The sequence below is a fragment of the Molossus molossus genome, unplaced genomic scaffold (assembly GCF_014108415.1).
Source record: "Molossus molossus isolate mMolMol1 unplaced genomic scaffold, mMolMol1.p scaffold_m16_p_8, whole genome shotgun sequence".
NCBI lineage: Eukaryota > Metazoa > Chordata > Mammalia > Chiroptera > Molossidae > Molossus > Molossus molossus.
The window spans coordinates 68,676,201-68,784,443 of NW_023425402.1; the positions used below are offsets into that span (position 1 = coordinate 68,676,201).

Sequence of the window (108,243 nt, forward strand, 5' to 3'; positions counted from 1 at the left end):
TATAAAATAAAGAATACAAAGTATTTTTCTTCTAAATTTTCAAAAGCAAATAGTAGCCCCGGTGAAGTATGCATAGTTGGAGTTCTAGGACACACATGCCTGCCTTCTGGTTCTTCTCCTAAGTGGACGTCACTCCTGCTTCACCCCATTTTACTGAAGCAGAAAAAGAAGCTGAGTTCCATGTCTGGAGTCAGGCTCAGGGATAGCAATGCGTTCCTCCCATCCACTGAACTGGGTCTACAGAAGCAAGAACTTGGAGCCAGAGTTTACTAGGAAAAGAAATTGTAAACTACCCCACCCCCTTGCAGGATCCCCAAACAGTTAGGAAGGGTGTAGGGCTCCCAATGCACAAAGGAATCTGAGTGAAACTAATTTGGATGAGTCTTAAAGGACAATGTTCCTCTACTCATATTTGGTTTAAACTCCACCCCCACCCTCCCCAAATAGAATAGATTCAGGGTTAAGGAACACTGCTGTGGTGCTCTCTCTTTGCTGGTCACTTTAGTGTGTCAACAGAGCCTCTGCCTTCAAGATGCTTAGTTTAGTGATGGGGACATTCACAAAGATGAGCTCATGAGAGTTTACAGAGCACTCACAGTCAAGTTCCAAGTTGAACATAATCAAATATGAAAATGAAGCTGGAGACACTTTATGGCTGTTCAGGATTTTAGAGGCCACTGCTGACTGGAGTTATTAAGGCACACTCAGTGGACTGCATGTGGGTTTTGAGAAGGGCCCTGAAAGATGGGGTAGGGTTTGGTGGGTGGAGAGAAGTGAAGGCATTTTAGACTGAAGGTTCAATATCATCTGGGGCATGAAGAGAAGCATGTGGGAACAATAAAGAGACATTCTCTCTGGAACACACAGATTTGGGGAGTAATAGGGTATATTTTAGGATTAGGCAGAGTGGGATGAGATGATGAATATGACTTCATGCTAGAGGTCAGCATTATTCTGTCAGTTGAATTGCTCATTGAAATGACCTCAGTTCTCTAAATATGTTCGTAAGAACACATCTCAACTAAGCGCTTTGTATGTAATAGCATGTTTGTTATCATTAAAGCTGTTCAGATGACAACCACATACTCCATGGACTGCTATCCTTTCCAGAAGTGTGTCATGCCTAATTGAGCTGGGAGATCATACAGCTGTTAGCCCTAGGCCTCCATGGACTCAGGCCTGGCTGGAGGCCTCAGAGCAAGCTTAAGTGGTTGTTAAGTGGCTGACAGTCAGCAGAGAGAGCCCTGCAAAGGCACAGATAGCCTGGAAATAGCTTCAACTTTTTGAATCAATGGGATATGCATTCTTTGTCTGTATTTTATAAACCTTAAGAGGGAATTGTGAGACCTCCATGGTGTCTTGTAGTAGTAGAAAGAAGTTTTGGAATATCACAGACCTTTATTTGACTTCTGACTCTCCTGTGTGACTTTAGACAAATTACCTAATCTTTATGAGCCTATTTTATTTTTTAATCTGTAAAACAGCCCAGTTACTGTTAATTCTCTTCCTCCTCTTTTGTGACTTTTCTCAGTCCCTGACATTTTTAAAGAACACCTTTTTATGATCATAATGCTCCCTCTATCAGGAGGTCAAAACTGTCCTTCTTCGGATGTCTGTGGATCCTGAAGAAAACATGGAGGTGGATGGAGCTGGCGGGCCCCGTTCCCTCCCTTCCCAACCATGTATTGATTTTCTCAGGATAGGATTTCAAGTCAACCAGAGCCAATCCTTAGGATAGCACAGAATTCAGTAGGGTCCAGAGTTCTTGGAAATCATCTCAGAGAAGAGGAATAAACTACCCTTATTTATACTGAGTTTAAAACAAAAAATAATAACTTATAGCCATATGTGTCCTAAAGCATATATAAAAATTAAGGTTACATGTGACAAAGCATTTTATGAGTTCAGAAACAGGTGGACAAGGCCATAAACTATCATATTACTAAATTGCTACCATTTCTAAGGTTCAAAGCTCCAACTACAAGTTTGTCCATAGAAATTGCAATGTGCTCTCAGTAATGGAGTACCCATTGTGCTTGCAGCTAAGAAGCTGGGTAGTATTTTGCCTAAAAATAACCATTTCATGAAAACATGATGAGCTTTGTGAAGATTATATTCCAGTTGGTTTGAAATGGAAGGTACATTTTTTTTTCCTCTCTCCCCACCCTTGCCTTTCATTTCTAAACACATTTGCCTCTCCTCTGAAGCAGAGAAGACTGTTCCAGCAGCTGCGGTGGGTGGCTGTAGAATCTTCTGTCATCTACTCCTCTGCTTTGCAGACTTGGTCCCTTTCTCTGTTCCCAGTTGTCCTGTCTTCCTTACAGAATGGCCCGCTGCCCTCTTCTGCCAGTGCCCCACTGAGACTCCAGCTTTGTTTCTGCAGTGATTTTAGGGGATTTTGCCTGGTATCCCCTTGTTTTTGCCACTCTTTGTGGTAAAAAAGATCATTAGTGGAAACATTTTTTTCCTGTGAAAAACAACTGGAAGGAGAAAGAAAGTCAATCAGCCAATATACAGCTGCTTTCTGCTGGCCCTGCAAGTTCCGCTTGTCATTTTTCGTGGTGCCCCTTTCAATGTGCCACCATATCAGTACATTATAAAGCTCTACTGATAACATGTGCATAAGAGGCCTGATGACTGTGACTCTTTGAGGAGAAGCCCTGCACAGGATTACCTTGAAATGATATATTCATCCTATGCACAGTAAACAGCCATCCCAGAGCTGTTCCCAGTAACTTTGCACACAGTGCCAGGGACCAGCTGAGCCACACTTAGCATTCCTCTCTGTGCACAATGAACTGTTACAACCAGCTACTATGAACTCCCCTTCTCCTTCTCCTCCATCCCCTGCTCCATCCCAATCTCCTCCTCCTCCTCCTCCTCCTCTTCCTCCTCCTCCTCCTCCCTCTTCTTTTAATGTGCAGTTGAACCTAAGCTTCTCTCTCAGGTAGACTATGGGAGCTAGTACAGGACAAGTTCCTTTGCACAATATGTTAAAGAAATTTCTTTTACAATGTGTAAAAGAAATGGCTTTTAAAGGGGAAGCTCATTTGGACCGGTCCTTTAATGTTGTTTGGTTTTGAACACTTTGAAAATGGGCTTGCATTCTTTTTCTCTTTTTGAAAAAGCTATTATGTTGTTTTAAAAATACGTATTTTAGACCTCAGGTAATATATTATCCAAATACTTATTTAAAACAAAACATTATTAAATATATTTGATTTATAACACATTATATGCACCAAGCATAGAAAGTAGGTAAAAACACATTATATGTTTTATTTTACTATGTTGGCAACAGAGTAGTCTGCCTTAAAAACAATATAAATCATCTTTACCACTGTTCTCTGAAAATAATTTGGGGTTAACAAAACCTAAATTGTACCTGTCAAAACTGCCAGTGATAGCCTCAGTTTTCACGGACGCGACTCTCCCTTCTCTCGCTCCATGTTTAGAGCAATGCAACAGCAGCACAGTTTCCGCAATAAAATCAAAAGTCAAAGCACGGAAAGGAAGTTTATAAATTTCTTTTGGGTCCGTAAGGATGTGTCCTAGCAAACAGCATATGAGTATGCAGACAAAGTACACCTAAAATAAGGCAGTGCACACGCACCAGACTAGATATGTGGGTGTCAAGTGTGCATGTGCCAAACTGCCCATTTTATCACATATACATGGCAGTTTCAGTACTTAGTGGTAAATATATTGTTTAATGTGGAAAAAACCCTCACTAACTTGCCTTCTTAAATGATAATTGTGATAAACATACAATAAGTATATCTTTGCTTAGAAATGTAAAAACAGCCTGGCTGGTGTGGCTCAGTAGTTAGAGCGTTGGATTATGCACAAAAGGGTTGCGGGTTCGATTCCTGGTCAAAGGCAGGTACCTGGGTTGCAAGTTCAATCCCTGGCCCTGGTTGGGGCGTGTGTGGGAGGCAACCAATTAATATTTCTCTCTCTCTTTCTCTTTCCCTCCCTTCCCCTCTTCCACTATCTCTAAAAATAATAATAAATGGAAAACTACCCTCAGGTGAGGATTAAAAAAATAAAGAAAGAAATGTAAAAATAGTGTACTTGCAAATGCTAATTAACTAAAACTGAAAGTTAATATTTTGTGAAGAATAGATAAGAAACTAGAACAATTAGACCTCAGTTGGCCCAGGCCAACTGTGAAAATATAGAATCACAGATCTGAACTGGAAAGATTTGATTAGGCCTCTATCATCCAGATCATATTAGAGGCATGAATCGCCTTTGTAACATCCCAGTGAAGTGGTCATTTTGCCCTGGTTTTAAATACTTTTGGTGTAGTGATACTCACTACTTACAATGGAACTGCCCTCAAGTTCTTCTTAGTTAGGGAAGATATACTTATCTGTACCTATATATTCATTTGGTTCTTTTTCTTCTCCTTCAGCCCACACAGAATAAATCTAATCCTTCTTATAACCCTTCAAATATTTGAAGACAACCATCATGGCTAATAACAGTCCTATAACAGAGCCATCACTAACCAACATTTGTCTCCTAAACCAGTCAGAGCCAGGATCTTTATCCTTCCACATCACTCAGCAGCTGAAAGATCCTCATCCATAGGAGATTGGTGGTGGTTATTCTCAGATGATGGGCCTGTGATGTGTTTGTGCTGATGAGCTACTGCTAAAGACACTGGACCTTAGAGGGGAGAACCTAAGCCCAGAGAGCCCCAGGAAAGATCCTTGAGTTTTAAGTTGGTGGCAGCAAAGGCAGGAACAGTGATGCTTTTCCTATACCAAAAACCAAAACAAAACTATTAATTCATGTCATTGACATTCAACCAACCCTGCAATTCTGGAATTCCACTTCCACCACTCCTTCTGCCACTGGCCAGTTGCATGCCCTTGGGCAATCTTCCCCATCATTACAGAGTTCCCTCTGTGATATTCAAATACACATGCTGCTCTTCTGCCTAGAAAGGTAGCCTGGTCTCCTGGCCTCAGCTTAGATGTCATTTCTCCAGGAATGCTTCCCTGACTCCCACCCCCACCCACCCTGAGACTGGCCTGTCTTCCAATGCATTGTATGGTCACCTCTACTGTATCACTTACTTGATTGTGTTTTATTTCTTTTCCTTATTGATTTGAGTGAGAGGGGGAGAGAGAGAGAGAGAGATAGAAACATCAATGAGAGAGAACATTGGCCGCCTCCTGCATGCTCTGCAATGGGGATCAGGCCCACAACCTGGGGAATCGAACTGGTGACCTCATGGTACATGGGTCAACACTCAACCACTGAGCCACACCAGCCAGGCTCTTTACTGTGTTTTAATCACCTGTTCACTTTATTTCTACTGTACTCAAAGTTCTTTAAGGCTAGGACTCAGTCTTGGTCTCCAACACTTAGCTTAGTGCCTGGTTCATACCACAACTCAGAAAATATTTGTTGAAAAAAGGAAGAAAGGAAAGAAAAGACAAAAAGGAGAAGATAAAATGAGGAAGTTAGAGTACATTATCAAAATAGCCTGTACAGCTACAATTCCTTGTTCTTAAGTTCCATCTTTAATGTATGTCAACCTCAGACTTTCAGAAATTCAAATTTTATCTAGTAAGAGGATGTGTTTCAAGTGGTTATACCAAATTAGAAAAACTATAAATATGTATTCATACATATAATATAATTTTAGGACCAAGATTCAGATTTCATTTAGTAAACCCAAACTTTATTTTATATATGTGTAAATTGAATCACAATGAGATTAAGTTATATATCTAAACCTACCTGGTTAGTGGGAAGACCAGATTTTAAACTGTCATCTCTCTTGCCCCTAAATCAAGATAGCTAATCTCTAGTCTTCTCCCTTTTTGAAAGAGCTGTTACAAATTTGGCTACAAATGGAAGTGGCAGACGTTTTTCCCTTTTATGTGTTGGTTATATCAATCCACAACTTTTGGGCTGTAAATTAAACTTTGAGAAACACCCTTCTCTTTTCTCGCAGAAATGTCTACGTGTGCTACAATGCCACACGAGGTGACTCCTATAAGTTGTTTGCTTCTTGAGAGCTGCAGTCATGTGAATTGCTTTCAGCCAGGTTGGATATTCAGGCTCAGTGTTCTGATGTTAAGCCATAGGAGAGTGCTGCCATGAGACCAGCTTCTTGGCAAGCAGCCCTGAGGTGCAGCTGTAAGGTGACCCAATGCAGGCTTGAGGCCAGGGCCCAATGCTCAGTGCCAGAAACCTGAGCCAAACATTGGAACTGATTCCTAGGGCACTGAATTGGTCTCAATTAAAATTTTAGCTAAAATGATTTTCTGTTTGCCCCAAAGAACCACTTCAATTATAAGCTCATAGGAAAACTGAATGTTTTGCCATTATACTTGGAATACTTTTCAGAGGCTAAACCTAGGAAGAGAAGGAGGTGGAGGAGGAGGAGGAGAAGGAGGAGGAAGAAGAGGAGGAGAATGAGATTGTTTAAGAAGTCATAAAATATTTCTTGAAAGCAACAGTATTAATAAGATATGCTGACTGGAGAACCTTTCTTTTTCTAGTCTTTGAATATGCTGTGTAAGTTGTAAAACTACTTAAAATGTAAGGTGATATTGGAGTAGAAATGGTAGAGGTCATGGTCAAGGGGATGGTGTTGATTGAACCAAACTCTGGACCCACACAGATTTGAATTCAGAACCCAGCTCCATCACTTAGTAGCAGCTGACCTTGGGTAGTGTACTTAATCAGAGACTGTGTTATATACTGGAGTTTTCACCCACTATGGTAGAACCACCTGGATGATTTTAAATAGTACTCCTCCACCTGAAGAGACACTTCTCCAAACAGGACATACAAATGGCCAAGAGACATAAAAATGCTCAACATCACTAATCATCAGGGAGATGCAGATTAAAATGCCTATGAGGTATCACCTCACACCTGCCAGAATGGCAACCATCAATAAATCATCAAACAACAAGTGCTGTCTAGGATGTGGAGAAAAAGGTACTCTAGTACACTGCTGGTAGGAATGCAGACTGGTGCAGCCACTATGGAAAACAATATGGTATTTCCTCAAAAATTTAAAAATTGAGCTGCCATTTGACCTAGTGATTCCACTTCTAGGAATATATCCTAAGAAACCTGAAACATCAGTCAGAAAGAATATGTGTACCCCTATGTTTATAGAGCGCTATTTATAATAGCTAAGATCTGGGAACAGCCCAAGTGCCCATCAGTAGATGAGTGGATAAAAAAGCTGTGCTACATCTACACAGTGGAGTACTATGTAGCTATAAGGAAGAAAGATCTCTTACCCTTTGAAATGACATGGAGGGATCTGGAGAGTATTATGCTAAGCGAAATAAGCCAATTAGGGAAAGAAAAATATCACACGATTTCACGTATTTGTTGAATATAATGAACAAAATAAGCTGAAGAACAAAATAGATCCAGAGACATGGAAGTAGGGAACAGACTAACAAACCTCAGAGGGAAGGGGCTGGGAAGGCAGGAAGAGATAAACCAACGAGCTTATATGCGTATATGCATAACCAATACAAACAGTAATGTGAAGATGGGGGAAGGGGGAGGGAGGAGAAGAGTGGGGAGGAGGGTGTCAAGAGGGGAAAAAGGAGAGACATCTGTAATATAAAAATATTAATGAATTGAGTAATAAAAATAAAAAGTACCCCTGCCACCGTGGCTGGTTTGGCTCAGAGGTTAGAGCGTTGGCTCGAGGACCGAATGGTCTCGGGTGTGATTCCTGGTCAAGGGCATGTACCTGGGTTGCAGGTTTGAGTCCCATCCCTATGGGAGGCAACCAATTGATGTGTCTCTCTCATACTGATGTTTGTCCCTCTCTCTCTCTTTCCCTCCTTTCCACTCTATCTAAAAAATTAATGGAAAAATATCCTTGGGTGAAGATTAACCAAAAAATAAAAAGTACCCCTGCCTGTGCCCCAACCCAGACCAATTAAATCAGACTCTCCGGGGGTGGAACCCAGGCATGAATACTTTTGAATACTCCCTGAGGATTCTCACGTTAAGCACCAGTGGCATAGTGATTAAAACTTTGGATTTAGTCAAATTGAGTGGGCTCAATCTACAGAGGTGCCATTTTGTAGTATCTGACCTTGGACAATGCACTATCCGAGCCTCAAAGTTCTTATATGTGAAATGGGTTTATACGAGTTTAATGTAGGGTTGTCAGGGGATTAAATTAAGTAAATTGTATAAAATATAGTGCAGTGCCCATGACATAGTGAATATTCAATTATTGTCATTATTATTATTATCATCCATAATTTCTTTCATTCATATTGGGTTTACAGCCCAATTTGATTCTGTTCACAGTCCTGCAGAGAAGACGGATAAATCAGAAGCATCTTACTAATGAACATGAAAAAAAGTGGAAAATCCTATAAGGATAAATATTTGCATACAACCTTTTTGTCAGATTTTGAGTGAAAAGATAAAGTTCTGGGTCTTTACTGACTCAAGCTTCTACCAGACCTTAGTATTTATTATTTTTTTTTACCTACAGAGTCTTATTTTAAAAAGAACAAACAAAAACTGAAATACGGACTTCCGGTCAAGATGGCGGCGTAGGTAAACGCGGTATCGGGTCCTCTCACAACCACATCAAAGTTACAACTAAACTACAGAACAACCATCATTCAAAACCACCTGAAATCAAGCTGAATGGAAGTCCTACAACTACGGAATTAAAGAAGCAGCCACATCAAGACTGGTAGGAAGGATGGAGGTGGATGGGCTGGTCCCACACCTACATGTGGTGGATAAAAATCAGGAAGATACCTTGGCTAGGAAGGTCCTCCCTGAGGACTGAGGGGTCCCCGTCCCACACCAGGTGCCCCGCTCAGGGTTGCAGTGCCAGGAAGAAAAGTCTCCATAACTTCTGGCTGGAAAAACCAGTGGGAACTAAGGCTCAGGGAGGCTGAGGCAGCTGGAGCCCCAGACAGCTCCTCTTAAAGGGCCCATGCACCGACTTATCACACTCACTCCCTCTAAGCTTGGAGGGGAGGCAGCTGGAGGGGCACCAGAGACATACAGGGAAGAACTGAGCTGTTTGGCATTGGAGTGAGGGCTGGAAAGGGGGCTTTCTCCGGGACAGACATGCTGTCAGAGGCCTTTGTTCCTTTGGTGAGCCCTTCCTTGGGGTGGCAGACAGCTGCCATATCTGGGACTCCAGCAACCTGGCTCACACTGGTTGCCCCGCCCTTGTGATTCCCTGAGGCCCTGCCCCACCCAACTTTCAGGCCCACCCAAGCTGTTGCCACTTGCTTAACCATAGGATTGGCCTGTCTTGGATCCTGCTTCAGGTTTTCCTGAATTCTTTCAAACAAGCAGCATCTGGTCTCAGATAGCCCCATACTTCTTGTTAAGTAATAACACAGAAACAAACACAGGGAGGCAGCCAAATTGTGGAGCCAAAGAAACAGGTCCCAAATGAAAGAACAGAACAAAACCCCAGAAAAAGAACTAAGCGAAATGGAGATAAGCAACCTAACAGATGCTGAGTTCAAAATACTGCTTATAAGGATGCTCAGTGAACTTAGTGAGAACCTCAGTGAACTTAGTGAGGGCCTCAAGAGCATAAAAAAGGATCAGTCAGAAATGAATGCACAGTCAGAAATTAAGGAGGCACTAACTGAAATAAAGAATAATTTACACAGATTCAGTAGTAGAGTAGGTAAAGCCAAGAAGCAAACCATCGATTTGGAATATAAGGAAGCTAAAAGCACCCAATCAGAACATCAAAAAGAATCCAAAAAAATGAGGATAGTGTAAGGAGCCTCTGGGACAACTTCAAGTGTGCCAACATTCTCATCTTGGGGGTGCCAGAAGGAAAAGAGAGAGAATAAGAAATCGAAAACCTATTTGAAACGATAATGGCAGAAAACTTCCCTAACTTGGTGAAGGAAACAGACATACAAGTCCAGGAAGCAGAGAGAGTCCCAAACAAGATGAACCCCAAGAGGCCCACACCAAGACACATCATCAAAATGCAAAAGGTTCAAGACAAAGAGAGAATCTTAAAAGCAGCAAGAGAAAAGCAGTTAGTTACCTACAAGGGCGTTCCCATAAAACTGTCAGCTGATTTCTCAAAAGAAACTTTGCAGGCCAGAAGGGAGTGGCAAGAAATATTCAGAGTGATGAAAAGCAAGAACCTACAGCCAAGGTTACTCTATCCTGCAAAGCTGTCATTTCGAATCAATGGCCATATAGTTTCCCAGACAAGAAAAAGTTAAAGGAGTTCCTCACCACCAAACCGTTATTATATGAAATGATGAAGGGTCTTTTTGAAGAAAAAGATAAAATATATAAACAAACAAAATGGCAATGAATACATATCTATCAACAACTGAAACTACAAACAAAATGAACAGGCAGAACAGAAACATTCTCATAGATACAGAGAACATTTTGTTGGTTGCCAGATGGGAGGGGGGTTGGGGGAATGGGTGAAAAAGGTGAAGGGATTAAGAAGTACAAATTAGGGATTAGACTGACAAACCTCAAAGGGGAGGAGATTGGGGGGTGGGAAGAAATAAACCAAAGAACTTATATGCATAACCAATGGACACAGACAGCAGTGTGGGGAAAGGCAAGAGGGGGGCAGGAGTAGGGAGGAGGGGATCAATGGGGGAAAAATGAGGAACATCTGTAGTACATTCAATAATAAAGATTAAACAAACAAACAAACTGAAATATGTAAACACAGACAATCAAGGGAGATGTATATTGGAAGAAGGACAATGGAAGATGGAGGCCTCTAGCTAGAAAGATATTTCTTAGAAGACCATCTCAGTACTTTTTAAACTTTAGTATACATTAGAAAATCATCTGAGTGCTTGTGAAAATCCAAATTGCTAGGCCACACTCTTAAAGATTCTGGGAGCAGTTCTGGCATAGGGCGTAAGAATTTGCATTTCTAACAAGTTTCAAGATGATGCTGATTTTGCTGGTCCAGGGACCACACTTTGAGAATCACTGATGGCTAGACATGTAGCTCTTGATAATCTGGGTGTTCTTAGACCCTGTTGGTTATTCACCCATGCAGAGTTGGTGGCCACCCCAATAATCTCTTCTGATGACCAAGATACTGCCAGAGAACAGAGTGAAGGTTTTCTGTTCAGTAGTCTTCTTGGCCTTGAGTTGTTTTTTTGTGTTTTTTTTTTTTTATCCTCACCCAAGGACATTTTTCCATTTTTTTTTGTACAGATAGAGTGGGAGGGAGAGAGAGGAAGAGACAGAGAGAGAGAAACATCGATGTGAAAGGGACACATTGAGTGGCTGCCACCGCACGACCAACCAGGGCTGGGGACAAACTGCAACCGAAGTACGTGCCCTTAGCGGGAACCGAACCCCGGTCTCTCCGGACCGCAGGCCGATGCTCTAACCGCTGAGCCAAACTGGCCAGGGCGGCCTTGAGTTTTTTAATTGCACTTTCTTTTACCCCTTGAAGGTTGCTTGTTGTGCAGTCTTAAGGTCCAACAGTAGAGTGCCATAGTTCATTCTGGAAAATGTTTGGGAACACATCTTTGACCACTGACCAGCCATACACCACTTTATTTACAATTTCCCCAGGGCTCTTGCATATCAAGACAGACCCCATATCCAGCAGCACAGAATGAGCATCCTTCCACAGAAGCCTCTTACTCTTACCTAGCACAGAACAAATGGAAAAATCTGGGATTTTTGGTTACAGTCTCAACTTCTTTATTTCAAGAACACCAGGGCACATAGGCAAATCCAGTCCACCATTCCCCAAGTTAAACATACAGATCAAACTCTGTAACAATCCTGGATCACATATGTTTTTAGGAATTTGCATGATAAAGGGCTAATAACTCAATGTACCCACACTGCATCTTGCCTCAAGACCATCTTATTCTTACAACTTCACAATTTCTGTTAATGCTATTTTTTAATCCTCACCTGGTGATATTTTTCCATTTACCTTCAGACAGAGTGGGAGGGAGGGAGAGAGAAAGAGAAAACATTTATGTGAGAGACACATCAATTGGTTGCCACCCACACGACCCGACCAGGGCCGGGGACCAAACCGCAACTGAGGTACGTGCCCTTGGCCGGAATCGACTGGAGACTCTTTGGTCCCCAGGCTGCTGCTCTAACTGCTGAGCCAAAATATTTAATAATATTATAAAAAATAATATTATTTTTTAAATCATAGTTACCCAGACTCAAAACTTGCACATGACGACCCCTATTTGTTAAGAACTTAATTCTCACAACAACTTTATGAATGGATACTATTCTATCCATTTTATGTATGAGGATTTTGAGGCTTAGCAAGGTTAGGACATAACTAGAATATAAACTCCAGAATTTTTGTCAATTTTATTCTCTGATAGAGTTCAAGTGCCTAGAACAATGCCTGGCCCATACTGGTGTTCATTAAATATTTATTGAGTGAATGGAGGGTCATAGAACAAACACCTGGGATTTAGGATTTGAAACCAGATTTGATTTAACAACTATAACACATTTGCTCTTTCTTCAGCTTTGGCTTTCCTTTTGTCATCCCAAAAACTCATTCCCCCAAATCAGTTACGAGTCCTAGCAAGTCTGTTATTCTACTGTTTCTTGCATTTTGGCTGCTTTTTTTTTTTTTCCATTTCTGCTGCCACCAACTTAGTTAATGTGATTGCTGTTTATTTCCTCAACTATTGCTATCCTATCCCCTGTGTTGCCTATACAACTTTACTAGATGACTTTTTTCTTAAAACACATTCAATATATATCTTACCTCGGCTCAAAGACAAGGGAGGTTGTGTGGTATAATGAAAAACTAAGGAATTAAGAAAACCAGAGTTCTGGTCTCAATTCTGTGACTTTGGACAAGTCATGTACCCTCTTAGATGTCAGTCTCCCCATTGATAACATTAGGAAGTTGGACTGGACGATCTTCTCCCAGTCTAACATTGTCCGGTGGTTCGATGCAGGCCCCGTGAACCCTGTCACTGGACACCTACCAGGAATCAGGTAGAAAGGGCAGTTGTGCCTTCAAGGAGTTTAGAATAAGATTAATACATATATTTTTTATCAAACAAAGCAGAGCAGTAGAAGTGCTGTCGGAGAAGTAACATGAGGCTCTGTGGCTGTTAGGGGAGGGAGAGAGCACATCTGGTTACTGATGAGGGATTGTGGGCAGGGCACAGACAATGTTCTCTTCCTCTGATGGCAGCCCACCCCTAGTGTACATGTTCTCACCTCATGATGAGAGGAAGGGAAGCTGCTGAGATCTCAATAGCTTTAAGCTGTTGCAGAAATCCATGTTGAACACTGTCTAATTTGGAAGTTGTTGGCTCAAGATACCCAAATTGATCTAATACTTGGAAAGTGCTTATAGGGCCAAAGTAAAAAATAACAGTGGTTGTCAGGTTCTTGGTAAGTGCTCCATGGCTTGCTCTGCCAGTTATTAGTCAGGTGGCTTCGGGCAGGTCACTTCCCTGAACCTTGGTTTCACCTCAGTTCCTCATCTCGAGATTGCAATAATAATATAGAAAATGTAGAATCGTTGTGAGAAATGAATTGGATGGAGTATGTGAAGCCCCTAGCACATGCCTGGAGCACAGCAGTTTTTCAGGAAATTTAACTTCCATCTTGCCTCCTGCTCCTTTAAAGGTCCCTGGGTAGAAACACCCTTTTAAAATCCCTTTGGGTGGTGGTGGTGGTGGGGAATAAATTGTTCCACAGTAATTGCATATAGTATTCTATATACTCTGCCTTTGCATACATTCAAAATTTGGAGATTATGTGCCATGTTTACTTAAGAAGCTTTCCCATTCCTTTCTAGCTATTGAAAGGACAGGGTGGAAAGGGCAAATCGGAAGCTGCCCCTGGTTTATCCCTGGCTGAAGGAGGAAGCAGGGAGTTCCAGCACGTAGCATTATTTCTTCCTGCAGGTGAACTGATGACGACTTCGAAGAAGCAGCTGCATCATGGCCAGGGTGGCCTAACCTTGTCTTTTTACTTTCATTATAGGATTATCAGGCTTTTAAGGAGTGCTTGTTACTGTATCTATGGTTCACCCTCATCATGGCAACCAGGAAAATTTTATGTGGCAAAAAATTACATTTCATCAAATTTTGGGATGAGGAAATATATGTGTAGGATATCATTATTATTATTTTTTAATTAAGGAAAACCGTCCATTCATTCAGCCTTCAAATATTTATTGACAGCTGCTATTATGACAAACATCATTCTTGGCCCTAGGGATACAACAGTGACTGAAACAAAAATCCCTGCTTTATTGGCGTTTGTATTCTGGTGGTAGAGAGAAAATAAACAAGATAAATTAGTGAGATATGTGGTATGTTAGCAAGTGTTCATGCTGAGGAGGAAAACAAGGCAAGAAAGGGGACTATGAAATGTCAGTGGGATGAAATGTGGAAATGTTCGATAATAGTCCGGGAAAAGGCCCACTGACAAGGTGCTTTTGTGGTAAAGGCCTGAAGGCAATGAGGCCAGCCGTGATCATGTCTGAGGGATCAATTTCAGGGAGAACAGCAACTGTGAAGGTCCTGAGATGGGGAGGTGTCTGTGAGGAACAGCCAGGAGGCCACTGTGCCAGCTGGGGGAGGGAGAAGAAGGTCCGAGATATCAGGTCAGAGAGGAAACAGGTGGTTGTGTGGGGCCTTACAAGAAAGACATGATAAGGACTTTGGTTTTCACTCAGAGGAAGAAGAGACGCCACCAGGGAGCTGGGGCAGAGAAGTGACAAAATGTTATGTGACCCATTTTTATTGAGTGCTTACTCCATTAGATTCTATTTTAAATTCTTCACTTGTAATTCTCACAGAACCTTATGAGCTAGGACACACTGTCTTCCCCATTTTATAGCTGAGGAAACAGAGGCACCCAAAAGTTAAATAACTTGCCTGAGGTCACACCATTAGTAGGGACTTGGCCAAAATGTAGACCCAGTTGAACTCTTAACTACTTTGTTGTCCTGACTCCCCAGATGCTTAAGAGAGTGAGACCAAGTTCTTTTTTTTTTTTCTTGATGTCTATATTTCCAGAGTACACTTATAATAAATTTACTCCGTACCCATTCATGAATACAGAACTTTCCAATTAAACTGTTAAATATTCCCAGTATTTTTCTTTTTTTAGTTTATTTTGTTCATTAGATTCCACTTGTAAGTGAAATCATATGGTATTGATCTTTTCTCTGACTGACTTATTTCACTTAGCATAATACTCTCTACCTAGTATTTTACTTTGATTTTAAGTGTTCTTTTAAGGCTTAAAAGAGACACGTTGACATGTCTCTCTTTAATTATGCAGACAGCTTTTTTTTTTCAAATGTAGAAGTTGATTGGAAAAAATTTTATTTTATTACCTTAATGCTACCTAAATATCTATTATATGATTTGGCATCTATAATTTATCATTTTCCTCTGCTATTAGATGAAATGCCCTTTAAAGCATTCCACAGCAAGGTGAATACAAGTCAAGCTTGCAAAGTTCTAGAAAAAAGAATTGCAGAGTCATTAAAGAATAATGAAAGTTGATTTATGTAGCATACAACATAGGGGCTGCCCAGTTGAACAAATATGATTGTTCCAAGTCATTTTTAGACGTCATCTAAATTTCAGCACCTAAATTTCATCATCTTTTAAAGAATAACAGTAGTAATACCTTATTTATGTAAAGATTCTAAAAGCAACATTTTTTAATTCGTTTCTCTTGAATTCACAAAAGCAGAGGCTGAAACAACAGACATTTTAAAATGTAGGAAACCCAGATTCCTTTTACTGTGGTGCAGCTTTAACATTCTACTGCTGTAGCCAAGAGTCCTGGCTTCTGGGGCCCATCGCCTTGCGCATGCTGATTTTCCAGAGTCTCTCAGGAGTTAGTGCTTTTGAGCAGTATCTACCGTGACTTCAGTCCCTGCAGGAAGTGGGGGTAGCAGAGTTCGGGAATGAAAACATTGAGGGAAAACAAATCTCTCCCAGTAGAACCATTAACTCATTCTAATTTTAGATTTCAGGCAGACCACTTAACTATACCTTTAGCTACCTGCAAACATATACCTCTCAGGTGCTCATCGTTAAAGGGATACAACCAGGATATAATAAAGGTTTCTGTCCTAATATTTTTCAGTAAAATAGGTGATGTGTAAGAATGTGTGTGTGTGTGTGTGTGTGTGTGTGTGTGTACACATGTATGCAAACCATGTGCATGTATACAAGTATTCATGGCATTCGGAATAAGGGAGATGTTCCAAAAGCATTTCTTTCTATTTTTCATAAACTCTAATTTCCCTTCCAAGTCCTCATTACCAAAAGGATTAATAGTTCTGGGCTCAAGACCTCAGAAACCAAAGTACTGTGTTTTGTGAAACAGGAATGAGACATTTTTTGTAATAAATTTCATGTGGTAGTTATTTTGGTGAAAAAGGCTACAAGTCAATTCAATTCCCTTCTACCACGAGTGTCCAGGTGTGTTTAGCATTATGCTTGGCACTGTGCAGGGAGCTGAAAAGGCAGAGCACATGGCCCTTGACTCGAAACAACCAAATGAAATCTAACAAAGGTCTTTTGAGAGGAAATGGTTGAAAGGACATGTCTCATGGCCAGGAAAACCACAGCAAAGTATTCCAATTAGAAATAAATTTGAGAGTGCTACACTTTTCCGGAAGGGTCAGGGAGTCAGACTCTTGGCCTTAAGCTGCCTCTCACCTCTACCCTGCTGACACTGAGAACCAGTCACTCCCGGCTCTGTGTGAACTCAGCTGTTGCTGCCAAGTCTTGCCATTCCTCTGCAGAGAAGCGCCAGGGGTTTTCACCAGAGGCTGCCAGCCAGCTTCAGAGTGAGAAGGAGGTTGCCGAGGTGCCAGGGGGCTCTCTACACTGCCCCAGTGCCAGCTTTCTGTCTACAACGAAAAGTTCACTACATTCACTGAAGCCAAGTCTGACATATTTTAAAGTCTCCAAAAGAAGTTTCGTAAGCTGTTTTGCTACTAGAAGATAAGCTCTCATTTCCCAGGTTATATTTTCTATTTTCCTTAAGTTCAGCACCACTATTAATCCATGACACTCTTGGGTGTATAAGAAAAACAATTCTGCTGTCTTCATAATCAGTTTAAAGTTTATAACTGTGACGTCTTCGTACTTCACGTTGTGATTAATTGCCTTATACTAACATCTGATTAATTTTTTATATGTTCTTTAGATAACTTGTGTAGTTGACATGTGTGGTTATTTGGGAAACGGGCTATGAAGTCAATGCCCCAAACAGCTGAATTTGATGATGTCATGCACTGTTGGCCTCTTTAATAGAACTTGGCTCTTTCAATAGCATCTAAAACCTACCTGTCCTTCAAAGTTTAGCTCAGTTCTTGCTTCCTGCCCAAAGCGTTGCTTGACAATTTAAGTTCTCACTGAGATCTTTGCTCTGGGACCATCTAAACCCCGGTTTTCTGTGCAGCTGTTACGGTGTTTAGATATATCATCATATACCTTCATTTATTCACTGGCTGTTTTCAAGTGAAGGGCCACGTGCTCAGTCTGTTCAGCTCCCTGCACAGTGCCTACCATAGTGTTGAGCACGTTGGGACGCTCTACGGTAGAAGTGAATTGAATTGACTTGTAACCTTTTTCATCATTTCCCCTATTATCATATATTGAGCTAGAGTTTTCATTATTGCCTTTTATTTCTTGCTTCACTATCTGTTCTTTTTTTTTTTATCCTCACCCGAGGACATTTTTCCATCTTTTGTACAGATAGAGTGGGAGGGAGAGAGAGGAAGAGAGAGAGAGAGAAACATCGATGTGAAAGGGACACATCAAGTGGCTGCCACCCGCACGACCAACCAGGGCCGGGGACAAACTGCAACCGAAGTACGTGCCCTTAGCGGGAACCGAACCCGGGTCTCTCCGGACCGCAGGCCGATGCTCTAACCGCTAAGCCAAACCAGCCAGGACCACTATCTGTTCTTTAGTGACTCAGAAGTATCCAGAGTGAGCTGCAAGTTGGACTGCTCCTGGAATAGGTTTGTCACTTCTGTTTTTTGGCTTAGACATCACTATTCTGCAACTCCCAAAGAAAATGGGAGACTAATTATATTCCATATGATTGTAGTCATTGGGGAGTTACCAATGAGTATAAAGAGAAAAGATAAGTTAATGCAACAGAGGAAGAAGAAGTATAAGAAGGGGAGAAAGAAAAGAGATGGTGAAGAGGCAAAAACCAAAACCCACATCCAAACCCAAACCCCAGCAATCCAGCTGTCTGATGTCAATGTTTCCTTTTTAAACGACAAAACATAAAGACTCATTGCAAGTGCATTTCATGGACAATCCTTGCACATCTTAAGAATGCTTGCTCTTTTAGGAGTTGTATGCAGAAACAACCATCTTTCCAGTTTGAATTAGGAATACACGGGAAAGGCAGTTACTTTGGAGGAAAGTAAAAGCCTAGCAACACTGGCACATTGTATGGGGCAGTAAGAAATGACAACTCAGAATGAGGTAGACTCCTCTCTTCCGTGATCAGCTTGCTCTTCCCTCAATGAGTTTATGAGATTTTGCATTTTATGGGCTGAGCTTCCCACTGGCAGCAACTGAAGCCGTTCATTATGCACATCTGTCACATGACCCACTTCATCAACCAAATGGAACTGGGAGAATAAGCCACCCTAACAGGATCCTTCAGTACACTCTTAAAAACTACTTACAGATGTACTCTTCCTCTGAAGGGGTACAATGAGTTTCCTTGTACTGTGCCACATCATACAGGAAATGCATTATCCCCAGCCAAATTCAGGACTACCAGGAGGAAGCACATGAAAAGAAAGCAGCTCACAAAAGCACACACAGCTTTTGCAGAAATCCTGAGAGGGGCTCATCCACCAATGTATGATAAGGGCAGATAAAATCCCAGGCCTCTGAAGCTCAGTTCATTACAAATGCTAATGTCCACACAGGGAAAGGAAACCCATCAGCATTCAGCATCCACACAAACACCGCTCATGCTTTTTATTTACGGTTGTCACTAAATCCCCTCAGCGGTGTGCCAGCTCTGTTTGTGTTGTAACTTCAGCTACTTGATGTGCTTTCATGCCTAGCTCGGCTATGTACCCATAGGCGATTTGTGCTTTCACACTGTCTAGTGAGATAAGCAGCACACTTCTGATCTTGAATCAGGAATCATTTGGTTCACATTCAGATCAGGTAGAAGGAACGTAGGTGAGTCCAGGATTAGATTCACCTGCCATTGTCAAGGCTTTCTATTTCAGTTGGTGTGATCAACTTATTCAGTCAGCCAACAAATATTTCTTGAATACCTACCACATGCCAGGCATTGTTTTAGGCACTGGTGATTAACAGTGAATAGACAGAGTCTTACCTACTATCATAGAATTACATTCTAGATGGGAACAGAGACAGTAAACAAGTATATAATATGTCAGTCAGGGTAGGCTGGGTTATTTGTAGTGATAAACAACCCAATATCTCAATGGCTTAAGACAACAAAGTTTGTTTCTCATACTTCATGTTCATTGCAGGTCAGCTGGGGGTTGTGCTCTGTGCAGCTTTACCCTGGGACCCTGACCCTCTGGAGTATGGCTGATCTCCGTGGCAGAGGGAGAAGACAGAGCGGTGAATTGCACACTGGCTCTTAAAGCTTATGCCTGACAGTGACACAGCACAATGCAAGTCACGTGGCTGCACCCAGTGTCAGAAGGTGAGGACGTGCACTCATACCATGTGCTTGGGAAAGCTGGACACACTTGGTGGGCAGAACTGTCCCAGATGATGACAACTGCTATGAAGAAAGAAGCCAGGTAAAGGAGATGGTGTCTGAGTAGGCAGTTTCTACCTGACATTGATGGTCAGGTGTGGTCTCTCTGGTAAGGTGATATTTGAGAAGAGATTTCAGGGGTGAGAGAGAGGGCCTTTGGATGGGGCAGGGCAACTTTCTGCAGTGGATAGAGCAAGGGCGAAATGTGCCTGACATGCTTGAGGAACAACAAGGAAGTGGAGTGAGCAAGGGGAAAGCTGTAGAAGATGAGGTCAGAGAGATTACAGAGTTCTGGAACACAAGGTAGCTCCTTATATTAAGGGCTATGGCCATTGCAGGTTTTTGTGTAAAGACATTGTCTGAGTTAGATCTTCAAAGATCTCTGTGGGTGCTGTGTGGGAAATAAACTATGCAGCCAAGGGTTGAAGCAGGGAGTAGTTAGGAGGTTCTTTCAACAATTGAAGTGAGGTGAGAGAGGGGGCAGTGGTCAGATTCTGGATATAGTTTGAGGGTGGAACCAACAGTTTTCACCAGTGTATAGATATAAGAAAAAGAGGATTCAAGGATGACTTCTAAATGTATGTTTATTCTAGTAATCCCTGGCTATGTCTAAGGATTACATTGTGTGATGTTTGAGAATCTTCAAATCTGGCAATATCATAGCAATAACCTCCCCATAAATGAGTACAGAGTTGGTTAGCCAAGTGGAAATGTGGATGCTGGGCAGTCAGCTTGACTCATGCACCAGCTAAGGGACTTCTGTCCCCACATTGGCCTCGTGTCTGGTCTCTCTTAGGATTTATGATCCAAGTTAATTTATATCACCAGAGAAATGAGCTTCATAATTACAAGCAAAATAGGAGCTATGACTGAGTCATCCCAACCTCATCCCACCCCTCCATTCATTCGTGAACCTCAGATGTCACTCCCAGGAAACCCAGCAGTTACAGCATGAAGTCTGTCCTCAGTGGGTACAAGGATAGTGATGTCTCGCCTCCAATTCACCTGGAAATTGGTTGAATAGAAATCTTAATAAATACACTAAAACAACGTTGTGGTGTTCTTCTAAATAGTGTGTCCCCCTTCCTGCTTACCCTCCCTTTCTGTAACATTGTTCTCCCCATCACCACTACCTAGGACATGGCAACTAGAACCCCCCACTACACCTGGGCCTTCCCTTAAGTCCCCTCCATAGTAGAGCATAGGTTGAATGAAAATTTTGCCAACTACCATAAGGTAAGGAATAAATAAAGGTCAATGCTGCTGTTAAAAACTATATTTTGGGAGTATTTGTACTCAGAAGTGTTCCTTCGTTCAACAAATCTTTGTAAACCCCTAGCATGTGTCAGATACTCTTTAAGCACTGGAGACCCAGCCATGAAGAGAATATATAAGTAATTCATATTGTTGAAAACTGGGAAAGCACAGAAAAATATTAGGAGAAGATAAAATTTCCGCTAACTCACCACTGAAACATAACTGCTGGTAGCATTTTGTTACTCAGTCTTTTTCTAAGCATATATATTCTTCCTTCCTCATTTTTGAATATAATTTACACCTTTGGAGTTACGCTACGCATTTTTTTTTCTCTAAAATTTTTTTCTTATAAAAATAAATCACAGCAGGTGCTCAGTAATATTTGTTGAATGAATGAAAGAATTAATTATAGAAACTTAATAAATTATGGAGAAGCAAAAATTTTTAAATGAAAATCAGCAATAATATCACTCCTAAGAGATAACACCACTATTAATAGTTTGGATTGTTCAATGGGGTTTTGCATAATCAGAATATTTTTACAACATTGCTCTGCATCAAATGGTTTACTTTTTAAATGACAATGTTCTCTTTTCCCCCCTAATTTCAAAAGCAATGTGCCACGGTGGATATTTTGGAAAATACTGAAAACTGCAGAAGAGAAACTAAAAGTTATTTATAGTCCCACTGCCCAGAGACTACTGCTATTAACATTTTTTCCACTCCTTTCTCTGAGCAGTACAAGAAGTTAGTTAAGAACCTGGCAAGTTACTTAGGCTCTCTGAGCCTCAGGTTCCTCATCTGTATAATGAAACTACTAATACTTACTCTGTAAGCCTGGTGTGAGGTTTAAAGGAGATGAAGTGTACAAACTGTGTAGTCCAGATCTGACACATCGTAAGTGCTCAATATTTTTATGTAGCTGGTCATTCATACGTTATACATAAATTTTTATCTTTTTGAAAATGTAACATTATATCATAATATTTTAAATTACGAGACAGTCTCAAATTTTGAGAAAAGTTGTGAGTAAAGTACCAAGACCCTTTCTCCCCTAAACCATTGAAAGGAAGTTGCCAATCTCATTCCCCCAGTCACTCCTGAATATCTTAGCGAGCATTTCCTCAGAGATATTCTCCTACATAACTCCAGCCGGAACAGCAAAATTAGGACGTTAACATTGATACATTGGGATCTAACCCTCAGATTGCAGTCAAGTTTCTCCAGGGCCCAATAATCCACTTTGTAGCAAAATGATTCCAGTTGAAAGCCACACCCTGCAATTATTCCTCATGTCTCCTGAGTCTCCTTCATTCCGAGCAGTTCCTTTGTCTTTCCTTGACTTTCAGGGCAGTCATTATGTAGAATGCCCCTCAATTTGTGTTTGTTTTATGTTTTTGCATGATGGAGTTATATGCCTGTTAGATGCTCTGTTATTAGGTAGCACGCCTGCTTTGGCTATAGCAACTTGCGCTGGACCACGTTTTTACACAGACACTTCCCTCACCCCAGGTGGGGCTCTGAAACCCTTTGCCAGTTCACCTCTCTACCGGGGCACCCTCTTCAGCCTCCTGCATTCCAACACCTCACACTATGCTATTTTTTTTTTTTTTGCAAGAATACTCGCCTTACCCCATGTGGGCTCGGAAACCCCATGCTAGGCTGCCCCCATCCTCAGTCCACTTGGGATTCGACACTCTGCACGAAACCATCCTCTCAGCCCCCCTGTGGTTCTGACACTGAGCCAAGCGGATGCTCTGCAGGGATGTCCCTCCCATCCATCCTGCGTGGGTCTGACACCCCAACAGGCCTCCCTCACATGGATGCCCTTCTCATCCCGCTTTTCTGGTGTTCTAATTCTTTAAAGATTTGGGTATAATACAAACTAGAGAAGTCTGTGTATATATTATTGATAGTCTATTAGTTATAATGTGTTTCCATTTCAACAATGATCTAAAAAGAATCATAAAATGTAAGTTTATCTGACTTAGTAGAGTGTTCATAATATAACCACATACTCCTATCATCAGTGCCTGTGTTTAAAGTGGGGTTGGCGCCATGTGATGGCCAACATGGCCATGATTAACTTCTAGTGTGTTGCTAGTCTTTCTTTTTTTTAGATTTACTCTGTTAGCAACTTCCAAATATGTAATATAGTATTATTAACTATAGCCACCATTGGAGTAAAGACAGCCTCTTTAATAAATGGTGTTGGAAAAATTGGACAGCTACATGCAAAAAAATGAAACTAGACCATCAACTTGCACCATACACAAGAATAAACTCAAAATGGATAAAAGACTTAAATGCAATTTGTGAATCCATAAAAATCCTAGAAGAAAATGTAGGCAACAAAATTTCGGACATCATATGCAGCAGAATTCTCACTGATACATCACCTAAGGCAATAGAAACAAAGGGAAAAAATGAACACAAAATGAACACATGGGACTACATCAAACTCAAAAGCTCTGCACAGCAAAAGAAACAACCACCAAAATGGAAAGGCAACCCACTGTATGGGAGAACATAATTGCCACTGATATATCAGATAAGGAGTTAATTTCCAAAATATATAGAATACTCATACAACTCAACAAAAGGAAAACAAAGAACCCAATTAAAAAATGGGCAGAGGACCTAAATAGACACCTCTCCAAACAGGACATGCAAATGGCTAAGAGACATATGAAGAAATGCTCAATGTCACTAATCATCAGAGAGATGCAAATTAAAACAACAATGAGGTATCACCTCACACCTGTCAGAATGGCCGCCATCAACAAATCATCAAACAAGTGCTGGTGAGGATGTGGAGAAAAGGGGACTCTAGTACACTGCTGGTGGGAATGCAGACTGGTGCAGCCACTATGGAAAACACTATGGTGTTACCTCAAAAAATTAAAAATTGAACTTCCATTTGACCCAGTGATCCCACTTCTAGGAATATTCCCTAAGAAGCCTGAAACACCAATCAGAAAGAATATATGTACCCCCATGTTCATAGCAGCACTATTTACAATAGCTAAGATCTGGAAACAGCCCAAATGTACATCAGTAGATGAGTGGATAAAAAAGCAGTGGTACATATACACAATGGAGTACTATGCAGCTATAAGAAAGAAAGATCTCTTATCCTTTGAGACGACATGGAGGGACCTAGAGAATATTATCCTAAGCGAAACAAGCCAAGCAGAGAAAGATAAATAGCACATGATCTCACTCATTTGTGGAATATAATGAACAAAATAAGCTGATAAACAAAATAGACTCAGAGAAATGGAAGTAAGATACAGACTGACAACCCTCAGAAGAGGGGGAGGAAGGGAGGGAAAAGATAAACCACAGAACTTATATGCATGTATGCATATCCGAGGGACATGGACAACAAAGCTGGGGACGGGGTGCGGGGGATGGGGAGGAGGGTGTCAATGGGGTAAAAAGGAGAAACATCTGTAACAAAAATAAATTTAAAAAAAAAATACAAAATTATACCCACCGTGCTGTGCGGTACAGTGTTGGCAGTCTTTGGATTGGCATTCCTAGTATGAAAATAACAAAAACATCTTGCTTACTGTTCAATAAAGATCATGTTGAATTACCTTACAAGTTATAAAGCTAAAACTGCTCTTTGTCAGTGATGAGATGTGATTAAATTTAATCTCTTAATTTATTTAATAAATTAATTTAGATTTCCCAGCATAAAAGTAATCATGCTGCTTTAATTGCCACTGACTAATGAGAAAAGAACCAGACCAACCCAATACAGAAATGATGCATTCCTGGAAAGAGAAGGCCAGATGAATCATTGCACCAATTTAAATGAAGTTTTATACTTTACAGTAGTTTGTTTTGTTTTGTTAATCCTCACCTGAGGCTATTTTTCCATTGATTTTTTAGATAGAGTGGAAGGGAGGGAGAGAGAGAGAGAGAAACATCGATGTGAGAGAGACACATAGATTGATTGCCTCCCACATGACCCCAACCAGGGCCCGGGTGGGATTGAACCTGCAACCCAGGTACATGCCCTTGACCAGAATTGAACCCACGACTCTTCAGTGCACAGGCCAACACTCTAACTGCTGAGCCAAACTGGCCAGGGCTTCACAGTAGTTTAAATAGAGGAAAATGGTGAGGAAATCAAGTCATTACAGGTCTCATGGTAGCAAGGTTGAACTCAAAAGAAACTAGGCAAAGTAGTCACTTTATTCAGGTTGTAAGCTGAGGTACTGGATTGATTCTGTGTTTATATGACATATTACTTTGCAAATATACTCCATGAAGAACTTTTTGTTAGAAGCTTTTAATAAATTATTTATCAATATTATATTTTGGAGAGCACCATTTTAAGTCAGTTGGACCAATTAAAATAATCAAGTAATGGTTTCAAATGAGCAACCTGATAGGAGGAAAAATTATAATGATGAAAATAATTGTGATTCAAATGACTGTCTATCATGCCCGAAATCAAATATCTAAGCCAATAATTGAAACATAAAATGCATAAAAGCATCTTATTATGCTTTTCTAATTATGTGTATAAATTCTAATGAAACCCAACATTGGCTTTAGTTTCAGCTAATGTTACCACCTTTACACTAAATTAATGTTTTTTATTTGAATTTATCTGGTGATTTTGTTTTTATTTAATTTGTAAAATTCTATCTGCTCTTACAGTTTTTGTTTTTGTTTTTTTATCCTCACCAATGGACATTTTTGTATTTATCTTCAGATAGAGCGGGAAGGAGAGAAGGAGGAAGAGAGAGAGAGAAACATCAATGTGAGAGAGAGACATCGAGGGGCTGCCACCCACATGACCCCAACTGGGGCCGGGGACAAACTGCAACCAAGGTATGTGCCTTAGCAGGAACCGAACCCAGGACTCTCCTGTCCATGGGCCGAGGCTCCAACTGCTAAGCCAAACTGGCCAGGGTGGCAGTTTTTTTTTAATGGTGGTAAAAAGCCCATAAAATTTATCACTGTAACCGTTTTTAAGTGTGCAGTACATTCACGTTGTTGTGCAACAAATCTCTAGAACTTATTTTTATATTCTTGTAGTTTTTTGGTTTTTTTTAATCCTCACCCGAGGACATTTTTCCATTTTTTGTTCAGGTAGAGTGGGAGGGAGAGAGAGGAAGAGAGAGAGAGAAACATCGACGTGAAAGGGACACATCGAGTGGCTGCCACCCGCATGACCAACTAGGGCCGGGACAAACTGCAACCGAGGTACATGCCCTTAACAGGAACCGAACCCGGGTCTCTCTGGACCGCAGGCCGGCGCTCTAACTACTGAGCAAACCAGCCAGGGCTATTCTTGTAGTTTTTAATGAGCTACAAGCATAAAGCCCATATGCCTCATTATATAATTTTGTACATATTTAAGGAATAATAATGAAAATATTTTAAGTCAACATGGGAGAAATTTCAAGAAAACTTTTTTCCTTTGGAAAACAAAGAGGTTGAGAAACATTAACCCGGATGGTAACTTTCAATTTAAATGTTTGCTTAAGCAGCAGCCCCCTCCCCTTTTCCTCCAGGGCTGGATGGCTCAGAGTAGGCTGTGTCGGAGATGACAGTGATGCCTTTTTTGGAAAAGCAGAGCCACGGCAGAGAAGAGCAGATTTCCCAACATGAATTCAAAATTTCCTTATTTAATAACAGGTATAATATGAACACAATACTACTTTTCAAAATACTTTCAAATCCATTATCCTATTTTTGAGGCCCCATTATGAATCACAAAAGTTAGTTTCCTTTTAAGTCAAACATCATTGCCAAGTTTGATATGTTCTACCTTTAATCATTGCAGCCAGAGCTGCTGGGGGTCTCACTCTCTAGCAAGGTCTTAGAGGAAAGAACGTTGTCTCCAGATGCTGTGATTGTTCTGAGTCGGCTCTGGCCGCTGCCAGGTCAGCGCTTCTGAAAAACGAGATGGAAGTTTTAAGCTTAAAAGCTTATGTGTTGACTTCTCCTAAGGCTTCCTTTTGAAAGTGAAAGATTTTTTCTTGTTAGAATTTGCTATTTGCCTTTTTGGAAATAAGAAAATATTCAAAGTCCCCATAAATAAGAATTAATTATGAGGTAGAAGGCAAGAAAGGCAGGAATGTTTTTTGAGTATTTGCTGCAAGCCAGGCACCGCCCTGGCTTTCTCTCATACACTTGACCTTATCCTGACATCCTGACAACCTGCGTGGGAGACAGGTCTGGCCGCTGTTCACGGCTGAGACTCTGAGAGGTAAAACGATGTGCGTAAGGTCACACAGCTTGTAAGTAAGTGAACTGGGATTCAAACTGGTCTGTCTGATTACAAAGCTACACCAGATGTGTGGGGGAGAAACATGTTAAGATACCTCACAGACCCAGCTTGGTCAGTGTTTTCTGCCACTGCTTTTGTTTGGGGAACATGCTAATATTCATTCATGGACAGTGTTTCTTTGCTCATTCCAGCAAATTATCATTTTCTGCTTGCTCGCTCAGTTATTTGTATATTTAGCTGACAGGCTCATCTTCAAGCATTCTCCACACCCTATTTAGCAGCGTGCAGAAATCCATTCGCTCTCTCCCAGTGGATCCCAGCACCGGCCGGGGTCCTACTTCCCCAGATGTGGAGGTTGCAGTGTTACAAGCATGTCCTCTCCTTCCCACTTCCCGCAGTGTTGTCTGGCCCTTCTTGAGGCAGTGAGCTAGGCTGCTCTTTAGAGAGTGCTGATGTATGCCCTGGGGGCTGTGTCGTTATTTATTGGTTTAATATACATACTCTGCATGCTTTTTCATACTTTCCCATTTCTTACATTTTGTCTCCTTATCTCAGATCTCATTTACATGGTGATTTATAATCTAAAAGGTGTATGTGGAGAGGAGGAGTGAGCATGTCTTCTGTTCATTATGAAAAATCTTCAGTCATCTGCTTCTTTGAAGGTCTGACCTTGAAACTGCATAAATGTGCGCTCAGTCCAGAGTCACCGTGAGGGCCAGGGAAAGGGGGTCAGCTGGCCCACTTGCGTAGCATTGACTGTAAGCTGCTTGGGTTGGATCTTTTCAGATGTATGTCCTCTCTCCCCACCTAGAGTCGAAGTAATTGGAGGGTAACAGCATGTATCACTCCTCTTTGTGCCAAGCTTGGCACCTGGCACATTGTAGGCACTTAATAAATAAGTGGAGATTGGTTGCTGATCTGTAGGTGCTGCGTCCCTCTCGCTCTGTAACCTTTCTGAGAGTGCTTTTGAACAACGGCTTCATTAGGAGTGGTAGTCTGATGGGACCAGCACTTTCATGCTCACACTGGGGTGTAAGGGACCTCCATGTGTCTTATATCCAAAGACCTAATTTGAATCTTGGATTTCAAAATCCTGACTGTGGAAGGGCCTTGCTCACCCACCTTGGAATGCCCTCACTCTAAGGTGGTTTCCCACTTGAACTTTGTGACATTATTTTTCCTGGTTGGGTAAGTTCAGGGAACCTTCTCCACCACTGACACCAGAGCTCGAGCTGGTTTTTCAGACAGCCATGTTTTTCCTATCAGGATCGAGGTAAGGTGATGTGTGAGGGGCGTCCCGGGTGTCATCTGGGAGGCCAGGGCTCCATGATCAGGGCTGGAGGGTGGTGCTGGGCATCTTGTTGGAGGAAAGAAGAAGCACAGACAGGAGCAGGAGAGGGGTTAGCTGAACATTAACCACTGCTTGGCAGTTCTGCATTGAGCTGGCTGCCCCTGGCTACACAAGAATCAGAAGATAACTGATTGGAAGATAGAACCAGTTAATCCCTGAACTCAAGGAACCCTTGTCCCATATCTCAGATAACCCAGGATGCTGAAAATTGGCAGGTCCCAGCCTCACCTAAACACAATTCTTCTCCCCTTGGAAGAATGCAGCTTTGACCACTGCCCGAGGGAGAGCCTGGCCTCACGTTAGGCCTGGATGAATGAGTGGAGGATATCTCCTGGAAGGTGCAAAGGCCAGACAGGTACCTGCGGCTCAGCTGCTGCTCAGAGATGAGGCTGGCAGCCAAGCCCAGTGCCAGCTTTTTAAAAGCAGCCCTTTTGATAACACTGATTATATTTGCCTCAACAGAGCCTTGGGCTGATTGAGCAACAGCCAACTTCTCCGGGTAACAAAGAGGAGGGGAAAGTAATCCAAACACTTTTATTATAAAAACCAGAGAGTGAGAGAAGTATGTTTATTCTGTAAGATAACACACCTGCTCAGTGCCCAGGAGGCTCATTTCCATCAGTTGCCATGGCAAACTCGTTATACTTCAAGGCCATGTGGCTTTGTTTCCTTTTGAGATCTGGTCCTTGTCCTACCTTTTCTAACAACTCCAACACAATGACATGGAAGCCTGCGACAGCATAATTGATTTCTCCTTCCCTCTATCAACGGTTCCCATTTGTTCAGGGCAGGACTGAGGCTGCCTCCTCCTTTGAACTCCTAGCTAACCGTGAAGGCATGCTTCAGAGAGCCTCCTCATTAACATTCCAGGTCCCCCTTCCCTGTCAGCGATAAACAAGCCCTGCATCAATGGCCTCCTTCCCTCCAGATTTACAAATGAGTGGCTCAGTTCCACGTTTTGCTGCCGATCCAGGTGCCCAGGCGGACAATGTGGGGCTAAGAAGCACGAGGGAGAAACTAAAAATAGAACAGTTTTGGATGCATACCAGAGCAGCTACTTCATCTCAACTTGCTTTGCACACTAAGCCTAATGGGATCCATCAGGCATGAGTTCTCTCTCTCTGTCTCCCCCTCTCTCCCTCCCCCTCCTCTGTCTCCCCAGCTGCCATCAGAGCCTTCCTGGTGAAGGGAGCAAAGGGAGGTCAGGCAAGGGACAAGAAATGTGTGTCCTCAAGGTTTTAGTTTGCAAGGCCTGGGAGATCTGCGGGCTGCAATTATTCCTTCCATAGGCATGCTTCTAAAAAACAGCAGGCAGGCCCAGAACATGTCATCTTGCCCAGGTACACCTTGGTCCAAGACTTTCATTATTTAGCAAAGGCTCAAATATCACTTCCTAAACACAGGGTTAGGGGTGACCTAGACCCATGCTCATACACTCCTTAAAAATTAAGTAGGGAACTAAACTACACAGCCCGCTTAGCTTGAGGATAAGAATTTGGGAGCAAGTACACAGTCACAGATGGAGCGGCTGTGGCACACGTGGGTGAGCAGGCAGCAGGTGACTGCCCAGGGTCTGTGAAAGCCTCCCACCAAGGGTCCTGTGATTATCTGAAAGCTTTTTCCAATAGGAAATGGAGCACACAAGTAGGAAGTTAGGAACATGCTATCCTGCCTGGGCACAAGGCCACCTGAATGCCAGCTGTGTTGACTGAGCTTGGCTCCTTTGTGTCGTCGATGTGCCTCCTACAGCCTCCCCCACCCAAAGCAGAGGTCCGTGACCCATACATTTCTCATTTCGTTTGGAAGGTAGTGCAGATGTTCCAAAGAGCTACGTATTAGTCCAACAAGATGAAAAGAACAGATTTCAAAATAAAAACCCTTTTCATTGTTTTTGTTTTGGAGATTGGCCAGAGAAAACGAAAAGAAACTAGTCTGACTAGTAGCAGGTTTTGTCTGTTTGCTTCAGGAAGGTGTCAAGGTCTTTTAAATTATGCCTTGGTTTCATATAATTCCAGTATAAAATAAATATGCCAAGCTACTTCAAGAAAAGCCACACTCCATATAATCACAGCAATAATTAATCCCCCAAAGAATTTCCCACAGAACAAGTTGCAACATGATCATTTAATCCTCCAGCCACCAGAGGTGCATCTTCCCTCAGGCCTCCTCTGTTCCTGAGGCTCAGTTTACCTCTGGGAGATACTGGGTCAGTTGTTGAACAAACATGCCATCCAAACCCAGAAACCTGTCTACATTCAACAAATAAATGTCTGCAGATTGGAAACCAAGATATCTAGCCCAACTTAGAAAAGCCATGGTTTCTGAGGGCCCCAATTTTCTCACGCGGAAAAAAAAAAAACAGCAGAGGTGCAGGATTTCTAGGGTCTTTTCCACACTGAAAATTCTATGACAGAAATAAATGATATGACAATTAAATGGATTTGATGCTTTCTTTCCTTTTTTTTTTTTTTTTTTTTTTTGCTTGCTAGTCCGTTCTTTATCCCTTTTATTGAGTTCTTCATCTCTAGAATGTCTATTTGATTCTTTTTTTTACAGTTACAATCTGTTTGGTAAGTACTTGTTTTGTTCACTGATTTTTATTTCTGAGTTCCTCAAATTGCCTCTCTGTGTTTCTTGTATTGTAACTTGTATTGAGTTTTTTTGTGTTTTTTGTTTTTCAGAACTGCAACCTTGAATCGTGTCATTCCAATCACATATTTCCATGTCGTTAAAAGTTTATTTTCTGGAGATTTTTCCTTTTCTTTCTGCGCTGCCTCGTTGTCTTGGTTATCTGTGGTGTTTGATGGGTTCCTCTCTGTCCGTCTGTGTGTGAGTGACAAGTGTTTTCAGTGCCTGCACAGCCCCGGCCTTTCAGGTCTCGTGATTTTGGTGCTTTCTTTCTTTCTGCCTGGTTTTTGTTTATTTGGCCGGTGGGCTCATATAGAGCTATTTATCTTGAAAAATAGTGCATAATTCTTCAGGATGAGTGGCATTTCTGCTTTGTGGTATTTTCCCACACTCTAACCTTTCTTGTCTTTTCAGATGCCCCTAGGAGGCGGGTCTCTCTGATTCTTCTTGGTTCATTAAGAAGAAACAGAAAGACCCTGTGTTTTGAGAGTCTCTTTCTGGATCATTTCCCAATGATCATAGGACTTTGTAATCCATTTGGCAAAGGTGATGGTGACAATGGGGTGTTTGGCAAAGTGGATGAGGTGGTTGATGAAATGTCTCAGGTTAAGAATGCTTGGCAAGCGTCATGAAACAAGGTCTGGAATGTTCAAAACAGAGATTTGTTTAACAGGAAAAAAGAAAAGGCTTATCAACTACAGTAATTTTTCTGAGCGCTGAGCTGAGAAATAGCTACTTTAATACTTTGATTGTAGCCATGAACTGAGATGTCTTTGAACAATACAGAGTTAAATTAAATGAAGCAGGCAGACATTTTGAAACCAGTCACTGAAATTAAAATTTATATTTTAAGTTTTGTTAGTTACTAGATATTAGACAAGAATCTAACTTTGTATTCTGCACACCTCACCCCTAAAGTCAGTGTGGGTCTGCATAAAGCCTGAGCTGAGGGAATATTTTTAGTCAGCCATACCTCACCTCCACCCCCAAAATATCTACAGATGAATACATGAGGACCAGGATCACGTCTCAATAAACCAAGTGTTAATCTTAGTGTCAGCGTTTTAAAATTGTTGTTAAAATTACTTTGATGTTTGTGGTTATCAAATTTCATATGAACTTCAGGGGTCAAACTTTCATCGCTGGGCCAGGTATTGTATGTGCACGCACATGTACTTTTTGTTTGTTTTGTTTTTTGCCACCAGTGCAACCAGCTGCAACACTTTAATGATGATTTGTGGAACACCAGGGACCTTCCTCCGTCTTTCACCTGGGGTGGGAGTAGTGGCTGAGAGCTCAGGACAAGTCTCTGAAGGGAAGAAGGCTCATAACATCACATTATTAAACCTTTGCAAATAGAAACATTTCAGAGTACTAATTGCTGATGTCATTCTATTTATAACTGTGTGTAGAATCCTTAATGATGCTATCCTGCCTGGGCAGAAAAGATGAAAAGAGAGAAAGAAGACTTAAAGTTTTTTGGGGGGGGTGTTTTCCATGCATTTTGAGTTAATCAAATAAGTACATCAGTTCTACCAGGTCTCAAATGCTATGAAGCTAAAAGTACTTGTCACGGAGTCTTACAAATGAGTAGCTTTTCTTTTCCTTTTTTTTTTAAAAAATAAACAAAACAAAGACATTCATCTTACTTAGTAGACATCTAGGTTATAATGTAAATAAAACTAATGCTCTTTGCATTTCATTAGCAAAGTTCCTTATTTATAGTTGCTAAGTATTTGTCTTTTCTGTGGTGACACATAAAGGTTGAATTTTCTCATAGTACAATTCAGCCTTGTTTAAGAGGTTAGGTAGACAGGTAAACGAAGCAGTAGCTCTCACATCTGAAAAGTCTTCATATTGGCTTATTCATCTTGGGCCATAATTAAAGTCATTTCACCTTGTTCTATATAGTAGAACATATATTTTTTTTGTTTTGTACACCAGATGAGCAAGATATATTTTTTCCTAAAATTATTTTTTTTTTAGTTTTTCACCACTTTATTCTTAGCACACAATATTGTTTCTATTCAGTAAATATTTCTTGAATTGATTGATTTAATAAATACAGTAGCTGATAAAGTAGAAAACCTCTTATGAATAGCTTTATAGTCCATTTTCTAGTCCAACATCCAGTGAAATATACTTTATTAAACACTCTACTGAAAATGATGAGATATTAAGTGGTCAAGGAAAAGACAACTAAGAAACACTAACTGTACAAATTTAAACAACTTTTTTCACTGAAAGACTTCTCAGACTTCAGTATGCTAATGTTGATAATGATCACTAAGAGAGGTTTTGATTCAACTTTGTTTTCCACACTTCTGTACCTGAAACATTCCTGCCTACTCACTCAAACCATGTCTATGGGACTATGAAGCCATGTGCCTTGGGAAAGCTGCTCTAGGATCAGAGATCCATTCAAGAGCTCTAGCTATGGAACTGGAACTGCACTGTGGGTATAGTTTTTTTGTGTTCATTTTAGAAAACTCCCTTTACATGTTAAGAGAGTAGAATGAAGAGAATTCTGTAATTAAATTGTTGTGAAGGTACTAGAGAGAGTTACTACCTTGGCTGATTTCTAGGTCTCTCTCTCTTTTTTTTTTATTAATTTATTTTTGTTACAGATGGTTCTCCTTCCCCCCCCCCGCCCCACTGATTCCCCCCTCCCCCTCCCTCCCTGCCCTGACCCCAGCTTTGTTGTCCATGTCCATTGTTCATGCACACATGCATATAAGTTCTGTGGTTTATCTCTCCCCCACCACCCCCTCTTCTGGGGATTGTCAGTCTGTACCCCACTTCCACCCCATTCCTCAGACTGTTATGTTCTGTGGTTTATCTCTTCCCACCCCCTCACCCCCCCATCCCCTCTTCTGAGGGATGTCAGTCTGTGCCCTACTTCCATGTGACTGGGTCTACTGTATTCCTCAGACTGTTATGTTCATTATATTCCGTATATAAGTGAGATCATGTGGTATTTGTCTTTTTCTGCTTGGCTTCTTTCACTTAGGATAATACTTTCCAGGTCCCTCCATGTCGTCTCAAAGGATAAGAGATCTTTCTTTCTTATAGCTGCATAGTACTCCATTGTGTATATGTACCACTGCTTTTTTATCCATTCGTCTACTGATGGACACTTGGGCTGTTTCCAGATGTTAGCTATTGTAAATAGTGCTGCTATGAACATGGGGGTACATATATTCTTCCTGATTGGTGTTTCAGGCTTCTTAGGGTATATTCCCAGCAGTGGGATCACTGGGTCAAATGGAAGGTCAATTTTTAATTTTTTGAGGTAGCACCATATTGTTTTCCATAGCGGCTGCACCAGTCTGCATTCCCACCAGCAGAGAATTAGAGTCCCCTTTTCTCCACACCCTCGCCAACACTTGTTGTTTGATGATTTGTTGATGGCGGCCATTCTGACAGGTGTGAGGTGATACCTCATTGTTGTTTTAATTTGCATCTCTCTAATGATTAGTGATGTTGAGCATTTCTTCATATGTCTCTTGGCCATTTGTATGTCCTGTTTGGAGAGGTGTCTATTTAGGTCCTCTGCCCATTTTTTAATTGGGTTCTTTGTCTTCCTTTTGTGGAGTTGTATGAGCACTCTATATATATTGGAAATTAACCCCTTATCTGATATATCATTGGCAATTATGCTCTCCCATACAGTGGGTAGCCTTTCCGTTTTGATGATTGTATCTTTCGCTGTGCAGAAGCTTTTGAGTTTGATGTAGTCCCGTGTGTTCATTTTCTCCTTTGTTTCTATTGCCTTAGGTGATGCATCAGTGAAAATTCTGCTGCGTATGATGTCTGAAATTTTGTTGCCTACAGTTTCTTCTAGGATTTTTATGGATTCATGAGTCACATTTAAGTATTTTATCTATTTTGAGTGTATTCTTGTGTAGGGTGTAAGTTGATGGTCTAGTTTTATTTTTCTGCATATAGCTGTCCAATTTTCCCAACACCATTTATTAAAGAGGCTGTCCTTACTCCACTGTATGCTCTTGCCACCTTTGTCAAATATTAATTGAGTATATTGCCTTGGGTCCATTTCTGGGTTCTCTATTCTGTTCCACTAGTCTATATGCCTGTTCTTGTGCCAGTACCAGGCTGTTTTGATTACAGTGGCTTTGTAGTATAACCTGAAATCTGGTAATGTGATCCCTCCAACTTGTTCTTCTTTTTCAAGATTGCTGTGGCTATTCGAGGTCTTTTTTGGTTCCATATGAACTTTTGAAGTACTTGTTCTAATTCTGTGAAGTATGCCGTTGGTATTTTGATGGGGATTGCATTGAATCTATAGATTGCTTTGGGTAGCATGGACATTTTAATGATGTTAATTCTTCCAATCCATGAACAGGGAATTCTTCCACTTTTTTATATCTTCCTCTATTTATTTTTTCAATGACTGTAGTTTTCTGCGAATAGGTCCTTTATTTCTTTGGTTAAGTTTATTCATAGGTATCTTAATTTTTTTTTGCTGCAATGGTAAATGGGATTATTTTCTTAGTTTCTCTTTCTGTGAGTTCATCATTGGTGTATAAGAATACCATCGAGCCCTGGCCAGTTTGGCTCAGCGGTTAGAGCGTCGGCCTGCGGTCCGGAGAGACCCGGGTTCGGTTCCCGCTAAGGGCACGTACTTCGGTTGCAGTTTGTCCCCGGCCCTGGTTGGTCGTGCGGGTGGCAGCCACTCGATGTGTCCCTTCACGTCGATGTTTCTCTCTCTCTCTCCCTCCCACTCTATCTGTACAAAAAATGGAAAAATGTCCTCAGGTGAGGATAAAAAAAAAAACAAAAAAAAACAAACAACAAGAATGCCATCGATTTCTTGACGTTAATTTTGTATCCTGCTACTTTGCCAAATTCATTTATTAAGTATAGTAAATTTTGTATGGAGTCTTTGGGGTTTTCTACGTATAGTATCATGTCATCTGCGAATAATAACAGTTTCACTTCCTCCTTTCCAATTTGGATCCCTTTTATTTTTTCTTCCTGTCTGATTGCTATGGCTAAGACTTCCAGTACTATGTTAAATAAGAGTGGCGAAAGTGGGCATCCTTGCCTTGTTCCTGTTCTTAAGGGAAATGCTTTTAGTTTCTGCCCATTGAGTATGATGTTGGCTGTAGGTCTTTCATATATGGCCTTTATTATGTCAAGGTATGATCCCTCTATTCCCACATTGCTGAGTGTTTTTATCAGAAATGGATGCTGGATTTTGTCGAAGGCTTTTTCGGCATCTATTGATATGATCATGTGGTTTTTATTCTTCATTTTATTTATGTGGTGTATCACGTTTATTGATTTGCGAATATTATACCAGCCTTGCATCCCTGGGATGAATCCCACTTGGTCATAGTGAATAATTTTTTTGGTGTATTGCTGGATCCGATTTGCTAGTATTTTGTTCAGGATTTTGGCATCTATGTTCATCAGGGATATTGACCTGTAGTTTTCTTTCTCGGTAGTGTCTTTTTCTGGTTTTGGAATTAGAATTATGCTGGCTTCATAAAAAAGTTTGGAAGTCTTCCTTCTTCTTGAATTTTATGAAATAGTTTGAGGAGAATGGATGTTAGTTCTTCTTTGAATGTTCGGTAAAACTCCCCCGTGAAGCCATCTGGGCCTGGGTTTTTGTTTGCTGGGAGAGTCTTGATTACATCTTCAATTTCTTCTGTTGTTATTGGTCTGTTCAAGTTTTCTATCTCTTCCTGGTCCAGTTTTGGGAGACCTTGTGTTTCTAGAAATTTGTCCATTTCACCTAGATTGTTGAATTTGTTGCCATATAATTGTTCATAGTAGTTGTTAACGATCTTTTGTATTTCTGTGGTGTCAGTTATTATCTCTCCTCTTTCATTTCTGATTTTGTGTATTTGGGTTCTCTCTCTTTGTTTCTTGGTGAGTCTAGCTAAGGGTCCATCAATCTTGTTTATCTTTTCGAAAAACCAGGTCTTTGTTTTATTGATCCTTTGAATTTTTTTTTTGACTCTATGTCGTTTATTTCTGCTCTGATCTTTACTATTTCCTTCCTTCTACTTGCTCTGGGGTTTTCTTTTTTTTTTGCTCTCTAGTTCTTTAAGTTGTGAGGTTGATAGTCTATTAAAGATTTTTCTCTTTTTTTTGAGGTAGGCCTGTAGTGCTATGAACTTCCCTCTCAGAACTGCTTTCGCTGCATCCCATAGATTTTGTGTTGTTGTGTCTTCATTTTCATTGGTTTCCAGGAAGTTTTTAATTTCTTCCTTGATCTCCTCGGTAACTTTCCTAAAATTATTAATGTGAGGGTATTGTTGAAGACATCAAAAAAAATGACTCTGTTAAGAAAATGTAATTTAATTCCCTGGGAGGTAGAATTATAAAAATGAAAACTCAGTCATTCCTGAAAAGAGTATTTAGAACTTAGATCCTAGACCTTAAACCTTTCAGAGTCATAGAGATATTTTGTGTCCATGTCATTTTATAAACAAGTCTCTGGGGTTCCAGAAAAGTGAAAGGACTTGCTTAAGGTCACACAGCTAGTTAGTGATAGAACCAAGACTAGAACACAGGTCTCCCAAACCCTAATTATAACCTGCATTGTACATGCGATGTCACATCATATAATTCACAAATATTTTAACATCTACGGCCAGACCCTAAGAACTATGATTTTATTTAGAGTCATAGTCAAGTGTTGTACAAAGTTGTTTTGTTTAAAAGTTGTACTGCAAGAGGAAAGCTTTTGAGATTATGTTAAAAGAATTGTTTTTCTAACCCTGGCTGGTTTGGCTCAGCAGTTAGAGTGTCGGCCTTCGGTCTGGAGAGACGGGGTTCGGTTCCCGCTAAGGGCACGTACCTTGGTTGCAGTTTGTCCCCGGCCCTGGTTGGGTTGTGTGGGTGGCAACCACTCGATGTGTCCCTTTCACGGCGATGTTTCTCTCTCTCTCTCTCCCTCCCACTCTATCTGAACAAAATATCGAAAAATGTCCTTGGGTGAGGATAAAATAAAAAAAGAGAATTGTTTTTCTGGCTTGAATCTTTTAATACAAAGTAGTTTGTTACATTTATTTAATATTATCTCTAAGAAGCTTTACTGATGTCCCTGGAAGCAACTGCCCATATTATTATAAATTAATATCTATCTCCTTTGAGATAAGGGAAACACAATGTTACAAAAGAATAAATGTTTTATTATTTGTACATGAATCCTTTTGGTCTGGGGCCACACAAGCATCTGGCTAACACATAAAAGTAGCTGTAAGCAATGGGAAGGTGTTTATGGTCACTGACGTGCGGTCACTTACGTGATCTACTCGCTAAGCGGTGACAGGCCCAGATCGGATGAGCCAGACTGTTAGGAGGAACTGCAGTGGGCATAAGAAGCAGGGAATGCAGAGCGGCCACGGCCTCCCTTTGAAAGACAGGGTCTGTGGAGGTCTCAGGAGGAAGAATACTCTGCAAAACAGGTTCCGGGTTAGGGGCCCCTCAGGGAGGGACTGAAAACAAACAGCTGTGGATGCTGCAAACCAGCCTCAGCTAGAAGAGCGCCTGTCCCCAGTGACCTGGGGATGCAGGGTGTCACAAGGGCACCACCTGAAGGGTGGGCAGAGGCCCGGGTGGGGGAGCCACATACTCTTCCTCTCTGAGCAGCCGCAGCAGGATGTTTTTTTTATTCTTTGGCCAGCTGTAGACATGCGTGTTCTGAAGCCAGGTGGGCACGTCCTCCTATGGGACAGAGAATGACAGAAGCAAGGGCCATTAGAAAAAAACCTGGATTCCGGATCTGTTCCCAAACATTGATGGCTTTCCCTCTGGGGGCGTTTTCTACCAAATGATCCTGGGAGTTGCACTGTTTTGCTTTTGGAAGGGGTTAGCATGTGACATGCTCTTGGCTTCGGGTGTAAGCTGTATATCTCCTTATGGAAACCACATGTGCACAGCATTTTCAGTCAGTCTCCCAGGCTACCTGCCCTCTGCATTTCAATGTGCTTTTCACCACCCTCACATAAAAGGGGTAGGACCGAGGTCATGCAGAGTGATGTGAATTCCCCTGGGATTTCGCAAGCACTATGCCAAGGCTGTCCACGTAATCGAATTCATTATCCTTTCACTCCAGCCACGGGTCTGGCCGGCAGTAGAAGGATACCAGAAGACCCCAGTTATCAAGCAAAGGCAGAAACTGTGAGCTGGGGATTGTGGGGGTGCAATTTCAGACTGGTCTCATGGAGTGGACATTCTGTTGGGGGAAGACAGATAATGAATAAGTGAAAACATACAGTGTGTTTGATGGTGAAACATGCTGTAAAGAAAAATAAAACAGAGAAAGGGAATAGGCAGTGCTGCGGCCAGGATGAAAGGTTTGTAGTTTTAAATAGGGTGTTTGGGGAAAGAGCGGAAGCAGCAAGCTTTACCGAGGTCTGAGTCCAGGCAGGTGAAGAGCATGCCTGGCCTGTTCAGGGGACAGCTCAGTGTGGCTAGAGGTGAGCGCGTGAGAGAGAGCTGAGGGCGCTGGAAGCAGAGGGGGCTGTGTGACATAGGGCCTTGCAGGTTTTTCTCCGAGTAGATTGCAGGATGAGCTCAGAAGTGGCACCTGCTCTGCGCCAGGCATCATGCTGGGTATTGATGACACCCAAATGAAAAAGATACAGTTACTGACTTGAAGAGTTAATAGTCTTATGAGGGTGTCAGAATATAAAGAAAAATGAACTCTTTTCTAAGCATACCCATGGGGCAGGGAGTGGGAGCAGTCTGCCCTGAGCACAGGCAACAAAGGGATTGTCTGAAGTTTTAAAAACATTAGTAAAACCAACTAAAAGTTGGTCAGCTTTTTCTATCATCATGTTCCAGTAATTATATACAATTCCTCTCAGTGCCTTTACCCCAGCCACATACATCGAATCAAGGTTGGTACAGGGGAAGAGAGATCAGGAGAGTCTAGAGAGATTGGGTAACAAGGATAGCAAGAGTTCACTGAACAGACAAGTCAGGGAAGGGCATTGCAAGCAGAGGGAACAGAAATGCAAAGGCACAGAAACATGAAAGAACATGGTGTGCATGAGAGCATGCTGAAATAGTCCAGTATTCCAGAGCAGTCATCTGCACATGGTGACAGGAGAGAAGGCCGAGCACCTGGGCACAGCCCTCTCTAAGGGGCCTCATATGTCATGCTAAGAAAGGGAGAGATGATCTTGTAGTCAGCAGGAAATCACTACGAAACTTCTAAGCTGGAGAGACTAGATCCACATTTTGGATGCTCCTCTTTGACGGCAGAGCAGAGGATGGCTGGGACAGAGTCACAGTGGAGACAGGGAGACTAGTAAGGAGACCTTGCAGTGAGAGCAATGAGTGCCTGGGCAAGGGATGGAAAGGCAGACTACTGTGCAGGCTGTGGACTGTGCAACCCCTAGGTTCCCATTCACATAAATTGGACCCTTGCTCACCCAGGGCAGAAATCTCAATGCAAACCTGACATCCAGGAATCCTCCAGGGGGAAGCTGGGACTGAGCTCAGGGTGCTGCGGTCTGACTTTCAAGATGTTTACCACACCGCTGCTTTCCCTTTGGTGCATGGCCTCAGGTGGTTTTTGCCCCCAGGCCCTAAACATACTGGCCTGCCCTTCTGGTGCAAAAACTCTCCTATGAACCACAGCAAAGTTCACTTTGGTAATTGTGTAGATTTAATGCCTGTATTCTACAGTTTTGACAGCTGAATTGCATGCCACAAAATACTTCTGAGGGACAGCCAGCAGAAAATGTACACATCTCGACTTTTATGTATAAGAGATAAGAAGTATCAGATGAACAGTCTCTTTTTAGCACATGAGTTAAAACACAAACTACTTTGTGCGTAATGGCTGTTTGAACAATTAGGACAGAGATGGTCCATCAGATAATGCTCGATTCATGCTGCTGAACTGAGTGGTACAACTTGCTGATCTTTCTGGTAACACTGTTATCTCTAAGGACTGATAAAAAGTTGACAAGTTTTTCCACTTAAAATCCCAGATAGCAAACAAAGCAAAGCTTGAATTCTGAGGTTTTATGTCTGTTTATTTACCTTTTTAGCATTTGGGAAAAGCACGGGGATGAATCTGAAATTCATGCTTCCTTGTTTTATAAACTCAATCTGCATCTGAAACAGAACAAAGTCAAGGATTAATTTCAGGAATGAGGATGAGGAGTTAATGTATAGTACCCACAGGCAAGCCCACACCATACCTTTATTCTGATTTTCTTATTTGAGGGCCACACCCTTCTAATTTGAAGCTCTCCCCATTACACATCTCTGTTACTTATGCACTCAGCAGTCATTTATCGGAGTCCTATTCAAAGTCACGCTTCGTGCTAGACTTTGGGTTTCAAGGATTAGGATACATTCCAGGGTCTGCTGAGCTGGTTCGCATCACCTCACAGAAGCCGGTGTGCCTCTTCCCAGTTCAGTGTTCAGTGACTGCACAGTGGTAGCTTGAAATTGGCCATGGTGAGAGTATTTATACTATGGACATGGGAACATGCTACGAATCAGGATTTTGTGTCCAGTTTACCCGAATACCACTGATATAAACCCTCTCCTCACACAGAAGTTTAGCGAGCAGTCAGAAAGGTAAATCACCAACCACAGTGCGGTGTGAAGAGTATGAACAAATTTCTGTGGAAGCAACTGGGGGCCGTACATTCTACATCAGTGCTTTGAAGGACAGTTACAAGAGAGGTGTCATTTGGGTACTGGAAGAAGAATGTGGTCAGGCAAGGGAAATGGGGGAGAGGGGAAGGACGTTCTCAGAAGAGGAAGGGCCTGGGTAAACGGAGGCATGGCGGTGGGGTGGGACCAGCTGGTCATGCCCTGCGGCCAGAGCACAGAGTGGGTGTCGGGGGAGCGGAAGGCAGGCTGGGAGGTCAGTTGTGAAGAGCCCTGCCTCCCAAGCTTTAGGGTTCCCACACCAGTTCCGGTGTGCTCTGACACCGCGGTGGCCCAAAACAATGTTTCTTCTAAGAACTGGATCAAAACCAGAACTTTCAATATGAGAAGAGTCAGTCTTCCAAATCCTGTGACCAGCACCAGGTTTTCAGTCTTCTGATGACAAGGAGATGAGGAATTAGGCATTCCCAACTATTTCATCTTCCAATTGATTTTCATTACGGAGGAGTCTTCATTGTGCATGGAATAAAAGCAGAATTCAGAAGGACGTGCCAGTGGCGATGACTCGTTACTGAATTCAAAGAAACCCCTCCTAAACACACTCTCTTACACACTCACACTTCTTTTATACATGCACAATCACACAACACACACAAATCATCCACAAGGTGTTTTCTGAGAACCACCTCCTTTGAAAATCAGACACCACCAAAAGCACGCTTTAAAGTGACCCAAGTAGTAGGCAACTAAAAGCACCAGAATCTACATCAGTACAGACACATGAAAAAGAGGGCACAGTTTACAATAAGAACTGGATTTAGGCCCTGGCCAGTTTGGCTCAGCGGTTAGAGCGTCGGCCTGCGGTCCAGAGAGACCCGGGTTCGGTTCCCGCTAAGGGCACGTACCTCGGTTGCAGTTTGTCCCCGGCCCTGGTTGGTCGTGCGGGTGGCAGCCACTCGATGTGTCCCTTCACGTCGAGGTTTCTCTCTCTCTCTCTCCCTCCCACTCTATCTGTACAAAAAAATGGAAAAATATCCTCGGGTGAGGATAAAAAAAAAAAAAGAACTGGATTTAGTTTCTGACTTTCAGGACACTGTACAATTTTGTTTGTTCACTGGGCTCCTCCATCTGTGGAGGGGCATGTTTATTTTCTCCCATATTTCCAGATATGGGCTTTCTGTGCAGTTGCTGGCTCTATGACTCAGCTCCTCCCGGGCACCTCTTCACGCCCTGTGTCCTGGATTTGCTGCTGCCTGGAGGAGACCAGGAAGGCAGCCAGGTGGGCAGAAGACACCTCTGCATCTGGCCTCTCCAGCCCCTTCAGTGATGAGGAAGGGCCCAAGACACTGTTGCACCCAGAGACCGAGTTTAGAGATAGTCTGGCTCATAGCTGGGTATAGTCAGACAAGCTCTAGGGCTGAGCTGTGTGCTACTGCCTGGCATTGCCACACACCAGTAGAGCTCGACAGGTTTCCTCAGGAACTGGAGGGACCTGGAGCCCTTCCCACACACCAGCTGTCAGCTCTGAGACTGGCCGGTTCCTAGACATGCAGACAGGACATCGAGTGCTTTGGGGCCACACAGACGAGCAGCAGTAGGCAGCCAAGGGATGGCAGCTCCCAGGGCCAGCCATGACCATTTAGGGCAGAAATGATACTTTTCTGAGCCCTGCCCTTGGGCTGTCAGACTGCAAGAGAATGGAATAGGAGGGAATCTATCTCCCCACTCCTTGGCCTTCCTCTGTGACCTCACCACCTTACCTTGGCTTTTACTTTGGGTTGGTTCTGAGCTCAAATATATGGTCAGCACTTGGTAGAAGAGGAGATAGAGAATCTGAAGACCCAGACGGGGAACACCCACCCACCCTGCCTTTTTCCTGTGCTCCTGATCCACACGATAGAGTCAACTTCCGTGGAGGTAAAGCTGCAAGTCCCTTGATGGCCTGGCTGCCTCCTGCCTTGTGCTGCTCACTTATTCCATCTGGACCACGTCTGCTTCCTGCCCCATCCTCCTGGCATAGTCAGCGCCCATTCCAGGCGCCTTACCCCCTTATGGAACGTTACAGCTGAAATGGAGCTTACAAGTTCTAATCCAGTGATTTTCAAGCCTTTTAAAATCTCAGAATCCTTGGTAAACAAACAAGCCCGAGAAAGGCAGACGAGCTGTGGTGGAGGTGCATGGGAGGCCCAGAGCACCCGCACCCCCAGCACACGTGAGCAACCACGAGGGACTCCATGGGAGAGTGAAAGTCACCAGTCCAGTCTGGCACCCTAGTGAAGCATGACTGTCTCCAGCGTATCTCTACAATCACGGAAAGCAGGAAGATGGCTGGCCGCTAAAACAGCCAGTTCTACAGCTGGGTGATATTTTCCATCAGAATGTTCCAGCAAATGCTGAGTAGGTCTAACTCCTTATAAATTTCTCCCCCTGGTTTTAGTTTGACCAGACCCCATAGTTCTTGAGCTACAAAGAATCATTTCCCTTGATTGAGCATCCAATATGTGCTATACATGTCAAAAATATTTCATTTAACCTTTACAACAGTGTGATCAGTATTAGTAACCCATTTTTTTTTTTTATCCTCACCCAAGGACATTTTTTCCATTTTTTTGTTCAGATAGAGCAGGAGGGAGAGAGAGGAAGAGAGAGAGAAACATCAATGTGAAGGGACACATCGAGTGGCTGCCACCCGCACGACCAACCAGAGCCGGGGACAAACCGCAACCGAGGTACATGTCCTTAGCAGGAACCGAACCCAGGTCTCTCTGTACCGCAGGCCTACGCTCCAACCGCTGAGCCAAACCGGCCAGGGCAGTAACCCATTTTTTGAATAGAGACAAGGAGGTCCATTGTCACGCAACCTCCACGTGAGGAAGATGAATCTGAACCAAGTCTGTCTGACACAACAGCATGAATCCTTTTCACCAGGATATTGTGCCTCTGTGAAAAGGCAGGGGACAGGATATGATACCCATGCAGGGACACCGCTCCTCACAGCCCTGTCGCCCGCCCCCCCCCCCCCCCACAGGACTTTACACTCATCGGTAAGCAATCAAGCCAGCAGAGATCTGCTTTTCCAGAACTTAAGAGATCACAGACTCATCTCCCCTTGTTACTGATAAGAACACCAGTCTCAGAGGTGTGCTGAATTGCCTAAGATCCCAAAGGTGGATGGAGAATAAAGCACACCCCCCTCTCCTGTCTGCAGTTCTTCACCGGGCTTTATGCCGCCTTCACTTGGTCTCTAATGAAGGACAGGCCTTCACAGGAGAAAGAGCCGTCCGAGGCCTGGCAAGGTGCTGCGGTTCCATCACCACTCACCATCCGATGGATGTACTTAGTATGTAAGCCGTGCTCGTCCTCGTCCAGCTGCGACTCAGCGCCTTCCACATCCTGTTTGTATTTGGGGCTGATTGCTACGATTATCATCACTGTCTTCTGTTAATGAGAGGGAGAAAGCATGTTTATGAAAGTGTAAAGTGTGGTCCATTTGGTGAAGGCAGGCTGGAAGCTGGCCAGCAGGGCTGTCTGCGTTCTCTGACACAGCGGAGGAGGGAGGATGGAGGGCTGGGCGATTCTCTGTGGACAGTGAAAGGCACAGGCCCCCACTCGAGCGGACTGCTGTCTCCCCTTCTCCCTTCTGCCTCCTTCCCCAGCTCCCTGCAAACACACAGAGCAAATGGCTCCAAGAGGAGCTCTCCTGAATGGATGCAGTTTTGCCCACCATTTTCCACAACCATCACTAATAAACGGCTAATGAAAGCCCGAATCACTAAGTGATTCTGCATCGTGGCAAAAAGGCTCTGCAGCACCAACAATGAAAACCCCCCTCCCCCCGCAGCTGAATCTAGGCTGCCAGCTACTGCACTGCTGACTGCCCCGCCTGTGGCACGGGCTCCAGCAGTCGGGAGGACCAGACCCTGCACAAAGTGAGCGGCAGGCTGCAGACAAAAGGAAAAGCCACAAAACTGCAGCCTGCTGAGACTGTCCCCCACCACTCTCTCTCCGAAAGAAGCAGCCAAAGCGCCGACATGGACACGCTGGCGGCAATCAATTTCTATCTCGTTGAAGCACAAAGTGCCCGGGAAAGCTCTTCAGCCCAGTCCTACAAAACACTTGGGGTGGTCTCAGATTAAATTGAATTCTGCCGCTCCCTCCCCACTCCTTCATTTCCTTCTTTCCTATTCTGTTCAGAAAATTGTTTGCTCTGATTGTTATCAACCACCTGTGTCTGGTTTGACTGTTATTTCCTGCCTGTGCATGTCCAGGAGGCTGACCCCATCCTTCCTTCCAAGTCTTTGCATGGCTGCCAACAAGGGAGGCTTTGTTGGGACTTTCTCAGCTTTGGACTTGGTGGGTGTGCCAGCGCTTCTTTCATAAAGTAACTTCACAAGCTAATTGTCTTTCTCACCAGAAAATAAACTCAGAATTTTGGAATGTACTTACATCTCTAAGGTAGCGTTCCATCCACTTGATGATATCAATGCCTCGGATTCTATCCTCAAAAATGTCAATCTACAAGAAAAAGATGTAGGAGGCTCTGAATGAGAAGCTTTATCTAGATGTACAGCAAGAGAAAACCAGAGACCAAATACATTTAAAACGGGAAAGGTCACTAATGCTTTTTGCAGAGAGGGGCGTGTAAGTCTGAAAAAAAATTTTTTTCTGAAACGTTCCCTATTTCTTTCTTTTTTTTTTTTTTTTATCCTCACCGGAGGACATTTTTCCATTTTTTGTTCAGGTAGAGTGGGAGGGAGAGAGAGGAACAGAGAGAGAGAGAGAGAGAGACATCGACGTGAAAGGGACACATCGAGTGGCTGCCACCCGCACAACCGACCAGGGCCGGGGACAAACTGCAACCGAGGTACATGCCCTTAGCGGGAACCGAACCCGGGTCTCTCAGGACCACAGGCCGACGCTCTAACCGCTGAGCCAAACCAGCCAGGGCACATTCCCTATTTCAACATTAGTAGGCATTGAACTATTTGATATCTATTATTAGGATATACAGGTATGCATCAATATGTATCTTTGCCTACACAATAATTATGTTCTAAAAATCTAAGAAAAAAGGAACACCCAGTTGGATGTAAGCCAACAATATACAAACCAATTATATATATACATAGGCAAACATAATTCTGGAACATTTGAATGTCTACGTGGCATGCAAGTATCGAGATACAACTGTGGTGCTTTATTTGCGTTAGCCAGCTCATTATTGCGGTGTTATGCCCAGTTTCAATCTATATGTTTAAAAAGGGTTATATGAAACCTGGAGCTATTCCAAGGAATAGTCACAAAGACACTTACTAAGACGGTGGGGGAAAGGTTTATGTCTTGGGCCTTGAAAAGACGTATTCAAGTCTCTGAAGGAGTATTGGAAGGGGAGAAAAGCCAGCAGGTTTCTGTTTTACAGAACACCGAATATAAAGCCTATCTTAGGCTCAAACTTGTCCTGCAGCCAGAAGGCAGCGGGTGTGTACAAGGTGCTCCAGGTCAAAAGGGGGATTATGTGCTGGAATGGGTGATTCAGGGACCGTCCTTGAGGAGGCGTTAGTTGATTCAGCCACTCTGCTCCCGGATCAGTTGTCCCAAATGTCACTCTGCTATTTAGGAACGATCGGGTCAAGTCCTAGTCATTCAGCAAGCTCTCCATGCCATCTAGGATCTAGTCTTACCTCCCGTTTCCCCACAGGCCCTGCCTACTGCAGTGCTCACATTGCTGTCCCCGTTCTGCACCTGAAACTCAGTGCTGGCTCCTGCTCTCCGAGTCCTCCTCACACACTGAGTTCCTCCTCCTCTCCTCACCCCACATTCAACACATTATTATAACACTCTTTCATTTACTAAATGTCTCACTTATGTCTGCCTTATCTCTTCAACCTGGTTCTAAACTTCCTAGAACAAGATTGTGCTTCATGTACCCAAAACTGGCAAATATATCCAGCACATGATACGAGTTCAGAATGTTTCTTTACTGATAGGACATCAAAAATGGGATGGCATCCCTTTTAGTTTGGATGGCCACTTGCTGCTTTAAAATGTCTCATGTCCAATGACCACAGTAATGATCCTGAGAAAGCCTTTGTAACTCTCTGTCACTACGTCAGTAATCCATCTCTGCTGTACAAACGGACGCACCATCATGTTGCGGGCTGAGAAGAAACAGCTTGGCTCTGCTCTTGGTTCTTTATTTTGTAATATGTGGTTAATAAATGTACTTCCTAGGGTGGTTGTGAGGATTAAAATGAGGTAACGTGGAAAAGGCATATCGTAATGCCAGGCGTAATATAAGCACTCAATAAATGGTGATTATTATTATTATCCCAGCACCTAAATTATTCCCTGCTGTGAGCTGGACATTCCGGGAGGCACAATGTACTGGATGTCTTCCATTTGTGTCTCCAGATCTCTGCCAAAGTCCACAGCTTCTCCACATGGCCGCTGTTATGCGGCCAAATTTTGTCCCCCCAAAAACCATGTTGAAGTCTTAACTCCCAGTGCCTCAGAATGTGAATATGTTTGGAGACAGGGCTTTTAAAGAGGTAATTTAGGTAAATGAGTTCCTAAGTGATCTCTGACCCTATGTAACTGCCATCCGTATAGAGGAGAGGAGGACGGGGAAAGACAGGTGAAGGCAGGAGAAGAGGGCCATCTACGAGCCTCGGGAGAAGCCTCGGAATGAAAACAGTCCCGCTGAAACCTTGATCTTGAACTTCTAGCCTCCAGAACTGTGAGGAAATAACTTTCTGTTGCCCAGCCTCCCGGTCGGTGGTACTTTCCCTGTGGCTGCCCAGCAAACCAATGCAGCCGCCCTTCCCCAGGCTGCAGTCACCACTGCTCCCGGTCTCCTTAGCCCGAGGCGTGGTAGCAACTCCCTGCTTTTGCTCATCCTAGGATAGTGCACGATTCCCCAAAGCTTATCTAGAGCTTTGAAAATAGTCCCTTAAAAAAAACCAAAACTGTCCTTAAATTACCCATGAAGTTTTCTCACCACGAAGGAGACCTTAAGGTATCGTTCTAGTGACTTAGCTGTCAGGACTGGGCCCTGATTCTACCACAGGGCTTCACTGTGACCGAGGGCCAAGGAGAGATCTAAATTCTGCCTAAGCAGCCCCTGATTGTTAAGGTCACAAAAACGTGCCCTCTTCTCCCGGGGCAATCAGTGTGCTTGTTTGGAAATGATCAAAAGTAAGATTTTTTCCTGAAATGTTAGCTTTATGTCCTGTAATTTGACTTTATGTCATGGTTGCCACAGCACTTTCTTATTCCAAAAATGAGAAACTGAAATGTTGGTTTCTATCCAGTCATGAAGTTGGATGTAAAAATTGTATTTTTTAAACTTCCGAACACTTCCATTTTTTAAAATTACAGAATAAAGGAAAAAGTCAAATAAAAACTCTTGTTAAATAATGTCAAAACATCTTTAAAATGGACATTTATTTGCTAAGTATCCCCTCTTTATCCTTCAATGTTGTTATGCATAGATATTTCCTTTAACTTTTTGCCATTCTTTAGAATTCACTGTCACTAAATACCCAGAGCAGGCCTCGGGGGAGGAAAAAAGCTGCCTCGGTGTTTGAGGAAAGCCAGTCTTCCAAGCAGGCTCCTGTGATATTGGATTTATCCTAAAGAAAAACTTACATGGATTTAAGCTGCGGCAAGACACTGCAGGGGGACTTGAGGAGCGTATGCTTCCTGAGATTTCTTGGCCCAAGATCACAGTGAACTGCAGGCTGGGTTGTCTACCTCCCCTAGAACTAGACTAGACCAGCCGAGAACCTGGCCACGTAGTAGAAGCTTCACTGCTGCATCCAGGTGTAGAATGACAGATGTGCACAGTGGGGACCCAGGCTGCAGCGCTTGTGCTTCAAACCTCACAGCGTAGTACCCAACAAAGGACTTTGTAAAACATGTGGGGGGCCTGGTGAAGCCCGCAGCCTCCTGAATCACAGGAAGCACAACCAAAGCGGCAGGGCTGGTGCAAAAGGGCAAAGGTACAAAGTGCAGCGAGAGGCTGGCATTTCCTTCAGGCCGGGGGTCAGCTGTGTCTGGGATCGGCATTAACACACTTCTGGCTGTTCAGAGGTACTCGGGGTCACTCACTCAAAACGTATGCAGGGAAAACATGCAGGAGACTCTGGATACATTGCAATCCTCAAAATAATTACCTAAATTTATAAGCATTTAGTTCATAATCACATAAATCAAATACTATAGTTTAAAACATCAACAGCTATTTATCATTTGTCTCCTTTTGTTTTTTTTCTTTTCCTATACTCACTTTAATTATTCAGTCTTCTCTTTGGATAAAATACTTACTGCAGTTTGAAAGCCATTTACCAGCAAAAAGTTCACCAATTTCACCACCTCCATGGCTGTGTCCACAGAATAAGTGATAAAGACTTTTCCTAGGAGAGATTTTTCACATTAATCAGAAACTAGTCAAATAATAGTAATTATATTTTGAACAACGCATGTAAATTGTATGCAATGTCTTCTGTTGTTCTGGAATAATAAAGAGAAACCTCTGGATGGGGTTGGGCTGGGGCTTATGCCTGCAGCAGCGTGGATTGCTGTCCTCAGGACACAGACCCATAGGCTCGAAGGGGCAGGAGACTGTCCGAGGGCAGGAGACTGCTCAGGGTGCATGGGAAGACAGGGCACAGGGGAGGGCGCTGGCAGGCTGAGACAAGCCAAGGTCTCCTGAAAAACTACGTGGTACATTAACAACAAATCCATCACCCAGAACCTAGTGTCCTTAAGATCAGGCCACCACCTGGTTTCTTCGAGACACTTGGCTCTGTGCCGAAGGAATACTCTCACAGCAGGCCAAGAAGCTGAGACTTGCTAAGGGCCACCCTGCAGTGTTCTCCTTTGATCTCATGATGTTCTCAGTTGCCTTGAACTCCTGCTTGACAAGAGCAAGTGAGGGGAGAGAGAAAGTGGTTCCCCACCCACTCCTTCCTCCCCATCCACTCAGTGGTGGGGGAAAGGCCAGGAAGTTGGAGTAGACTAAAGTACAACTCAGAAATGTTAGTAAAACTTTAGTAGCTTGAAGGAGAAAGGCTGCCTCTGGGAGGTCCAACATCACGGACTCCCACTCTCCTCCCTAGGTCAGCCTAGAGCAACAGATGGTATTGTGCCTCCACACTTGATCAGTCAGTGTGAAACCAGTATGTTCTCAGGCTTAAGCCTTGGGGAAATTATCTGGCTATCACGTTAATGTGAGAGATAAACAATCTCTGTGTGTCAGTCTCTAGTCTGGAATGAACCTGCTTAATCTGAGGAAGCCCATGGGGCAGAGGGTGGAGAAGAAAGTAGAGTTGGAGAGAAAAATATGAGTATTTTTATATTAATCTACGCTTAGGCCCTTGTTTTTGGAAACACACCTCTCAAATAGAAGTGTGTACAATGGTCACACTGGCTCATTTAAGCAGCCAGGTATATTGATGGCATTCAATTTCTTTTCTTCTCAACACCTAATATTCAACCAATTCCTATGTAAGAATTTCAGGACTTCCTTTATAGATTATGGTAAGATAAATATGATCTATAAACTGACACCAGGACTATACCTTATGCAGGGAAGCATCCATCTCCAGAAATGCTTGAAATTAAAGTGTGTAAGACTTTAAGAAGATTAAAACATTTTTTTTGAATGAATAACAACAATGGATCATTGTAATAGAAATCTTTCAAGTCCTAAGTGACTAAAGAGCACAGATCCCCAATAGAAATTAGCAAATGCAAATGGCTTAATTTTCAAGCTTGATTCAAAGTGCCCAGATTTGGTTAGGACTTCTTAGAATGACCTGAGTTTCTCTAGCAAGCACAGCAGAATATAACAATTTCACAACGAGTGGCTCTTTTCTTAAGATTTCTGGAACTTAACTGTCCTGACTGACCTTAATATGAGAACATTTTGGTGATATTTCAACATTTTTGTTTCTGGCTGCAAAATATGGAAAAAGAATCATCACCTGACACGTAGTTGAATGTTTCTTTAAATAAAAGGCTTAGTTTGCACTTGGTTGTAAGGCTGTGTGGAGAATGTGAGACTGCTTTTCCCCAACAAGATTGCTCATGCCTACAGGAAATGACCTCGTTCTTGGTGGCTACTGCTAATTTATGGTGAGACGCTAGGTCCCCAGCCAATACCACATGGATAGCCAATCAATTTACCCAAGGACAAGTCCACTCAAGAGCATTGTTTAGAAAAGGGAAAAAGCATTGGGTTATTTGTTGTTGGAGTGCATGTTTAAGAAAATCTAGTAGTAAGTACTTTGTGAGTATTGCTGGTAGTGTCAAAATCACTGAAAACATTCATACAAAATGTTGGTTACTTTTTAAGCAAAAAGCAAAAAAATAAATTTTATTTTACTGTATATATGCAAAATATCCAAGAGGATGGATGAATAATCATGAAGTACTCTCAAAGTATAAGACCGAACAAGAAGAAGAGGGGGAAAAAATTTTTTTTAACAACTTACGCAATTCTTCTGGCAAATTGCTTATTTTCAGAGTTCCTCTGGCCGGAGGGTTACTAGGGGGTCTAGGGACAGCTGCTGGAGGTGGAGCCTGGAGACCCTGTGGTCTCAGCTCTGCAGGACACTCTAAGGACTCCTCAGGAGCTCCAGCTCTAATCAGTGGCTGGTTAGACAGCTGGTCCCTGGAAAGGAATATGTGTACAATAACATTTTCATTTTCAACAAAGGCAAATCTTGAGGAAACAGAAGGCTTTACGAACTATAGGAAGATACCAAGGAGCTATCTCTCTCCTCTGCTTTTATTTCTTTTCTGAGCCAGAGGGACAAAGGTCTCTCTATGGAGTTTCAGTCAATAAGCAATTGGGCAGGTTGCCATTTGGAAGGGCCTGTGGTAGGGGTTGAAAGAGGGCAGCAGAATTTGATTTATTTTTTGTTGTTTAAAAACTCATCTTTATTGTTGAATGTATTACAGATGTCCCCCGTTTTTACCCCCATTGACCCCCTCCTCCTCAATCCCGCCCCCTCCTGCCTTCCCCACACTATTGTTTGTGTTCATTGGTTATGGATATATGCATAGAAGTTCTTTGGTTTATCTCTCCCCCCCACCTCCCGCCTTACCTTTGAGGTTCATCAGTCTACAATTTGTATTTCTTAATTCCTTCATCTTATTCACCCATCCCCCCAGCCCCCTTCATTCTGGCAAGCAACAAAAAGTTCTCTGCATCTGAGTCTGTTTCTGTTCTGCTTGCTCATTTTGTTTGTAGATTCCATTGTTCATAGATATGTATTTATTGCCATTTTATTGTTCATATTTTTGTTCTTCTACTTCAAGAAGACCCTTCAACATTTCATATAATACTGGTTTGGAGATAACGAACTCCTTTAGCTTTTTCCTGTCTGGGAAATTCTTTATATGTCCATTGATTCTAAATGATAGCTTTGCAGGATAGAGTAATCTTGGTTGTAGGTCATTGCTTTCCATCACTTTGAATATCTCTTGCCACTCCTTTCTGGCCTGCAAAGTTTCTTTTGAGAAATCAGCTGACAGTCTTATGGGAGCTCTTTTGTAGGTAACTAACTGTTTTTCTCTTGCTGCTTTTAAGATCCTCTCTTTGTCTTTAACTTTTTGCATTTTGATGATGATGTGTCTTGGTGTGACCCTCTTTGGGTTCATCTTGTTTGGAACTCTCTGTGCTTCCCGGACTTGTATGTTGGTTTCCTTCACCAAGTTAGGGAAGTTTTCTGTAATTATTTTTTTCAAAATCTCTTGTTCTCTCTCTTCTCCTTCTGGCACCCCCATGATGTGAATGTTAGTACATCTGAAGTTGTTCCAGAGGCTTCTTACACTGTCCTCATTTTTTTGGATTTTTTTTTTTCTTCTGTTCTGATTGGGTGGTTTTTGCTTCCTTATATTCCAATTCGATGGTTTGTTTCTTGGCTTCACCTACTCTACTATTGATTCCCTGTAAATGATTCTTTATTTCAGTTAGTGCATCCTTCATTTCTGACTGGTCCTTTGTTGTCTATGTCCATTGGTTATGCATACATGCATATAAGTTTTGTGGTTTATTTCTCCCCCCACCAAACCTCCCTCTTCTGGGGTTTGTCAGTCTGTACCCTACCTCTATGTCCCTGGGTCAATTTTGTTCATCAGTTTGTTTAGTTCATTATATTCCACAAATAAGTGAGATCATGTGATATTTGTCTTCCTCTGCTTGGCTTGTTTCGCTTAGGATAATATTCTCTAGGTCCCTCCATGTCGTCTCAAAGGATAAGAGATCTTTCTTTGTTACAGCTGCATAGTGCTCCACTGTGTATATGTACCACTGCTTTTTTATCCACTCATCTACTGATGGACATCTGGGCTGTTTCCAGATCTTAGCTATTGTAAATAGTGCTGCTATGAACATGGGGGTACATATATTCTTTCTGATTGGTGTTTCAGGCTTCTTAGGGTATATTCCTAAAAGTGGGATCACTGGGTCAAATGGCAGTTCAATGTTTAATTTTTTGAGGTAACACCATAGTGTTTTCAATAGTGGCTGCACCAGTCTGCATTCCCACCAGCAGTGTACTAGAGTCCCCTTTTCCCCACACCCTCTCCAACACTTGTGGTTTGATGATTTGTTGATGGCGGCCATTCTGACAGGTGTGAGGTGATACCTCATTGTTGTTTTAATTTGCATCTCTCTGATGATTAGTGATGCTGAGCATCTTTTCATATGTCTCTTGGCCATTTGTATGTCCTGTTTGGAGAGGTATCTATTTAGGTCCTCTACCCATTTTTTTAATTGGGTTCTTTATCTTCCTTTTGTTGAGTTGTATGAGTACTCTATATAGTTTGGAAATCAATCCCTTATCTGATGCATCATTGGCAATTATGGTCTCCCATATGGTGGGTTCCCTTTCCATTTTGATGATTGTTTCTTTTACTATGCAGAAGCTTTTTAGTTTGATGTAGTCCATGGCCCTATGTTAACATTTTAAAAATCTAGGTAGTGGGAGCATGGCTGCTTCTGTTTGTTTTGTGTTTGAGATTATTTTAAATTAAAAAAAAATGTTTTGATTATAAAAATCTATGTGTATAATATGCCTTTAAAAAAAAATATCCTCACCCAAAGATATTTTCCCATTGATTTTCAGATGGAATGGGAGGGATAGAGACAGAGAGAGAAACATCGATGTGAGAGAGACATATCAATTGGTTGCCTCCCGTACAACCCAACCCAAGCCAGGGATTGAACTGCACTGAGGTATTTGCCCTTGACTAGAATCAAACCCTCAACTTCTTGGTCCTCAGGCCAACACTCTAACTGCTGAGCCCGACTGGTCAGGGCTGTATATTCTATTTTAAAATAGATTATTGCTTATGTTTTCATATTTTTTACCTGAAAGAGTAATCAGACATTCTAAGACTTATGCAACAAGATTTAAAAAAAAATTACATAGAATTCAAACTATACTATATTTCTAAAATCTGATATTTGAGGAAGTTATTTTTATTTTATATTTTTATTAATTTAGAGAAAAATTTCTATAAAATATGCCTTCATCCAATGGGACTCCAGTTCCATATACTTTTTGCATTAAATATCTTTATATCCAAAGTTGTTTAATTTAAAAATAATTGCTCATTTAATAAAGAAATCTTAAGGCCTTGATAATATTTAAAAACTTCAATATAAAATCAATATCATGAAGTTTAATGACAGAGTAAACTTTCTGTATTAAGGCTGTCTTTCAAATGATCAGGAAGAGGAGAATTAGCTTCATTACCTGAACTTATTTTTTACTACCTTAGAACAGCAATTTTCAACCATTTTTATCTCATCGCACACATAGATTAATTACTAAAATTCTGCGGCACACCAAAATATATATATTTTTGCTGATCTGACAAAAAAAATAGGTAAATTTTTACTCATTCACCCTGGATAATTATTGTTGTGTTGGCTGTTGTTTTTTTTTTTATTTTTATTTGACAATCTATGGGAAAAGAAGTGAGTGCCCCTGACTAAATAGTTAGGTATTTCATCTTTTAAAAATTCTTGCAGCACACTGGTTGAAAATCGCTGCTCTAAAATGATAAAATAAATCCAAGGAGACCATAGCAGGCTTAAACTGATGCTACAAAAGCAATTATTCTGCGCTATATTTGCAATTCTTCTATAAATCTAAAATTATTTCAAAATAAATGTTTGTTGTAGAAATTACTATTCCTCCTCTATTCAACACCGAATGTGTTTCATAAAGATGCTTAACTTTTGTTTGTTTTCTAAGAATTTTAGATATTTCTTCTGTAAGAGTGCTTATTTGGTTGTCAAATCACATTTTACTTAATTCTATTATTTAAACTCCATGTAATTTTGTTTCTCAAAATAAGGGATCTAGAAAGAAAATCTGAAGGCTCGTGGGCTTTTGAGTGAGGGCAAAGGAAACAGACATATGCCCTATCTGTCATTATTATCAGGGTGGGCTTTTTTTCTTTCAATAAACTTTTTTAGCTAATTACTAATTTATGTATTTCTGAAAAAAACCTGCTCTAATAGGACCATATGTCTCAAAGTTTTGCTTTGAGTGTATATAAAGTTGTGCTGAGCAGAGCAAACATAGCACCCATTCTTTAATTTTGTTGTAAATTAGGAAGCTCTATTGACGTGAATTTTTCCTATATATTTTAGATACATAAATTAAGGGAAGAGGAAAGCTTGGAGACAAGTCCAAAGAGAACGGTGAGGAGAAAAATGATGGAAGGGTTAGACCACTGAAGTCAGGAAAAACCAGAATTGTTTTCCTGGAAGACATTTAGGAAAGACCTAATAATGGCATTCAACAAGTGTGAATGTTTTTGTTACAAAGGAAAATCACCGGGCCCTGGCCGATTTGGCTCAGTGGTTAGAGCATCGGCCTGCGGTCTGGAGAGACCCGGGTTTGGTTCCCGCTAAGGGCACATACTTCGGTTGCAGTTTGTCCCCGGCCCTGGTTGGTCGTGTGGTGGCAGCCACTCGATGTGTCCCTTTCACATCGATGTTTCTCTCTCTCTGTCTCTTCCTCTCTCTCCCTCCCACTCTATCTGTACAAAAAATGGAAAAATGTCCTCGGGTGAGGGAAAAAAAAAAAAGAAAAGAAAATCACCGGTTATTTTACACTTCTACTAGAAACAAATTGAATTTAAAATTCCAAAGAAATGGGTTTAAACAGTTATACAAACTATAAAAAACAACTTCTCAGAGGTGGAAGTCAGTCCTAGTAAAACTAAAAATCTATTTCATGGGCAAAAAGGCCAAGTGATGAGAAGGTAAAAGAAGTAAGTGTGACTTAGCATCTTAGGAACCTTTCTTTCAAGAGACTTTTGACCAGTCATCAGTGGCTTTCTATGTCTGGTAAAGAGATGCTTGTCAATCAGCTTCTGCTTCCTCCTGACCTGAAAAGTCTCTGTGGGACTTGGCCACTAACCTGAGTAGTAAACCAACAGAGTTTTGATACAGTGTTGCATCGGCATCATGCTTTTTCACGTTAAACCTATCTGCAGGATGACCCCATAATACTTACTGATACCTCGGGAGTCCTGGGGAGGAATAGTCTCTTTGTGCTGGCCTCTCTTCCTGGTCCCAGGGGCTGGGATAATTTAGAATGACCTTCTGCACAGGGTTCGTGCCTCTCATACTGGCTCCAGGTAGGGGCTGCCCAGGCAGAGCTGGCTGGATGACTTGCTGGTAGGCTGCTCGAGGGTAGTCGTGGCCATCTGCAGGTAAAGACAGCCAAGAGAACAGGGAACTGACTCGGGCCCCTTCGTGTGAAAGGAGAAGCAAGCTCAGTGCAAATTTTTGTCTTGACAACAACCGAGGGTTCCAGATATCAGTTACCACCTCCGTGATGCTTGCCATATTTCTGTACCATCATTTATTTGATAGTTTTTATTAAACTGAGTCATTGTGGTTTTATTTTCCCAAATAAAAACATGTGTGAAATAATGAGTCTGGTATTCTAATTGGAAAGTGCAAAGCGCCACATAGGCCCCTATTTTAATCAGATACTTAGGATAATCTAACCATGAAGAACCTCCCCACCATCATTCCTACTATAATTCCCCAGGTTTATAGAACCCATGGCTAGGAGAAATTGTTCCCATGATAGATAGAGAATTGATATGCTTTCCACTCCTTCTCCCAAGTGGACACACACACGCACACCACTTTCTCTTACAAAGAAATAAATGAATGAAAACTTGGCTCATACCTCTGGGAAGTAGGCAACCAGTTGGCAATACTACCCCACTTTCTTGGTCCTCCCAGGCTAAAGCCCACGCGCACGTGAGGCCAGGGCAGTTGGAACAGGGCAGGGCTCAGAGCACAGCCAGGGCTAGCAGTGACTTAGTGACTGTGTAACTAGGAGAAATGGGTCCCAGCCAAGCCTAGGAGCCACAGGGTCTCAAGGGGAGAAGGGCAGCCCGCCTGTCCAGGTGTGAGAGGAGGACTGGAGACCAGAAGAGAGATGCAGGGAACCCACTATGGGTGAGAGAGGAAGGCTCTGAGGACTGCCCAGGCCCCGGGGGGCTCACTGTGGGAAGTCTGAGAGGTGGGGATGCACCTTAGGGGTGGCCCAGACTCTGAGGAAGCTGGAGAGAGCCAAATGGGTAACCCTGCAAAATGAACCATGAGCGCCTCCTGTGAGCCAAGCATTGCCACCTCTGCCCGCATAAGAAGTTGGATGATCCAGGAGTCATAGCTAGTTAGGGCAAGAAGGAACCTTGTTTTTCAAAAAGTATATATATTGATATTTATTACTATAAAAGTAACAATCGAGTTTTTCCACTGTAGGTAGGACACATGCCCTGATGTAAACTGAAGTCAAACTTGCAAGCAAGCAAACAGACAAGGTAGGTTGGAACCAGGATACAGAGGGGGAGAATGTGGCTAAGAATTATATTCTTAATTTAGTAAGTAGTCAGGAGCCACTGAAGTTTCCAGGGGAACATTCAGGGGAATGATGTCCTCAAATACAGAAGAAAAACCATGTGTATGTTCACTAGTGTGACTGCCTCCAGGTCTCAGCTGCTTGGATGTAGGAAACTTGGTGGAGTGACCCTGGAAATGTGCCCAAGCCAGTCACTGAAGCATGGTCAGATTCCCTGCATTCAATCTAGTGTCTGCTTTGACTTGTGACACTAGCCAGGTCCTTCCTGTCATGTTTCCTTTGGCAAAAGTGACCATTCCCCTCCAACCCAGGTTGTCTCCGGCCTTGCCTATGGCACTTGCCCTACTATTGCTTAGGACTGGTCATGACTTTAGGAGCATAAGAAAGGGTAAGAGGATAAAAGGATCTGCCTGGGTCTATCCCAGCCCCTGGCTGATAAAGGAGACCATGATTTGGAGGGCATCTCTAAGAATGGGGAGACGGGACCACAGAGACCCCTGTGTTCTAGCACAAGATACACTATGCAGGTTTTGCTTTTACAGCCTTCCTGGGGCAGATCAGGTATATTTCACAGCGTCAAGATGGCCAGTTGGAGTTTTAGGCCAACAGGGAGGTCACTATTGGTGCTCCTTTTTCCCAGCTAGACAGGGCAAAAAGTGCCACTGCTACCAGGTCGCCAGGCAGGGGCCAGCCCTACTCTCAGACAAGTCTTGCATGAGTGGACTGTTTACAGCACCAGCTGTAGGTATAAACCCTCCAGGGATCCCACTGCACTAAAATCTACTCTAGCCCTGGCCAGTTTGGCTCAGCGGTTAGAGCGTCGGCCTGCGGTCCGGAGAGACCCGGGTTCGGTTCCCGCTAAGGGCACGTACTTTGGTTGCGGTTTGTCCCCAGCCCTGGTTGGTCATGCAGGTGGCAGCCACTCGATGTGTCCCTTCACATCGATGTTTCTCACTCTCTCTCCCTTCCTCTCTCTCCCTCCCATTCTATCTGTACAAAAAATGGAAAAATATCCTCGGGTGAGGATTAAAAAAAATCTACTCTGCATGATCGGACCCCTGTCCTTCTAGGTCTCATCTCCTATGACGTTCACCAAGCCCCAACTATCACTTTGGCAATCTTTCTCCATCTTGAATGCCCCAAGCTTGTCCCTACCTCTGGGCCCTTGAGTTGCCATCCTCTCTGCCCAGAATGTTTTTGTCTCATGTCTTTACAGATCAACTTCTTGTCATTCAGGGCTCGGCTCAGATACCACCCCTTCACTCAGTTGCCCTATTCCATCCCATCTCCATTTTATTTTCTCCATAGCACTTATCATGTGTTTGTGTACGTAAGCATGACTTTTGTCAACTTCCTGTCTGCCTTCCCTCCTAGCATCTAAGTTCTGTGAAAGCACAGACTGTGCTGGCTTGCCATCGTGTCTCCAAGCACAGGGGCTGCTCAATAAATGAATGAAGAAGACTGAATAGTTACAAAGCCAGCTCCACACACACACACTAAAAGAGAAGCCATCTAGGACGGCACAGTCTGCCTGCTAGATATTCAAGATTACTCTCATCCACTGTCCGTTCTTTTCTTCAGTGTCTCCCTCTGAAAATTGGAAGAAGAAAGACAAGGTAAAAGAAGAGAAACTTTGTGGGTGGCCTTGAACATTTTTAATGTTTGAAATAATGTTTGCTTCCCATATCCATTAATAAGTGGCTAATAATGTTTTATCTGCTTTAAAAGGACTACCAAACTCTAATCATAGGGCTTGTTTCTTATCCAGAAAGCGGATGTTAGTGCTGTTAATCAAAAGCCTTTGAATCAAGGTCATATGATCTCTAACAGATTATTTCCCGCACAACATGTTTTTGTCTCATAGCAACAAATCTTATCATTAAAATCACCAAGGCATGTGGGCTAAGTGTTTGATTAGCTGTAACTTTCATTTCTGAAATGGCCACCTGTGGTAAAAACGTAAATGGGTTTATATGAGCAGATGAAATGATCCACCTCGTCTATTTTTCAGATGAGAGTACTGACAATATAGTCCTCGATGCCGTCCTTTGATTGTTTAAAATAAAGAAATGCTGAATATCAGAGAGTATATCAAACATGAGCTTTCCCTCTTATAAGTGGAATTTGGTTTTGTCTGGAATTTGGCTGGTTGTAGAGAAAAGCTGCTAAGTCACAACCATGCGTAGCAGATAGATGAATATCTTCCGTTGCTGAAGTTTTGATCATTCTGTTTCACTATTTTGATGGAGGCTTACTAATTTAGTTGGGTACTATATATACATAGTAAGGGCTAACATTTATTGAGTACTTGCTACATGCCAAGCACTGTTCTTGGCTTTATTCAAGATTAGAGAGTTCAATTTTCTGTTTTCCTAAAGAAGTTTAACTTAGAATCAAATCTAAATTCCTTACCATGGCCCTCGCATCCTCCTCTTCTAGCACATCAAGTCCCGCTCGCCCCACCGCAGCCCTGCTGGCTTGCTTTTGGTACCTGAGCAAGCTCCTGCCGCCTTGACCCTCCCGTCCTTTAAGTTTCCACTCATGTGTCCTCCTCAGAGAAGCCTCCTCCGACCACCCTGTCATTAACATCTGTTCTAACACTGGTCATTTCCTTCATAGCACTTATACTTGTTTTGTTTGCTGATTTCTACTTTGTCTCCCCAGGAGACTGTGGAAGACAAGCCCATGTGTGGTAGTCACCAATGTACACCTAGTGCCTAGCAGAGTGCTTGGCAAATATTTGTTGAGTAAATTAACAAATGAATGGACAAGTTCTATGTGCAAATCCCACTGAACCCCTCCATCCCACCCCTCTCCCGGAGACAGTTAGAGATGACCTTTCCAAGGCTCGGTATCATAAAGCCTCTACTCACGATTAGGGATTACTCTTTTTTTCTTATCCTCGCCCGAGGACATTTTTGATATTTTGTTCAGATAGAGTGGGATGGGGAGAGAGAGAGAGAACATCGATGTGAAAGGGACACATCGAGTGGCTGCCACCCACACAACCCAACCAGGGCCGGGGACAAACTGCAACCGAGGTACGTGCTCTTAGCGGGAACCGAACCCGGGTCTCTCCCGACCGCAGGCCGACGCTCTAACCGCTGAGCCAAACCGGCCAGGGCAGGGATTACTCTTTTCCCCAGGAAGTAGGGAGCAGGTTTCTTTTCATTCATTCAACAAATATTTATTGAATTTCTATGGCTTGACACTCAGTGAACACAGAAAAATAGGATACAGTTCCCTTAAGTAGCTCAAAATAAATGGAGAGAGAAAGAAATCCGTGTGTCTGTGGGTGTCTGTTTTGAAACACAAACCCACACTCGTTAGTGTGAGAGAAGGAGGGGCGTGCAAGTCGGCAGCCACCTACATGGTAGACTTAAGAATTACAAAAATATCTCCCCCACTGACTTTTCCCAGTATCTAAAATTCCATCAAGAGAGTTTCTTCTGCGGGAGATGAAGAATAGAAGGTGGTGGGTGGTGTGACAGACAGATGATTTGTTAGCATGGTAACTCCTCGATTCTGAGGCAGTGTTAGTCACAAAACACAATGCAAATCTTACAGTCATAAGTGGGGGCCCAGAACGGTGTTATTTGTCAATATTATGACCCTCCTGGCCTGAGTACACATGGTCTCCATGTTACTGAGGTTTTACCACTTGGAATTTATAAACCAAATCCTAATGAGGTTTTCCACTTATCAGACAAAACATTCAACATTTTTCTTCCTTATTAAGAATGGTATTAAAAGAGTTTATGAGAGAGAAAATAAAATCTGATTTTCAAGTTGTCAAAAACATCATGATATAATGCAGTTCAGCCAGGAAACAAAATAGCCAACATAAACTGTTACAGGGACTCACAGCTAAAAGCAGCTGTGCTCCTGAAGGGCACTCCTTCCTCAAGCATTTCTTCCATCTGGTTTGTCTTTTCCTTATTTTAATTGGGCATGCGTTCTAGCACACAAAGAATCACTTTTTTGGGTTCACATGAGCAATAGTAGGCATGAGTCCACAGTTTTATTTTATTCCGTCTCTTTGGTAGAGAAAGCAATGATTTTATAGTAAAAATAAGAACCCGTTAGATATAATACATTCATTCCCCCCAATTTATTTGTATTATGGGTTTCATTTGATTGCGTAGCCATGACCTCTGTGCCGGTGACCTTCCTGGGAAGGATTCTCAGGGCACCTTCTCCAACGGGTGGGAGGAGGAAGAAAAAGGCTTATTTCCACTTCTCATTTTCACCTGCTTTGAAAACTTTTTCTTTATTTACATGAAAGGGGAGACCAGTAACCATTTCGCTTTAACTTGCAAAGGCTAAGAGATGCCATTTGCATGGTGATCATTATTTATTTATATTTTCATTAGCGGATGAGGAAGTGATGCTCTTCTAAAGCCGAGTAGAACCACGTAGCCATGGTTTCCAACTGCACAAGCATCCCTTAGGTGAACAGCTCTTTTGAAGTGGTTTTGTTAGCAATTAAGTGCAGTTATAGCCCCGACATGAAAATAAGCATTGTACACATGCTCTGAATATTAAAAATCTGCACCAGCAAAAGGGATCTGGAAGTCAAGAAGCACTCTACAGGGCTGTGCTGCAGGATTTTAATTTAAATAGTAACGGTAACTAAGAGCTGCTAGTTATTCACGGCTTACTGTAAACCAGCCACTTTCCTAGTATCTTCTGTACATTATCTCATTTAATCCTCACAGCAACCTTCATGGAAGCTTTTGCTACTGGGGGCCTTATGAAATATTCTGGGCTTGCACTGCCCCAGAGAAAAACCCTAAGCACTGGGCTTCCTCAACAAAGAGGACCCAGCCCCGACCCTCCTCCCTGTGACCCAGGGCATAGGTAGGGTGAATCGGGGCGGGCCTGCCCATACATTCTCATTTCCCCTTACTTTTCCTTTTTCTTTCTAATTTTTACTTATGTTTAAATTATATATATATACATTTTGTTGTTGTTGTTGTTAATCCTCACCCGAGGATATTTTTTCATTGATTTCCTAGGTAGAGTGGAAGGGGGACAGAGAGAGAGAGAAAGAAACATCAGTGTGAGAGAGACACACTGATTGGTTGCCTCCCACACGACCCCGAGGGCTGGAGATTGAACCTGCAACCCAGGTAGGCGGGTCGACACTAACCGCTGAACCAAAGCAGCCACGGCTTATTTTTAAATTATAAAAGTAATACCTATTTGCTATAACAAATTTAACAGAAGTATATTAAGTTAGAAGGAAAATCTCCCCATTTCTTCTTAATTCCCTGTCCCCTTCCCCTATCATCACTGTTAACAGTTGGGGCCAGATTTTTTAATATATAATTTTTAAACATATGCAGTTTTAAAAAATAACATGTATGGGTTCAACACTGCCTGCTTGTCCACTTGCTCTTCTTTATGTCAGAATGTGTATTTTACTCTGCAATAGGGGCCTAGTAGTATAACTGTATAACTAACTGTATAACTATATAACTCAGTCACAGATACTTATCTGTCCCTTTATTGATAGGCATTTTAGTTTTTGTTTTTACTCTAATGCAACAATGCTTTAATAAACATCCTTGAGCATGTATTTTTATGTGCTTGTTCAATGTTTCTGTAGGTTCCCACAAATGAGACTGCTGGGCCAAAGAGGAAGCACATTTAAGTTTCGATAAATAGCGAGGCTGCCTTCTGGGAGATTGTAACAATCATACTCCTACCAAGAGTAGACGGGAGTGTTTCTTTCTCCAAAACCCACTAACACTGGATGGTGTTCAAAGTTTTTAATTTTTGTATACTTAACTGGAAAAAGGGTATCTTTAAAATTTTTGTGCATATAAACTTTTCTTAAATTTAGTAATGTTAAGCTTGGTTTCCTATACCGTTTGGCTGTTTGTATATATTCTATGAATTGGCCCCCTTTCCTATCCAAGTTCTCTCCTCTCTGCCTTTCATCACCTTTCTTCACTCCCAGGATCCTAGGTGTCCCCTCCCTCCTTCCCCTTCAGTAGAAGGAAAAATTACAGAAAGCAAAGAGGAGGGGCCTGATGAAAGGAATCAGGTCAGGAGGTATTGAAGGCTAAAACTGTTCCCAGTCAGGAGTGTTTGCATTTGAAAAAGCCTGCCCAGAGTGGACAATGCTGACCTCCAAAGACTGGATTGCTAATGGTGCCACTTTAGGCTTCCACGGGAAAAATATTTTCAAATAGGAAGATCTTCCTGGGACCCTCACAGTATAGTGAGTCAATGCTTTCTTTGTCTATCATCATGAAGCTTTCTCCTGTGAGTAGATAAAAGCAACTGCTTGGGACTTAATATCCTAAAGCCCTTGACTAAGTATTTATACAACTACACATCAGTCTAAGGAATTAATCGGAAATGCACATAACAACTTATGTACGTAATGTTTGTCATGTCAATTGCTTATTGGATGAAAAACTGGAAACTGTTCAACAATGGAGAATAAAACAAGTTGGTAGGTCCACCTGATGAAATACTATGCAGCATTTTAAAATGGTGCTAGAGGTAGTGCACCAAATGTTATTGGAAACTAGTTTGATTTGACATTAAATGTATAAGCAAAGAAAAAAGAAACGGCAGTAAATATGTCAATAACCCAATAGAAATTATATGTGGGTGATGGAAATATGAAATGAACTTTTGGGCATATTCCAATTTTGAGAGTGAACAAATATTATTGTTATGATCAGAAAAATGATCTTTTAGTGCAGATAATAAATGTTTTAAAAAAGCAGTTTATGGCATTATTCTCATAAAGTATTCCCTTTTTACCTGGAAATCACTGAGAAATAAATGCAACCCTGACCCTATCAAGGTTCGTTTCTCTCACTTCTCCTGGGCACTCAGAGCAGACAGTGGTGTATGTGACTCCCAGTTGGGGGACTTCCCAACCTCCAACACCCTGGGTCTCAGTTTTAGACCTCAGAGACTCTTTCTCCACAAGCCCTGATGTTTTTGTATCTCCTGGCCTTATTCTGAAACTCATGTTCATTCTTACCTGTTTCTTCTAAGTTAAATTCCTCTACTTCCTTCCTTTTAAAACAATTATTAATTTCTGTACTGCTCCATTCACTTTAGGAACCTTTATACTAAGTGTACATGTACAATACATAAACTGTGATTGGTTACAGCATTTGTAATTATTTCTACAATTTATTTCAAAGTTAGGTGTCAGGCCTGTGGACAGACTCTTCTTACACCACTTAAATTGCTTTTTTTGTACAGTGCTTATTTGCTAAGAAAAGTATCATATTTCAGAGCCCTGTGTTTGATCTGTAAAATCTTATTGTTATTTTCCAGTGGCCTTGGTGGAGATTTAAAACCAAGGATTATGATGAACCTTTTATCTCAGTCTAAGACTTTATCACTTTCAGAGATGCTTAATGCACTGACACATATTATTCATTCATTCATTCATTCAGAAATAATTTATTGAGAATCTAGTATATGTTAGTCACTGTGCTAAATGCCAGGGAATTATGGATTGAAATACATCTTTGTTGATGAGCAAAAGCTTGCATTCTGGAAAGAGAGGTGGACGTACTGATTAGCAGGTGCCCCAGCAGGCAGAAAACAAGAAAACAGAGAGCCTGAAGGATCCAGGGAGGTTTCCAGAGGGAACACTTGAACTAAGTCTTAAAAGAGATATAATATGTGTGTGTGTGTGTGTGTGTCTGTACTGATGGTTAATTTTTTTTTTTTTATCCTCACCCGAGGACATTTTTCCATTTTTTTTTTTGTTCAGGTAGAGTGGGAGGGAGAGAGAGGAATAGAGAGAGAGAGAGAGAGAGAGAGAAACATCGATGTGAAAGGAACACATCGAGTGGCTGCCACCCGCACAACCGACCAGGGCCGGGGACAAACTGCAACCGAGGTACGTGCCCTTAGCGGGAACTGAACCCGGGTCTCTCAGGACCACAGGCCGACGCTCTAACCGCTGAGCCAAACCGGCCAGGGATATACTGATGGTTGTATGACTCTGTAAACATACTGCAATTCATTGAATTGTACACTTAAAAAGGTAAACTTTACAGTATGCAAATTCAATCTCAATAAAGCTGTTAAAGACAAAGAAGAAGTAAAGGGCTGGGTCAAATGCACAAAAAGAGGAAGAACATCCTGGATAGAGCAAAGATCATGGGCAAATGCTTGGGATGTGAAACAGCTACACAAGTTAGGGGTTGTGGCTGGAACGTAGGGTAGAGGTGGATGGCTCAAGTCTCCAAAGCGATTTAAGCAACAGAATCACAGGAGCATCTGATCTTCACGTAATGGCAAGAAGCCAGAGTCTCAAAGACATTCTGGCACCTTCTGATTTTTTCTGGACTGAAGTCTCCTTTCTCTGCCAAATCTAAGATGGCAAAGAAGCATGCAGACAAAGAAGAACCCAGATGCCCAAGAATTAGGACAACAGACAAGTTTTCTAAAAGTCCTTTGGGTCACCTCCTTGCCTCTAGGCACGTTTCAGTTAAACTAACCTAGACAGAGGAATCTTTGTGTCCTTAGAGGTTCCTACAGAGGCAGGTTCCAAGCGGGACAGGTTTTGGGCTAAGACAAAGCATTCTCCCAAAGCTTCTTGCAAATCCAACCACACACTGAAAGCCCTGTGGGTAGCAAACTGCCCTCCCCGCATTCTGGCCTGTCTGTGCTGATCTGCAGATACAAGGCACTGATGTGAGGTCCTTGTTTACTTGGTCACCCAGCCCAGAGTGTCCAGAGGAAGCTCACTTACATGGCACCTGGTGATCGGGACCTCCAGGACAAGGGTACTGGTAGTTCCACTGAGCGTGTGGGGAAGGGTTGGGAGGCAGCATCTGTGCACGCGCCGGATGCCTCTGAGGTGCAAACAGATGGTATTCCCTGGACCTGAGAGGTCTGGGGAGGTCCTGTGGGTAACACATAGAAGTGAGGGGCAGAGGCCTTTCCAGCTGCCTGATGCCCAGGACGTCCTGGGGCTGGGAATCATACCCCGTGTCTGTTGTAGGCAGGTCTGGAGCTGCTCGGTTCCTGTGGGGCTGGGGCCGCTGCGCTGTCTCTTGGCTACTGCCTGAGGAATCTGCTGAGGCATTAGGTAAACTTTGGTCTGATTTGTCTGAGTCATGGCCAGTGTCAGGAGAAGCTGCTGAAAGCTGAGATCCCAGCCATTGATTATGCTTTTCCATAAATGAAAACTGATGCTCTGTGGGGAGGGCTCCGACCACAGACTCAGGCTTAGGCTCACTGGCTGCGGAGCAGTCCGAGGGCCAGTCTTTGCCTGGGTCTGGCTGTCTCCTCCAGAAGCTGTCTTCACTCTCCTCCAGGACTTTCGTGCGCAGGCAGGTGGTCTGCTGGGACACAGGCCGCTGGGGATTTGAAAGTTTCAGGTGAGGGTGAGCCCGAGAAAAGTCTCCTGAGCAATAGTAGGGGGTACGGGATGCAGACGAGCTGTTGGGTGCCATGTTCCTTTTATTTGGAGCAGGTGGCTCTGATTCCTCTTCCAGGGAATATTCTGGGATGGGTTTCAATAACTGACTTGGGTATGGTTCTGATTCATCAACCTCCACAGGAATGCTTCGGTTCATTCTAGTTTCTGAAACAAGAGAAAACATGCCACAGCCTTAAAAGACATCACTTTTTGGAGTCCCTACTTTATGACCTTAAGGGACCTTGTTCAAGATATGGTTTAAATTAATAGCAGTGTGACACCAATGCGCTTGGGGAGCCCCAATCAAATACAGTTGTTTACTTGTCCTCCGGGCTAAGGCACTCATGCTTATTAAGATATTTTTATCTGGAAGGCAATGCAAAGAATGCGACTGGACCATCATGCAGCAGACAGCACAAGGGGAGACACATGAACATCAAAGGCCAAGGATGGAGGAAAGAGAACTTAATCCTGACGTGGGCTACTTTGCGTGCGCTTGTGGAGGTTTAAAACGTGTGCAGGAAACACGAGACGTTGTTACACTGGTCATCTTTGAGGATGATTCAGATCGGGGGGAGATGTGAGCGGGAGAGTTTTCACCTTTTAAACTTTTAAAATTTTGCCTAATAAAAAATAAAATAAAATAAAAAGGCCTTTGTTTAAAAGCACTGAAAGAAAGGTCATAGTGACATTTTCCACTTAACAACTATAGGTTGTTTAGAGGATTTAATTTCCTCTGGCACCCTGCCTACAATGAAGAGAGCCATGACCATCTGGTTTGTGATGTGTGGGCTGAACTAGCGAGGTTTGCTAAACCAGCCTTTAGCCCACACACCATTTACCCCACAGCCCAGGTACCATTGGTTTTATCTATAGAAATAGAACTCTGAATCAACATGACAGAATGAGAAAGACAATTAGCCTCTTCTCATTGGTCGAGAGGATGCCCCCAGCCGCCTGGGCTCCAGGGGAAGGAAGACTGGAGGTCGGCAGAAGGCTCTAGGACAGGTGTAGTGGGAGGGAAGAAGGGGGTGCAAAACAAGAAATCTCAGAGGTTTGTGTAACGCAGGCCTTGCCCAGAGCATAATTCAAATACCACGCAGAGAAAGGGGTGGTGCCGGCAGTGAGGATTTTTAAATTCCTATTTTTGGATCCATGTAGAATTTCAACCACACACACTTACTGACGGCTCACTGTGCCTACAACCACCATGTACCTCAGCATTGTTCTAAGACAAGTTCTGAAGACATGAATCCACCTTCTCTGGAGCCTTGTATCCAACCCGATGGCAACAGGACAGCAGGCATTTAAAAATGCTCCCCCTCGGAGCAGCGGTGGGGCCGGCACTTTCCCACCACATTGATCTTCACTGCCTATGGAAAGATTCCTCAGTTCGCCTCTCCCCTGGGTGCCAAGTGATTGGTAACGCTTCTCTTTACCCACGCTTGGTAACAAACTTAGCCGGCAGCTGCGAACGACCTTTGACCTGTTTTTGGCACCACACAAAGCCCGGCCTCTCATTCCTGCGGGCCCTCCCTCCGGCCTCAGTCTCCTCTCTCCTGCTGTCTCCTCTCCAGGCTGCTGTCCCTTCCCCTTGGCTCTGCAGAAAAGAGACCTCGTCACCCTCATTGATTAGAAACCCACCAACACCACACGTATTTCAACTATTTATGATCTGTGAAGGCTCACCGTGGTTTTCCTTTCTTTCTTACAGTTTCCCTACAGCTCTGAAATTGGGCATGCCCTCCACTGCGCTCTTCAGCTGGTCCGGAAGCACAAGTGTTTCTGAAGGGCTGGCTGAGTGCTGTGTAATCTGCTGGCATCTGTGGGCCCACCGCCGAATGCAGGGCAAACAGGCACCAAGTGAGCCAACCAGCAAGTGGACTAGATTCTGTCAACCATTTCTTGTTATGAGAGTCACTTTCATCACCCACACTTCAGGTACCACTGCTTACATGCACCCCAGGTTTTCAAATATGAATACCTTGGAAGTGCTTCCCTAAACAACATCATCAAAAAGTTGCAAAATCTACTCCTCTAGCCGAGGAGCCTTTAGGGTTTGAAGGGAGCTAATAAAAAAGGTGACAAGTGCCATAACTGGAAACCGGAGGCCCCTCTTACGGTGGGAATTCTACAGTTAAAGAAAGGACCAAAGGACCCCTTGGTTGGTAGTAAGTAAACCTGGCATGGTAATGAGCAGCCTCTCAGGTGAACTATGGGATCAGTAATCCTTTAAAAAAAAAGGACCCTGATGTTTTAAACATGTCGCTATCAAATATTCAAAGAGCAAATAATTATTGAACCCTGCTATGTGTCCAACTCTATGCTGGGTGTCCTCCTTAGGCATAAGCTTAATTAAAAATAATTTTTACAGCCCGGCCAGTGTGCTCAGTGGTTGAGCATCGACCCAGGCACCAAGAGGTCGCTGGTTTGATTCCCGGCCAGGGCACATGCCCAGGTTGTGGGCCGGATCCCCAGTGTGGGGCATGCAGGAGGCGGCCAATCGATGTTCTCTCTCATCAATGTTTCTATCTTTCTCTCCTTCTCTGTCCCTTCCTCTCTAAAATCAATAAAAAAATTATTTTTACAATATGTAATACAAGCGATACAAAATTCAAGAGTACAAATGGGTATAGTGTGAAAGGTAATCAAAACTATTTCTAAAGACATATAAAACATTATTCCTACCTTCCAGTTGCTTGTGATCCAGATCAAGAGAAAAAACAAACACAGGAAATCAAAGGTCCCACCTTAGGACCTTGGCATTTGTTGTTCCTGCGTCTCGGAGCTCTCTTTCCCCACATGTCTGCGTGGCCTTCTTTCTTTCTCCGTCAGGTCTCCACTCAGCTGTCATTTCCCAGCGAGCTCTCCCTGGTCATCCTCTCTCAATCTTTTACACGCCCTCTCGCTTTCTTGTCCCTGATTTACTGTCCTCTCTAGCAGTTACCATCATCTTATATATTACATAATGTCTATTAGAAATACAAATATCTAATACATTCTTTGGTCTTTAATGTCAATATTGTAAAAATGCTACACATTAGAAAAAAAATTCCTCACTATCTCACCACATCTAACCATTTCCATGTTCTCCTGTTGTAGTCCAGGACTTCTCCATAGCATGTCCACATGGTCCTAACCCTGGCCTGGTCTCTGCTCAGTCCCTAACAAGAGTGACACGTAGATTAAAGTGGAAAATCCTGTTTTCTCGCCATGATCTATGGGAGAAGGCTCTGATCCCCGAGGGGGACAGCAGACCTGCCAGGCAGGACCCCGCGAGCCCAGGGCTGGCACGGCCCCGACGGGCTCATCAGCACGAGGAGTGCCCACGTCCGGAAGCCGGGGAAGCTGAGGCCTGTGGAGCCTGTTTGCCTCACTGCGGCAAATCCCTGGGGGAAGGGAGAGGCTGGAGGTCGACGGGAACCCACGGGGGTTTCTGGCTCAGAATCTCCTCTGAGTCCACCGCACCAAGCTCCGCGCTCAGAGATTCTGAGGGGAGGCCAGGGCTCCTGTGTATTTTTGTTTGAGTCCCACCAGCAAACAGGTTTTTTCATACCTTGGCAAGGGGAGTGCAATCAGTACCATTTGGCAGTAACTAGTTGAAAAGCTTATGCCCTTTGACCTAGTAATTTCACTTCTGAGCATTTCCTCAGTCTACAGTGATTTGTACATGTCATGGGAAATGAGGAGGCCGTGAGGATAGGCAAGGCTGCAGTGTTTATAACAGCAAAGGCCAGAAACAAGCCGCATGTCCAAAGAGGGTCTGGTTTTTAAAACTGTGGTCCAGCTGTACAGTGACTACGCTGTGTCCTTTCAAAGAGACGGAGGAAGTGCTGTGTGGACTGATGCAGAATCATCTCCAAGATTTATGGTGAAGTTAAAACAGTGAAGCGCAGAAGGAGGCGGAGTGTGCTGCCCCTTGTCCCATCTGGGACTGTGCGCACCCCGGCTCGGCAGGAACCCGAGCCGCGGCTGCCCCTGGAAAGGAGCTGGATGGCTGGGAACAGGGCCAGGATGGGGACCTGCTTTTCAGAGCATTTTCTATGTTGTAAATTTTGTACCAACTGCTTGTGTATCTGCTTAAAAGGTTAGAAAGAGAAAAGGAGAAGCCCCACTAGTGGTGCTGATGTTCACAGAGATTAAGAAACAATGCGGACGAGGCACTCCCGAGACCACCTCGGAGAGTGAGAACATGTCCCTGGGTGGGAACGGGGTCGGTACAAGCTAGGAAGGCAGGCTGGTCCCAAGTACACGCAACCAGGCTGAAACAGTTGTGTGCGCGAGTCTGGTTCTGACTCACTTTAATCTGACCCTAGAGACACTTGTTTTCCTCTGGAGTCATACTGCCCTTTGAGCCGTGGGCTGTGGTTCTTGCTCTTGGGTTCTGGCACTGACTTTCTTCAAACCCCTCTGGTAGTTTTCTCTGCCCAAGTCTCTCTTTGGCTTCCTTCCAGCCTTGGGCCTGAGACCGTTCTCTTAGCTCCTCTCCTCTACCCGGGGCAGCCTGAGTTGGCAGATCAGATCTCCCCCAAATGACAGCAAATTTGACATCCCACGTGACAAAGCTCCCTGGTGTCCCAGTCACAGAATTTTCCATTCTCTCCTCCCTCCCTCCCGCTCCCTTCGCTCAGTCAACCCCCTGGGCTGCCTCCAACTCTTTGCTCATGTCTGTTCCCAGGACCCTTTTCTCCTTTAGCACACGCTGACTTAAATCAGTCTCTTGAAACAGATTCTATTAGTCTTTACATCACCTTTCTGATCTCACAGTTCATCACAAAGCTTCTTTCCTCGCATCATCCCCACCTCTGTTTCTGCATGTCCACGAGGCCCCGCTTGACCTCTGTGGGAAGCACAACGTGTGTTTTCATAGTTAACCATGCTGCTGCTGTCTTCCAGATGGATTTACCCTGAATGAACACTTAGTTCTAGAATGTGGGGAAATACACAGTATTTAAGTACACAGGCTCCAGAGTCAGAACCCCCTAGGATTCAATTATTTCTCTGCCAGCTGCTTGATTAGATATGTGAACTTCAGAAAATTACTTAATTTTCCTAGGCCTCGTTTTTCTCATCTGTACAGTGGGGAAAATAACAACACTTGCCCCCTAGGCATTTGTGAGGATAGAAGATATAAATAAAGTGCAGACTGTAGGACCTGGACCATATCAAGCTCTCAAAAAATAAAATGGTTATTTTGTTATTATTTTTACAAGTGATTTGGTTTTAGAACTCTTTCTAGACTATGTTCACAGTTTTTACACCTGGATGCTAACAACAGTACATGAACCTGATATTTGGAGACTTGTCTTTTTAAACTAACGTGCATTTCTGGCATATTCAATACATATCTCATTTGGTCCTTAAAACAAGCTGGGCCATGGGCAGTGTACTTGGTATCATTTTACCTTTCCTGTGTCACAGAGGCTGACACATTAAATAGCGTTTCCAAGTCAAAGCTGAATCCAGCCTACAGATCTCCTAACTCTTTCCATGAAGATCATAGGGGTTAGGGGCTGGCAAACTCTTTTCTGTAAGGGTCCAGATGGTAAATAGCTCATGCTTTGTGGACCACATACATACTTTGCTTTTGGGATTTTGTTTTCAAACAACCCTTTGCAAATATAAAAGCCATTCTTACCAATATGCTGGTACATAAACGACTATGGGCCACCTTTGGCCGGAGGGTTGTAGTTTACCAAATTCTGAGATGGATTATGCTATTAAATCAAAATACAAGCCTAATATAATGGATATACTTAAGACACCTTACACATTGTTAGTAATGATTGTTTTTATTCATTAATATTTACTCTGCACCAAATACTGTTCCAAGTGTTTTACATGATCTCACCCTCACAGCCACCCTATTTGGTAGGTGCTATTGTCAGCCCCATTTTACAGATGGGGAGACTGAGACACAAGGAGGTTACGTAACTTTCCCAAGGTCAGGGGCCAGCACGTAGCATAGCTAGGATTCAAATGCAAGCAGTTCAACACCAGAGCCCGTGCACTTGACCACTCTGTATCTCGTATGGAAGCATTAACTTATACAGCTATTTGGTGGGGAGTAAGGGGCTAGGGGGAGCTTCAGGAATGTTTTAGAACCATTCACCTCGAAGGTGAGGAGGTGTGGCTAGAGGCCGCCTGTGTTGAATCGCCAGGCTGCAAGCCTGTGGTGGCTTTCCTTCACGCCGTGACAAGACAGGGTATGGATGAGACTGCAGAGACATCTTGATTGGAGAAAAGCACTTGATTGGATCTCATTAAATTTTAATCATAAACCGAATTCAAAATAAATGGAAAACTGGTTGACAGAGCACAAACAAAGGGTGATGATGAATGGTGATGCATCTAGAGAGGGGACATCTTCCAGGGGACGCCTCTGAGGCAAGGACGGATGGGATTTAATGAAGGTGTTATGTCCCCGGAAGAAGACAAATAGCAGAGCAAGAAACAGAAGAAGGGCAGGAGTGAGCAGCCTAGTAATTAATAAACCACATCCCCAGCTCTGAGCAGGCAAGGCTCGCTGCTGTTCACCAGCTGTGTGGATTTTTTTAAGCATTCTTTAGGTCAACAATAGGATTGAGGAGTCCTGGACACCCAGCATGAATATTTCAGGTGGACTTTAAAAATAAATATATAAATGTAGAGCTAGGAAGATCTTCAGATTCATTTACAGATACTTTCAATTGCAGATACTCAGGGTCTTACTTCATACCCCAGGGAATAGTTTTCTGATGTGTCTAAAAGTCATGGATTTAAAAAAATCTTTGAACTCATGAATGTTCTTTGTTTACCATCCAAATGCATGCAAACTTTCACAACATGGGCTTGCTTGGTGCAAGTTGGTTTTGAGTGAACTGTTTGGCTCAGGGTCAAGTTCCAGTGAATAAGTACTTCCAAGTTTACTTGCAGAATTTCCCAGACAGAACAGTTCTTCCATTAGGTTTGCCAAAGGGTTGGAGGCAGTGGTGAGCCCTGGAGACCAGGGAACATCTACTGGCCCTTGTTCATACCCTGCGCAGTACAGCTCACATCGGGATGAAGAGCACAGTGTGACCGACCTGAGTTGAAGAAGTCTGCTCTGGAACTCCTCTGAGCCGTTCAACAAGGAGGCGACGGCCTAATGGGAACGGGCTGTCTAGGCCACGTTGGACATTGGTAATAAACATTCAGAGAACAACCTCAAAACCACCTCTGGGTTGTTTGTTTGCTTGTTTCTGATAAGATTTCTCTACCCACACATTTGTAATTCTTGATTTAGTCCAGGCCCCGCAGTAAAGAAGAAGGGGCAGAAAGGAAAAATCAGGAGAGAAAGAAGAAGAGATGGAAAGGAAGAAAGGAGAATGGAGGAGATGAAAAGCAAGGAAAGTGGAGAAAATTGGAAGGAAATTAAAAAAAAATTTTGCCCTTTATTGGTGTAGAAGACTTATTTAAAGTGTGATCTTTATGAATTCATGGGTGTGAGAGGGGGCAGTTGGCAGAAAAGGAAAAGACTCGTCCAGGTAAAAGGCCAGAGTATTATAGGTCAGCTGGGAAGCCAAGAGTCTGAGCAGACCTCATAGAAGGGGGAGCGAGTTCAGAGATGGAGGGAGACCTGGTGACCCTGGGAGGGGAAGAAGGAAAAACACTGGAAACCTGAATGCAGGAAAACAAAGAGGCAGAGAAGAGCCAAGTTCCTTCATCAACAAAGGAGCTGCTGAGACCCCAGCCAGCCTAGGTCTGTGGGGTGGTAGGAAAGGGGACTCGCAGGCTCGGGGGTGGGAGGGGGCAGGCCCGTCAGTCCCAAACAGCTTGATTTCACTGCCTTATCAGGGAACCAAGCCAAACTGGCACAGCTCCAAGAGTGACAAGGGGGATGAAGGCCCACCCTCCTTCCCCGGCCACTTTATAACTTCTGGTCTCCAGGAAGGTCTGTGTACACATCTGTGTGCACACGCACGCACGCGCGCGCGCACGCATACACACACACACACACACACACAGTGAGCTGAGCAGTCAGACATGGAAGCACATGTGGCCGAGTAGGAGGCCTGCTGGGCAAGAGACACAAAGAATGTCGGAGGGAGAAAGGACAGCCTGGGTTTCATGAACTAAAAATATCTTGGTGACAATGCACTGAAAGAAATGAGAGAGGCCCAGGCGGGGAGCGTCTTGATTCCAACCCTCAGATGCTCTCACACCAAAGGACTGCAGGATTGTTTTGATAAGGAAATGTGATCAAACATTAGGGGTCATTTTGTGGGATCTGAAAGGAATTTCAAGTGTAATGTGCCTCATCAGTGTTCTTTTCTGCATCAGTTGCCTTCAATTCATATGTTTTTAAAGACTAATCTAAAAATTGCCTGCAGCAGAAAAATGATTTGAATTCAAGATATTTCTGAGATTTTTGACTCTATGATGTGTAAAAAAAACATAGATTTCATTTAGACAAACTACCCACATAATCTATCTTGCTGAGTGCCTGATAAAGAATGCCTGCAAATATGACTGCCTTCTCTTCTTTTTGTTGTCAGGGCATTTTAAAGTGACTAACTCCTTACTTCTGAGAGAAGCAGGCTGCAACCTCTTCTGTCTTTGCACCCTCCAGAAGCGAGTGTCGCTGAGCTAAGAACCTTCTCTCCGACATGTTGGTTCACTGCCCAGACGTCACTTCTAGTCCCCGCCCCACCCCACGCAGACAGCAGAGCAGTTGCTGCATTGTTAGCTCATCCTGCTCCATCACGGAAGGAGCAGCAACACCGGGTTAAGAACAACTGTGGGTGGTCTCCCTGGATCAAAACGAGGCTGGCAGCCAAACAACAGTTAGCCTGATTTCAGATAATGGTGCATCATTATTTGCAAATAAAATCAGTAACGCGTCACATGGGAAACGTCTTGAAATTCCTGACCTCTCTTCCCACAGGGATAGGGAAAGCCATTTAAAAACATGATGCCAGGGCCTGGATACTCCACAGAAACGGTTTAGCAATACCAGAAGCCCTGAGTCAGCCCGTCCCAGTCAGCCAGGGCCTGCTTGAACTGTACTGACGGAGAGTAATGGCCCGAAAGAAACAATAATGACAACAACAAAAAGGTAGTGGTTTGGAGAAGGTTACGGACTCGGTGTCCGCCATCTAAGAACGTGTCCACTCACAGTCATCCCCTTCCCTGGGATCAGGATGTGCTTCCCAGCTTCCTTTCAGCTCCCAGGGGAGGCCCCACACACAGTGCCTGGCCTAGCGGAGGGATGGTTTCCAGCTCCAGCCAAGTCAGTAACGCAGCCTCCCGGAGCCAGGCTTGTCTGCTGGCTCTCCGGCCGCCTCGACTCTGGGCAAGTGCACAGGACAGCTCTTCCCACGTAACCCAAATGGGATATGAACTAATTCAAGAAACCCCCTGTTTTCTCCTATTTAGCTAGAGCCAGTTATACGGCCGAGGTTCCAGGCAGCCCTCCCACACAGCCACGTGGCTGCCTTTCCCCCAGCCTTACACCCAGACTACTGGTTTACCTGCTGCCTTGAGAGCAGGTGAGTGAAACAGAATCAGAGCAGCTTAAGTGAAAGGATCCTGAGCACCTACGAGGTGTTTGATTGTATATATGAGGGGCTAGGGGGTACAAAAGGATGATAAAAACATCCTTTTCCTCCAGGGACTAACCATCTAGCAGTAGGAGGTAAAATTAATATATTTGAAAAATCAGTAAACAAAACAAGTCTTCTAAGACCACCCATTACGGCCCCCCTCTGGGACTCCCATTACCCTAGCCTTATTTTGTTAGAAAGGAATTTAGACCAAATCATGTTAGTTCCCCACCATCACCCTCGCCCCCACACATTTTATTGATGAAGAAACCCAGGCCCAGGGAAACCAAAGTGAACTGCCTACGTCTCAGAGCCGGCCAGAAGTGAAGCGAGAACTTGAAACCCAGTTTCTTGTCCCCCTTTTTTTTAAAATTAATTATTTGTTCTCTTTTCTTTCTGCTCATTTAAGCATATCCCCCAAGTCTAAGAGACCATCTGGAACTTAAAAGACGCATGAAGCTTGATTACCCTCTAAGATAAAGTAATAGCATTTCCCCCTTGTTTTCCCTAAGCGCTCTGTCTAGAGCCAGCAAGCGTCTGGGTGGTTGGAGGGGAGGCCGGCTGCGGGGGAGGGGCCGAGCTGGCAGCCCAGAGCCAGCCCAGAGCTGAGCTGAATTTCAGGCCCAAGAATGTAGTGTTAATTTTTTCCCTGCATGAAACAGAGATCAAGAAAACTTGGGCGTTCGCCTTCCCCTGCCACTGACGCATCCTGGGGCTGGAAGCCAATTACTGAGTCTTTGCCGGCCCCGGGCTCCCTCCCTGGAGAAGTGGGGCTTGAATTCCTAACCGAAACTTGTGGGGACGCGAAGTACTCAAATGGTTCCCAGGCAACTCTGAACCATCCCGGTGTGGGTGCTTCTGCTCCCCAAAGAGTTAACCTCCACTCCCCAGTCTGAAATACTAAACCATCAACACTTTGTCGCAGCAGAAACGTAGCTGTCATTTTCTCGGCCGGCCGGAGCTGGTCTCCACACAAACAAGTTAAAGGTGGAGATGGGGACGGGGAGGAAAGTAAGGCAGAACAGTTCGGTAAAGGAGAAAACAGTGTTTTGTGAAAGTGGGTCAGTGTTTTGAAAAGTAAGGGTGGGCAGGTATCAAGTCTGAACAACTTACCTTAGAGCCGCAGCGGCGGGCAGACCTGCCACAGGGTGGTCACCTCTCTCCTTCCTGTGTCACTCCACCTTGGGTCGCTCCTGCCACCCTCCACCCTCTCCGGGCCCAGGTAAGCAGTGGAACAGGCTCTGAAGCAGGAAGTGGAAGTTGTATGCAAATTTCTACCGAGGCTAGGAAGCCTCAGCTCAAAAATCTCCCTGTGGGCAGTGAATCAACAGCCGAGAAGTCACTTTATTTCTTAAAACAGAAACCTCCTTCATTCCCTAGAAAAGGCCACTGACCAATTAGGCTGCAATTCTGATTTCACCACCCGGCTAAGTAACTTCTGGGAATGTCCAGGCGGCCCTGGACTCAGTGTTATCACAGCACCTCAGCCTGAGAGGTGTCTAGGGAGGGGATTGGACTTGGGTGTTAAGGTCGGTTATTCATTAGCAGCTCCTATGGAGGAGATTGGGGTCATAGAGTTGGGAGGAGTATGAAGCAAGAGCTTGCTAATATTTCTAACTGCTTAAAACATCAACATTTGCTGAGCTTAACCCGTCCCCCACAAACACATACCGGTACTTATACACATGTACACGTACTCGCATATACAAACACACCCATATGCTAACACACACACTCTGCCCCATTGACAGACATGAAAAAATGACTTTTGTTTTTTAATTCTCACCTGAGGATATGTTTTTCAAAAAGTTTTTTTTTCTTTATTGATTTTAGTGGGAGAGGAAGGGAGAGGGAGACAGAGATAGAAACATCGATGAGAGAGAACATCGATTGGCTGCCTCCTGCATGCACCCTACTGGGGATCGGGCCCACAACTTGGGCATGTGCCCTGACTGGGAATAGAACTGGCGACCTCTTGGTGCATGGGTCGATGCTCAACCACTGAGCCACACAGCTGGGTGAGGATATGTTTATATTGATTTTAGAGAGAGAGGAAGGGAGAGAGAGAGAAAGAGAGAGAGAGAGAGGAAAACATTGATGTGACAGAGAAACATTATTCGGTTGCCTTTCATACATGCCCTGAAGGGAGATCAAACCCACAACCTAGGTATGTGCCGTGACTGGGAATTGAACCTGCATTCTTTTGGTGTATGGGATGACATTCCACCCAACTGAGCCAGCCAGACAGGAAGAACAAAGTGACTACTTTTATGAAAACACAGCCCTGGCAGGGTAGCTCAGTTGGTTACAGCATCGTCCCGATACACCAGGTTGCGGGTTCAATCCCTAGTCAGGGTACATATAAAAATCAACCAATAAATGCATAACTAAGTGAAACAACAAATTGATATTTCTCTCTCTTTCTAAAGTCAATCAATCAATAATAAAACCACACATATACATGTGTGCACATTTTTCATGACCTCAAGTTTATTTTCTCCTTATTTAATCAGTAGCCTACAGCCGAAGGAGATGCTGGGAGCAGGATGGCTGGGGCAGCAGAGTGTGACAGAAGCTGCAGGAGCCAGAACTCCGAAGTCAGGGGGGTCTGCTGTGAGCTCCATCTGCCACGGGCCGGTTGGGCACCACATCTGGGTCCTCAGCAGGCACACTGCTCCTGGTGCTGGCCTTGCCGTCCGTGGGCTGGCTGTCCCTCCACCCTTGTGCGGAGGACAGGCCCCAGACTGCCAGGTTCTGCTCGAGTGGGCCATGTGAAGTGGGTTGCTCTACCTTCTACAAGCAGAGGGAATGCTGCTTGTTTTTATTTATTTATTTATTTATTTATTTATTTATTTATTTATTTATCTATTTATCTATTTATCTATTTATCTATCTTCATCTGAGGACAATTTTCCATTTTTTGTTCAGATAGAGTGGGAGGGAGAGAAAGGAAGAGAGAGAGAGAGAAACATCGACTTGAAAGGGACACATCGAGTGGCTGCCACCCGCACAACCCAACCAGGGCCGGGGACAAACTGCAACCGAGGTACGTGCCCTTAGCAGGAACCGAACCGCGTCTCTCTGGACCACAGGCCAACGCTCTAACCGCTGAGCCAAACTGACCAGGGCTGTTGCTTGTTTTTAAAACAGCATATGTAGCCTGGCCTGGGTGGCTCACTGGTTGAGCATCGACCCATGCCCTAAGAGGTCACTGGTTCAATTTCCGGTCAGGGCACATGCCCAGGTTGTGGGCCAGATCCCCAGTGGGGGTCATGCAGGAGGCGTCCTATCGATGTTCTTTCTCATGGATATTGTCATCTCTCTCTCTCTTCCTTACTCTCTCTCTCAAATCAACAACAACAACAAAAATTTAAACAATGTGTACAGGTTGTCTACCTTTTGATATATCTTTACAATGGAATACTGCACAGCTGTTAAAAATCATAAGTATTTATTTATGCATATATTTCTTTCTACAAACTAACATGGAAATGTGGATATTATTTAATACAAAACATGATCTCAATATATATGACCGATAAACACATATTCATAACTATATAGAGTTGTTTGTTCGCCACTGGTCTCGGCACCTAGCTAACACACTGCCCAGGACACAGTGGGCAATCCCTATATATCTGTCAAATGACCAACATGACAGACGTTTCTGGGGAATGCATGCCCTACTTTTAAGTAGTCACTGCCTCCAGGAAATGGGATTGAAGGGACTGAATGAGAACAGATGACTTTTATACTACATACACTTACAGCTTCTTTGATATTCCCCCCCAACCAGCATATAGTACTTTATTCATTAAAAAGAATAAAAGATTAAAAAATAGTAAAAAAAAATTACTTTGGCCTTGAACCTTTTGCTTCAAATTATTATTATTATTATTGTAATCTTTTTTTTAGGGTAGAATAAAACCGTATTTGGAGTGCTTGGTACCAGAATGCAGTGTTTGGAGATAAGAGGAAGGAGAAGAATGGCAAGGGGAGGAAACAAGAGGGAGAGGAAAGAAAAAGGTGGGGTGCAAATAGTTTTCATTTCTCTTAGATGCCCTTAAATGGATTGGGACGATCCTGGAAGATGCTTTTGTTGAGGACCACTTTGGAACAGAACCCGCCAGAGAGAACAGGGGATCATAGTTTCCGAACCTCCCACCATTTCCCCAGATGTGTGGGGCCTGAGGGTCCTGTAGGAAAATTACCACGTGCTGAAGTGTTGCTTCTAATTGCCGTTAGCTGGGCCTGCCTCCGTCTCAACGTACGTACGCTAAGCAGAAAGGAAGGCACTTGGGGAGTGAGTTGATGGTTCCTACCATCGACTAGGAGCCTTTGCTGGGTCCCCTAGTGAAAAGCAGCCTGAATATGTAAGCTGTTTAGAGAGGGTGTCTGGAACATGAGAAACTTCTGTTGGAATGTGCCCCAGGCAGCTACGGTGAAATATGATCACAGGGGAAGTGTCAGGGAGTCTGGGGGAGGAACACTCCTGGCCCCAGGAGTCCCCACTGGGAGCTGGTTTGCAGGTTCACACATACACCCTTTTAGCTGCAGTCACAGGAGAGGAGCTCTTCACTGCAGACCTGCCGTACGTGTTAGCGCACGTAACCCTGCATTTACTGTCATTCCCACTTCGTCTTGGAGGACTCCCAAGCTCAGAGGGTGACTTCTCCAAGGTCACACAGTCAGTCAGGGAAGATTCCAGAACTGTCTCACTGCAGAAGTGGGCGTTACCCTGATGTCGTCTGTCCTTCCTACATGCTTGGGTGGAACACAGGTAACTGGCTTTCTTTGCACAACTCTTGACACTGTTCCAGAGGGGGAAGAAAAGGGTGTAGGCAATACAAGGGTGGGGCCGAGACAGTGCCAGTTATTATGGTGCTGTGTTTATACGGTGCTGGCTGCTGTAATGAATAGTAAGTAGTCAAGATGCGGAGAGGCCCTCTCCCTCCAGTTAGAAGTCTCGGAGGGGAGGACCTGTTTGCCAGAGTCTACAGTTTGCTCAGTATGCTTGCAAAAGGCATAATTAGATAAAGGTCAGTTCTCCTCACCTCTGTAAACAAAACAAGAAACAAAACCACTTGGATTTGATGCTCAGAAACTTTTCATTCCATAACATTAATCTATGAATAGAAACAGGGAAAAGAGGAAAAGATTCATTCCCTGGACAAGCCTTGCTTTTCTATTTTAAAATGCTGTGATTCCAAGGGTTGAAAAGGCAGAATAAAACTATGACACATCACTAGGAAGAAAACATTCCCATCACTCACTGCCCTGACAATGACCTTGTCCAAAGGGTCGCTGGCATTTAAGCAGCGTGGGCTAACTCCCCACAACCTCTGGTCACGGAGCCGCTGCAGGGCAGAGGCAGGAAGAGAAGAGATGCCCGGTCTCCCAGTGTCCGGTCTTGCCCTTTCTGGTTACTCCACCCACAGCCTTCAGTGAGCACCTGCGCTATTCCAGACAGCCAGGTGCTAGGCATGCAACGGAAAGATTTGGAACATGTTCTTGTGTCCCTTTCAGAGGCAAAAGCTGTGGAGATGCAGGCAGCTCCAAACCAACTAGCCACAAGACAAGCTGAGAGTCTGCTGGTGGCTGCTCCTCCTTGGTGGGCTGCTTCTAGCCCCGAGGGGCTGCCTGACCGAGTCAGAAGCCAGAATCCATCACCACCCTCCCCCATTTCCTGCCCGGCTGGGACCCTGCCACCAGCAGTCCAGGTGCTTCTTCCTTCTGGATGAATTTCCCTTTGGAACTGTTTCCTATGGGTGAACAGATTCAGCAGGACCTAATGAATCCAGTGAAGAGGCCCTGCTAACACAGACTCTCAGGGGGAAATGGTTAGTTCTCATTCTTTAACTTCCAAGAGGTTCCTTGATGCAAGTACAGATTTACTCATCTTCCCCTGTCGAGGGGATACTGGTAACAACAGCTGTCATCCAGCTACAGAGGGTCCTGTCCCATCAGTTCCTAGGGCCATGGGTGTCTATTCATCTTCTATTTGCATATTTAAAGGGCAGCAACCTAAAGCTCTAAGAAAAGCCAAGGCTTATCTGCTCCATGGTGACTCCCCTCATGGTCAACTGGACCCAAAGTTATCGGCAGCTTCTCTTGCTAAAAAATAGTGAAGTCCTGGCACAAAGGCCTCCCATTTCTGCCACCACAATAATAATAGCTAACCCGCCCTGGCCGGTTTGGCTCAGTGGTTAGAGTTTCGGCCTGTGGTCCAGAGAGACCCAGGTTCGCTTCCTGCTAAGGGCACGTACCTCGGTTGCAGTTTGTCCCTGGCCCTGGTTGGTCGTGTGGGTGGCGTCCACTCAATGTGTCCCTTTCACATCGATGTTTCTCTTTCTCTCTCTCTTCCTCTTTCTCCCTCTATCTGAACAAAACATGGAAAAATGTCCTCGGGTGAGGATTAAAAAAAAAAAATAGCTAACCCGCAGAGAGTGCTTATTAAGTGCAGTAGTGTTCCAAGGACTTGGTGTGCATTCGCTCATTTAATGAGGTAGGTGCTATAAGATTATCTACCATTTATTGAGTATCTACTATGTGCCAAGTGATTTTTATTGTCTTTATAATGAACTGGAGACATTTATTCACCAGAATTCCAGACAGCTGCTTTCCAAGAGAAAAAAGCAGATAGAGACCAGATTGTGCTTCTTATGGGGGCTGAACACAGCCAGGCAAGTCAGACGAGAGGGACATTTGGAAGGGGACGATCAGAAAGTAGCATGAGCCCAGGGGGGAGGTGGAGGAGACACAGAAAGTGGCAGCAAGGGCCTTTGTGGGGCAGTGTGGCCATGAAAAAGCAGGAGGGGTGGTCCCTGGGTCTCTGCAGGAAAATCTATAATGAATCATCTTACGTTATTCTCCAAGCCTTCTCTAGTTGGATGTACTCAACTGTTTAACTTTTGGACATATACACGGGCAGGTTTATTTAGGTTACATTTAAAAATTAGGATGGTTACACCCAGCCAGTGTGGCTCAGTGGTTGAGTGTCACCCATGCACCAAGAGGTTGCCAGTTTGATTCCTGGTCAGGGCACATGCCCAGGTTGTGGGCCTGATCCCCAGTGGGAGGCATGCAGGAGGCGGCCAGTCGATGTTCTCGCTCATCAATGTTTCTATCTCTCCCTCTCCCTCCCTCTCTCTTTTAAATCAATAAAGAAAAAATTAGGATGGTTACTATAAAATAGAAAATAACTAGTGTTGGCAAGGATGTGGAGAAATTGAAACCCTGTGCACTGTTGGAAATGTAAAATGGCATAGCCACTGTAGAAAACCGTGTGATGGGTCCTCAAAAAATTAAAAATAGAATGACCATATGACCCAGCAATTTCATTTCTGGATATCTACCCAAAAGAATTGAAAGCAGGGTCTGGAAGAGACGTTGGTAAACCATGTTCAAGCAGCATTATTCACAATAGGCAAAAGGTAGGAGCAACCAAGTGCTGGATGAATTAATGGCTAAACAGAAGTGGTATATCCATACAACAGAATACTGTTCAGCCTCGAAAAGGAAAGAAATTCTGGCATGTGCTACAATATGGATGTACCTGGAGGACATCATAGTAAGTCATAAAAGGACAAGACAGTCACAGAAAGACAAATACCGAATAAATCCCACTTATATGAGCTACCTAGAGTAATCAGATTTGTAGGAACAGAAACTAGACTGATGGCCGCCAAGGGCTGGGGAGAGGGAGCAATGGGGAGTTACTGTTTAATGGGTATAGAGTTTCGGTTTTGCAAGATGAAAAGAATTCTGGAGATGAATGGTGGGGATGGTTGCACAAAATGTGAATTAGTTAATGCCCCTGAACTGTACACTTAAAAGTGGTTAAGATGGTGTATTTTATGGTATGTGTGTTTCACCACAACTGAAATAAGATAAAAATTCCCAAAGCAACCCTGCCCAATAGGTTTTCTTAACCTCGCTTTACAGGTGAAGAAATTAAGGTGCAGAGAAGTAAGGTACTTGCTAGGGCTACATGCTGGGTCTCCAACCACATCTGACTCCCGAGGAAGGCCAGTCCTGTCCCCTGCACCATGCTGCCTGGTGCCCACTTGAGAGGGTGGCAAGGAGGGCAGGGGGCATATGCTGAAGCTGCACACATCCATCTCCTTTCTGTGCCCTTTTCCCTCTCCAGACTGCCCTTCCTCCAACACCGCTTTTTCTGGTGACCTTATTCTCTCCTCTGCCTTTCCCTCATCAAAAGGTGCTCTCAGGAAAAACCCGATCACTCATTTACACCAAAGTTACTCGGTGTGAATTTAAATCAACGTGCTACCTCTCTGAGGGGTGCTTGCATTTTAAGCCTCATCACCCGCTATGAAATGAAAGCCTTTGCTCCATATTAAAGGAATTTCAGGCATCAGGGACCAAACAGGGAGGAATTGGAGGGTGGTGGCGGCAGGCAGAGCAGGCACAACCCAAAGAAATGCATTAAATGGTGGAAACTTTAGGCACCAAGTGAGAGGGGAGATGGAGTCTTAGGAGGGACTGATCTTCCAAGGCGACGCAAAGATGTGAGGTGTGGAGCAAGGGAGACACGCAAACCCTCCCCTCTGAGCACGCGTGGCTGGCTGACTTCAGGCTCCCAGGTGTTGTTTGTCATCAGAGCTGTGCAGATCCTGGAAAAGGGCAACTTGAAGGTAGATTTCCTCGGGGTGTCATTTCCCTGACAGTTCTCAAGGCTGCTTCTCTTCCTGCCCCGTTGTGAAATCCAGGTCTGAGGCAGCGAGCTGGGTGCAGCGCTCTGTCCAGACTCTGAGCGGCCGTCGGGAGGAGTGGAGGCCGTCCTGTGCGCTCCCGGGGGTTGCGCTCCCGGGGGTGTGCGCTCCCGGGGGTTGCGCTCCCGGGGGGGTGCGCTCCCGGGGGGGTGCGCTCCCGGGGGGGTGCGCTCCCGGGGGGGTGCGCTCCCGGGGGGGTGCGCTCCCGGGGGTGTGCGCTCCCGGGGGTGTGCGCTGGAGAGAACCTGGGCAAGTCTTCCGGGCGCTCACAGCCGGGACAGCGTCCTGGGAGCAGAGGAGGAACTGCGCCAATGGCATCCAGGTTAAGAGCGTGGGCTGCGAGTCAGTCTTCTGGTCTGAGTCCCTACTCCGCCTCTTGCCAGCTGTGTGACCAAGAAAAACAAAAACAAACCCCAGACAACCTGCAACCCTTTTTTTCTATAACGATTCGAACTTTGCTCATGAGCTTCCATTCCCTAAAGAGAAGGGAAAAGACCGCAGGCTCACCAGTCAGTTCATTCAGTCTCTTTCAACTCCCTTCATCGGTTCTGGGTGCCCTTCTTCCAGGGTACCATCTTCCCAGGAGACTCCTCTCTCAGGGGGCTGCCATCTGGCCCCCCTCCTCACTGTCTGCCCCTCTTCCAGGCCTCCCTGTGTGACTGCAGTTGGGCCCTTTGCCCTTCTTGACGTGTTTCTGCCCCAGATCTGGTCAACCCCCTGCCTTCCGCTGTGCTCCGGCCCCTCTGACGCTCCTGAGCTGGCGCGGGCGGGGGGGGGGGGGGGGGGGGGACGGGGACAGAAGCGTGAGCCGCAGGCGAGTGAGTGGCAGAGCTGAGATTTTAACCCAGGCCATGAATCCAGGCTCTGGGCTCCCCTGTGTCCGCCAGCCTTTGGAGAGCATCCTTCTTTCACAAGCAAAAAGGCTTCGGTCCCTCTCCCACACCCTGTGGGGAGTCCAGCAGCCTCTCCAGCATTTCCAAGGACCCCTGGGCAGGCGACAGGGGTTGAGTTATATTCTCCTGCTTATTTTCACTTACATTCTTAATCCCTTCAAGTCCTTCTTCCTCCAGTATCTTCTGTCGTCTCTCCCCTTTTGTCACCCAAAGCACTGTCTCTCCCCTTCTCCCCCAAAGCACATCTAAGCCAAAACCAGCATATGAAAGAATTCCTAAAGATGGGGGATGTTCGGTGATAACGGAGGGTCACCATACCATAACAGATCTCAGCAAAGAGCTGCCAACTCAGAATGGGGCATGGCTATTCTCCAGGCCCGCCCCTTCACTCACAGGGATGGGGCAAAGGTACAAAGAGCGACCCCAACACTCGCCCTCTCTCCATGGTCTTCCTGACCCCAGTCCATCCTGCAGGTGTTTAAACTCTGGACTGCTCCCTCTGGGAAGAGGCTGCCTAGGGTCAGGGAGTTCCGTGGTCCTGAAAGGGTGGGGGAGGCTCAGTGTACACAGCCCCAGTGGCCCAGGCAGCAATGTGCTGGTCAGAACGGCTCTGCAGGGCCGAATCGCCCTTTCCTAACTCCGCTTGCAGTACCATCCCCCTGACAGCTTGCAATCAGCTGTCGTGTGGCAGGAATATTTCCACAGTGGAAACTAGCTAACACTGTAATCTACAAATAAGATTTTATTATTTCCTGGAGGGCCTGTTTATTAGCACACCACTGGCTGTGGACACCTCACTCCATGCACAGGGGCACAGCCAGAAAAAGGCCAGGTCGGTGCCCTCGAGGGCAGTCAGGGGTTCTCAGAGTTTGCTGCACATAAGAATCACCTGAGAGCTCTGGCGGGGGCTCTCAGGATTTTTAGGGTTCCTAGGTGATTGCAGTGTGCAGCCAAAGCTGCAGACTGATGCTCTGACATCTCTTCAAACTGTAGGCTGCATATATATGGCCTGGGGATCTCTTAAATGATAGAGTCTGAGGCCTGGGATTCTGCATTTCAATAAACCCTTAGGTCTACTGATGCTGCTACTCGGTGGACCACAGAGTGAGGAGCAAGAGTCTAAAGCACAGGGCCCGAGGGCAGTTGTGCTCGTCGGAGGACCTCAGCCTCGCCTGTCATGAAGGCTTTCTCACTGAAGGTACCTTTCCCCTTATGCCCTGACTTGTGCCATTTTTTGGAGTCTATTCTGATCCCTTTTTTGTTCTGGGTATGGGACACTGGTCTCCCTTGATGCCTTGGGAAAATCCCCAAATTCCTGCCATCTCGTTATGCAGATCACCCAGACTATGCCAGGAGATTTATCTTTCCTTCGCAAAAAAATGGGTGTTTTCTTAAACAATCGAGTTGTTTTCTTTCTGTTTCCCTCTGCTCCCCATCCAACACCTCTAGAATTCAGACTCACAACCACAGTGATGTATGTTTGTATCCATTGTTTTCCTTCCGTTATATCGGCAAAGACTGAGACGTAGTGGGAAGGTCCCTGACTCAGCAGACGATGCAGATGGGAACAAGGCAGGCCGTGCAGAAGAGGGACCTGACGAGGTCAACCCCAGGACTTGTCTCAGAACCAAAATGATAGTGAAGCTTTCCTAGTTTGTTGTGTAAAAGTGTAACTAGAGAATAATACAACTACACCTGATTCAGTCACGATCAACAAGTCTTTGATGGCTTCAAGTCTGTTTTAAAGAAACCACCCCTGTGTTTCTACAGATGAATCTCTAGACAGAGGTAAGCCTACCTGCCTAGTAGAATCAGGGTCTGATACCCATGGCAGCCTTACTGAGCTGACGGCTCTTCACAGATCCTGCTGAGTGAGCACATCCCACTCGGGGCCAGGCGCATGGCTCAGGGCTGGCCCGCCCGGCGGCGCCTTGTTTGGGGATGTTCTTCACAGTGGTGGGAAGTTAGATCTACTCTAGGCTGTCCGGTGTCTCCAGCTTCCTGCAACCCAGAATTTTGTTTCACAGGCTGTGCATTTTGCCAAAACACGTCTCTGAGAGGGCGAGTCTCGGCTTCTGGCCTACTGGAACATTCCCTGAGCCGAGCTTTCCTGCTCGGCCTGTGATGCTTGGCTCCAGGCAGCTCTGGCTTTCCTGCTCAAAGGCATGGTATTCTCAGGATGAGTCCTCTGTTGTCTGCAGCCCTTTCCTTTAACATCTACTCCAAGTGGCTGCAGCCCCCTCATTTCCTACAGGGTTGGGGAAGCATTTCACAGCCGCCTCGCACTCTGGATTTCTGATCTCACTGCGCATGGGTGCAGCTCATCCCCCCCCACTGAACAGTCCCTGCCCTCCTGACTGCCCCCACCCCCATCTGCCTCTTTGCTGGAAGGGCCACTATCACAGTTCTCTTGCACATAACAGATTTTAGCTGAAGGCGTAGGGACAATGGAGGAAAGTACAGCCCAGGGCAGATCAAGAAGACAAGTTCTATGACCTCTGAGGCAGTCTAGCTCCACTGGCCATCTCCGCCTTGGTGAGTATCTCGCTACTGGTCACCTTTCACCTTAGGATTCCTGGACCTCGGTGGGGCAAACCTCGGCCCCCCTTTTTCCAGAGACCCCTGTCTCAGCACCACCAGTGGAGACAGTGTTCGTGCAGCTTTACCAGGCAGTACGATCTAGTTCCCTTTCTTGGTGGTAACTTTCTCCTCCTGCCCATCGTGGCGGATCTTCCCTTCCAGGCCGCCTGTGTCCCATCGAGGTCATTCCATAAGCAGCATCCACCACCAAGAGCAGTACTGTTCTCTAAATGCCCAAAGTGACTGTCATTTTATGCTTTTGTAATAATTTTTTTTCTTTCTACTACAACAGAAATTTTAGGAATATTAGAAATGAATGAGGAAATAGTTTGGGGATTCTTTAAATTTTTTTTTTTTTTTAATCCTCACCCGAGGACATTTTTCCATTTTTTGTTCAGACAGAGCGGGAGGGAGAGAGAAGAAGAGAGAGAGAGAGAAACATCGACGTGAAGGGACACATCGAGTGGCTGCCTCTCGCATGACCAACCAGGGCCGGGGACAAACTGCAACCGAGGTACATGCCCTTAGCGGGAACCGAACCCGGGTCTCTCTGTACCGCAGGCCGATGCTCCAACCGCTGAGCCAAACCGGCCAGGGCTGATTCTTTAAAAAGTTAAACATGATGCAGCAATTCTTTCCTTCTGGGAGTATGCCCTGAAGAGTTGGGCTTGAACAGATATTCACGCACCTGTGTTTATTGCAGCACTATTCGTAATAGTCAAAAGGAGAAAACAAGCCAAATGCTCATTGATAGGTGAATGAATAAACAAAATGTGGTATATCCATAAAAAGGAATATTATTCAGCCTTAAGAAGAAATAAAGGACTGATACATAATAAGAGCGTGAATGAACTTTGACATTATGCTAAGTGAAATAAGATAGACATAAAAGGACAAATATTATAGAAGGTCAAATTTATGGAGTCTGAAACTAGACTAGAGGCTACTGGGGCCTGGAAGAAGGGAGAATGGGGAGCCACTGTTTAATAGGTGCAGAGTTTCTGTTTGGGATGATGAAAAAATTCTGAAAATTGATAGTGGTGATGATGGTTGCACAACTATATGTACTTAATGCCAATGAACGGTGTATTTGGAAATGATTAAAATAATAAATTTTATGTTATATATATTTTTTACCACAATAAAAACAAAACAAAACAAAACAAAACAAAACTGGGGTCTTGACTCTTTCATCTTCTACGTCCTCAGGCAAGACCCCCCCTCCTTCAAGTCCCTGGGGAGCCCTGAGGGGACAGGTGGGGGCAGAGGGCAGGTGAGCTGGTTATCACAGCACAGCTGTGCCTACAAAGCTGGAGGGGCTCATTTTCATCTCCTGCTTCTCTCTGGGACTCAGCATCAACTCTTGACTCTCAGGTAAGCCTTCCCAAATGTTTTGCTGTTTTCAGTTTTCACCTGTCTTTTGATTGGGTTGAAGCCAGCTCCCTCCCTGGGATTAATATTCACAACAAGCAGCGAGTGATTAATTTAACCAGTTGAAATTTATTGTGCATTCCCCTTAACTCAAAGCCGGCTTCTGCCGGGTGTTTATTTTTCACCGTTGATGCATTGCACACGACAGCCCCTAAGCATCTGAATTTAAAGCACACCACTGCACAGAATTCCTGCTGCCCCCTTCCTCTGGCCGACCCCCTGAAATCAACAGAGCTGAGTTTCACACTGGGCCTCAGAGAAGGCAGTTCTTGATTGCTGGCCTATGGGAACAGTTAGGAGCCTGCAGGTAGTTTAAGATTTGGATTTCATGCCCAGCACATCGAGCTGGTGACTCATTTCATTTCAGGAGCTACAGTCAATAAATTCTGATTCTAACTTACAAGCACAATCCACCCACCCCCGGCCATCACAGAAACAGCCCGAGAGCCTGAGCTCGTTTCTCAGACGGAGCATGAAACCCTCTCCGCCGGGTCCATCCTCACTCAGGGTTGCCCAAGTGCCATCAGGCTCTGTGTAGCTCATCCAGCCCCTCCCCTCCCCTCCCACCTCCCCTCGCCTCATCTCACCCTGCTGTCTGGAGAGGACTCTAACTGCTGGTGCCTAACAAGGCAGAACAAAGGCCCTCATGCTCGCGGAGTTCCATTTGGAGTGCGTGACAATTTCAGAGCACAAATGGAAAAAGAAAAAAAGATGGTTTGAAATCTATAGCTAGCTTTTATCAAACCAGAACTTGTAGCTCTCGGCTGACAATCAGCCAGCAGCTAAAACCCACGAGGGACAGTTCTTACTCGCAGCTTCTGTCTGGCTATTAGCTACCAGCAGCCTTCTGACCCTTTTTCCAGGGAAGTAACAGCTGGCAGCTGACAGAGGCGCTGGCAAAGTGGGCAGCGTGCGCTGCTCTGGAAACGGATGCAAGATTGGCAGGAAACGAGGCATTTAAAATATGACGATTATAAGCATTTTCACTTGTCTTTCTTTATTATGCTTTTGGATTCTGGCTCTGATCGCTAAAATGGATTCTGTGCTGAGGAGTTTTGATGGCATATTTTTTGCACAGTGAATGTCCCACCTCTCTCCCTGTCACTCACACCCACCCAGATAAAGGTGACTTGTATGAGTGTTGTCTGCTTAGCTATCTTGAAAACAACTGTTAATAAACAAAGATGATAGACTAATGGCCATGAGATTACAGGAGCTCAAGTGTGGGGCTGAGTAATTGAAACTCGGCCGCAGGCGGGGAGAAGTGAGCCGGGGTGAACCAGCGGTGCTGTGGGTACGATCGAGGTAGCATGAGTTCTCTGTTCACTGGCACCACCCAGCCGTCCGTTTTTCTGTCAGAAAGGGCAGAAGTGGGGGTGTAAGCAGGAGGCCCCAGCCGAGGAGAGAGTGAGTGTGAGATGGGATGACCACCTGGGGAGTGGGGGACTCGGCCTGACCATCCACACTGCAACCACTTGGGTTCTTTGGTGCTTCGGCCCTCTTCACAGGGATAGCACTTTGGGGTTACACCCCATACACTATTTGCAATATTGCTGTTTTCATTCTGATAATTACATTACCATCAGCTATCGTGATGGTTAACCTATGTCAAAAGTTGTCATTAAACTGTAGATGTTCAAGGTAATGTTTGTCCAAAGAGCAGCAGATGGATGAGAACAAAAAGCCTGGGTTCTGAGCCCAAGAGGCCAGCAGGATAGATAAATATCTAAAAGGTCAAAAGGACTGGACTAGATGGAAGAAGGATGTTTCCATTTTCAGGCGTAAATGGCTTACACATATATATGCATTTTGACTTAGTAAGCAGCGAATTTTCAGAACACTGGATTCTGTTTCTTATGTTCTTGTCCAAGGAAAAAAAATGAGTCAGTGTTGAGAGGAAGATTTATTTTTCAAGAATAGTGGATGGGGCACAGGGGTTTCTCTCTGCTCCCTCCCAAGGACCTATTAAAATGATAAAGTAAGCCCTGCTGGTGTGGCTCAGTGGTTGAGCATCAACTCAAGCACCAAGGGGTCACTGTTTCAATTCCTGGTCAAGGCACACGCCCAGGCTGCGGCCCGATCACCAGTGGGGGCCTGCAGAAGGCGGCCAATTGATGTTCTCTCTCATCGATGTTTCTATCTCTCCCTCTCCCTTCCTCTCTCTCTCTCTCACATCAACAAAGAAACAAATAAAAAATGATAAAGAAAGAATAATTATAACCCCACGACATGAAGAGAATTGAGGAGCAGGAATCAGTGGATTTGGGAGAAGGAAGGTAAGAGAGAGGAATGTTGATTTTCTCACTAAATCCTCTGTGTCATTTGTTTTTTCTAAATAGTGTAGATATATTACTATGATAAAAAAAAATTTTTTTTAAGTTGGAAGAGATCTTTCCTGTCGTGTTCCTCCTGGTCAAGTTTTTAATCAAGACCACACTCACACCATCCCAAAGCCACGGCTGCCATCCTGTTTTTAACAACCCCCAGAGAAAAGTACCGCCAGCCTCTCCTTAGCTGAGCCATTTCATTGTCTGACAGTCCTTCTGGTTTTGATTCATGTTTTCCTCGCAGCCATCAGATGATAATGTGCTATTTGAAGGAGCTGATGTACACCCAGGGAGCGGCCGGGCTCTGTTCAAAGAAATAAAATGTCCAGAACTGTCCTCTTTATGTTTTATATGGCAACACACTTTTATGTGTGATTAAAAAACAAAACAACAAAGGGAAGACTGTACCAAACTTATCAAATTACGAGAGTTTCTACTTCACCAAGAATGACGAATGCTTTCATTCTATTTCTGGTGCTGTTAGGCTGACCCTGGGGAACCAAAGATGTGTCGTATTGAAATAAAGAGAACACTTAACAACTATAGTCAGCCCATGGCAAAACTGTGAAATAGGCAAAGTTTATCATTAGGGTTTTCTGTCATCCCTTGCGGGGGTCTTTCTTCTTACTGTCCCCTCTCTCAGCTCCAAGGCACCTACTGCTCGCGAGGTGCCAGGAAAACAACACAAACCATTTTATACTAAAGTGTCATTGACTTCTTGTGAATTCTACCCCAAGGACATTTGCATTCCATAACAGTCTGTATCCAATTAAGAGAGAAAACATACACAGTAATTTGGATAAGGAAAGTATAATATAACGAATGATGAACAATAACAGGAGATTAAGTAACAAAGAGCTAGTAAGAAGTAAAGAGAATTCTGAAGAATATAGGAATGGCAGATAAGGAACAACAGCTACTCTTGAGGCCGAGACAGAGTGCCCAAGGGAGAGCTCTCCCCAGTTGAGATTCAGACCTTGTTGAAGAGGGCACAGCTGTGACTCATAGGATGGCACAGAAGTCTCTGGGATGCTGCATTGGTGGAACTTGCTGCAAATATACTTTCCGGCCTGGCTGGTGTGGCTCAGCTGAGTCAGCATCATCCCCTGGACTGAGAGGTCCCGGTTCAATTCCTGGTCAGGGCACATGCCTGAGTTGCAGGCTCGACCCCCAGTAGTGGGCATGCAGGAGGCAGACAATCATGTTTCTCAGTCACATCCATGTTTCTATCTCTCGCCCCCTTCCTCTCTCTCTAAAAAATCAATAAAAACATTTTTTTTTAAAGAAAGAAAATATGCTTTCCAAGGTGTCAGGAAAAGCTGATCATTGGGAGACATTTCACCAAATGTACTCTGCTACAAACCCCCCTGAGGTTGGGGAAGTGTCAGGGAAGTTGCTATCCACTGGGTGCTGGTGGCCACCAGGCATATAGCAGCCAGGCACTGGAGGGGCTGCTGATGCTGTGGGAGCCTGGTGGGCTGCAGGAGGGAACTGGGACCGAACCCCCTTCCTCCTGCAGTGTCTCTCTAGCATCTTATTGACAAAGCTTAACACTGTGCCAGCTGCAAAAGGAAAAATATTTGCACGGTCCAGGTCTATTTTTGAAGAGCAGGCAATGAAGGATAACTTTGGAGCTAAGAGGCAATAAATTGATAACTGGCACACGTTTTAAATGAAGAAGAAAAGACCCAGGTAATGTTGAACCCAGTGGAATTTTCTAGTGGTAAATTCCAGAAATAGGCAGCTAGAGAAGATATGTTGGAGCAGGAGCGCTTTGTAACAGTTCAGAAATCACACTTTGTAGGTGACATGCATATATATTGGGATTGAATGGGATTAGTAAGTGTTGCTTCTGGGCAGGGACACTGTCAGGCCTTAAACTCCTCCATTCCTAGTTGTGGCTGAAACTAGTTAGATTCCCACTAATTCCACTTCTTCTTTCAAGAACATGAGGAGACAACATTCCCCAGATTTCTTGCTTGTAGGTGAAGCATGCAACAAGTTCTGGTCAGTGGAATGTGAGAAGGAATAATACATGCTACTTCCAGATCCAGCCCCTAAAATGTATGCCCCCTTAGGCCATCAGTTCACCGTCCCTGCAGTGAAGTCCAGATGTAGGCAGAGGGGCCGGTAGAGGGCTCCAAAGAAGCTTTCGGGGATGATGGAGTGATAAATGGAAAGAGCCAGAGTCACAGCTCAGAGGACAGACACTCTGGAGAGCTGTTCAATCCACATTAGTCTAGAACGTGACTAAATTGTGTTAAACCTCTGAGACTTCTGAGAGTTTTGTTACTGCGGCTAGTGTTAATTTCTCTGACTGATGCAGTGGGCAAACTGGAGCCCTGGGGCAGCCTCAGTTTTAAACGTAAATAGCAGAGAGATAATACCAGTCATTCCTTTTGTTTCAGCTTATCAAAATGAGGAAGCTGGATCACTTAGTGTCTTCGGTTCTAAGTCTCATAAATGTGGTATTTCAGAGTCCCCAAATAATCTCCCTGATCCACTGTGCATGACAAAGCACGGCAACTAGTTTTCTCTACTGAGCAGAACAGAGACTCCCTGCAGGTGAACATCAGGGCGCATTCTTTTCTCGGTTCTGGGAGTTAGTTGGTGCAAACTAAAGTTAGTTGTTGATACAGAGGCCCGCAGTTGACCTCAAGAGACAGGGAACTTGTCTAGGTGCACAGAGGCTCAGGCCTGGTCCTCTCCAGGGGCCTCTTCCCTCCATCATTCATTCGCCCCAGAGCAGAGGCAGATTTGATCCCTTCTATATTCTATTTAGAAAGTGCACCGTCTCTGTCTCTGTCTCTGTCTCTGTCTCTGTCTCTCTCTCTCTCTCTCTCTCACACACACACACACACACACACACACACACACACCATGTTTTCCCCTTTCTGTATGCACAACTCTCTTTGGGTGTGTATCGGTTAAAAAGGAAGCATATTGCACATGCGTTTTCTGCCATCCGTAAAACAAGTGAGGTCTACTTCTGGGGCCTCTTCTATCACTCGGCTGCCAGGCTTCAAAGGCCACCAGGAGACACCTCTGCCCCTCTGCCTGGGGAAGCGGCAGCCCGACCTCTGCGCCTCAAGGCCTCCGGAGAACCGCTCCGCCTCTCAGGTGTGTTTTTATGGGACGCCAGCGGGGTTAGCACAGATCTGAAGGTCTGCCTCCTGTGATCCGACACCTCATGAGTAAGGCACTTTCAACAGCAGCGTGGCACCGTGTCAAGTTTATGTAGGTGGACATGGATTTGTGTCTGGAAAGAGCACAGTTTCCTGTGGTTACAGGCAGGGAGGCTGGTGTGTTTTAAGATCCACTCGCCCCTTTATTGGATTGCAAATTAATAAAGCTGGAGGCCTTCGAGGCATAACAGAACACAGAACGAGGGTCTGCAGAGGCCCGCGGTCAGCCACTGGCACGGCGTCCACATCCAAACTCAGAAAGGCTTTTTGTACTGTGGGGTTTGCTGGATGTAGGAAATCGATTCCCCTGAAGGCGGCGCCCTCTCACCCCGAGCAGGCAGCTTTCTGGAGGCTATGATGGACTCCAGAGAAACCAAAGAATTAGAAAGCGGGGCAGGGGGTGGGTGGGGGGAGTGGATGAGGGAGTGGTAGTTTTATTCCTTCACATGCGGTTATATGGTTCTACTTTAGAATTCTTGTTTGGGATAAAGAATCCCCAAAGAACTCACTGAACTGAACATGTTAGGGGCGTTTTACATTGAAATCCATATCATCTCCCCATATCATCTGCAGAATGCACATTACAGCTTTGTCTGATTCCATACGGTTGCACAGGTCGACGATTGTGAACACAAGGGACCCTGGAGGACTGTAGAGCTGAGAGCTTTTTACCCACCTCAGCCTCAAACCACATGAGCCCTGACAGGTTGGCTCATGGCAACTGCTAGGCTGCCCAACGCGTTCAAATCATTGTTCTCTTAAAAACCCCCAAACAACACAAAAAATCCATAGGGGTTGGACTTGGAAGGGTGAAGGGGAGGCAGAGAGAATACAGCAGATATTGGAGGAAGGGAGTGTCGTTCTCAAAAAAATGTGAAGTCTGTCCCCAAAGCCAGCAGCAGAGGTGGCTTTGCGGGCTGGGAACGGGATGCGGCCACCAAGGAAGCTTAGTGCCACGGGGGCCACGAACGCTAATGCTGCTGCAGCTCCTTCAACCCCAAGAAAGGAGCTTGAGGAGGGACATTGACTGAGAAAGGTTCCCACGCACACTGAGCCCACACTAGCGGAGGTGTTGCCGAGCAGAGACTAGGAGAGCGGATTCTGGCACAGGGTAGTGGGCACTCAGTTCCAGGGCTCCCCCCACTTATTAGGGTGGTGTGACCTTGAACAAGTCAGTCAGCCGCCTTGTTCTCTCAACTATGAAGTGGAGATAATAGACTTACTATGTGTAAATTGCTTAGATCAGAACATGGCCTATCAGGGGTTAATTTAGAAGTAGCAGTCATTGTCTAAGCCACCTGTAGGGGAAGAAAAAGAGATGGAAGTCCTTTCCCTCCCTATACTTGAGGCCCCTTATGCTTCATGGACATAGAGACTCTATTGGTAGACACAGAAAGCCAGGCAGCATCAATATATCCCTGGATTCCCTCCTCTTATTTAGGCAGCGTGGGGTGGTGGAAAGACCTCTGGGCAGGGAGTCAAGGGACCTGGGTTTCCATGTCAGCCCTCCCGCAGGAATCATAGGCCACCTACCCACTCTTCCTGGCTTTTATTTATTTATAGATGCCTACAGCAGCTGAACGGGCCCTGCAGTTAATCTAGCCCATATTCATAATGTTGACAGTCACACTGACAACTGTTACTATCAGCATTTATTGAAAGCTTCCTGTCTCAGACCTGTTCTTAGCACTTTCTGTGAATTAGATTCTGATATGTGATAATTACTACTTTTATACCCATTTTACAGATAGAAAAACCAAGGAAGAGAAGTTAAAGGATATATTTTATATATAGTACCTTATAATCAAATTAATATAACTGAGGTAGGTGTTGTCTCTATTTACAGGTAAGAAATTGACGCTCAGAGAAGTTAAACATTCCATCTGCTCCCTTCTTCCAAAAGAGAGCAGACTTTGAGTCATTATAAAGTTCTTTTGAGTATGAGCAGTCTTTCTCAATTATTTTTTTTTATTGAAGAATAACTTACTTTCAGTAATGTGCACTAGTCTGAAGTGTACAGCTCAGTGGATTTTTACTTATGTATACACCAGTGTAACAACCAACCTGATCAAGATTTAGAACATTGCCTTCACTCCAGAACCTTCCTCTGTGCTGTCTCCCAGTTAATATGCCCCAACCCCAAGACAACTGCTAGGTTAACTTTTATCACCATTGATTAGTTCTATTTGCTTTTGAACTTCATAAAAATGGAATCATACAAAATGTGCTCTTTTGTATCTGTTTTTTTTTTTTAACTCACATTATAATTTTGAGGTTTTATCCATATCAATAATTAAAATTTTTTTTTATTGCTGTGTGGTATATTCCACTATATGAATTTATCCACAAGTCGCTGACCCATTCTGTTGATTAACATTTGGACTGTTTACAGATTTTAGCTGTTATGAATAAAGATGCTTACTATGAATTTTCATGTACATGTCTTTTTGTAGGCATATGCACTAATTCCTCTTGGATATATACCTAAGAGTGAAATTGCTGGGACAGAGAGCAGTAGGCATATGCTCAACTTTACTGCCAGTTTTCCAAAGTGGTGGAATCAATTTGTACTCCACTAGCAACATTGTTCCACATCCAACATTGCTATTGTCAATCCTTTGGCTGTTAGCTGTTCTGTGCTATCCCGCTGCGACTTTAATTTGCACTTCCTTGACGAGTGATGTTGTTGAGTACCTTTTCCTATGCTTATTGGCCATCTGGATATCCTCTTTTGTAAAGGGCCTGTTCAAGTCTTTTGCCCATTTTAAAAGTAATTGTCCCTTTCTTACAGATTTATAGTTCCCTATATATTCTGGCTATGAGAACTTTATAAGAAATATGTATTGCAGATACCTTCTCCAAGTCTGTGACCTGCCTAGTCACTTGCTTAATAGTGTTTTTGATGAACATAAGTTCTTATTTTTAATAAGGTTCGGTTTTTTATGCTTTACTTAATTGTTGAAATCCTCTAAAATAATCTCTGTTTACTCCAAGGTCATGAAGATACTCTATTTTGTTTTCCTCTAGAGGCCTATTCCTACTGAGGAATATGGTTCACCCTCAAGTTAATTTTTGTATATAGTCTATGTGTGAAAGTTCTTTTTTCCCCACATGGGTTTGCCAGTGGTTTGGCACCATTATCTTGAAAGACCGTCCTTTCCGTGTCGGGTGGCAAGGGCGCCTTTGCTGCAAACCGAGTGACTGCACGGGTGGGCGATGCAGGTCTGAGTATGCGGAACAGTCTGTTTTGTATTATTATTTATTAATTATTGTATTATTTATTTGTATTACAATTGTAAGCTTACTTTTGCTTATCCTTGTATGTATGGGTCTGTTCTGTTCCATTGGTCTATTGTTTATCCTTGCCTCAACACCCCTCCATTTTATAGTAAATTTTCAAATTTGGTGGTGTAAATCCTCCAATTACGTTATTTTTAATCAAAATGGTTTCACCTAGTCTAGGTCCCTTGTATTTCCTTATACAGTTAGAATCTTGTTGTCAGTTTCCATGAACATTTTTGCTGGGGTTTTGATTGGGATAGCCTTGACTCTATAGATCGATGTGGAGAATTGACATCTTAATATTATTAAATTTCTAATCCATGAAGATGGAATATCTCTTCTTGATTATTTAATTTGGGTAACAGTAATTTGAGTACAACCTCAGTATTTTCAAGTGGTTAAGAATAGAGTTACCATAGGACCCAGCAATTCCACTCCTAAGTATATACCTAAGAGAACTGAAAACATATTTCCACACAAGACTTGTATATGAATATTCATAGCAACATTATTCACAATAGGCAAAAAGTAGAAATAATTCAAATGTCTGTCAACCAATGAATGGATAAATAAGATGTGGTATATCCATATAATGGAATTTTACATGATAATAAAAGAAGCACTAATAAATGCTACAGCATGGATGAACCTTGCAAGCATTATGCTAAGTGGAAGAAGCCACACAAATGACAACATAGTGTATAATTTCATTTAAATGAAATGTTCTGAATAAGCTAGTCTACAGGGAGAGAAAATAGATTAGTGGTTGCCTAGGGCTAAGGGGATGAAAAGGGTGTGGGTGAGTGATTGCTAAGGAATCTGGAGTTTCTTGAAGGGTAATGAACATTTTCTAAAGTTGATTGTGGTGATGGTTATACAACTCTGTGAATACATACAAAAAGCCGTTGAATTGTATACTTCAAATGAGTGAATTGTATGGTATGTGAATTATATCTCAATAAAGCTGTTTAAACATTTTTAGAAATTATTTTGTCTGTAATCTATTGTTACAGGTTTAGACACATTCCAACATGTTATGGTTTCACAGTTACATTCTGAGGCACCGGGATTTAGGGCTCCAGCATGTGGCTTTGGACATATGTCATCAAAAAGAAAAATTTCATGTGTTTAAAAATGTACACTCTGGGTCTCGCCCCAGGATTGGAAGAATCCAGGGATCTGCATTTAATTAAAAGTTTAGACCTTGTTCTCTCAGCTGCCTGCATCCGCAGTCCGCCGGGTAAGAGCTGATAGCTTGACCAGCTAGGGCCCAGGACAAACTGCAGGCTTTCCCGGGCCAGCGGGGGCAGAGGACAGCTTCGCGGGGTTTCTCAGCTTGAAGAAAACCAAATGGGGCTCAGAAGCCCTAGTCCCTCAGCTTCTGGAGAAAGTCCCTTTTGGTCGCACGAATCCTTTCCACAAAGCAATGCTTCGGCATCCACCCTGGCCCCGTCCCCACCTCTGGGGAGCACATTTGAATATCTGAAGGGAGGGAGGAACTTGAGATAGTTACATTTATCCAAAGAGGGCATAAAAAGTGAGGTAGTGCGTCCCTTAGATGTGGCCAGCCCAGGGACAGGACACTGGAGGCCATGTCACAGGGAGACATTCTCATTATGAAAAGGATGGGGGGGGGGGGGAGCAGGAGCAAAGCCTCTGGGAGTTCTTAATGTATATATATTTTTTTATTTAAGTATAGTTGGTATACAATCTTATATTGGTTATGTATTAGTTTCAGGTGTACTAATGCATTTTTGGACTAGTTTCACCTATAAAACCAGGAGCTTGCCCTGAAAAATAGTCCCTTGTGCCCTGCAAGTCTGTGACATTCTGGGACGATGCTGGAGGTCAGGTTCGTCAAATCCAATAGGGCGGCGCCTCCTGGACGTGCCGGGGTTCAGGTCCAGGCCGAAGCTTGGCCTTGTAGCCCCACATCAAGTGGGAGCAGCGGTGGGCGCGGGGCATCCTGCCCCGGTATGAGGGAGTCAGGTTATCCTGCCGACCGAAGCCCAGGCCGCTCCACAGCTGCTCCCAGGACACTGACCCAGCTCACTTGCGGCGGGGACTTGCGTTCCCAGGGCGGAGTCAGCCGAGCCCCCTGGCCTGGCCTGGTTGGCTTCTCTAGAATCTGCAAGTCCCGGGCCGAGACTGCTCTGTCCCCTACCTGGAGGGGAGCGCCCGCAGCGGCACCCCACGGTGACCTGACCACCAGCACCTTGGGTGCCCCTCCGCGCCAGCAGGGCGGACTGCCACGGTTGCCAGGGCTGCCCAGACAGAGGTGAGGGCGGAGCCTTGGGTGTCGGGCCGCTGGGACCAAGGCAAGTGGGACGGAAAAGGAAGCGAAGGAATCGTCACGCAGTTCTCGGCTCGGCTCCCGGTGGGGGAGGGGAGGGGGGGAGCAGATCCGTGCTCAGTGACAAATCCCTGGGCCTCCTGCCCGGCAAGCCTGACTCAGCGAGTCTGGGGAGGGGCCCGAAACCTGCATTTTGAAAGCTCCTCGTAGGTCCTGCACTGGGAGGTTTGGGAGCTGTGGTTTTAGGTTACTAATTGGGAGTTGTTCAGAGAGTGGGGTTGGAGGGCAGTTAGAGAAAGTGGACTTTGCTTCAGGGGTTGGGAACCTCTCTTCCTCCCTGGGCCCAGGGGCAAGGGCTTGACTCACCCCATGACCTAGAACCCAAAACCCAGCCCCTCGCCGGGGGAGCCCGGGCAGTCAGATAGGAAGGGGCTCAGGCTGGGAGAGTGGCAGCATGAGCGGGCCCAGGGCGGGGCCTCCCAGAGGGCCCAGGAGGAGCCTCCAGGCCCATAGCTGAAGTCAAGATCCTGTGGGGAAAATTCTCACACTTGCAAAATGCAGCTATCGGCTCGATCACTGTCCACTTGAGCAGCTGCTTTCAAGTCTCTACACTGGTCCACAGGATCTTGAACTTGAATGCACATGTGCCCACATGCCGCACAGCCACACCCTCTCCTGAGACACTGCAGCTGGGCTTGCCTGGTACCCCAGCCGAGGGCCGGTTCTGCAGGTGCCACGTCAGCAAGGGGAGCTTCTTCTCAGTGCGGCCTCTGGACTCACCAGCCGGTTTCCGCCTGGGGCACGGGCGCTGGAGCAACCCTAACGCTTCCAGTTAAGAGGTGAGACTTTCCACCAGGCTAAACATTTCAGAAAATTGTATATCACAGCACCAAATCCAGTGCTATGGTTCCAATCAAATCAGGAAATAAAACATCTACAGTTTATTTGGGTCTCTAAGACTCAGAACTCTTGGCCAGAAAAGTGCCCTTTGATCTTCACCCCTTCAATCTACAGATGCAATTGCGTTTTAACGAACAATGCCTTACGTTGGCATAATGCTCTTTATTGAAGAAACTTAGATCATGTTTTAGGATTCCAACCGTTGGATTAAATTCAGTGTAATATCCAAGTGCTTAATGTGTGCCAAGTTCCTACCCGCAGTGAGCAAAGAGCACGGAGGAAAACAGGGAGAAGTGGGCAGTGGGTGCCGTGGAGGGACCAGAAGCAAGGCGCCAGTCCTTAGGAGGGAACCGTCGCTTATGATTGAGGGACAGAGAGGGCTTCCTGAGGGAGATGTTTGAGTTGGGCCTCAAAGGATGGACAGGCTGTTAAGAAGAGGAGAGAGGGCACAAGAACACCCCAGGCCAGGGAAACAGCCTGTGCAGTGCTTGCTTGAGGAGCTGTGGACAGTCTGTGCAGTCAGGATCTGCGGTGGGGGTGGCAGAGGTGAGGGGAGACGAAGCTGGTGAAACAGTGGACCTCTGCAGCGGCTGATGCCCCTGAGTTAGATGCCGAGATGGTGCACTGCAGGGCTTTGAGGAACCTCCTGGAAGGGCTGCTCCGGAGTAGAGCGGGGCCTCCAGCATGGAGCGTGGACAGCAGTGGTGCTCAGCTGTCACTCTCTGGTGGCCCATGACCTCTAGCCATTGTTTCCCCTGATACTGTGTCCTCTGCTTACCCACCAGGCCCACTCTGGCCCTGCCTCAACCTAACCTTTAGGTCAAGTGGCCATCACGACAGCCTCTTGATTCTTGGTTCCAACTCATGGTCAGTCATGGGTTGGTTTCTCCCGGTCAGGCATCGGCCCCTGTATCATCAGCTGTTATGGTGGGGGTCGGGGGAGGTCATATAGTGAAAACATGGCCTTCGATAGGTATAGTTTGGGGGGGATTTAAAGAAAGGAGTGTGGCCCTGGCTGGTTTGGCTCAGCAGTTAGAGTGTGGGCCCACGGACCAAAGAGTGTCGGGTTCGATTCTGGTCAAGGGCATGTGCCTCAGTTGCGGTTCTGGCCCCAGCTCTGGTAGGGGTCATGTGAGAGGCAATCAGTCTGTGTGTCTTTCTCACATTGTTGTTTCTCTCTCTCTCTCTCAATCTCTCTACCCCTCCCTCCCAGTCTATGTGAAAATAAATAGAAAAAATATCCTCAGGTGAGGGTTTCAAAAAAATTTAAAGAAAAGAAGAAGTGTGGGTGGGGCAGGCCTTTCGGTCATGTCTTGCTCTCCATGGTGGGGTCAGTGGGAACCACCACTTTTTTGAGGAGAACAACACAGTCGTAGCCGTGATTTTAGTTTATTCTCCACCACGTGAAGGGTAGACTGAACACGAAGGGGAAGTTGCCCACATAGACCAAACGATGGCCACATACCAGGCACTGTCCTCGATGCTGTTTGCATCTCATTTTATTTAGTTTCCCTGAGAGCTCATTTTACTTATGAGGAAACTGAGGCAAAGAGGCTTGGAGATGTGAAGTGACTTGTCCCAAGTCACACAGTGGTAGAATTGTGAACCGAACCTAAAATGGGCCCAGACTTGAAATCCACACTTTTCCACCACACCAGGCAGGAACTCGGCCTCTCGTGGGTCTGCAGGTGCCTGTTCTAACCCTCCTCCTGGTCTTTATTTCTGTTAATGCTGTCAATGTCACCCAAGCCCGAATCTCTGCAGATCTCAGTTTTTATTTATTTATTTAAATATTTATTTATTTAGTTAGTTAGTTTTTGTTAATCCTCACCTGAGGATATTTTTCCATTGAGTTTTGGATAGAATGGAAGAGAAGGAGGGAGAGAGAGAGAAACATCAATGCGAGAGAGACATTGATTGGCTGCCTCCCACAGGACCTCAGCAGGGCCAGGGGTCAAACCTGAAACCCAGGTACATGGCCTTGACTGGGAATCAAACCTGTGACCCTTTGGTCCAAGGGCCGATGATCTAGCCACTGAGCCAAACTGGCCAGGGCTGTAAATGTCAGTTTCTTTCTCTGTGAAACAGTAGTAACAACAGATCCCGAAGGCTGCTGTGAGACGTAAGGGGATGATTCTCATGAAGTGCTCGGGACAGAGCGGAGCTTGGCGTGAGTTGTATCCAGATCTGACAGAGCAATCGGCAGGAGCATGACTTGGAGTTTTATTTGTCTAATGCAGGAGTTGGCCAACCTTTTTCTGTAAAAGGTCAGGAAGTACACATTTTCAGCTCTAAAGTCTTGGTTGTGACTACTCAGCTTCGCCTTTGTGGGAAAGAAAAGCCACAGATAAGACAGAAGTGACTGGGCGCAGCGGTGTTGCAAGAAAGCTTTGATACGAAACAAGCAGGGGGCCGAGTTGGCTCTATGCTGTAGTATGCTGGTCTTTGTCCTGGCTCCTTCCACGAGGGTGGGGCCGTAGCTGTTCAGCCCACAGTTTTCCCAAGGTTTAGCATGGTACCTCGCACATAGTAGATACTCTGAAAACATTTGTTCAAGAAATAAGTGATAAAGAGCAAGCAAGAACAAAAGAAGAGCTGAGAGGAGACAGAAGTCTGGGGATCACCCAGGTATCAGTTGCAAGGTTCAATGTAGGAAATAGTAGCCACAGCAAAAGGAGATGTAATATGGCAAGCTACAAACTTGTCGGGAGGGCTGGGGGAGAAGGCTCTATACCGGACGTTGGGAATGGCTCCCAGAATTTGGTAGAATCGATCTGCCCGGAGAACTGCCTCCTTTGCCACAATCAGGAAGGTGAGACTTGAGAGGTTGTGGTTGGAACTGCTGACCTCAAGAACATCTTACTTATGGAGTGGTCAGAGAGGTCCGAGAGCCGGAGCAGCGGGCCACTGCTGCTGCCCCTGCATCTGCCAGCACGTTGGAGGGTGAAGCCACTGCACCTCCACAATCAGCTCTTGACACTCAAGACACTGGTGATTGGACATCAGTGGCTCCATAACCTTGGTTTCCGCAGAAAATAGCCAAACGCTGCAAGAAATTGGTTTCTGCCTCTCTCCTGCCTTCCAAATTTGGTGAAAGTATGTCTAATTGGTGTAGCCTAATTGACACTCATGATCCTAATAGTAAGGAAGCCTGGGAAATGTAGTTTGCAGCTTCCTCGACTAGTACCAGGAGGCATCCGATAGAGATGTGGGAACAGATTCACACCATGTTCAGCCCAACCTGTACATTCTGCTGATCTATTGCTGCAAAACAAACCATTCCAAACCTTAGTGGCTTAAGACCACAGTCATCTGTTTAGCTCAGAAATTTGAAATTTGGACAGGGTTTGGTGGTGGCAGCTTATCTTTGCTCCAAGAGGAGTCATCTGGGTAGTTCAACTAACTGGTGGCTTAACAGGGGCTCCACCGTGTGAACAAGCCCACGCAGCCACCTGGGAGCCCACATGGAGAAGAACTAGAGCCCTTCACTGATACACCAACAGCCCCAGCTGAGCTCCTGGGTGGCAGCCAGCAGCAACTTACCAGCCATGCGCAGGAGCCACTGTGAAAGCGGATCCTCTAGCCACATCTGAGCTGCCCAGCTGATGCACGGTAGAGCAGAGAGGTCCTGATGAGCCCTGCCCAAACTGGAGACTCTGTCCATTTCTGCCACTAAATTTTGGGTGGTTTGTTTTGCAGCAAGAGATCACCAGAACATGCAGGCTATGCTGAATGCAAAGGAGGGAGGGGCCCAGATGGGACAATTGACAAGAAATGAAACAGCAATGCCAGGGAGGGGTAATGGTTGACCTAAATATAAGGCAAGTCCACACCCCCTAACCCTCAACATTTAGACTTAGCAGCTTTCTAACTCTGGTGCTTCCTGAAACTCCACCTAGTGTGGTTTGAGCTATAGCTGCCCAGCCAGCAGGTCCATCTTGGGCTGAATCAACAGCCCTTACTCTTAAGTACTGCTGCCCAGGCTCTGTCTCTTCCAGAAACTGCCCCTAAGTAATTTCAGCTATGTAATCATGGCTGAAAGATTTTGATTTAGAAATCGCAAACTGTCATGAAAAGGCAAGACCGACCTGCCGGGGCTCCGATTCCACACGGCACTTGCGGCTGTGCCGGGGTGTGCTCGCAGCTCTAGGCGCCAATCACACCGTCCCTGGGCATATTTATTACGATAGTTTTCTGGCAGATGGTCTCAGAGTGTCTCGAAAATTTTTCTAATTTTCAAAAGGACAGTTTATAGCTGGTGGCAGGTGGCACCGGGACAAAACGAATGTCTGATAAATCTTAGGCCAGTGGGCAGGGGTTGGTGGGGAGGAGTGGGAGGAACATCAGGACTGGGGAGGCTCCTTTGCCCAGCCCAGATGGACGGACATCCAAGAGGGAAGAAGTGCTGGGATCTGGGAGTCCAAGTTTCAGGCCCTTCGGGCCAGCGGGGTTATGGAGGAGGCATGATTAGGCCACCTGAGAAGCAGACAGAACCAGCCGCAGATTTGCCCCGAAAGGTCAAAATCTAAGGGCTGACACTAATAAGTAAATAATGGCTCCTTATAGGAAGATGGAGATGAAGAGAATGAGTGACTATCGAAATAAAAACTCTATGGTTCTAATGGGAGTGGGGGACAGGGGAAAGGAGGGTGGGAGGAGGAGAGGAAGGAGAATGAAAGTCATTGGCAGGGGAGGACACTGTTGAAGTGAAGGGTCTCTGGTTCGCCTATGGATCACTCTGGTTCTGACCCACCTCGGATCACTCTGGTTCTGAAAACCTATGTTAGTTATGGACACATATCATACTTCACAGCAATAACACAGCTTCCGAATGTCCAGGTGGGTTGCAGGATGCCTTTTTA

The 108,243-nt window shown here is 44.4% G+C and overlaps 1 protein-coding gene and 1 long non-coding RNA gene across 5 annotated transcripts; one reads left to right on the forward strand and one right to left on the reverse strand.

Moving 5' to 3' along the window:
• The first annotated feature begins 8,667 nt into the window (after positions 1-8,667).
• Positions 8,668-70,063, forward strand: LOC118620689. Of its 3 annotated transcripts, XR_004957533.1 has the most exons (5): positions 8,668-8,716; positions 19,532-19,810; positions 58,684-58,742; positions 60,155-60,396; positions 69,910-70,063. It is a non-coding gene; the product is annotated as an uncharacterized LOC118620689 (long non-coding RNA). The 3 variants fall into 3 exon arrangements; XR_004957535.1 differs by lacking the exons at positions 58,684-58,742; positions 60,155-60,396; positions 69,910-70,063 and adding an exon at positions 20,596-20,799; XR_004957534.1 differs by lacking the exons at positions 58,684-58,742; positions 60,155-60,396; positions 69,910-70,063 and adding an exon at positions 20,564-20,614.
• TRAF3IP2 (TRAF3 interacting protein 2) lies at positions 38,444-79,176 on the reverse strand. 2 transcript variants are annotated; one of them, XM_036247716.1, is made up of 10 exons: positions 78,872-79,176; positions 67,524-68,360; positions 57,416-57,608; positions 52,367-52,545; positions 50,196-50,284; positions 46,317-46,385; positions 45,192-45,308; positions 41,289-41,363; positions 38,866-38,957; positions 38,444-38,687 (listed from the first exon to the last, which is right to left on the reverse strand). In XM_036247716.1, exons 2-10 carry the CDS (start codon positions 68,350-68,352, stop codon positions 38,549-38,551), a joined length of 1,782 nt encoding a protein of 593 aa, XP_036103609.1. In that variant the 5' UTR covers positions 68,353-68,360; positions 78,872-79,176; the 3' UTR covers positions 38,444-38,548. The 2 variants fall into 2 exon arrangements, with proteins under 2 accessions (XP_036103609.1, XP_036103610.1); XM_036247717.1 differs by having other exon boundaries at positions 38,598-38,957.
• Positions 79,177-108,243: the final 29,067 nt, after the last annotated feature.

Excerpts from the sequence above, each read along its gene's own strand:
- TRAF3IP2 (XM_036247716.1), bottom strand. The coding sequence starts at position 68,352 with ATGAACCGAAGCATTCCTGTGGAGGTTGATGAATCAGAACCATACCCA. Across the intron at positions 45,309-46,316 it reads TGGAACGCTACCTTAGAGAT|AAGACAGTGATGATAATCGT; the intron begins GTAAGTACATTC and ends TCTCATTAACAG. Across the intron at positions 38,958-41,288 it reads TTTTCCCAAATGCTAAAAAG|GAGGACGTGCCCACCTGGCT; the intron begins GTAAATAAACAG and ends TCTGTCCCATAG.